Here is a 144,179-nt window from a genome sequence, read left to right as displayed (position 1 = left end):
TGGCATGTTACTGCGGCAGAGTGGCGTGTTGTCATGTTGCTTCCACAGCATGGCATGTTGGAATCCTGATTAACATGTTGGCGCGGTTTGGCGAATTGTTTAACCAATTGACATGGTGTACGTTTGGCATAATTCGACCTAACTGGTCGATAGAAAAGGGGTCGACCAAACATAGGGTGTAGCCACATCTCTAGCGTGTGGCGCATTTAAAGCGACCTGATTGGACGACAGGAAAGAGGGCAGACAAATATGGGCCCGACCACATTCCATGTGCATGTGGCGCATTTAGAACGACCTGATTGGTCGATGGGAAAGAGGAGGCCCGACAAGAAGCATGGGGGCGTCTCCACATCTCTAGTGCGCGTGGCGGATTTAGAGCGACCTGATTGGTCGATATGAAAGAGGTGGGCCGGTCAAGCAGCATAGGGCGTGGCCGTGTGCGGGTGGCGCCTAAACTGGTCGGCCATGTGACATGGCCACGCCTCCTTTTGTTGCTGCTCCTATTTTCTGCGGCTCCTCTTTTATTTCTTGTTTTCTGGTAGGACTTTGCTCCTACTAGATCCATGGAGGATTAGTTTCCTAGCTTGCCTAGGTTTGGCCTCGACCAATAGGGTTCGAGATATTTGCACAGGCGTAAAAGGGCCTAATTTTTGCAAATTAATTAGGTCAAAACTTGAATTTTGTGAGTCATCACAAAATTGAACAAATTTAACAAATTATGTGTGTTGACACACAAAATCCTTTTATTCTTAGAGAGCAGTTAGCGAATCTTCTGATTGAGCATTTTCATGCAGACCTTAATTTTGATACTTCGGGAAATTCGTGCTACTCAGCTGCGAGTGAACACTAATTGTCATGTCATACCAATACTAAGGGTTCAGCTGGGGAACATAACATAGGAAAATACTTAATAAACCATACACTAATGAATAATGTAGGCGAGAGTTTAAAGAATGTTTGGGATTGTTGCTACATGCATCATTCTGAATAAATATACTGAATTGCTCAGTACATGTGTGAGTAGAGAGGCCCGGGCACTCATTACTTTAATATGGCTCAGTCCTTTTGCAGACGTCGCATTAAATATAGGGTTTTACATTTTAGCCCTGAACTAAAAACCACCATCAACATTAAGTCCCCTGGTTAGTACGTAACAATGACATTGTTGCGGGGTAATCTTTAGATGGTGACAGACAAATCTAAAAATCGAAAAGGAAAGATAGGTAGAGGTTTCCAGGAAATGTTCGACCGACCTTTGGTAGCAAGTACGAGCCGCTGGTGATCTTTGTACTGGCGCGGTGCTAGCTTGGCCACGGAGCATTGCAGGTTGAACGGATGGTTTGGATACGGAGCGTTGCAGGTTGAGCGGCTGGTGTTCCTCGTGCTGGCGCGCTGCTGGTTCGGTCATGGAGGTTGGTGTCATGGAGCGTTGGTGTCGTAGGCCCAGCTTCCTTCTTCCGCGCATGGTCCAAAAGAAAAAACCTCTTCTACTCGAATTCCAAAAGTGCTATGCATTTAAAAGGGCGTTTAACTTCCTCTCCTTTTATTATTCCCTCTTCCGCTTCTTGTGTTTGTTTGTAGCAGCTCGATCATAGGTGTGCCAATCGTCGGCAGCAAGGTAAGTTAATCTTGTCTTCGTATTTTAGCTGTGAGTGTCATATCCATGAGTAGTTGAACAAACTTGGACATTTAGCTCGGTGTGAATGAATTTTTTTGTTAGCGGCGTCAATGACAACAAAGCAATCTCCAATAATTATAATCAGCAGCAAGGCGAGGCAAGAGAACTCAAGGTAGGTGTTCTTTTCTATTTTACGCATGGAGCCACCCAACAGTACCATCGATCTTCTCCAGAATGTGTACTAAAGTTCTGACTCTAGAAGAATGAGCATCTAACCTATCCAGTGGATTTCAAAATTTACCAAACTCCATTGCACTCCTGGGATGGATGGATGAAATATATGTTCGACAATGATCATGTCAGGCTAATCTTGGAGAGTGTAGATGCGTTATTGATCTGTCCTTGACTTTAAGTTATTTGGTGCCTGGACTGCTGAGACGGTGTCTGGACTGTTGAGCCGCAATTAAAATGTTCTTTAAACTCCTGAGCATTGACCGGATGAAATTGTGTTTATTCTGGCTCTTTAGCTTACAAACTGATTTTTTCCTTTCTGATTGCGATGATGATATGATGTGGATGCTTGTATGGTTGAAATATTCCGGAGCCATTGCGTGAAGAAGACGAGTTGAGAGGCGTTCCGTTGCCGACGTGCTGCCATCAAGTCTTCAAGGACTTTATTCCAAGAGGCATCCTTTGAACCATCTTCTGAATCTTAGACTATTATGGAATGGGGTATGATGAGAAGTCCCCAGTTACACTTTAGATCCGATGGCATGGAGGAATATGTGAATATCTCTACGGCGTGCTTTTGGAGTCTTTGATGCACGTGTACAGCTTCATGTTGAGAATTTCCTGCGTCTCGTAAAGCTTCGACAGTGACGATGTTGACATCATAAATAACCCGGTTGAGGGAAGTGAAGGCATCCCATGCTCCCCATGTGTAATTGTCTTGATCCTATTTTCTCGTGAAAGATGTGCTTCTATTGAATTCGCTGGTAAGGTGGTGACTGCGTTTAAACTTCTAAACCTGAAGGAGGCTTCAGTCCCCAACTGTAGCATACTTTGAATGTATCACCTTGAATTCACGCCTCTGGGATTTGATACAAGCTTATTGTACTCCCATGGATGCGATGCTGGGATGCTTGGAACATCACATGGACGAAATATTATGGATAACGAAGAGGCAAAAGTGAAAGAGTTATGTTGTTAATCGTGGCTCCCCCTGTTTTTTCAAGAAAAATGTTTCAGCCGCGTCTCTGGAGTTATCTCATGAATCTTTGATTATTGTCGGGGATGGACTGCGATGAGCAGTCCCCAGTTGCACTTCTCTTTAGTTACTGAAGTTGTTTTCTCTGAGTAGGTTTGGGATCGGTCGCGGCCTCGTAAAGTGTTGCAGGCGTCTTCTAGACAGAGAGGTGATGATATCCTTACGCTATACCTTTGAAGAGTAGATGACCTTGTCGTGCCTATGACTTTTTGGTTGACCTTGTCTTATGAGATTTGACAGTAAAGGGATTCTGTGTAGAGCCTCAGTCCCCAAGTGTGGTTTACATGTTTCTACCTTTTATGGTCGGTGGGTTGACCATGATAAAGATATCACGATCTTTCATCCGTACTGGTGAGTCTATTACTTCTTCCATGTGAAACTAAAATATGGAGAAGTTCGGATTACCTTTGTGGAAGTTGTTGTTATGGTGAAGCTTTGGTTGGTATCAAAAAATGAACATCAACAGTTCTTGGCAGCAGCTATGATCATAAGCGACTACATTGTCGTGGGAACAAAATAGGTCGGCTGGAATTGCACGGGCGTCCATGGAAGCAAAGGGATTGGCTGGATGTGTAAGCGAGTAAAACTGTCCACGACCACGAGCTTTGGCGGGATGAGATAAAAGGTGGCCACAACTACAAACCTTGGATGGCTGCGATCACGATCCTTGACAGGAAGGAGTGTGGATGTAGTTACAGGAAATCCTACACTACACCCCTCACAAGATTTCATTAACATTCAACTCACTTTTGGATTAACAATCTTAATTTTATTGATGAATCTTTGAACAATCTTACAAGAAAAGATAAAGGAATCAAGAATAACCACTGCTCTAAATTTTCTCTCTCCTATTTATTTGCTTCTCACTCAAAAAAGATATCTCTCTTTCCTTTACAATTGAACGGCTATTTATAGGAAATTACATAGTGGATGACAGTTAATCTGTCCTTTATTTTCGAATATGACTTGCGACATTCTCGCAACCTTATAAATATCAATCTCGCAAACTTCCTTATTTTCGCGGGATCGTCACACTTTTCACATGATTTGGCTGATGTCGTTTATTATGTCGTTTCTGAAGTTGTTCTGCGACACTGTCGTGTTGTTTTGTTAATAATTTCGCTGAGGCATTATTGTTGCGGGATTCTGATACTACATCTTGCCTCTTCTCATATCTTCTCTGCGAAGTAGAGAATGATGTGAGAAATGCCGCAGTTATCCATCACTTCATATTCTGCATTTATCACACTATCCTTTCTCTCATATGTTTCTTGACACGTGTTTTGTAACTGCTACTTTTTAACCGCTCACGTCTTTTCGTATTAATCGTGTTTATCTTCTCGAGAAAAAATTTCCTCTATATATACTCTTTCTTACTCTCTTTTTCTCTCTTTTTATTTTCTCTGCAACTTCATCGTTCTTCTGTAAATTCCGCCATTGCAACTTTTTCTTCTTTATTCTTCTTTCAATCTTTTGAATTTCTTCTTCATCTCCATATTGTTCCCTCTGTAGGTCTTCATCATTCGTAATTTTCTTCTTTTTTAATTTTTACGAATTAATCTTCCTGCTGGTGTTTTCCATGGATTCATCGAGGTTAGTTTTCTTTTTTCTTTCTTATAGGTTTCGCTGAAATTGATCTTGCTTACTGTCTTATTTGATGTTGTTTATGTGATTCCCATACGTTGTTATTTCAGCAAAAACGCCTCTCACACCAAATTTACGGTTCAGAACCCTAATATTTCCAAATCGCATCATAAGGTTGTTGTAAACAAAAGAAAGTCTGCGAATCAGAAGGTGGTAAGAAATATTATTCTTATCTAATAACAATATTGTTGCCTCTGTTTGTTATCCGGATTGTGATTCGCAGGATGATAAGGACGCCAACAAACCTCTCAAGAAATCTCGCCACCTCAAAACCGTTGAAACCTCTGTTCCATTTCACTTACTTATCCCTTCAAAATCTCCTGCGACATCTTCACAAGTTAAATCATTATCTCCAATTCGCGAAAAGGTTGCCTCAGATTTCATCCCTTCAACTGACCTTTGAATGATTGAAACCCCCTTATTAATCCTTCCGTGAATGAAACTTCTTCTCCTTCTATTGATAACGTTTCCCAATCTTCTATTATTGCCAGTTCTCTGCATGAGCCTCTTCCTTTAAATATTGCTTTCAAAGTTTTGTCTGAGGTTCTGGATGATGTTAAGAAGTCCCCCATTGATCCTGTCAAGTCTGGTGTTTGTGAAATTCTGAGTAACTATTTTGGCTCTGACAGAGCTGCTTCGCAAATAGTTTTTGAAAAAGAGATTGAAACCTTGAATAAAAATCTCCAAATGATGAATTTAGAGTGTAATGCTCTTCGTCACGAAAATCAAAAGCTTCAGAATGTTTCGCTGGATCGTGACAATCTTCGCAAGAAGAATGATGAACTGAGAGGTATGATTTCCTTATATGTGTCTTCAATTTGCCTTTCTGATGATTTTATCCTTTCCATATTTAATTATCCTTGAAATCCCTTTTTCGCATGTTAAGCCTTAAACCAGAAACGAATAATGGAGAGATATCAATTTGAATCTGCTGTTGAAGAAGCCCGTGTTGATAAAAAGATTTTGACGGATCAATATAAGCAATTAGATAACCTCTATTCATATTCTGTTGATCATATAAATAATCTTACCAATGAAAATACCTAATTAGTTCAGAGGCAAAATTTATTAAGTAACGAAATATCTCGCCTCTCTTATTCTTTAACTAAAGCTAATATAGGGATGGAAACTTTATCAGATGAGAATAAAATTCTATCTCAAGAGAAGCGAACTTATTTAAACAAGATGGCGATATCTTCGCAACAACTTAGCATCCTTCAGAAAGTATGTGATGACCAAGAACAATCTCTTTGCTCCTTAAGAAATGAACTTAAATAAGTAACAGAGTCATCTATCGCTGAAAGAGATACACTCATTCAAGGTAGAATAGCTTTAAGTGTAAAGGAGAACCAACTTAAAGAAAAATATTCCAAATTAGAAGAATCGTATTCTTCACTTGAGAAGAAAAATGCCTTTCTTATTTCTAAAGAGAAAAATCTTCAGTCTCGACTTAAAGGTTTAGTTGGAGATAAATTTGATGATGCGATGGACCGTTGGGAGAATAGTTGTTTGACCTTGATTCATAACCTTATTTCACAAAAGGAAGGTAGTCATAATAATTTGACTGCCTTAACTATCTTTTCTTTGTCATATCTTTTTGAGTTCTTCATCTTATTGAAATTTTGTATTCTACTTTTCGCAGAGTCTGAGAAAAATCTTCATTCCTTCATTTCTGTTTTGGAGGCTAAATATGCCAAAATTCGCAAAGAAAATGCACTACTCGTATCTGTCCTTACTGGTTCTCACGACCGAGCAGAAAGAAGACTTGATTATCTTTCTTACTTTAAGGATATTCAAGATAGGAATCATCAGAGAGCACTTCTTCGTCAAGTTCATCTCCGGGATGAAGTTCTTGTGAATGATATTTTATTGTCCAAATATCTTCCTCCTACATCAATCGAACCTTTGGAAGTAGATGATGATGAAGTTCCCCGTCCTTCCAACAATGATTATGATTATGAAAGTGGTGGAGAGGACAATCTTTTGGAAGATGAAGAAGAGATCCCTTCTAAGGAAACAACTGCTGGTGCTAATCAAGATGGAAGCGAAAAAGAAATCCCTTCTAAAGAAGTAATTGCTGGTGATAATCAAGATGGCGGTGAAAAAGAAGTCCCCCTCAAAGAAATTATTGTTGGTGAAGATCATAATCGAAATGAAGAAAAAGCTAGCGATAATGAGAACCTTGGCAAAGAGTTTATTATCTAGTTCTATCTTATTGAACTGTTTCATCTTTATTATTTCTTGCGAATAATATTCTTCAACCAACTTTGGAATTAATTTTCTCTTTTAATATTTTGCTGGCGAGAAAGATAATGCCTCTTGTTTACTGATTCCCATACTTGCCTCTCATTATCTTTCTTGTGAGAAATGATCCGTTATGAATACTTATAAATATTTTGTTTTTTCATGTGGTCTTATTTTGCCTTCCTAATTAAAGGTCTTATTGTGCCACCTCTTGTTATTGCGACAAAATCGCAGGACGTTCTTGCATTTTCATGCAAAAACCCATTGATCTTGCCTTAACTTTTTCTTTTATACTATTGCCTCTTCAGGAATGTTGCGAAAATATGACAGGCCTAAATATTCTTGCGAAAATAAATCCCCATTACATTGCCGTCTTGCGACGAAATCGCAGGACGTCTTCGTACTTTCATGCGAAAACCCATTGATCTCGTCTTATCTTTTTCTTTTGTATTATTGCCTCTTTAGGATTGTTGCACAAATATGACAAGTCTTAATACCCTTGCGAGTAAAAAGCCTCATGACATTTGCGTCTTAAGACACTTATCAGCTCCCTAATGGAGGGTGCCGCCCTTATCTTCCCCCTGGTTGCCCCTTCAAGGAGGCGTACCTCTACCATACAAGGTTGGCTCCTCCCATCCAGTCTTAACAACAACCAGTTGTTTTCGCAGTCTCTTATCCCTTTTACCTATAGGGTTTATGGTTACGAGACTGCACCCTAAGTGGGGTTTTCTTCGGGCCGAGTGCAGTATAAGCCAAGACTTGTCAAGAATGGCAAGGTACGCTCCAGACGCCCCTGGCACTCTTGACTCAACCGTGTACCTCGGAGCCTTGGTCAGATTCTTCACTCCTTGGGAGAGTCCTTATTACCTTAGTCGCACAACCCAAGTCGTATGCTTAAGCTGAGAATCCAAGGTGCCTCTCCCGGATGGGCTTTATTGACCCCAAATCTCCATGACTCGGGTTCCGGGGGCGGTATATCCTTTCCCTGAGCCATGCAACAGGTACCCCCTTATATGACGTACTTTAGGTCTTACATTTGCCTCTTGCGAAATTTTATTCACGAACTAGGGTGTACGCCATAAAGGTTCGTCCCTTTCTCTTTTGTCATTGTTCTCTGATTATCTCTGCGAAAGTTTCGCATATCATGATCTTGTTTTGATGTGAATAATCTCGCAACTATTATTTCATTGAATGTTTATTCGCAATCGTTTTGTTGCGTCATACATAACTTCTCATAGCTTCTTATGGATAATATCTCTTTAAGTTTAATCTGTTCCATGGTCTGTCATGTCTATGACCAACATCTCTACCTTCTGGATCCATTAATTTATAAGCTCTTGTCCCAACTATCTCCTTAATGATGTAAGGTCCATCCCATTTTTCGCTAACTTCCCACCATTTTCTCTTTGATATATTGGTGTCTCTCGCAGAATTAAATCTCCTGGTTGAAATTCGCGTACTTTGACACGTTTATTATATTCTCGGGCTAACCTTCGCTGATAATTCTCCATATGTTGTAAATCTCTTTCTCTTTTTTCTTCTAACTCATCAAGTTTGCTTAAGATCAAACCCGCACTAAGATTTTTCTCCCAAGCTTCTCTCTTTGTCGTCGGAATAACAACTTCTGTTGGTAGCACCGCTTCAACTCCGTATGTTAAACAAAAAGGTGACATTCCAGTAGCTTCTCTTCTAGTTGTGTTATAAGCCCATACTGCATTATGTACTTGTTCGCACCATGTTCTATGATGTCCTTCTAATTTTTTCTTTAATATATCTGCAATTGTTTTGTTTGTTGCCTCTGCCTGTCCATTAGCTTGTGGATACAGAGGAGTAGACTTTCCACATTTTATCTTAAATGCATTAAGCAACATTTCTATATTCTGTCCTTCAAACTGTTTCCCATTATCAGATACCAACTGCGCGGGAATTCCGAATCTGCAAATGATATTTTCAAATATGAATGTAAAGATATCTTTGTCGCGAATATGCTGTACTGCCTTTACTTCTGTCCATTTTCTGAAATAATCTGTTGCGACTATTAAGTATCTTCTTTGTCCAGATCCTGGTAAAAATGGCCCCACAATATCTAATCCCCACTTTCCAAAAGGCCATACACTGGTTGAAGATGACAATGGTGCTCCAGGTGCATGTATTTTCTTTCCGTGCCGCTGACAATCTTCGCAACGTCTTGATATTTGTTTTACATCTTCGTGCATGTATGACCAGTAATAGCCTTGTATTTTTGCTCTATGTGCCAAAGATCTTCCCCCGCTATGATTGCCAGCATTCCCACTATGTAACATTTTTAGCACCTTTTCTCCTTCTTCTCGTGTCAAACATCTGAGTGATGGTCCATTAAAGGATTTTCGGTATAGTATCCCATCTCTTAGTTCATAATTTGTTGCACGGCTTTTTATCTTGTGTGCTTCCAATCTGTTTCTTGGTGTTTCTCCCTTCTCCAAATATGCATGAAGTTCTGTTCTCCAATCTGCGATATTGTTCGTTTGTTCTTCTTCTCCACCTTCTATCATCATTACGTTCTCTTCTTCTTCTTCTTCTTTGATTGATGGTGACAGAGTGTCTGTATTTTTATGCATCTCGCAGTTGGATCTGTCATCATGCTTGAGATGAAAGCAAAAGCGTATGCGAGTCTGTTATCCTTCCTTGAAATGTGCCTTTATTTTATCTTTGGGATTTTCGCTGACAATTCTTCAACGAGTTTCTTGTATTTCTTCAAGGATGGTTCATTTGTAGTGTACTCTCCCTTTATTTGGTGAATAACTAGCTGTGAATCACTAGTGATCCTGGCATTTTCTAGTTTCATTTCTATTGCGAACTTCAAAGCATGTACCACAGCTTCATATTCTGTTTCGTTATTAGTGGATGCGAATTCCAGTCTGAATGAAAAAGCCATCTTCGCTCCTTCTGGCGAAATTAAAACAACTCCAACTCCATTGCCTTCCCCATTTGATGATCCATCTACCAATATCTCCCATCTATTTGGTTCTGTTAATAAGTCTTTTGGATATCCGTGTTCTTCTTCTATATCCATCATCTCCTCCACCGCTTCATCTTATTCTAAAGGAAATTCTGCTAAGAAATCTGCGACAACTTGTGATTTTGGTGAAGATAATATTTCATACTTGGTTTTGAAATGTCCTACTTGTGCATTCCATCTCTCCACCCTACCTGATCTTTTTGAATTCTTCATCACTGATTCAATTGGTACTTTTGTTAGCACCCTTATCTTGTGTGCTTGAAAATATATGCGAAGCTTAAATGTGGCGTATACTAATGCTAAAATTAGCTTCTCAATTTTTGAATAATTCCTATCTGCAGCATTAAACGTTTTGTTGATGTAATAAATGGGCTTTTCCACTCCTGCATCTGTTCGCAATAACACAACACTTAAAACATGTGATGTTGTCGCAATATAGATCAATAGTTCTTCTCCTGGTTCTGCCTTTTGTAAAATAGATGTATTCATAAGGTGTTCTTTGATTCCCTGAAAAGATTTTTCACATTCATCAGTCCATTTGAATTTCGCACCTTTCTTGAGTATATTGAAAAAATGTTTACATTTGTCTGATGATCGCGAAATGAATCTTCCTAGCGAAGCTAAAAGTCCATTCAATTTTTATACATCCTTTATCATTGCCGGTGTTGGCATGTCACGAACTGTTTGTACCTTTTCTGGATCAACTTGTATTCCTTCTTTTGATACAATGTAGCCTAAAATTTTTCCCGATGCAACCCCAAAAATGCATTTTTCAGGGTTCAGTTTAATGTTATGATGTCGCATCTGTTCAAAAATCTCCCTCAAATCTTGTACATGATCTTTGGATTCTTTACTCTTCACCAACATGTCATCCACGTACACCTCTAATGTTTTGTGTATCCATTTCGCGAACACCTTCTCTACCATTCTTTGATACGTTTCTCCTGCATTTTGCAAACCAAACGACATTTTTGTATAACAGTATAAACCTCTTGGAGCGAAAAAAGCAGTATGCTCTTGATCTTCTTCAGCGAGAGGGATTTGGTTATAATCTTTGTACCCATCTAAAGAAAACACTCTATCATTTCCCGCTGCTGATTCAACCATTTGAGGAATATCCGGCAATGGAAAACTATCTTTAGGGCAAGCCTTGTTTAAATCAGTGAAATCTATGCAAATTCTTATTCCTTTATTCTTCTTTGGAACAACAACCATGTTTGCTATCCACTCTGGGTATTTAGCTTCTCTTATAATTCCCGCCTCAAGAATTTTCTGTAATTCTTCTTCTATTTGAGGATGGTAGGTCGTTGCGATTTTTCTTATTCTCTGTTTAAATGGTCTCACATTCTTGTTAATCTCCAACTTATGACATGCAATTAACGGATCTATTCCAGGTATCTCATCCATGCTTCCCGCGAAAATACCTTTATATTCCCGCAAAAGATTGACAGTTCTCTCTTCCTCTTCTGCATCCATCTTGGTTCTAATCCTCAATATTAGGGGTTCTTCTATAGTCCCAACATTTACTTCTTTTGTTGGTTCTACCGCAGTGTAACTGGCCTTGGGTTCTCTCATTGGTGTTGGCTCTTTTATCATCTTCGCAGGTCCATCTCCTTCCTCCGAAATTTCGCTGGGTATTCCTTTACCTTCTTTTCCTCTTATCATGTACACTCTAAATTCTTCTTCTTTCTTTGCCTCCTTTGTTATTTTTCTGCGAAATTGTCGCTTTTTTGCTCGTCCTTCATAATGTTTTACTTCAATTTGATAACATAATTTCGCATTGTCAATATCTCCTTTAATTTCACCTACTCCATTTGGCATGGGGAATCTGATGCATTGATGCAACGTTGACGCTACAACTTTAATTGCGTGTATCCATGGTCTCCCCAACATCATGTTATATGATGATTCCATATCCACTACACATAGTGTCACTTGTGTTTCGATCTCTCCTAGTGGAATTCGCACCACTATTTCTCCTTTAGGTTTTGTTGTGGATTTACCAAAGCCATGAACAAGATAAGTTGAACAAGACATTTCTTCATCTTTGAATCCCATTCCTTTGAACGCATGATAGAATATTATATCCGCTGAATTTTCTGTATCGACTAAAGTTCTGTTCAATATCCATTCTTTCATGGATTTTGTTGTTGTCCCCTTATCTTTTCGTGTAATAGGTACTGTAATAACCAATGGAGATGTGTGGCTTAAATTTTCTTTTGGTATTGTTGTTGCCATGAATGTGATTTTTTGCTTTTCCCAATCTTTCAAGGGTGATGTTTTTTCTACCGCCATAACCTTTCTTTCTTCAAAATCTCGTTTATGTATCCTTCCCTTGATGTTTTCATGGAATTCATTAACCATTGTTTTTCTTATCATATTACACTCCAATCTTTTGTCATCTTCATTGACTCTAATCATTTTTCTTTTAATTGGTTCACTGATTTGTTTAATCACTTTCTTGATTTGAACAATCTCAACAACAATCTTCAATTTTGAATCTTCAGTCCCTGTTTCTAGCGCCATTATGTAGTTGCAGGAAATCCTACACTACACCCCTCACAAGATTTCATTAACATTCAACTCACTTTTGGATTAACAATCTTAATTTTATTGATGAATCTTTGAACAATATTACAAGAAAAGATAAAGGAATCAAGAATAACCACTGCTCTAAATTTTCTCTCTCCTATTTATTTGCTTCTCACTCAAAAAAGATCTCTCTCTTTCCTTTACAATTGAACGGCTATTTATAGGAAATTACATAGTGGATGACAGCTAATCTGTCCTTTATTTTCGAATATGACTTGCGACATTCTCACAACCTTATAAATATCAATCTCGCAAACTTCCTTATTTTCGCGGGATCGTCACACTTTTCTCATGATTTGGCTGATGTCGTTTATTATGTCGTTTCTGAAGTTGTTCTGCGACACTGTCGTGTTGTTTTGTTAATAATTTCGCTGAGGCATTATTGCTGCGAGATTCTGATCCTACAGTGGCGGCTACGACACGATATTTGGCAGGAAGAAGCGGTGGCTACGGCACGATCCTTGGCAGGAAGGAGTGGCGTTGAAGCGGCTTCGGCTCCTGGAGAGGACGTTGAAGCGGCTCCTGAAGGAACGTTGAAGCGGCTGCTGGAGTGAACGTTGAAGCGGATGCTGGGAGAACGTTGAAGCAGAGCGACTTCTGGAGAGAACGTTGAAGCGGTTGTTAAGGCGAACGTTGAAGCGGAGCGGCTTCTGGAGAGAACGTTGAAGCGGCTGTTAGGACGAACGTTGAAGCTGAGCGGCTTCTGGAGTGAACGTTGAAGCGGCTCCTGAAGCGAACTTTAGTGAGGGCGCCATTATCCCTTGACTTCGAAAAACGAGTTGATACAATATGGCAGATGGGAAGACGACACACAAATAGTGCTGGTCGGCAAGTCGTGTTTTCTCCTCATGGGAAAGAATACGCTTCTTCTGTTTGATTTTCCCTTGCAACTCTCAGAAGTCTTGAAGATTACAATGTTGAAGTCGGAGGCGGTACCGTCATAAAGGAAAATTGAGGAGAAGAGTATCCCCTCGGGAGAGGAACTCTTTGCATATTAGGAGGATAAGGAGGTTGATATTGGTGCATGTCCGCCGGGTTCTCTTTGCCTTAATTTTGGAGAAGTCGTTCCAGATCCTCACGTGTGATGAAATTGGATTGTTGATTCCTTTCCAAAGGGCGTTCAGGAGCAACACGAGCCTCTTCATCTATAAAGGTGCATCCTGGTGAAATTCTTACGCCAGGGATGTTAAAAGTATTCCCTACCAGCTTCATCTCGGGTTGGCGTGACTCTTGCAGTAGCCTTTCCGTTAGTGTCTTGAGGAAAATAAGTATCTTTTTCTAGTTTGTAGCCATGTCTGTCTGAGCCTTAGCGAGAACTTCTTGTCTTTCCATCAAATCAACAATGGTAATAGGGTGTTGGCTTCCTCTGGATCATCCAGCCTCTCGTTATGATGGAGGAGTGGCAGTAGCTCTGGTAGCAATCGGGGACGTTACGCTCGAAAAAAACATCGGGAAGGGTGGCAGCGGCTCTGGCTCTGGTGATAGGAGGCGTCACGCCGGAGGGAATGTTTCCTACGCCTATGGTGTTGGTGCTAGAGGATGTAACGCCATGCGACGTGTTGACTGCGCTTGTGGACGGTACATTGGTGTTGGTCATTCCCTTTTGCTCTCGTCCGATACGGCCACATACTCTGTTAGCATCGTCGTTGGTGGAGGCACAATCCTCAGACAAGGATTCAACATTTTTGTGTCATCTCTGAAATTGGTGGCGTTCTCTAAGCGAATGTTTTGTTGGATCTTGCCGCAGCCGGTATGCCAAACTCTTTAAGAGACAAAACGTCTCATTTTGCAGATTGACAATATCAGCTTGATTTGCGACAACATTTTCTAATTTTTTTTCCATACCTTCCATGGTGATTGTATTTCGAGCATCGACGGCTTTGGAAGTGTTTGGGATGGCCGAGATGCGTCATGAAGCGGAAAGTTGGGATTGGTGATTGGAGTTAATTCTGGTTAATGATTGAATTTAGACCTAAGATCCAGCATCTTGAGTTTGGGAAGATTGGAATGAAAATTGAGAAATTGGCTACGCAACCGAGAGATTAATCTCCCATTGTGGTCGCCAATTGTTTTGGGGTAAAAACTGTTTCTGCTGGTTTTGGTAAATTTGGGTGTATTGATGAGAAACGTATCTAAACCTTAAACAAATGCACTGCACGGGAGTATTTAGATTCGAGAGATCAATCTGTACAATCCTGGCCTAAACCAAGAAATGGCCGTTCTAGTCTTGCTTCGGTCACAAAGTGAAGGAGAAGGGTTGGTCTTAGGGAGCGAAGCGAAGAAGGTGTTGAGACCAGAATGGTTAATTCTGAAGGTGTGGCTATTTTATGACTTGTATCAGAATGTGGAACTAGATTGCGGAATGTAAGCTATCAGTTCTTTTGTGTTTTTCTGGATACTTGTGTTGTTGTTAACCCAAAACTGTTGTTTGGTCGAAATAGGTAGAAACCTATTTATACAAGTCATAATTGAACGCACCCTGATCTCGTAGGAAATGGGAGTGATTGGGTGGTGGAGAAGTGGGGTAATGTGTAAATTCTAGAAACCACGTCCCCACTATGAAGGAAACAGGTTAGTTTACACCCACTACTTCCTGCCGCCACTAACTGCCCGCTTTCCTGAGACTTTCTTATAATGGGCGTGTTGCACGCCGCACACTATAAATCGCTAGACCAATACCCTGATGAACATCCCCCATTTTGTGACATGTTTGATGTCTCGAGTATTTTCGTGGAAAATGTGCAGCAGATTGCTGAGTGGGTCTTGTGTGCAAGACCTGGCTATTCTGATTAATCGTATGCCAGCTAAGTGGCGAATAATCATGTGTGGCAAGTTAATTCATGAGACTTGCCGTAGGAAAATGGCGTGTGACACTATTAGGTTAGTCTTGGTTGGTCACCTGAGACTTGTTATAGACCGGTTAACTCCGTGGCGAAGTTGGACGGTTGAGATTCCAATTTATGAGAGAATGTGGCCGTTGATTATGGCCACATCTTGTTGGCGCCAGTAGTGGCATAATGGCGTAATGACGCCTGTCAGTGGCATAGTAGTGCAGTGGCGCCTGCCTAAATTAGGGTTTGGCATGCCGCAACCCTAATTAGCGCGTGTGCCATGTGTCGTAGTGGCATGTGGCCGCGGCACGGTGACGTTTTTTGTGCAGATGGTGCCATGGACGCGTCAAAGGAATTATGGCAGGGCCATAATGTGGGAACGACCACAGGCGCAAGGATAACCATGGGTGGCCAGGGCATGGCGCCTTTTTTAGGGTTTTATGGGTCTCGCATGGCTCGTGGCATATTGTGGGACCAGAGTAGCATAATTTGGGCCACGACCAAAAATTAGGGTTTCGACTAATGACACTAAAACAAGAATTGTGTTCTAATCAGAATACCCTAACTGGAATCTGTTATGGCGTTGGCCACGAACAAAAAGAGGGTTAGCACGTACCTGCGCTATTTGTGGCACGTTGGCATGTTGTTGCGGCGGAGTGGCGTGTTGGCATGTTGCTGCCACAGCATGGCATGTTGGCATGCCGATTAACATGTTGGCGCGGTTTGGCGAATTTTTTAACTGGTTGACATGGTGGTCGTTTTGCTTCGGCATTTTAATGCGTGTGGCGGGTTTAGAGTAACCTGATTGGTCGGTAGAAAAGGGGACGGCCAAACATAGGGTGTGGCCACATCTCTAGCGCGTGGCGCATTTAAAGCGACCTGATTGGCCGATAGGAAAGAGGGCCGTCAAGTATGGTCCCGGCCACATTCCATGTGCATGTGGCGGATTTAGAGCAACCTGATTGGTCGATGGGAAAGAGGAGGGCCGACAAGCAGCATGGGGCGTGGCCATATCTCTAGTGCGCGTGGCGGCTTTAGAGCGACCTGATTGGTCGATATGAAAGAGGTGGGACGGTCAAGCATCATGGGGCGTGGCCGCCTGCGGGTGGCACCTAAACTGGCCGACCATGTGACATGGCACGTCTCTTTTTGTTGCTGCTCCTATTTTCTGCGGCTCCTCTTTTATTTCTTGTTTTCTGGTTGGACTTTGCTCCTACTAGCTCCATGGCGGATTAGTTTCCTAGCTTGCCTAGGTTTGGCCTCGACCAATAGGGTTCGAGATATTTGCACATCAACAAAAAGGCCTAATTTTTGCAAATTAATTAGGTCAAAACTTGAATTTTGTGAGTTATCACAAAATTGAACAAATTTAACAATTATTCTCAGAGAGCAGTTGGCGCATTTTCTGGTTGAGCATTTTCATGCAGACCTTAATTTTGATACTTCGGGAAATTCGTGCTACTTAGCTACGAGTGAACACTAATTGTCATGTTATACCAATACTAAGGGTTCAACTTGGGAACATAGCATAGGAAAATACTTAATAAACCATACACTAATGAATAATGTATGCGATAGTTTATAGAATTTTTGGGATGGTTGCTACATGTACCATTCTGAATAAATATACTGAATTGCTCAGTACATGTGTGAGTAGAGAGGCCCGGGAGTTCATTACTTTAATATGGCTCAGTCCTTTTGCAGACGACCCATTAAATAAAGGGTTTTACATTTTTAGCCTCGAACTAAAAACCACCATCAATAGAGGGACATGGTGGCCCATGCACCACCATGACTAGACCTAGCCATTCCCTTGGCCATCATGGTCGGCCGATCATGCGTCTCTTCATTACTATTTAAATAATAATTTAAATCTTTCATAATTATCCAAAAAAAAGTCCTTGTTCATGGACGTTTCTCCGCATGCTCGGACATCCGTTCACCACTAGTGGTCGGCTCTCATGTCCATTGGTTGGTCGATCTTTCCGGACCCACATTGGGAAACTCTACATTTTCATGGTTCAAGATTCTCTAAAATTAGGGTTATGAATTTACGATAATTCTATATATATTGAAATTTTTTATATTGATCCCACGATCAATATTTTTAATGTTTGGTCCTGCAGCCAACATTTTTTTAATTGCTCGACCGAGCACCATCATTTGATAGCCATCCACTTGGACGATCATCCAATATTTCATTGGACGTTCGATCGTCTAATATTCACTAATATTTTAATCCTACTTTGTCATTCGACAACTCATGTCATAGTAGATCATTAATGAGCACTTTACATAACTCATAACTCGTTGATATCTGATTTCCTATCAAATACTCGACATATCAGAATAAATTCATGATCGAGCAATCTCATCGGACGCGCGCCGATCCAGATTATCAGAACATCATTATTGCCTCAACTGGTAGAGTAATACATCACAATTCATCAGACTCGATATATGTAAATTATCTTATCCCAGCAGACACCTAATGCTCAATCCATGAGTGTCATAGCATATTGTACGAAAATACACCACCAACCTTTTCGTAGGCAATTTGTATGGAAAAACTCAACACAACTCCGAGAGTTAAAAATCAATCAAGGAAAGTGTCTAGAGTTATATCTCTATATCTCTTGCAATTAGAATGTTTACGGAATCGAATTCGTGAACCTAATCACAAAAAGAGTTCTTGGATGGTACCAAAGACCAATGTCCAAGGATCAATAAAGTCGTACCCAATAAACTAGGTCGGACGTATCTACTTTGATTTATCAACGCACAACCTTTGATATTTCTATTATAAAGATAAACAATATAATGCGAAAAAAGAAATAGCACAAACACCCATAAATTTTGTTAACGAGGAAACAACAAATACAGAAAAAACCCAGGGACCTAGTCCAGATTGAACACCAAACTGTATTAAGCCGCTACAGACACTATCCTACTACCAATTAACTGCGGTCTGGAATGTATTTGAGGCCGAACTCAGTCTCCCACTGATTCAGGCACATTCGCGCTCCTTACGCCTCTTGAATCCCAATAGGACTCCCTGCAATTGATTCCCTTAGATGAAGTCACACCAACTAAGAGTTGCTTCAACTCAATTGGAGACTTTAAACCAAATCTTCCTCCCACAGATTAAGCATATATAATTGATTTCCTGATTTACGATGAAAACGGATGATCAGATCAAACGCAGGATACAGGTGATGGAAATCGATAGCAATTTGACAGAAGTCTAGTTATCCTCAAAATCCGGACTTATGCAACCCGAAATGCAGCCTGGATTATTATTCACCTCACAATTATAAAACTTGTAGAATCACAAAGTTGAAATGAAGAGAACTTTATGATTTCTATCTATCTTGTTCAAGTGATAAATCAACAATCGAACAAGATTAGGATACTCAAGTTATCAAGATAAAAGATAACTGGACCTGGCTTCACCAATCCTAGTGAAGTCTTTGATTGTCGTTAAACCCTAAAAGGGTTTCTGGAGAGGACGACTCTAGATACAACTAGGACACACCAAACAGTAGTATCATGATTTCAAAGATCCCAGTTGCCAAGAGTTCCCCTAGTATAAACTTCAAAGCTTAGGTTGCTTTAGGCTTAAGCTAAGAGAGCTTAAGTACCAAGCAAACAATATCCACCGTTAGATGAAAGCTTTGAATATTATTCACATAAATAAGATATACAGTCTGGTTAGGTAAACCGTAACCGAGCCGTGTACAAAGACTATGTTCAACATGGTTAGCCGAAACTAGCCGGTTTGAACTTAAAAGCTTAACACTCATTTCATGAACACAAAGACATTGATCTTGAGTCACAATCATGTGATCAAATAAGTCTAGTGTTAATTAGAGAATTGATCAAATGTAAATTATCTCTGAAAAGACGAGGGTACCCAAATATACCTCAATCTAAAACTTTTCCACCTATAAGTCCTTTCTCCGAAACTGATTGTCTATGGACTGAGTCGAGAAAATACAACTAATAGGTTCACACTTCGTGTGATCATCTATGGATACGATATCAAGACAATACAACAACGAAGTATGTTTAATTGATAAGAGGTTGGGACTTAACCAAACACAATAGGATTACTATCAAGTAAATATTTATTAACGTTTGTGTATTTTATTTCTAATTATAATAAAAACAATTATAATTGCGGAAATAGAAAAGTAAAAGACACAACAAGATTTTGTTAACGAGGAAACCGCAAATGCAGAAAAACCCCGGGACGTTGTCCAGAATTGAATACTCTCAGGATTAAGCCGCTATACAAAATCAAACCAACTTCGTATAGTTGATACCAAGAAACTAAACCTATAGTTAACCTAGTTCCGTATGTATTCCCACGCCTCCAACTTATAAATAAGTCACGTACTTGGAACAATTCCTTTGGTTTGTAGTCCAAACAGTAAAGGAACAACAAATTTGTTTGGTATCAACTATTTTCAACCAAGTGATGTGAGTTCGACAAAAAAGCTCTTCTGTTTATCCCAATAAACTCCTTTGTCAGGTACTTAGATCTATCTACTAACAATTACCGAAGTAATCGTCTAGATTTTGCAATCAATACCTTGAATCACAAAGAAACGTATTGATGTCGATCTACTCAACTAATCAATCCAATCTACCACAACGATAAACCGATTATAGTTGGATCCTCTTTAACCGAAACAAGTATTGTGCACACCAAAGATTATGAACCCAAATCAGAAATCTTCAAAGTCTTCTTTGTCTTCAAATCTTCTTAGATCTTCAATAAACACCTGCACACAATCAACTTGAATCTATTGTGATCAATCACACACATAACAGAGTCTATTAACAATGAATTATCACAAGACGTCTTTAGATCTACAAACAGTCTAAAGATCCCCGTCGAAACTTCGATCTAGTTTGAGTGAATCTTATATCAGAAGAGAAGATTCTCAAGCATAAAAAAACTAGGTGCAATCAAAGTTCAACAACTGTTAGTCAATCAAATCAATTGAAAACTAATAATAAACCGCAATTATCTAGTTTCCCACCAAAGGTACTAATAGAGCTTCTCAATCCCAAAGAAGTCTTTAAACTGAGCGGTCGTCAGAGATTTCGCCTAATTAGGTTATTTTCCTCTCCGAATAGGCGGTTCCACCAGTAACAACACAACTAGGTAGTTTTGCTGGCTCTGAGGATTAGTTTGCTAGAAATGCAAACATTGGTATTTATAGACCAAGGAAGTTTAGACACCAAGGAATTTCCAAAAATGAAAATATTCTCAAGATATGCAATATATTCCATATTAGGTTTCCATAATTCCTAGAAATGCTTTGTCCAAACATTGACCTAAAATCTCTTAGAAAATCTCCAATTAGTAAATGCACATTACCAATTTTCATTTCCAAAAACAAAATTAAGAACCTTAATTAAAAGATTCTCAACTTATTTTTCGATCCGGGATTTTCCTTTAGCTATTAAGGAATATCTTTGAACAATAAAAGATAAGCGTTACTGCACATGTTCAAAGTATGTCGACATATTTACTTTGTAAGTCCTCTTTCATACTTACAATCTTGAAACCGATTTTCCATACTTCCAAACGAGTTTAGAATTGGTTCATCTGACTTTCAAGAAATATGTGATTGATTAAGAACACTCAATCATAAATCATGGGTTTCACGGTTCTACCAAAACAAGTTTCGGTTCTACCTCCATGTGAGTATTGTGCATAGTCACACTAGCTTTCCAAAAATTCGGTTGACTAGGTACTAGGATCGGTTCCCCACATACTTATGGTAACTACTTGTATTTGCTGCACATGTCCATAGGATCGGTTCCCATTTCACTAAAAACTTGTTGCACATGTTCATAGGATTGGTTCCCCCATCTACTAAAAACGTGTTGCACCTCTTACAAGGATCGATTCTCCTCTTGTGATCGGTTTCACCTCTTCATAGGGTCGGTTCCCCTTTGCCTAGAGTTGGTCATACCAATAACACTAAATCGATCATACCATCTCAGGTGATTACTTAAGATCGGTTTCACTAATAAAAGTCATACCAATACAAAGTCAGGCCTTGTGAATAGTTTTACCAAGAACATAAACAAGTCATGAGCGGTTATACTAATCACACATATTGGTAGTTCAAAAGATATGCAATGAATAACAATACTAATAAGCCTAGCGATTTCCCTTTCGATTCACGAAACAAGTTCATGAATTTACTTCCTTTAAACTAATGTAAAACATTGTTTCCCAAGATGAGTTCTTCACCTCATACCCATACATAATCACAATAGCATTCAAACGATTATGTCGATGTCTTATATACGAAGTTCAAAAGATAAGCGTTATATTTCGTATTGTATTCCTTAATACTACGTCTAACTAGAGTGTAATCATTCATGCTTCACAATTATGTTTTCAATATGCACGACTTGAAAGATTTGTTAGGGAATGAAAAAGTTCAAGTCAAATATCACTAACCTCAAGTGGAAGGATGATGTTGTCGTTGTATCTCCTTACTTCTTCACTTATACAAGTCTTCGCAATACTTGTAATGTCTCATATCCTAATACTTTCAACTAACCTATACGAAGTTGACTCTAGTACATAATCAAACGACTCTTTAAATGAGTTTTGGTTCACTAAAATATGATAACCAAACTTGATATACCAACGCTTGGTGGGTTCAACCGAGTTATGCTCTAACAATCTCGTACAAAGCATTCATTTATTATATGATACAATTCAATTTCAGCATACGTATCGCGAAGCGAATTTTGCAGCGGATGTCCTGAAAAAAGAGGTTGTCTCTTAGGAGATGGTGAAGGAATGAACTATGAAGGGAGACCAGATTTTTTGTTTTCAATCGAGTATCCAAAGGTTTCTTATTATCGTTTTAAATAGTTTATAAGTTTTTGGGGTTGCTCTGACCTCTTTTTTTGTAAAATTTTTGTAAATATTGCTATTTCATTAATATATTTTTGACTTATATAAAAAAAAACATCTCGTAGAAATAATTTAATCGCATTTGAACACAATCAATATAGTTTGTAAATGCACAAAGTACAAATACATGAGTCGTTCGTAAATCAGCTGAGTCATGGTACGCGGACCGGTTTGCAAACTTATGAGCAAAAACGAGTTCCGAGTTGACAGAAAATTTTCAATTCACATACCGGTTTGCAAACTTAGGTGCAAAACTGAGTTTCGAAGTTCACAAAAAAATTTCAGTTTGCAAACCATTTTTGAAACCTTAAGACTTTACCTGTTCCGCAGTTCACAGAACCTTTTCGGTTTTCGTACTAAACTGGTTCAAGAACATAGAACTGTATTGGTTCGCATACCGGTTTGAATACTTAAACCAGTTCCCTTACCATAGTTCCAAAATGGTTTGTATACGAATATACATACCTATCCAGATCACGAAACAAACATATTTTCCCATGATGTCCATACAAATATGCGTACCACACAAATATGTAAGTCAATATATATAGCTACTCTGCTACGTGTACGAGTACATGTAATACGACTTCAGACATAAAACAGTTATCTCAGTTTGTAAGACTGATAACATTGTCTTGTATTCTGAATATAGTAGTTATATATTTTTCTAAATCTCGAAACATTCCCGAATAACATCAATGACGCATATCAATATTCCGGATAATTTTTTAGCGATAAACTTGAATCATGATTTGGTTCCGAACAATAAATTTTTCTTCACCTAAATTAATCGAGTATGAAAAAATGTTCATTAAGCTTAGTCATTATATTTAGAGAAGTTCGTAAACTAAATAATTAGTTCCCGACTCGAAATTCTTTTCTATGCAAGCTAGTCTAATTAGTTATGCGACAATCGTCTCAAGGATAGAAATGTGACTATGACTTTTGAAAAGACGACAATACAAAATATAGTCTTTTTGTTTCAACCTATAAGTCCTCTATCGAAAATGTTTGTCTAGATAGAGTCAAGACAATACAACTAATCGGTTCACACTTCGTGTGATTGTCTATGGATACAAGATCGAGACAATACAACAACAAGATAACTTGTGTGATTGACTATGGATACAAGATCGAGACAATAAGACAATGGAGTATATTATTTCATAATAGGTTCGGACTTAACCAATCTCTAAAGGATCGCTATCAAGTATAACAGAGTTGACGTAAAGTGCAATTTTACTTTAATTATAATAAAACAATTATAATGCGGAAAGATAAAGTAAATGGCACAACAAGATTTTGTTAGCGAGGAAACTGCAAATGCAGAAAAACCCCGGGACCTAGTACAGAATTGAATACTCTCAGAAATAAGCCAATATACAAAATATAAATCAACTTCGTATAGTTGAGACCAAGCAACTACCCCTAGTTCACTTAGTTTCCTCAATATCCCTGCGCTTCCGACTTCGAAGGTCACGCACTGGTACAATTCCTTTGTATCGTATTCCAAACAGCAAAGGAACAACGAATCTGTTTGGTAACAACTCTATTGATTCTTTTCAAGATAAAGATATCTAAAGTCATACGCAAAGGCTCTTCCGTTTAATCTAATAAACTCCTTTGTATAGTTAGATAAATCTATCCAATAACTACAAAAGTAGTTAAGTTTAGATTCGCAATCAATCAGTATAGATCTCAAAGAAAAACTATAAAGCGATGCCAATATAGCACAACTAATCAATCGAACAAATCCGATTCTAGTTGGATCCCAGCCGATCAAGGTTTGTGCACACAATAAGATATGAGAACCAATAAGAAATCTTCTTTGTCTTGCAATCTTCTTTAATATTCAAATAACCTGCACAACACCACTTCAATCTCTTGTGATAAATCACGCACATAATGGAGTCTGTCAACAATGGATTATCACAAGATGTCTTTATATCTACAAACAGTTCTAAAGATCTTGTTGATACTTCAATCTAGTTTGAGTGAATCTAATATCAGAAGAGAATATTCTCAAGAATAAACAAAATAGGTGCAATAAAAGTTTCAACAACCGTTAGTCAATCAAATCAATTGAAAACTAATAACACCGCAGTTATCTAGTTTCCCACCAACGATACTCGTGGAGCTTCTTGATCCCAAAGAAGTATTTAAACGAACGGTCGTAAGAGATTTCACCTAATTAGGATACATTCCTCTCCGAATATACGGCTCCACCAGAAACAACAAGAAATGAAGTTTGCCTAGATCTTAAGATAGTTTTCTAGAAATGCAAACTTTGGTATTTATAGACCAAGGATGTTTGGACATCAAGGAATTTTCAAAACCGAAAATATTCTCAAGATTTGCAATGAATGGTAAAATTGGGTTTTCATTATTCTAATAAAAGCTTGTCCAATATTTACGAAATCTCTCAATAGAAAATCTCCAATTAGTAAATGCACATTACCAATTTTTATTCTTTAGAGATATGCATTTAATTGCAGGTAATTAAAGCATATAAAACCAAAAACCTTAATTAAAAGATTCTTAATTATTTCGGCATGGGATCTACTTGAGTACTAAGGAATATCTTTGAACAATAAATGATAAGAGTTATTGTACGTGTTCAAAGTATGTTGACATCTTTTCATTGCAAATCCTTATTTCATATTTACATGGATTTGCATTCTTTTAATCGTATACCACACTTCCAAATAAGTTTAGAATTGGTTTGCATGTATTCCAAGACTACTATGTGATTGGATATACCAAATCACAATGGTTAGTTGTGATCGGTCCTTCCAAGTCACATACATAGGTTCGGATCGGTTATACCAATCACTAGGATCATTTATACCTAAATATGGTACCTATCGGTCACATGTAGGTACTAGGACCGGTTACACCAATTACAAGGATCGGTTCCATCTACACATGCTATCTACTTGTGATCGGTCACACCAATTACCAGGACCGGTTACGCCAATTACAAGGATAGGTCACACCAATTACAAGGATCGATCATACTATCACATGGTGATTACTTATGATGGTTACACCAATACCCGTACCGGTCATACCAAATCATAAATCTAGGTATTATGATCGGTTATACCAAGATACATAACCTCAGTTAACATCGGTTCTACCAACTCACACATATTGGTCATCCAAAGATATGAAATGAATCGCAAGACCAATAATCGTATTGATTTCCCTTTCGATTCACAAAACAAGTTTATGAATGTACTTCCTTTAAACAGATGTGAAACATTGTTTCCTAGGTTGAAATCTTCAACATAACTCGTAAACATAATCATAACAATATATACAAGATTATGTCGATGTCATATCTACGAAGTTCAAAAGATAAGCATTATACTTCGTAGTCTAATTCCTTAATACTATGATCATACTATTATGATCATGTGACATCCCTAGAGTATAATATACAATATATACAGTATATACAGCTTCGCAGTTATGTTTTCAATATGCACGACTTGAAAGATACGTTAGGAATGATACAAGTTCAAGTCAGTATTACTAAACTCAATGGGAAGGATCACGTCGTCGTTGTAGTTCGTTACTTCTTCGCATTCTTCAGGTTTTCGGAGTAATACTTGTATTTCTCAACATTCCTAGACTTTCTAGTCTAACCTAAACGAAGTTGACTCTAGTATTTAATCAAGCGACTCTAGATGAGTTTTGTACTAAAATATGACAACCAAACTTGACAACGCTTGGTTAGTTCAACCGAGCGACGCTCTAACAATCTCCCCCTTTGTCAGTTTTAGTGACAAAACTCTTATTACATATGGATCTAAAATTACAAAATAACTCATTCTTTATACGCTTGATTCCAAGTTTCAACAACACAATAACCTGCATATATTAAATCAATAAATGTCGTTGTTGACATTTGAATAACGAAAGCTTTTACTCCCCCTAAAGGCAAGCTAGGTACATATTCAATCAGAACATCTTTGTTATTTCCCTTTTGTAGTAAGTATTACTACACAACAATTTGATATGTTTCTCCCCCTTAGTCAATGCTTTACTCTTTCGTTAGATATAACGTTTAAGCACAATTGTCCTTTCCTTAGTGATTGCAAATCACTTGTTTACTCCATACATTTCTTCCCCTTTTTGTCACAAAATGACTGTGACTACTCGTTTTCCCGTAGTCTACGTAATGTTACAGCTCACAGAATCAGGTACTAAGTAGTATTGATGCCTCTGTTGAACTGATAATGCTAAGTAGTAAAAGGTACTCAAGATCACAATAACAACTAAGAACACAAAGATAATGTAAAAGCTGCTAAGTTATCATGAGACACAAGAGATTATGTGGTTCGACTTTCGTCTACGTCAATGGGGTAATGAGTGATTGTTTTGTATTAAGTTATGGTGGTTACAAAGATCTTAAATGCTTCCCAAAATAATAGAGAGAACCCAAGTTGAAGTGAATACTTAAGTTCTAAACATTAAAGAGGTATAAGCTTAAGACTAGATCTTCTCTCCTAGATATTGAATGCCTTTAGTTTGTTGGTGAGGCTTGGTATTTATAGCCCCTTCTGATCCATCTTTGCTTCCTATGGGTCCATCGTTTCCTGATATACCTTTAGTACAGATGGTACCTTCGTTCGCCGCGTGCTTTCTCCAGTCGAACTCTGCCACCTCAGCTGACCCACGCGTTCCTTCGGGAACTCCGCAGCCTCAGTACAGATTGTACCTTCGTTCACCGCCAGCCTCTGCCAATCTGGTTCCGCCACATCACCTCTCTCCACGTGCCTTGATTATGCATGTAGATAAGAGATTTGTGCATTTAATGCTGATTAGATATGTCATCTACCTCTGTCCCTTCGCCAGCTACTTTTCCATAGACTAGGCTTTTACTTCTTTCATCTTAGCCGTCGAGGCATCCTTTCTTGGGACGAGATAAAGTAGATCTACGAAGGTATCCTCTGTCACTTGGATTCCTCTGTATAGCGAGGGTTACACAGTTATCTTGTATGCATCCACTGAGATCGTGACACGTGCTCCTGTGGAATATGGTATTCACATTTTGCCCCTTTTCTTTCATATTTTACCGTTTGGTAGGATTGGAAGAAAACTCCCGTAACGCCGCCATTTTTGCACGTACCGATTGGGTGGTCCCCGCACGTCCTTTCATGCAATAACTTCCCCTTGAATTTCGGGACTGAAAAAGTGGGAGTACAACAACTACACCCAATATTTCGCTTAACAATTTGTATGAACAAACTCTGATATAATTTCTAGAGAATCAACTAGACAGTCAGACTCAATCTAGATAAAAAGTTTATCAGTTTTACATCTCAATCTCTCGATTTGATCTTTACTCAAGCAAATAGAAATCTGCGAGTCTTTATCAAAGAGAGATAACTTGGATGGTACCAAAGACCAATATCCAAGTATCAATCTATTTAAATCAACAACCAAAAGGTCGGATATTCTAATTGATTGAACAACGCACAACCTATGATATTTCAATTATATAACAAAATATAATGCGGAAAAGAAATAACACAGACACCAGAATTTTGTTAACGAGGAAACCGCAAATGCAGAAAACCCCCGGGACCTAGTCCAGATTGAACACACACTGTATTAAGCCGCTACAGACACTAGCCTACTCCAAATTAACTTTGGTCTGGACTGTAGTTAAACCCCGATCAATCTCACACTGATCCAAGGTATAGTTATGCTTCTACGCCTCTGATCCCAGCAGGATGCTACGTACTTGATTCCCTTAGCTGATCTCACCCACAACTAAGAGTTGCTACGACCCAAAGTCGAAGACTTTAATAAACAAATTTGTATGACACATAAAAGTGTACGGTAATAGAAAAATCCGTCTCCCACGAATATACCTACGAGTTTTGTTCCGTCTTTTGATAAATCAAGGTGAACATGAACCAATCAATAACCTAGACTTATATTCCCAAAGAACAACCTAGTATTATTGATCACCTCACAATAATCTTAATCGACGCAGCGAAAAAGATATTGTGGAATCACAAACGATGAGACGAAGATGTTTGTGACTTCTTTTCTATCTTGCCTATCGGAGATATAAATCCCAAGCCAAATATATTTCAATTGTACTCGTAACGATAGAAACATCAAGATCAGATCACACAACTACGATAAAAGTAGTATCGTTCTGGCTTCACAATCCCAATGAAGTCTTTAAGTCGTTAACCTGGTTTATAAGAAGAAACCAAAGGTTAAAGAAGAATCGAATCTAGCTTAGCAACTAGTATCACACACAAGGAGTGGGGATTAGGTTCCCAGTTGCTAGATTTCTCCCTTATATAGTCTTTCAAATCAGGGTTTGGAATCAATGTTAGCTTGGTAACAAAGCATTCAATATTCACCGTTAGATGAAAACCTGATTAGATTCAAGCTAATATTTATCAACCGTTGGATCGAAAACTTAACTTGTTACACACAAATGAAATGTCCAATTTTGGGTTTATGAACCGTACCCAAACATTAACATTTGTTGGTTCAATAATAGTTAACCAATGTTTAGCCATATGATCACTTTCATATAAACCATATTCTTCTTCAACATAACTAGTTCAAATGACTCAAATGAACTAGTTAGAGAGTTGTTCAATTGCAAGGAAATCTTATGTAACTACACAAGACACAATCGAAGCAAAAACGATTTGATTCACTCGAATCGTTTCATGAACTTTATAGCCACGGTTTGCAATAACATTCCTTAGTTTATTTATACATGAGTTCAAGAACAACCGGTGTTAGATATAACCACTCAATTTTGCGGACTGGGTTCGCGGACTTAAGCTCATGGAAGGAGTACACAAACTCCAACAGGAATTATCGGGTTTGAGAACTTTGCCAGTTCGTGGAGTGAGTTCGCGGACTTGGCCCACGCCACTTCCATTTGTCTTGATCAACAAAGTTCGCAAACTTTGGTTCAAGGAATAAAGACTTATACATATATGTGTTTCCACAACAATGCTTATATCCTACCAATGGTTATGTAATCTAAACTCTCATTTCAATCATTTGAAACATTCTCATAGAACGTTATATAGCCGTTATTCACAAACCATTTTTCGTCAGAGCAATTTCCAAAGTGATTGAAACATTACATGACTTTCGTCACTAGGCAAAGATGAATTTGGCTAAAGCGAAAGCTTACCAACACACATTTCGAGAAATAGATAGACGAGATAAACTCGGCTCGAAATAGCAAATGTGTATAATGAAAGTCTATACCAAAACGAATTTTGTCTCAAGAGTAGGAGATAAAGTAAATAGACTTTTGAGTGATAGATAAGTTCAAGTCTCCACATACCTTTTAGTCGATGAAGATCCGCCAGTTCCTTGAGTAGTCCTTTGTTTTGTATGATGATTTCCATGGAGTCCTGAGCTCAACTACACTTTCTATCCTAGTCCGAGACCTTTAGCTATATAGGATAGAAATCAAGACTTATAGTTTTGATCGCTAACATTGAAAAACATGCTTGAGATAGCAACGCATGCGAGTTCGGCCGAGCAATGCTCTAACAATCTCCCCCTTTGTCAATTTTAGTGGAAAAACTATTAATACATATGGAATACAAAAAATAAATAAATTAACTTTTCTAGCTCCTATTCCACATGTCTAATCTTCAACATTACTCGAAATCTTCGTCACTTCCAAGTACTCCAATGATCCCAAAGGTTGTAAGTTTAACATCATCGTTGTTGAAAATCCGTAGCTATAACAACAAGAAAACAATAGTTCTCAATCATTGTTGTACAGTGTCATAGTATCATTACACATCGTCAAAGTTCAATTGTATGACAACTTCAACAACAATAGTATGGTGATATGTATCACTCCCCCTTAGTCAATACTCCACCTCACATGGAAACCACTCCCCCTTATATAATGATGCGAAAACCATATGTATTTGTAGTGTGAACTACATATTAATTCTCCCAATTTTTGTTAATAAAATTGGCAAAGGTACAAGAACGGGATCCTAATTAAATTTCCGAAAGAGACATTTCATGACCAAAAGAAAGAAACACACATCATCTTATTTAGATGCAATCATAAAGCCGAAGCTAAATGCATTCATCAAGGAGTTTTAAAGATACAAGATAACCCCTATAATATTCCATAGCCGCACTCCCATAAAGATATGGCAACTAAGCGCAATTTCAAAAAGAACTCTCCCCCATAATACATCATTCCTGAAAGAACAACAAGAGCGACCATAATTTCGAAAGAAAAGAAGGATTTCTTTGGACATAACAAATCACATACAAGTATGAATTTGAATCCAAAATATTCAATCAAATTAACCGCAAGAGAACCCATGATTAATTCAATCTAAATACACAACCAAACTAATCACAAAAAGTAATCAATTTAATTGGCCATACTCACATAAGAGAATCTATGGAGCAATGACTAAGTTAATCATGAGAATAATCAACCCAGTCAAGAGCGCTCAAACATAAGAAAACTTATGGAGTCATAACTAAATAACCAAACAAGATGGTTAATTTAGTTCAAAAATACTCGACATAAAGTACCTTACGGAACAACAACAAAGCTAATCACAAAAATAATCAACTTGGTTGTTATAGTGCTCAACATAAGACACATTACGGAGACTCACAGTAAGACATAAAATATGGATCATGGAAGATCAATTGTTGCGGAATACACAAGGATTTATTCTATTTTCCATCACAATTTGCACAAATACGAACAATAGACATAATCCTTGGATACAAAAGATTTTAACCTATCTTCCATCAATAATTGACAATATAAGCTTAACTTTTGTATTTGTCAAAAGTCCATTCATTCCTTTATCAATATAAGAATATCGACTTACGAAAGACTTTACTTTTGACAAGGTATGGGACAATCATAGTTAACGGACACAAACACACATATCCCATGAACAATTGCAATATATAAAACCATAAAGATTAATATTGCAAAAAATCATCTTCCAAACAAATTTAGATAAATCTAAAAACATGCAGATGAAAACGTTGGACATAGCTATGTGTAATCACAATAATGGCTATTCGAAACTCTAGTAATTCTTCTAAGAAAAACCATAAAAAGAGAAGATTTACTAGGCAACCAAACAGAAAACACAAATTACTCATCTTCTTCCTCATCGGAGATACTCCAAGATGCTTGAATTGTGTTCAATTCTTCCTTGAGCTCGGGAAACTTCGTTGCAACCAAAGACAATTGTTATTGGACACACTTCACCCTTGAATCGACTTTACACACACCCTTGTGAATTTTTTGAAGAAGACTCAAAGTGGTAGGGTCATACTCGTTGAGTGAAGCATCTCTTTGTCTTTTTCACACATTCTCCCTTATGCGTCTAAAGGTACATAGACGAACCGGTTTGGGAACCCCGAGAGAGTTGCCAATCGAATCAAGACCACGATCACAACAAATTTGTCCAATCAAGCAAGGGTAACCTAACATCTTGACGGGTGAAGTCATCGAAGTCATTTGATAAATGATGAAGCCACAAATATCGAGACTTTGAACACCCGATTCAAGGAAATAGACTAATTCCGCAAACTCATGACTCCACCAAGAATTTTCAATTGTGGAGCGACAAAGATTGGGGATACCAAGTTTCCCAAATGCCAACAATGGAATATTAAGATCATTAGTAGGAAACTTTCCTTGATTCCAATCTACCTTCTTTCCATAAATCCCAAGAGAGATTTCATCACATGATGGTCGTTCATCACTTGGTCTAGGAAGACGCACGTTCCCCAACGGTATGTTGGTAATCTTTGAAATTAATTCTCTATCAACAAGGAATCTTTCTCTATTTATCATGGATTTGAATTCCATCTTATTGAGATCAACATCATGAATATTGGCACAAAAAATTCTTGTGAGAGAATCAAAACCTTGACCATGACCATCAAAGATATTTCCAAGCTTGAACTTTTTAAAGCAAGCTAAATCCTCTCCATGTCCACTAGAGAACTCCAATTTCTTTTCTAGGATAAAACCTTTAGATGAAATATTTTCAAAAATTCTAGCACAGGAATCATCCACAAAACTAATCCTAAGAGAATTTTGGTCACAAGGGAGATTCATCCTAGAGGTATTTGAGCATTTTGAACCCTTAGAATTCATCATGAGATCTAAGAAATTGAAAGGAACAAGAGAAATTTACTTATTTGAAGTGAAACTTGAACACCCTTTCTTTCAATTTCTCTAAGGAGGCTTCAATGGAGGAAATACTCAAAACCCTAGAGGTTCACGTACGCGGACGGGTGATGAAGAAGAGGGTGCGCGAACTTCTTCTTTATAAGACCAAAGATGGGCTTGGACCCGTTTATGAACCATGACCCACAAAAGAAAGGTGGGGTTTCCTTAGTCGATTGTACAACAAAGATTATGCATCCCGTGACAACACACTTCGTGAGAGACGATGGATGCAGATGAAAGCCTTACTTGGTATTCTAAAAGAGAATAACTAAAATTGTACACAGTTCAAACCATTTATTGTCCCATTCCAAGATATATACATATGGGGTAGCGCCAAACTTGTTACCAAGAGGCAAATGTGCAGAGGATTTCTCATGCAACATTTCTGGTTGATAAGTGTGAACAGTCCCCGTTGTATAATCAAAATAATGATGATAATCAGGGGAGTCAGAGCCTTCTCTTCTTTGTTGAGCCTGGTTAGAAAGAAAATTCTTCTGATTCCTAGGTTGCACAGTATTATCATGTACAAAACCTTTTTCGGAGTGATTCTTAGACTTAACAGACTTAAGTTTTTCTAAGAAATTAAAAACTCCTTCAAACGTTTTGAATAAATCTTTATCAATTGATCCATTACGAAAGTATTCCTCAAAGAGATCAAGAGTTAATCTATTGAGGGTCCATATCCTTGAGCGTGACGAACGTTTTCGTAATCTTTCATTCTTTTTATTTTTTTCTTTTAGATTGATTCTTATCATCTAAAACTTCCTTTTTAGATGAAGAGAGATTATCATTAGAAACCAGAGGTTTTGACCATAATAATTTTTGAGCAATCTTTAAGGAATTATGACGTGCGTTACAGATGCCAAGAGCAAGTTTTCCAAAGAAATTTCCCATGAGACAATTTTTAAGGAACGATCAAACACAAACTTGTTAGGTTTAAGGTGTTTCCCTGCTCTGATACCAATTGAAAAAGTGGGGGTACAACAACCACACCCAATATTTCGCTTAGCAATCTGTATGAACAAACTCCAATATACTTTCTAGAGAATCAACTAGGCAGTCATACTCAATCCAGATAAAAAGTATATCAAAGAGTTTTATATCTCAATCTCTCGATTTGATCTTTGCTCAAGCAAATAGAAATCTGCGAGTCTTTATCAAAGAGAGATAACTTGGATGGTACCAAAGACCAATATCCAAGTGTCAATCAATTTAAATCAACAACCAAAAGGTCGGATATTCTAATTGATTGAACAACGCACAACCTGTAATATTTCAATTACATAACAAAATATAATGCAGAAAAGAAATAACACAGACACCAGAATTTTTTTAACGAGGAAACCGCAAATGCAGAAAAACCCCGGGACCTAGTACAGATTCAACACACATTGTATTAAGCCGCTAGAGACACTATCTTAATCCAAACTAATTTCGGTCTGGACTGTAGTTAAACCCCAATCAATCTCACACTGATCCAAGGTACAGTTATGCTCATACGCTTCTGATCCCAGCAGGATGCTACGTACTTGATTCCCTTATCTGATCTCACCCACAACTAAGAGTTGCTACGACCCAAAGTCTAATACTTTAATAAAAAAATCTGTATCACACAGAAAAGTCTACGGTAATAGAAAAATCCGTCTCCCACGAATATACCTACGAGTTTTGTTCCGTCTTTTGATAAATCAAGGTGAACAGGAACCAATCAATAACCCGGACTTATATTCCCGAAGAACAGCCTAGTATTATTGGTCACCTCATAATAATCTTAATCGATGCAGCAAAAAAAGATATTGCGGAATCACAAACGATGAGACGAAGATGTTTGTGACTTCTTTTGTATATTGCCTATTGAAGATATAAATCTCAAGCCAATTATTTCAATTGTATTCGTAACGATAGAAACAACAAGATCAGATCACACAACTACGATAAAAGTAGTATCGGTCTGGCTTCACAATCCCAATGAAGTCTTTAAGTCTTTAACCTGGTTTAGAAGAAGAAACCAAAGGTTAAAGGAGAATCGACTCTAGCTTATGAACTAGTATCACACGTAAGGTGTAGGGATTAGGTTTCCTAGTTGCTAGAGTTCTCCCTTATATAGTCTTTCAAAACAGGGTTTGCAATCAATGTTAGCTTGGTAACAAAGCATTCAATATTCACCGTTAGATGAAAACCTGATTAGATTCAAGCTAATATTTCTCAACCGTTGGATCGAAACTTAGCTTGTTACACACAAATGAAATGTCTAATTTTGGGTTTATGAACATGTTTATGGGTGAAAACTATTTCTGCAGGTTTTGGTAATTTGGGGTGTGTGGATGAGAAATGAATCTAAACCCTAAACAAATGCGCTGCACGGGAGTGCTTATGATTCGAGAAATCAATCTGTGCAAGTCCGGCCTAAACCAAGAAATGGCCGTCCTAGACTTGTTTCGGTCACAAAGTGAAGGAGATGGGGTTGGTCTTAGGGAGGGAAGCGAAGAAGGTGTTGAGATTGTGAAGGTGTTGGCTATGTATGACTTGTATCAGAAGATCGAACTGGCTTGCAGAGTGTAAGCTATCAGTTCTGGTGTTTGAATACGATTGTATCAACACTTGGTTTCTGTTGTCTTTTCTTGTCAAAATAGGGAGGAGAACCTATTTATACAAGTCATTGAGCCTTATTCATGTATCTCGTGGGAAGTGGAGAAAGTGGAGTGATGGAGTAGTGGAGTTGCGTGTGTTAGTGTTACACGATCAGTCTTGCCCGCTTCTCCCATCATCACTATCCGTCCATGACTTCCTGACACGTTCTTGTGATGGCGCGTTGTGCGTTGCACGTTGTAAACTGCCAGACCAATACCCCAGTATGTATCCCCCAGTTTGTGACATGATTGATGTCTCGAGTGTGTGGATCGTGGGACCCACAGAAAGCAGCATGTGATGCTAGATTAAATAACTAAGTTATTTAGGAAGTCGATACTTGTGAAGTATCGTGTGTATTCTATGAAAGTAATGCATCGAATATACTCAGCATGTATGAAGCATCGCTGTTTGAGCGTCTTAAAATAACTTCATGTCCATCCTACTTCATGTGATGGTTTGAAGGCTGCACAAACAAGTCCTGACTTGGCCGACCACATAGTGTGGTAGAGTGGCGGATGATAATCACCACGACACCTTATTGACCAGTTAACTCCAGACCAGGGTTGTATAACCAAGCAGGTGAAGTTGAATGGAGGAGATAATCTTTGAGACACTCATCTGCGACCGTTAGTGGAATTAGGGTTTATGAAGAGGTGCGCAAGCATCACTCTTCAGCTTGGTCAAATCCAAGCTTGAGACACAATTTTGGCAAGGCCGATTGGGTGTGCGTGTAGATGGTATGCCGGTGTACATGCCCATACCTCATTGTCTCGTGAAAGTGTAATCTAGATCACTCAATTTTTCCGGAAAAGAGAAGCGGCTAGGATTGATTTGTGACAGAGATTTTGTGCCGCAAAGGCCTCGCGTCATGCCAACTTTAGGCGCGCGTTTCGAGGTGACCAAGTCTGGTCGGTCTGGGCCGATTAATCTGGTGTGCAGACGACGGTCTGGTGTACACGCCTGTATTTCATTGTCCCATAGAAACATAATCTAAGCCACTCAATTTGTCCGGTGAAGTTGAGTGGTCGAGATTAGTTTGTAACTGGGAGGTGTGACCACGCCTAGTTTGGGCGTGCGAATCGAGACGACCAGGCATGATATGCCTTGGCCGATCGGGTGTGAAGATATGTGGGCCCACAGTGATCGTGTTGACACTTACTGGGCCTGCTTAATCGACTCATAGACCCTTCATTCGATCAGGTGAAAATGGACGCTCGTGATCGATACAAACCTTAATTAGGGTTTTGCCGGTCGTGCATTATGCCTTGTTTGGGCGCACGAATTGGGACGACCAACTATGGTTGATCCTGACCGATTGGTCATGTATGTAGGCGGACCCATGGTGATTGTGTTGACATGCTCTGGCCCCTTTGAATCTACATCTACAACGTCCATCTATGCCTGCGAATATGGATGGTTGAGACTGATTTGTGACACATGTAATGTGCCGCAGACCCTAATTTAGGGTTTCTCGTCCACGCTGTTTTGGCTGGACGTATTGGAAAGCCATGCTACCCTTTTGGGGAGGCCGACCATGCTGGGTCCGCATTGGCCCGGTGTTGAACATTCCAATACCTGCTTGAGGGTTATGGATTCAATCTAAGATATCCAATCATGCTGGTGAAGTTGGATGGTCGTGATTGTGTCTGAGACTGATACGGACAGTCCAGATGCTCGATCGGGCTAGTATAACACTCCGAGAGTTATAGCCTGTACGAGTTTTTCGTACGTGCCTCCTTATTTAATGCTTGGAGATTTGGTTGCTCTGCTGAGAGCAACACTCAGTCTTTATGCCGCACTAATAATGATAAGAGTGAAGCAGTACAGGAAATACAAGGCTGGTCATGCATTAATCGGTAATGTTATAAGTTTATAGTGAAGAAGTATTCTCCACTTTATCAGTGGTTTTATCCTTTGCAGGATGTTAGCGCATAATTTCGGCTTTTATAATTTTAGCCTTTAATGAAAATCCACCACCAACATTAAGTCCCATGCCTAGCATACAATGGTTACACTATTGTGGGGTAGGCATGAGATGGTGACGGTTAAAGATAAAACTTATGAGACAAAGCTAGATGTTACCAGGAGAGACGGGTCGTCCTGTCCTTGGAGCATGTCACGTTCAAGAGGCGTCCAGGCGAGCGTCCCCCTAGCATGATGTCGGTCTTGCCTGCTTCGATCGACCTTGCTATGTCTGCTTCGGTCGAGGGATTGCTATGTGCTTGCTCTGTTCGAATGTCGGTCTTGCCGGATCTACTTTTCTATGCCTGCTTCGGTTGAGGGACTATTGCGCCTACTTCGCTCGATTGTGGGGTTGTGCCTAATCGATGGACTGCTGCGCCTGCTTCGTTCGTGGGAGTACGCCAGGTGTGACGACGACCTTGGTGGGACATGTAACCCTGAACGGATGTGAACCCCACCATGTATATGCTTCTACCAAATGTCACCCTGTTGCACCTGTTTGATAGGCATGTGGGCCCGCCTACTTCTCTCAACCGTGGGACTCATTATGCGCCCGCTTGATCAAACGTGGGCTTGTTGTGCCTGCTCCGGTTAAAATGGGTTCACTGTGTGCGCCTATTATACCAGCCTTATGTCCTGACTAACACCATCCTTGTGATTCGACCAACGCCGGTCTTGTTTGCTGACGTGGTATTCCTTTTGACTTGATCAACACCAGCCTTTGTGATTTGAGCAATACCAGCCTTGTGACCTGATCAATACCAGCTCTTGTGATTTGAGCAATGCCAGTCTTGTATGTTGTCGTGGCTTAATACCAGCCTCGTTTGAATCCAATACCAGCCTTGTGACTTGATGAATGCCGGACTTGTAACTTGACCAATACCGGACTTGTGACTTGATTAATACCGGACTTGTAACTTGACCAGGACTTGTGATTTGATCAATACCGGACTCATTTGCTGAGGTGGCCCGATACCTGACTTTGACACCAATACCGGACTGACGTGACTAGCCTTGTCTTCACGTGAACCCATACCAGTCTTGTGACCTTGACTTCGCTACTATGACTTTATACCAGTCTGCTTGCTTTATGTGCTTGATCAATATGGGACCCGTCGCATGCCTGCTTTGCTTGGGGTCGGCTGTGCCTGCTTCGACCAGACACCAAACATGTTGCCTCACCCAACACCAGACTTTCTCCTTGACCAACACCGGCCTTGTCTTGACGAACACCTGCCTTGCTGATTTGACGAACCCCGACCTTGCTGACGGACATCGCTGCCTCGACCGGCACCGGCCTTGCTGTCTTGTTTCGTTCGAACACCAGCCTTGTCCCGTACACCAGCTTTGTTACTTCTACCAACACCGGTCTTGTTGTTGTGACGAACACCGGTCTTGCTAACTAACACTGGTCTTCCCTTTGCTCGAACGTGGGACCCAGGCGTGCTTGCTTTTCCCAAACGTGAACCTTGTATGTTGGAACGTGGTGTGGGTCCCACTGAGAGCGTTGAAGCAGCTTCTGGAGCGAGCAGGTCCTAGAGAGCGTTGAAGCAGCTTCTGGTAGAGGGAGCATTGAAGCGGCTTCTGCTGGAGAGAGTGTTGAAGCGGCTTCTGCTGGAGAGAGTGTTGAAGCAGCTTCTTCAGGAGAGAACGTTGAAGCAAGCTTCTTGTGGAAGAGCGGTGCAGCATCTTCTGCTGGAGAGAGTGTTGAAGCGGCTTCTGCTAGAGAGAGTGTTGAAGAGGCTTCTCCTGGATAGACGTTGGAGCGCCAGAGAGCATTGAAGAGGCTTATCTTAGACAGATGTTGGAGCGCATTCCTATGAAGAGAGCATTTAAGGAGGCATCTGAAGCGAACATGGAGGCTGCTCCTGGAAAGAGCATTGAAGCTGGATTCTGAAGCGAGCGTGGGTCCCGGAGAAAGCGTTGAGGCGGCTCCTGAATAGACCATTGAAGCAGCTTCTGCTGGAGGGAGCGTTGAAGTGGCTTCCTCTTCATTTTTATTTACTCTTGCGAATTCTATGTTTCCTGATTGACTATCTCTCTCTTGTGTTAAAGAAGTTCTTGACTGAAGGCGAAGGAATTTCATGCTGAGCCTCAGTCCCCAAGTGTGATCTTCGTGGCTCTATCTTGTATGCCTGATGGGTCTTTTTTACGTAATGGTCGTTGATATGATGAAGCTCTGGATGGTATCAATCAACGAGCAACAATATTTCTTGGCAGCAGTTGTGATCAGAAGAGACTGGCAGGGGGAGGTGATAGCTACAGGCACGAACTTGGCAGTCTTCATATATTGGTAGAACTCGTCTCACTGCTAGAGGGATAAACTGAAACCGATGGCTTACTTGACTTTTCTTCATGAAATAGAGAAGAAAGAGACAGTCCCCTGCCCACGAGTATCCAGAGCTTTCGACTTGATAGGTGTTGTCACGCTAGGTTCATGAGGCTGTCTTTGAAATGGGAAGTGCTAAGCAGTCCCAGTCATACCCTTTGGTATCGCAACTACTTCTTCTACGGGAGAGCGTCTCTCATTGATGTAGTTACCATCGATCCAGACATGGAATATCTTGGACATTGTTTCACCATTACGGAAGTCGTGCATATGGTACTGGAGTTGGAGTTGGCGATTTTGGACGCGCAGGATGTTGTATCTTGGTGGCTTTCCTCTTGCTGCTTCAGCGAAACTGGTTCTTTCTAGCAGGGAAGATGATGTTGTAGATGAGCGTTCAACAGCTTCACGAAGTACAGAGGATGAACAAAAGCGCAGATTCTCCAACATAGCACGATAAACATGCACCATCGTCTGATAGAGTGATTCGCCCGGATCTTGATAAACATGACGCGCGGACATCATTATCTTCTTGAGGATGCTCCCTTGAGGTGTCGGCTTCAGTGGATTTGAAGATGTCCCATGCTCGCTTTTGTCTGGACTGACATAATAGGCGAACCCTTTGTGATGATTCAGAGATGACAGTATTCGTTGAATCCTCCGAAACGCTTCCTGTTGTAGTGCGGTCCAGACGAAACTTGCTCATTTCTTCAGCAAGGGGTGAATGAAGGAAAAGTTCACCTTGCCCATGAAGTTTTGGAGCTCCTTCACGGTTTATGGCAACGGCATTGTGAGGATATCTTGAGTCTTGGACTTGACTATTATATCACGTAGTCTTCGACTTGCTTATGCATAATGTCGTGGAAGATTGTCGTAATAGTGCGTTGGTACGTCGCACCGGCACTTTTCAAACCGAATGGCATTACGGTATAACAAAAGTTTCCAATAGGGTTTGAAAAGATGTCTTACTTGCACCATGCTCATACATCCTTATCTGGTTGTAGACGCTACATCCATCCATGGAGGAGAACATGCCTTGTTCGCTGGTAGCATCTACCAACATGTCGATGTTGGGTAGAGGAAATCGTCATTAGGGAAGCATTCGTCCAAGTCTCTGGAATCCATGCAACACCTGATCTCGCGTCTGAATTGCCTCGGAGATTGTGTGATCGGCTTGGATCGGAGATTGTATGAATGCTTACACAAGGTCGAGCTGATGGAGATAGGCCTAGGAGATTCCTCATCGTCGAGCTCATCAGTTGTGGAGTTGGTACCATCTTGCAGCTGTCGTGGAGCGTCTAGCACTTCTCCTTGTGGCTGATCGTTGTTGTAGCATTCCGTTGGGTGGAGAGAAGAATTAAGATGCCTCGTCAGCAAGGATGCATCATGGGGCCTAGCCTTTGATGATGCAGGTCGGTACTCCTCCTGGATTGACGCTCACGTGGGGAGTGGGATGCAATGGACTTTGTCTGATCCTTCCCGCAGAGCTTCCCTCGGTTTGAACAGTTCCACTCCGCATATTTGTGCGTAAGGAAACAATGATGCAGGAATACGAATGACTTTTTTATTCAGCATAGTCTTCAGGCATTGGTTACACGTTGAAGGGACGATCCCGTATGTGCTAGTCTGGTTTCCTTCAAAGTATATCATTGTGGTAGGATGCCATACGATATTGCCTGAGCGAACCTTGGCCGTCCTGAGAGTCTTGAGAGTAATCACATTCGAAGACGCTCATGTGTCGATGAGGGCCCTCTTGAACTCCGAATCCTTGATGCGTGCAGTAACGTGTAGGGCCCGGTTGTGACCTTCTTCTGGTTGATTGCAGCAAAACGTCTCTGCCCGTTGATTCTTCAAGAGGTGTAAAAGTTCGCATAAAATTTCCACTAGAGAAACCGCTTCCTGATCCACCGGACTCTGGCTCATAGTGAGACTATTGACTTGAGGAGGATCATTGTGAGGATCAGTACCCAGTGTAGGAATCTCCATGACAGGACCGTTCATATCTGATGTCACTTTTTTGATCAGGTTCATGTAAGTCTGTGCCGCTGAAGTACCTTCTCCGGGTGCGTTGAATGCGTTCCTTGTTGGCTCCATGGGATGTCGCGGATCTTGTGGCAATCGATCAGTTAATGTCTTAAGAAAAGTGAGTACCTCTTTCTGTGTTGCAGACATATCCGTTTGAGTCTTAACAAGGACTTCCTGCCTCTCCATGCGATGGTATTGGGAGATGGTCCTCCTCTTTCTCCTCCAGCTCCTCGTTCTGATGAAGGGGTGGAAGTTGTTGCTCTGGTAACCGCCGGAGGCGTTACACTTGAGGAGATGCCGGGATTTGCGACTGCTCTGTCTCTGGTGATGGGAGGTGTTACACTTACTGGAACATCTCCTGCTCCGCTAGTGCTGATAGTAGAGGAAGCAATTCCACGAGATACATTGATGGTATTGACTGGCTGCACGGTGACACCTGGGATATCAACACCGAGAGTGTTGTCAACGCTAGTCCCGTCAGGATTGGCCGCTGATCCAAACCTAAGATCCACCATTTTCTAAATCAGTAAAATTGAATTGGTATTGAAGAAATTGACTTCACAACCGAGAGATTAATCTCCCACTATGATCGCCAATTGTTTATGGGTGAAAACTATTTCTGCCGGTTTTGGTAATTTGGGGTGTGTGGATGAGAAATGAATCTAAACCCTAAACAAATGCACTGCACGGGAGTGCTAGTGATTCGAGAAATCAATCTGTGCAAGTCCGGCCTAAACCAAGAAATGGCCGTTCCAGACTTGTTTCAGTCACAAAGTGAAGGAGATGGGGTTGGTCATAGGGAGGAAAGCGAAGAAGGTCTTGAGATTTTGAAGGTGTGGCTATGTATGACTTGTATTAGAAGACCGAACTGGCTTGCAGAGTGTAAGCTATCAGTTCTAGTGTTTGAATACGATTGTATCAACACTTGGTTTATGTTGTCTTGTCTTGTCGAAATAGGGAGGAGAACCTATTTATACAAGTCATTGAGCCTTACTCACGTATCTCGTGGGAAGTGTAGAAAGTGAAGTGATGGAGTAGTGGAGTTACGCGTGTTAGTGTTACACGATCAGTCTTGCCCGCTTCTCCCATCATCACTATTCGTCCATGACTTCCTGACACGTTCTTGTGATGGCGCGTTGTGTGCTGCACGCTGTAAACCTCCATACCAATACCCCAGTATGTATCCCCCAGTTTGTGACATGATTGATGTCTCGAGTGTGTGGATCGTGGGATCCACAGAAAACAGCATGTGATGCTAGATTAAATAACTAAGTTATTTAGGAAGTCGATACTTGTGAAGTATCGTGTGTATTCTATGCAAGTAATGCATCGAATATACTCAGCATGTATGAAGCATCACTGTTTGAGCATCTTAAAATAGCTTCATGTCTAGCCTACTTCATGTGATGGTTTGGAGGCTGCGAAAGCAAGTCCTGACTTGGCCGACCACATGGTGTGGTAGAGTGGCGGATGATAATCGCCACGACACCTCATTGACCAGTTAACCCCTGACCAGGGTTGTATAACCAAGCAGGTGAAGTTGAACGGACGAAATTATCTTTGAGACACTCATATGCGACCGTAAGTGGAATTAGGGTTTATGAAGAGGTGCGCAAGCATCACTCTTCCGCTTGGTCGAATCCAAGCTTTGGACACGATTTTGGCAAGGCCGATTGGGCATGCGTGTAGACGACATGCCGGTGTACATGCCCATACCTCATTGTCTCTCGAAAGTGTAATCTAGATCACTCAATTTTTCCGGCAAAGAGGAGCGGCTAGGATTTATTTGTGACATAGATTTTGTACCGCAAAGGCCGCGCGTCATGCCAACTTTGGGCGCGCGTTTTGAGGCGACCAAGTCTGGTCGGTCTTGGACGATTAGTCTGGTGTGCAGACGACGAGCTGGTGTACACGCCTGTATTTCATTGTCCCATAGAAACGTGATCTATGCCACTCAATTTTTCCGGTGAAGTTGAGTGGTCGAGATTAGTTTGCAATTCGGAGGTGTGACCACGCCTAGTTTGGGCGGGCGAATCGAGACAACCAGGCATGATATGCCTTGGCTGATCGGGGATGGAGATATGTGGGCTCACAGTGATCGCGTTGATACTTACTAGACCTGCTTAATCGACTCCTATACTGTTCATTCGATCAGGTGAAAATGGGCGCTCGTGATCGATATAAACCCTAATTAGGGTTTTGCCGGCCGTGCGTCATGCCTTGTTTGGGCGCACGAATTGGGACGACCAACTATGGTTGGTCCTGACCGATTGGTCATGTATGTAGGCGGGCCCATGGTGATTATGTTGACATGCTCTGGCCCCTTTGAATCTACATCTACACCGTCCATCTATGCCTGCGAAGATGGATGGTTGAGACTGATTTGCGATACATGTAATGTGCCGCAGACCCTAATTTAGGGTTTCTCGTCCACGCTGCTTTGGCTGGACGTATTGGCAATCCATACTACCCTTTTGGGGAGGCCGACCATGCGGGATCCGCATTGGTCCGGTGTTGAACATTCCAATACCTGCTTGAGGGTTATGGATGGTCGTGATTGTTTCTGAGACTGATACGGACAGTCCAGATGCTCGATCGGGCTAGTATAACACTCCGAGAGTTATATCCTGTACGGGTATTTCGTACGTGCCTCCTTATTTAATGCTTGGAGATTCGTGTTGCTCTGCTGAGAGCAACACCCAGTCGTCATGCCGCACCAATAATGATAAGAATGAAGCAGTACAGGAAATACAAGGCTGGTCATGCATTAATTGGTAATGCTATAAGTTTATAGTGAAGAAGTATTCTCCACTTTATCAGTGGCTTTATCCTTTGCAGGATGTTAGCGTATAATTTCGGCTTTTACAATTTTAGCCTTTAATGAAAATCCACCATCAACAGAACCATACCCAAACATTAACATTTATTGGTTCAACAATAGTTAACCAATGGTTATCCATATGATCACTTTCATATCAACCATATTCTTCTTCACCATAACTATTTCAAATGACTCAAATAAACTAGTTAGAGAGTTGTTCAATTGGAAAGAAGTCTTATGTAACTACACAAGACACAATCGAAGCAAAAACGGTTTGATTCACTCGAATCGGTTCATTATAGTCACGGTTTGCAAAAGCATTCCTTAGTTTATTTAAACATGAGTTCAAGAACAACCGGTTTTAGATATAACCACTCAAGTTCGCGGACTGGGTTTTCCCAATCTGATATGAGAGTCTGAAGTCTGGCTTCCTTTTCTGATGTGTTACCTTCGAATACGATTTGAAGATTATCCCAAGCTTCCTTTGAAGTTTGGCATGTGGATACATGATGTTGTAGATCACGACTTACAGTATGTATAATAGCATTCAAACCATCTGAGTTCTGATTAGCAAATGTCTTTTCTTCTCCTGTATAATCTGCTAAGCGTTTAAACTCAGTTTCTGAATCTTCAATTTTAGGGCGATTATACCCTTCAACGACTAATAGCCAAGTATTAAAATCGCTTGATTGAAGAAAAAATCTTATCTCAGATTTCCACTATAGATAGTTTGTTCCGTCAAATCTTGGCGGTACGTTAACTGAAGTCGATTCATGTGAACTCGAGTTCATTTCTTATAGGTTGGATCGCACCAAACACAGGTTGTTAGATATTTTTGTGTTTTCCTGCTCCGATACCAATTAAAAATACGAGGGTACCCAAATACACCACAATCTTTTTGTTTCAACCTATAAGTCCTCTACCGAAAGTGATTTTTTATGGATAGAGTCGATAAAATACAACTAATCGGTTCACACTTCGTGTGATTGTTTATGGGTACGAGATCGATACAATACAACAAAAGGATAACTTGTGTGATTGACTATGGATACAAGATCGAGACAATACGACAACAAAGTATGTTACTTGATAATAGGTTCAGACCTAACCAAACTCTATAACATCATTATCAAGTATAACAAAGTTAACGTAAAGTGCACTTTACTTTAATTTAACATGGAAGGTAGAGTTATCTTGCCCCCCTTGTGACACAATCTCATCCCCCTCATCCGCTTCGGCTCCCTTGGATAGGTTACCCATGAGGCTCGCTGGTAGGCTATCACGACAACCTGTTCAATTAATGTAGTAGTACGTTGTTGGAACTTAGCTTGTTAGGCATCCAACTAGTTAATGTAATACTCTTTTACTTTAATTATAATGCGGAAAGATAAAGTAAATGGCACAACAAGATTTTGTTAACGAGGAAAACTGCAAATGCAGAAAAACCCTGGGACCTAGTCCAGAATTGAATACTCTCAGAATTAAGCCGCTATACAAAATCTAAACCAACTTCGTATAGTTGAGACTAAGAAACTACCCCTAGTTCACTTAGTTTCCTGAGTATCCTTATGCTTCCGACTTTGAAGGTCACGCACTGGTACAATTCCTTTGGATCGTATTCCAAACAGCAAAGGAACAACGAATCTGTTTGGTAACAACTCTATTGATTCTTTTCAAGATAAAGATATCTCAAGTCATACACAAAGGCTTTTCCGTTTAATCTAATAAACTCCTTTGCCTGTTTAGATCAATCTATCCAATAACTACAAAAGTAGTTAAGTTTAGATTCCCAATAAATCAGTATAGATCTCAAAGGGAAACGATAAAGCGATGTCGACCTCATGCAACTAATCAATCGAATAAATCCAATTCTAGTTGGATCCCATCCGAAATAAAGGTTTGTGCACACAATAAGATATGAGAACCAATAAGAAATCTTCTTCGTCTTCAAATCTTCTTTATCTTCAATAACCTGCACAACACCACTTGAATCTCTTGTGATCAATCAAGCACCGATCGGAGTCTATTAAAAATTGATTATCACAAGATGTCTTTAGATCTAACAGCAGTTCAAAAGATCCCGTCGATACTTCGATCTAGTTTGAGTGAATCTTATATTAGAAGAGAAGATTCTCAAGAATAAACAAACTAGGTGCAATCAAAGTTTCAACAGCCGTTAGTCAATCCAATTAATCGACAATTAATAACACTTCAATTATCTAGTTTCCCACCAACGGTACTCATAAAGCTTCTTGATCCCACATAAGTCTTTAAACGAGCGGTCGTAAGAGATTTCACCTAATTAAGAAACATTCCTCTTTGGATAGACGGCTCCACCAGAACCAACAAGAATGAAGTTTGCCTGGCTCTTAGGATAGTCTGCTAGAAATGCAAACTTAGGTATTTATAGACCAAGGATGTTTGGACATCAAGGAATTTCCAAAAACGAAAATATTATCAAGATTTGCAATGAAAGGAAAAATTCGGTTTTCCTAATTCCAATAAATGCTTGTCCAATATTTCTGAAATCTCTCAATAGAAAATCTCCAATTAGTAAATGCACATTACTAATTTTTATTCTCTAGAGACATGCGTTTTAATTGCTGGTAATTAAAGCATATGAAACCAAAAACCTTAATTAAAAGATTCTCAATTTATTCCGGCACAAGATCTCCTTGAGTACTAAGGAATATTTTTTAACAATAAATGATAAGAGTTATTGTACGCGTTCAAAGTATGTTGACATATTTTCACTGTAAATCCTTATTTCATATTTACATGGATTCACATTCTTAGAATCGGTCATACGATACTTCCAAACAAGTTTAGAATTGGTTTCCTTGTATTCCAAGACAACTATGTGATTTATTAAATACCAAATCACATACATGGGTTCAATCGGTTCTACCAATCACTAGGATCGGTTAAACCTCAATATGGAAATACTTGTGATCGGTCACACCAGTCACTAGGATGGGTTACACCAGTTACAAGGATCGGTTCCATATTCTCATGGTATTGCTTGTGATAGGTCACACGAGTTACCAGGACCAGTTACCAATTACAAGGACCGATTACAGAACACTCCTGATAAGTCACACCAATTACTAGGATCGGTCACATCAATTACAAGGATCGATCATACCATCACATGGTGATTACTTAGGATCGGTTACACTAATTAATAAAAACCAGTCATACCAAATCATAAGTCGGACATTGTGATTAGTTATACCAAGATACATAAAATAATTACGATCGGTTCTACCATCTCACGCATATTGCTCATCCAAAAATTTGCAATGAATAGCTGGACCAATAAGCCTAATGATTTCCCTTTCTATTCATAAAACAAGTTCATGAATGTACTTCCTTTAAACGAATATAAATTATTGTTTCCTAGGATGAAATCTTCACCATAACTCATTTACATAATCATAATAATATATACAAGATTATGACGATGTCATATCTACGAAGTTCAAAAGATAAGCGTTATACTTCATAGTCTAATTCCCTAATACTATGATCATGTCAAATCACTAGAGTATTATACAATATGCACAGTATATACAACTTCGAAATTATGTTTTTAATATAGCATGACTTGAAAGATACATTAGGAATGAAACAAATCAAGCCAATATTACTAACCTCAATAGGAAGGATGATGTCGTCGTTGTAGTTCGCTACTTTTTCACATTCTTCAGGTCTTCGTAGTAATAGTTGTATGTCTCAACATTCCTATAATTTCTAGTCTAACCTAAACGAAGTTGACTCTAGTATTTAATCAAGCGATTTTAGATGAGTTTTGACACACTAAAATATGACAACCAAACTTGACATACCAACGCTTGGTGAGTTCAACCGAGCTATGTGCTAACATATATCAACCCAACAAGAGGTATTATATAGGGAGACCCTATATCTTCGTATGTTTTCATAATCTGTGCAAAATCCTATCTACAAACTTTGTAAATCTTCAAAACCAGAAGCTAGTAAGAGGTCTCCGCATATCTCAAAAAGCTCCTTCTATTATTCACTTAATATATGCTGACGACCTCCTCATCACTTACAAATCTTTGACCGAGAGTAACATCCATCTTAAAAAATTATTCTAATCTTATATTTCTTCAACGATCCAGGTAATTAACACATCCAAATCTATAATTGTTCATCATCCAAAATTAGACCCACACGAAGTGAACAATCTGCAACAATGTTTTGGCATGCCAACCACATCAAGCCCACCTACATATCTTGGGGTCCAATTTAAACATGGGAGATCATCTAAACACATCTTCTCATCTTTGATTCAACGGCTGGCGCGAAAATCTAAAGGATGGATGACAAAATGTATAACTCATGCAAGATGGTTAGTACTCATAAAAACTTCCTTAACACCTACATCAAACCATCTTATGCAAACACAAATTTTCCCCACCAATGTTCACAAAAAAATTGATCGTATCACAAGGGATTTTTTCAGGGGATACGATTCTTCACTTAAAAAACTTCATCATATAGATTGGGATAAGTTAACCAAACCTATATCTAAAGGAGGGTTAGGTATAAGAAAAAGTAGTGAGCATAATAAAACACTTCTCATGAAAAGAATATGGATCTTACATGATCAACGTGGCACCATCTACGGAAGTATCTGCAGTGAGAAATATCTTAAGCAACAACCTATTCTGCAAGGCAATATCACCATACCATATGCTCCCAGTGCTCAATGGAGGAAACTGACGTCTCTTGTGCCGACTGTCCAGCATCCCATATTTCATCGCATTGGAAATAGGCTACAAACCCCAATTTAGGCTAACTGGATCCCGCTCTTCCCGAACCTTGACCCGACACAATATTGCCCCATCCGAACCGTGTCTCATAACTGGATGCATGATAAAATAAGCAACCTACCTCCTTTTGCAGCACAAAGAATCATAAACATCCACCTACCACGAGATAGGCCCCAAGATACAATTATTTGGCCGCATTCAAAATCTAGAAAATACACTACAACTCCTGGATACAAATGTATAACACAAGAAGTAACTCAATTGCATCAAAACCCGCTCCCTATTACCAAATTCATGTGGACCTTACCATGTCCACCAAAAATTTAGTTTTTCTCGGTGGAAAGTAATTAACGAAGGTTTGCCGACCTTCTCTATCCTAAACCGCATCCACTTAACCAACACCAACCTTTGCCCCCGATATAACTCCATATAGAATCAGCGACTCACTTACTCCTTCACTGCCCGGTCGCATTCACATCCTGGAACACTTTACTCACCCGGCTTTCAGCAATTCCAAATCCTAACCATCACTCTACAATCTCCATAACTCCTCAAACATCCATCTCTCATCTCATACAAGAGTCGGCCCCAATATCAACTATTACATCATTTTATTTATTTTTCTGGTCATTATAGCTTGCTAGGAATGACCTAATATACAACCAAACACAGACAACTTTAAAGGAAATTTTAGCTAGAGCTTTAAAGCAGCAACAAGAATACTCGTGGGCTATGGATGCCATACCTCCTGTATTGTTGGGCGATTCACCATCTTATAACAGGTTAGCAGGCAGCAAAACAACGTCGACGATGTTAGTCAGTTGGTCTATCCCTCTCATGGATTGGATAAAGATCAACACCGATGGGGTTGCAAGAGGACACCCAGGTATGGCAGGTGCAGGAATCATTTGCATGGACTCTGAGGAAAAAACTATAATCGCAATTGCGCAACCACTAGGAATCACGACTTCTTTAATGGTGGAAACTTGGGCCTTGCTGCTAGCATCTAGAACCGCAACAGAAAGGCAATGGCCAAAAGTTCTATTTGAAACAGACTCTGAAAATCTGCTTCGGTTCATAACCTCTCATGTTGTACCACCATGGTATACATCGATGAAATAAATGAGAGAATGTGATGGATACCTCATTCTGCTATCCAACACAACTACAGGTAAGGAACTCATGCGGCATATGGACTAGCTAATTATGCGGCAGATGGAAGTTAGGTGGAAAATCTATCAACAAAGATCTGGGACCAGGCAATCCCAAGTTTTATTAATCAAATTGTTTTCCATGACTCTATGGGTACTAAATACCCCTGTGTAATTGTAACCTTATTTTATTTTAATAAATGCATGCTTTAAAAAAAGAATATCGACCGATTATCATAGGAATCGGTCAATATGGACATGAACGTTTACTGATTCTGCTTCAACACATAAACCCAAGATTGTTTGTAATTTTCAATCTTGAATAAATCAATCACAAGTATAATTAAGAATAATGGGTTGCAATCATCTATGTTTAATATGGATTTTTTTTTAAATGGATGATGAAATTTCCTTTAATTCGATCATGGTTAGAATCGATTGATGAAGTTAGATTTTGATTTTAATTTGTGAGGGAAATGATTTGAATATGTTTTCACGTCGAAAGAGTTTCAAATTTAAAAGGATAAAGCTTAGAATTAAATTTCAATAGTGAGGGTAATTTAGTACTTTACCTAGTTTAGGCACCCGTTATCCCCTAACTTTAGGTGGGTGAAGAAGCCTATAGGCCCCAAATAAATGCCCTACGCCCCAAACTAGGAAGATAGGAACACGATAACGCCATAGAATGGTAAACATATTTGGAAAATGATAATGCCATAGAATGGTAAAAATACCGGAAAATGGGTCATTTGTCCAAATATTTTTAAATCACGGTTCAAATGGACGAGTAAAAAATAGTTTGGGTGAAATGGCCAAAAAAAAATTAGTAAGGATGAAACTGGTTTCATCCTAACTTAAATTTAAAAAATAGCAAGGATGAAACTGGATACATCCTGTGTAAATTAAAAATAAGAAAAAATATTTGAAAATGGACACGATGAAACTGGTTACATCCTTCCTATTTTTACATTTTTGTCCGTTTAAGCAGTATCAAAATCTAACTGTCCATTTCATCCAGGGATTGTTGATTTTGGTCTTTTTAACCAAATTTGTGTAAAAATATCTGAGTAATTAAAATTAGCTAACTCTAATATGTGCGCTAACAAAATTGGCCAAATGGTAGACAAAATGAAATTTGTGTCATCTTTTTTTCCTTTTAGATTTCACCATAATCTGCCTGATAGAAAATAAATTGATTCTTAATGTTGAAAGGTTTCTGTTTATAGATTATTGATGATGCACTCTAGTTATTTGGTAGATCTAAGGAAAGGGACCCAGCTAGGTAACTAGCCTCAAACCCCAATAAATATATGAACACTCAAATACTCAATAGTGTAAGGAGATTTTTTTCTCAATTAAAGAAGGTGGTGTCAGTGAGTGTAGTTGAGAATCCTAGAATAGATGATGATTTGCGTTTGAATTAGAGGTAATTAGAATTATCAAAAGTATGTATAATGCAAGTTGCAAAAGATGACAGTAATTTCTCCACTGATAAATAACTGATGAAGGTGCTAAATCACTGTAATAAAAAAAAAGCTAGGGCCAATGTATATGAGACAAACAAATTTTACTTACTCAAATCCCATCATAAAATCGAATTTGAAAGCAAATTAATGGAGTAATCAGTTGTCCCACTCTTTTTTTCCTCATTTTGGTGGAGACTCCATCACAAAGATTTTACACGCATTTCTTGAAGACAATGATTTTAAGCTTCAAGGATCACAAAAACTCAATGATCCCCTTCATTTTTTGAGGATGGTCTCTCTCGCACAATTTTACTTTCCGAAAAAATTATTATCAGCTAAAAAAACAGTAAGAAACGGTGCTAAGTGTTTTCCAATATATTTCCTCTCAAGTCTTTTCCGTATGGAACGGCAGTGGCACTACAAGGTCCATCATACTGTCAGCCACATGCTACGCAAAAACCTTTCAGAGTTTTCCGCAAGATAAAGCTGTTGTGGGCAAAGGCATTGTGGTATACCCCCGATGCGGAGTTTTTCCGCAAGATAAAGCTGTTGTGGGCAAAGGCCTTGTCGTATATCCCCGATGCGGAGTAATTATGATACATGGCGGAGCTGGCTACGGGGATTAATCACACTAAAATGTTTATAGAAAAGGTATTTCTTCTGTCCTTTTTTATTTGTCATTTATTTTATTTTGGTTTGTCATTTTTTATCTGTCCTTTATGAACAATAAAATTCATTAAATTATCAAAATATATCAAAACCTTTTGATAATTATAAAATAAAACTAGATTTTGTGGCCGTGCTATGCCCAGACATCTTTTTCATTCATATTATTGATTTGGTAAAGCTCGGCTTCGCCTCACCTCGTCCCGATTTGATTTAGTGCTGTTCGGATTCTCCTCGATCACCAAGGTTAGTTTTACAGTACTATGCACCGGGCGGACCCGAAAACCATTTACTATCATCTTTTTAGTTTTAGCCATATTTTTGGTTTTGGTGTGATGTGGCTTCGCCTCGCCCGTCGTGCATTTTTATTTGGTGTCGTGGCTTGGCTTCGCCTCATCCCGTCCCGATATTTTTGGTTTGGTGTGGCTAACGCATGCTTTGCTCGGTTTCGCCTCGCCCCGTCCATGGCTACTACAAACACTTTGCATCATACTTTTAGTGTCACAAAAGCAGTCTCTACAGTTAAACTCAAAACAGAAGCCATACAAATTTATCGGACATCATTATGTAAACCTCCCTTTATGCATGCTCTTTTATTGGACAATCATAATGTTTTTTTCTTTTTTTTTTACACGACAACCATAATGTTGCGGAAGCTATTCAATGGAAGCACTGTTACTCCTGTTGAGATGCAACAAATATATGTACATAATATAATAAAAAAAAGATTGTGCTATAATTATGAACTACATTTACCTTAAAACAACAGATCTCGAAGTCGGAAGAATTCTCTTGCTCCCACTGACATCTCCTGGCAGCACAGTAAGTTCCTTAAAATACATAAGATATACACTTTCTGATCCAATATGATTTGAGCAACACAATACTATGCATGTTGCATTCAGAAAACACAATTATCTTACGTATATCAGACAATGACAATAGTAAAAAAGTGATAAATTTTACCTAATCCTTCGCGATAGAAAACCAATCATTTACGACCCTGCATTATTATGTCGTGGCTCTTGTTTTCCTTGTTAACTGAGTCGGTGTAAGAACTAAAAGAGTACATAGATAAATGAATGGGTCTATATAACCTTAAGATGTATTCCACCTAATAAGTTGTATGCAATAACACAAAAAATCACAGTACTGAAAATAACCCCGGCCCTTACCTCCATGGCAACCGATGGAGACTATAGGAGGTCAACTCTCTTTTTTATTTCCTTCAGCTGCCAAGATCTCTGAGCTTTTCCCAGTACCTGCAATCAAAATTTAAGCTAAAATTACTTTAAGTATTCTGTTTTAAGATGTGTCATAGTCCAATAATGCATACAGTAGTAAAAGTGGATCAAAGAGAAGAACAGGTACAAATTTGTTTATTTTAAGATGTGTACAACCTTTTAGAAAACACACCTTGTCATAAGAAACCACATCCAAACTTAGATAAAACAAATATTTTTAGGTACTATATACCTAGTCTAGCATACAAATATTTAGAGTTTGGTTTATTAGAGAATCCTTAATTTAACAAAATATTTAGAGTTCGGTTTTATCACCTGACATTGGTACACTTGAAAGGGTTCTTCCACCATCAGCATTCTTTTCCATCTACAAGATTATTAGGACAAACATTAATGATCAATACATCCATATTCCAAATTCCAGAAAACAAAGATCACCACAAAAAAATTATGCATACCTGAGCTAACCTCTCTTATATATTTTTGGAATTCCTTGATCGCTTTCTGAAATTGGGAAATATACCAACTTGGCCTGGTCTCAAAAAGTGAAAATTAAGCGGCAGCAAATCTAATGGTCAAAAAGATAAAAAGCTTAAGTCAGCAGTCCAATAGAGATGACCTAGTGTAACTACTGTGGTGGTACAGTTGAGTAATTCGGTATTCCTTAAGCCAGGTCTTCTTGTCTCTAATCTTCTTAAATATTGCAGCAAGTTCTTGCCGTGGACTCATATCAACCAATGCTAAATAACAAAAATTAACAGTGACACCGTAGAAAAGTATATCAAAAAATTATAGGATTACCAAAACCGTAAGTTGTGTATCAGAAGAATTTGTAGGTGACCGACTATTGTTCTTAGAATCTCCGCACAGAATTTATCTAACATGGATTGACCATTCTGGCACCCAAAACACCCAAGTTCAAAAATCGAACCCTACCCAAAACATAAGAAAGATGACCTTTAAGTTTTGAAGGATTTTAAAGGGTTTTTCCACCAGCTGCATTCTTTTCCATCTGTAAGATTATTAGGACAAACATTAATGATCAGTACATCCATATTAGAAATTCCAGAAAACAAAGATCACCACAAAAAAAATTATGCATACCTGAGCTAACCTCTCTTATATATGTTTGGAATTCCTTGATCACTTTCTGAAGTTGGGAAAATATACCAACTTGGCCTAACCTCAAAAAGTGAAAATTAAGCGGCAACAAATCTAATGGTCAAAAAGATAAAAAAGCTTAAGTCAGCAGTCCAATAGTGATGACCTAGTGTAACTATTGTGGTGGTACAGTTGAGTAATTCGGTATTTTTTAAGTCAGGTCTGCTTGTCTCTAATCTTCTTAAATATTGCAGCAAGTTCTTGTTGTGGACTCATATCAACCAATGCTAAATAACAAAAATTAACAGTGACACCGTAGAAAAGTATATCAAAAAATTATAGGATTACCAAAACCGTAAGTTGTGTATCAGAAGAATTTGTAGGTGACCGACTGTTGTTCTTAGAATCGCCCCACAGAATTTATCTAACATGGATTGACCATCCTGGCACCCAAAACACCCAAGTTCAAAAATCGAACCCTACCCAAAACAATAAAAAGATAACCTTTGAGTTTTGAAGGATTTTAAAGGGTTCTTCCACCAACAACATTCTTTTCCATCTGCAAGATTATTAGGACAAACATTAATGATCAATGCATCCATATTTGAAATTCCAGAAAACAAAGATCACCACAAAAAAATTATCAATTGTTTCATGTTCACCTTGATTTTATATCTTAAGACGGAACAAAACCTAGGGTTTTTCTGTGGGAGACAGATTTATCCTTTGATAGACTTTTCTGTGTGAGACAGATTTGTTTATTATCAAGTCTACGATTTTGGGTTGCAGCAACTCTTAGTTATGGGTGAGATCAGCTAAGGGAATCAAGTGCGCAGTATCCTGCTGGAATCAGAGGCGTAGGAGTAGAATTGTACCTAGAATTAGTGGGAGACTGATTAAGGTTCAACTATAGTCCATTACGAAGTTAGCTTGTAGTAGGCTAGTGTATGTAGCGGCTTAATACAGTGTGTATTCAATCTGGACTAGGTCCCGAGGTTTTTCTGCATTTGCGGTTTCCTCGTTAACAAAACTTCTGGTGTCTGTGTTATTTCTTTTCAGCATTATATTTTTTATATAATTGAAATAATACAGGTTGTGCGTTAAGATCATTAATTGGAAATCCAACCTTTGGTTGTTGATTGATATTGATTGATCCTTGGACATTGGTCTTTGGTACCGTCCAAGTTATCTCTCTTTGATAAAGACTCGCAGATTTCCATTTGCTTGAGTAAAGATCAAATCGAGAGATTGATATATAAACCCTTTGATATATCTTTTTATTTATTGAGTCTAACTGTCTAGTTGATTCTCATAAAAAGTATATTGGAGTTTGTCCATACAGATTGCTAAGCGAAATATTTGGTGGTGTTGTTAGACCCCCGCTTTTTCAATTGGTATCAGAGCAGGCAAACACATTAAAGACCTCGAAAGTCTGTGTTTGTAGCGATCTGACTATATGGACTATAAATTCTCAATAGACGCTTCACCAGGTCTAAAAAACAACCGCTAGAAAAGGTCTGACAAACTGGTGTCTCTTCAAAAAGGGTTGGATGAACAAATCCGGATCAACTATGGTCTTGTTGCAGAAATTGCAATTCTTAAGGATTTGATATCTAGAAATACTCCCCTTGAGAAGTTGAAAAATCTCAGTTGTTCCTCTTTCAAGAAAAGTCATAAATCAGATAGTAATCAACGACAAAATGTTGAGAAAACTGATATGACAAGGAACCAGTCATACAATCTTTAAAGCATAGGCTCATGTTGTGATCCATCCGATCATATACATCAAGCTTGTATGTCCTTTAAAAATAGTCTTAACGTTGCAAGTAATCTTTGTAAGAAAGCTAAACAACTGTATGATTCTCTAAAAATTCATACAACACTACCAGGAAACTCTAAATTGAGAAGTACTAGTAGTATGGGTGCCTTTGCTTTAAGATCTACATCTCCCTTTCAATGGTTTCTTGATAGTGGATGCAGTCGACATATGACAGGTGATCTCACTTGGTTTGTTTCGTCTGTTGACTATGAAGGAGGTCATGTAACATTCGGAGATGGAAGTTGTTGCTACATTAGCAAAAAGGGAACGATCAAGCTACCCGGTGTTCCAGAAATCCATGATGTGGTCATTGCTCAAATTTATGTAGATGATATCATCTATGGATCAACTTCTAAAAAATTCGCAAAAGATTTCCAAGTCTCTCTTGCTAAAGAATTTGAAATGAGAAATGTTGGTGAATTGAAATTCTTTTTAGGATTACAGATTCAACAACATAAGGAGGGTATTTACTTATCCCAAGAGAATTACGCACGTAATCTTGTGTCAAGATTTGGTCTGGATAAGTCGTCTCCTAAGTTGACTCCTATGCCTACTACTGGTAAATTGCACAAGGATGGGAAAGGAGCAAAAGTGGATCAAAAATTATATCGATCCATTATAGGTAGTCTTTTGTATCTTACAACTACTAGACCTGACATTTCTTTCAGTGTTGGTTGTTGTGCCAGGTTTCAGGCGGATCCAAAAGAATCTCATCTTGCAGCTGCAAAGAGAATCATACGATATATAAATCACATTGTTGGGTATGGTCTCTCGTACACTTTTGATATTAATGCTGACCTTTCTGCTTATTTTTATGCTGATTGGGCAGGATGTGTAGAAGACAGAAAAAGTACATCAGGGGGCTTCTACTCTGTAGGTCTCAATCTTGTAGCATGGCATAACAAGAAGCAAAACTCTCAATCCTTGTCCACATGTGAAGCAGAATATATTGCTGCCGGATCATGTTGTACTCAACTCCTATGGATGAAACAGATGCTTGCTGATTATGGAATTGATACTGGAATAATGAAGATCTTTTTTGATAACTCCAGTGTGATTCGAATTACTGAGAATCCTGTTGAGCACTCAAGAACAAAGACATTGACATAAGGTACCATTTTATTCGTGATTTTTATGAAAATGGTATCATAAGTATGGAGTTTGTGCCTTCCGAACAACAATTGGTTGATATTCTCACCAAACCCTTAGACACTGCAACGTTTCAACACTTGCGGCAGTCTATTGGTGTTATTTTGGTTCATTAAAACATTTCATTGATTGTTTCCCCTATGCTTATCCTTATCTTTGGGGCAATTGAGTTTGAAACTCCAGTAGGTACTTTCCAGTTCAGTTTCTGTAGGATTGTCGTTATTGTCTTTTTAGTATCTCTTTAGTGCTTCAAAATCCTTCTTTTCTTTCGAAATTAAGGTCGTTCTTGTTGTTCTTTCGGGAATGACATCAATTGGGGGAGAGTTCTTTTGAACTTGTGCTTAATGGTAATATCTTGTGGGGTGTGCTGTTGTGGAATTTTATAGGGGTTATCTTGTATCTTAAAACTCATTGATGAATGCATTTAGCTTCGGTTTTATGATTGCATCTAAATTAAGTTGGTATGTATTTTTCTTTTAGTCTATGAAATGTCTCTTGTGGAAATTTCATTATGATCCCGTTCTTTTACCTTCGCCAATTTTAATGAAAAAAAGGGGGAGAAATAATGTAGTTCACACTACAAATACATATGGTTTTTGGATCATTGTGTAAGGGGGAGTGGTTTCTATGATCGAGATGGAGTATTGACTAAGGGGGAGTGATACATATCACCGTAGTATTATTGTTAAAGTCGTGATGCAATTGGACTTTGATGTTACATAATAATACTATGTCACTGTATAATAATGATTGAGAATCTCGATTTGTCTCATTGTTATAGCTACGGATCTTCAACAACGGTGGTGCTGAAATTACAACCTTTGGGATCATTGGAGTACTTGGAAGGACGAAGATTTCAAGGAACGTTGAAGATTAGACTATGGAATAGGAGCCACTAAAGTTTATCTTTTTTGTACTCCATATGTATTAATAGTTTTGTCACTATATCAAGCATGTTTGTCAATGTTAGTGATCAAAACTATGAGTCTTGATTTATAGTCTATTATAGCTAAGTCTCGGACTATGATAGAAAAGTGTAGTTGAGCTCAAGGACTTCATGGCGATTCATCATACAACGACGAAGATCTACTCAAGGAACCATGGAACTTCATCAACAAAAAGGTATGTGGAAACTTGAACTTATCTATCACTCAAAAGTCTATTTATTGTATCTCCTACTTCTTATGAGACAAAAAGTCGTATGCTTTATAGACTGGATCATACACATTTTACATTTCGAGCTGAGTATTCATCATTTATCTTTTTCTCGAAATCGTGTGTTGGCAAAGCGTTTCGCTTTGATCAAATTTATCTTCACCTAGTGACAAAAGTCATGAAAAGTTTCAATTACTTTGAGAATTGCTCAAACATGAAATGGTCTGTGAATAACGGCTATATAACGTCCTCTGAGAATGTCTCAATGATTGGAATGAGAGTTTAGATTACATAACCATGTATTCCTTAATCCGAAGTTTTCGAACTTTGTTGATTGAGAGAAACCTGAGGAATTGGCTTTGCTAAGTCCGCGAACCCAGTTTGCGAACTCAGTCCGCGAACTGTCGGAAGTTCTTGTACCGAGAATTTCTGCTGGGATTCCAAATTCGTTCGTGAAGTTCTAGTCCACGAACTGGCGGAAGTCTCTTTGCCGAGATTTTCTGTTGAGTTTGGAAAACTCTGCCGGTTGCCGTAAGTCCGCGAACTTGTTTGTGAGTTTAAGTGGTTATGATCTAAAGATGTGCTCTGAACATGAAACTTAAATTACTAAGGAATGCTTTATGCAAACCGTGGCTATAAAGTTCATGAGACGATTCATCGAATCGAATCATCTTCGTTTCAATTGTGTCTTGTGTAGTTACATAAGCTCTCATAGCAATTGAACAAATCTCTAAATAGTTCATTTGAGTCAATTGAACTAGTTATGGTGAAGAAGAACTAGGTTAATATGAAATACTCATATGGTTAACCTTTTGGGTTACTATGTTGAACCAACATACACGTACACGTTTGGGCATGGTTTTCACAAACCCAGTAAACGTCTACCCAAGTGTGTGTGACAAGATAAGTTTTCGATCTAACGGTTGAGAAATATTATCTTGAATCTAAATCAGGTTTTCCTCTAACGGTGAATATGGATTGCTTTGTAACTAAGGCAAAACCCTGATTTGAAGGCTATATAAAGGAGACATCTAGAATTGTGCAAAACTAATCCCCACACGTCTGTGTGATACTAGTTCGCTCGTTAGAGTCGATTCTCCTTTAACCTTTGGTTTTCTTCTCTAAAACCAGGTTAACGATTTCAAGGCTTCATTGGGATTGTGAAGCCAAACCGATACTACTTTTATCGTAGTTGTGTGATCTGATCTTGCATCATCTATCGTACGAGTACAATCTATTGATTATCTTGAGATCCTGAGAGTTCTCCGATAGGCAAGATAAAGAAGTCACAAACATCTTCATCTCACTGTTTGTGATTCCTCGACAAACCGCTTGTGTAATCAAGAAGGATTGTTGAGAGGTGATTGATTAATCTAGGCTGTTCTTCGGGAATATAAGACCGGATTATCAATTGGTTCATGTTCACCTTGATTTTATATCTTAAGACGGAACAAAAACCTAGGCTTTTTCTGTGGGAGATAGATTTATCCTTTGATAGACTTTTCTGTGTGAGACAGATTTGTTTATTATCAAGTCTGCGATTTTGGGTTGCAGCAACTCTTAGTTTTGGGTGAGATCAGCTAAGGGAATCAAGTGTGTAGTATCTTGTTGGGATCAGAGGCGTAGGAGTACAACTGTACCTTGAATTAGTAGGAGACTGATTGGGGTTCAACTATGGTCCAGTCCGAAGTTAGCTTGTAGTAGGATAGTGTTTGTAGTGGCTTAATACAGTGTGTATTCAATCTGGACTAGGTCCCGGGGATTTTCTGCATTTGCGGTTTCCTCGTTAACAAAACTTCTGGTGTCTGTGTTATTTCTTTTCCGCATTATATTTTTTATATAATTGAAATAATACAGGTTGTGCGTTAAGATCATCAATTGGAAATCCAATCTTTGGTTGTTGATTGATATTGATTGATCCTTGGACATTGGTCTTTGATACCGTCCAAGTTATCTCTCTTTGATAAAGACTCGCAAATTTCCATTTGCTTTAGTAAAGATCAAATTGAGAGATTGAGATATAAACTCTTTGATATATCTTTTTATTGATTGAGTCTAAATGTCTAGTTTATTCTCATAAAAAGTATATTGGAGTTTGTCCATACAGATTGTTAAGCGAAATATTGGGTGGTGTTGTTAGACCCGCGCTTTTTCATATACCAACTTGGCCTGGTCTCAAAAAGTGAAAATTAAGCGGCAGCAAATCTAATGGTCAAAAAGATAAAAAGCTTAAGTCAGCAGTCCAATAGTGATGACCTAGTGTAAATACTGTGGTTGTACAGTTGAGTAATTCGGTATTCCTTAAGTCAGGTCTGCTTGTCTCTAATCTTCTTAAATATTGCAGCAAGTTCTTGTTGTGGACTCATATCAACCAATGCTAAATAACAAAAATTAACAGTGACACCGTACAAAAGTATATAAAAAAATTATAGGATTACCAAAATCGTAAGTTGTGTATCAGAAGAACTTTTAGGTGACCGATTATTGTTCTTAGAATCGCCCCACAAAATTTATCTAACAGGGATTGACCATCCTGGCACCCAAAACACCCAAGTTCAAAAATTGAACCCTACCCAAAACAATAAAAAAATGACCTTTAAGTTTTGAAGGATTTTAAAGGGTTCTTCCACCAACAGCATTCTTTTCCATCTGCAAGATTATTAGGACAAAAATTAATGATCAATACATCCATATTTGAAATTCCAGAAAACAAAGATCACCACAAAAAAATTATGCATACCTGAGCTAACCTCTCTTATATATGTTTGGAATTCCTTGATCGCTTTCTGAAGCTGGTAAAATATACCAACTTGGCTTGGTCTCAAAAAGTGAAAATTAAGCGGCAGCAAATCTAATGGTCAAAAAGATAAAAAGCTTAAGTCAGCTGTCCAATAGTGATGACCTAGTGTAACTACTGTGGTGGTACAATTGAGTAATTCGGTATTCCTTAAGTCAGGTCTGCTTGTCTCTAATCTTCTTAAATATTGCAGCAAGTTCTTGTTGTGGACTCGTATCAACCAATGCTAAATAAAAAAAATTAACAGTGACACCGTAGAAAAGTATATCAAAAAATTATAGGATTACCAAAACCGTAAGTTGTGTATTAGAAGAATTTATAAGTGACCAACTATTGTTCATAGAATCGCCCCACAAAATTTATCTAACATGGATTGACCATCCTGGCACCCAAAACACCCAAGTTAAAAAATCGAACCCTATCGAAAAAAATGAAAAGATGACCTTTAAGTTTTGATATTGGCCTGAAACGTAATGGTGAATGTTGTTGTTGTTGTTCCTGGTGTTGCACATAATTGGCCAACTCTGCCTGCATAGTGAAAAGCGGAAACTTCGTATTAATTGAACATTGGCATATCTCTGAATTTATGCTCCCATCAATAAGTTTGCATTCCCTGGAAACAAAGACTGCGCATAGAGTTAACATTTCATATTTAATCCTAAACACACTGGTGACATCACCGTACATCCAAACCTACTGCATATATCATAACCATTACAATAAGTTCACCAGCAACAATAAAATTAGTAGAACAATAATGATTTGGCACCTATATAAAACATAAAAAAGAATTGTATGTGGACATATCAAAAAACAAACATGAAGATCAAGGATGCAGGGTATGAGATTAGAGAGTAAATACGAACACCCCTTTCTCTTAAGATCAAAGATGCGAGATATTAAGATTAATGATACCGATGCGAGATAATAAGAAGGTTTAGGTTTTAGGGATTTTTTTTCCCTCTCACAAATTTTTTTTTTTATTATTTATGTTCCCGGATTTCTCCAGGATTTTATTTTATTCTCCCCTATAAATTTGTTATTTTTTTTATTCTCCCGTGTAAATTTAGTAAAAATCTTGTTTTTCTCTCCTTTGAGGAAAAGTGAAACGGAGCAATTTTATGAGTGGGTGAGTGTCACCATCGAAGGAGGTGGGAGGTATTCCCACCGCGCGATGCATAGCCTCGCATGACTTTGGATTTTAAAGGAGTTAGATGAAGAAAAAAATCATAAAATTATTTTTAATATAAACCAAATCCAAAATCTTAAACTGTAATTCTAGTCATAAAGAAACAAATTTATATAGTATATTTTCTATTCATTTTCACTCCTTTTTTCAATAAAAATATTTACGACTATAAATATTAAATCCCTAATAAAGTCATTAACTTAGCGGGAAGATATTTGTTTTTATCCTAATCAAAAATAATAGAATTACCCGATATATATTTTCCTTATATATTACACATGTTAGTTCTAATTTTAGTATAACCTATCATTCAATGAGGGTAATCATAACTTTTCCTCGTATCTCCTTAATATTTTGACTTCGTCAAAACGGATAGATAAAAAAAAGACTAAGGGAATAGTTTTTTCTTTTTTCTTAACAAAGGGGGAACTCTTTTGAAAAAATTATCCATAGCTAATGGAGGTGGGCAAGGGGCTATGCGTGCAAAATCATATACAAAAACAAATGCAACATCTAATTTAAAGTAATGGTAAGTATCATAAATACACTACACAAGAAACCTAATAGGGTCTTCACATTCCAATAGAAGAGCTTCACATAAATTTTAAAGTTGGTTATAGGGTGTCTTACTGTAATATTAAATGTCTAAATTATCCTCCATCCAAAATAAAAAACTAAAAACTAAAATCAAACCTAATTCTAGTTCAAATCCTCTTACAGTCGAACCTCATAAACAAATGTTCGATAAATGAATAACCTCTCCAAATGAATAATTTTATCCGGTCTCGTCTTAGGCCAAGGTGATAAATGAATAACCTCGCTTAATGCATTAATGAATAAAAAAAATTGGATCATTAAAGGCCCTATATAAATATAAACGAATAATCACTGAATTATATATACAAAAAAATATATAAAAATAAACTAAAATTCATACTCAGATAATTTTACATAAAAATATATGTAGGAATGAACTCAAAAAAAAATCATCTATGGTTAATTATGTTTTTCTTCCACCCAAACCAAAATGCATCATATCCTTAATTTTATGCAATGCTTGCACAATTTCTGGAATACTTTGCTCGTGTTGTAAAAATAATTTTTTAAAGTGACAATCGCTTGAAAAGCATCTTTAAATGACACATTTGGTACGACGCTACTATCATCTGGTTCAGGATCATTCTCATTATGCATTACTGACTCAATAATTTCTTTGCCTGTTGGAGACTCAATAACTGCATCATTCTCGTTAGGATAGTCCAAAAGATGTTTGACGTCCATCACACTTCTATAACATAAATTAGAAATGACACCAGTTGATCCTTGGATTTCTTCTTCTAATTGACCATTTTTTGGTATACTTGTACATTTTCTCCTATACAATTTAACTTCTTAATTAAGAAAATATTGTCTAAATGAATAAATATTCGTTTATCGATAAATGAATAAAATATTCATTTATCGATAAATAAATAACCTCGCTAAACGAATATTTTTTCTTGGTCCCGAAAGCATTCATTTATCGAGGTTCGACTGTATTCTTATAAACTTCATCTCCTTCAATAACCTTAAATCCTTCCTCTCTTTTTTCAATTGAAATCATTTCATCGTCTTCAATCAATCGGCGATTCGAAAAACTTATAATCGTCGATTGAAATCTCTATTAAATATGCGGAAGAAGCAAATTGATATAAGTGATGGAAACCAACAAAACAGTTACGTTTGAAATGGTTAAATTGACTGATATCAGTAGAAAAAAATTAGGTTTCAGAATCATTCCCGATTTGGTTTCCCTTAAATAAACCAACCGTAATTCTTTTACAGTTGGGTTCGACCAAGATCAAACCTAACCATAAAACCAAAAAACTCAACCATACCTGGTTTAAAATTAGGTTTCCTCAGTTTTACCCAATTACGGTTAGGAGTTTTTCATCACCTAACCGTAAATTTTTCTTACGTTGGCTACAAAGAAAAAAACCCAACTGTAAATCGTTCTGAAAGCTAACAAACTCAATCTTTTTACGTACTTTCACCAATTATGAGAAAAAGACATTGGTCGGGACTCGGGAGATTCGAAATTTGAGGTTTTAGTTGGAAATCTCCAAAAATTTCTCTTTTTTCCCCCTACTTTTTCTTCCTACCAAAATACTACATTTAATCTGATCTTTTATCACTAACTATATAAAAAAAAATCTAAACATTAGTTAATTAGAATATTAACACTACCTAAATGAAGGATGTTTAGGTAATATGAAAATATTTTAAATAAGGGGTTTCTGAAATTACTAACAGGTGATCCGATTTTGTCCAATTAGTGAAGCCCCTCTATTGGAATGTGAATTCCCTATATTAGTTTGCTTACACAAATCGGAGAGAATCCGTTGGCGCGGTTATTTTACACCATCTCACGATTTTGATGTTTTTTTTTTATAAAATCCAAATGATAATGTAGTTGAAATTTGAAGCTAATATATTGGTAATATATTATTTTTATAATGCTCTATATCCATATTAAAAATGTGCATAATCTGAGAGTATGACATCATCATTTATCACTTAAAAATCAGTTCGATGAGAACTAAAGATTCAAATTAAAATGGTATACACTGTACGGTGAGATTTTTAAGAAATGTCAATATTTGTAAGAAGAACATATCATTGTAATATTAACTTCAAACATATTGTCATTTGGTTTTATAAAAAGATCTGCGTCTAAATTATGAAAGTGCGAGAATAACCACGTTAACGGATCCCTCGTTTTCCAAACAGGACAATTAAATTCAACTATTAGTCGAATTACCATTTAACCTTGTCATCATTTAGGTGTTATTTTATTGAGATATAAGGATAGGAGTAAAGTGGGAAAGACCAAAGTGGAGTAGCGTATTTTGTTTCTATTTGATACTACTCGAACCCAGCCAGTCGTACTGCCCCATTACCAGATCCAACCTGCCAAACTCAACTGTACAACCACATTATTATAAACGTTTAAGGTGGGGGTTGAACTCCTAACTTACTCTCTATAGAATTGATGAAAAATGACTTAGCTATAAGCGTGGATTCCACATTTGTTTCCTTTGCATAGGAACACAATATGTGATATATTCACGCTATCATGCATAAATTTCTCAAACACAACATCTGGGTCTACAAGACCTGAAACAATAGGTGTTGAGATTCTCATAAGAAACGTTCTTAGAGCAAGCACTGTCAGAACTAGTTCCCAGCTACCTTCTTCGCCAAGTATTATTATAGGAGGCAAGAGCCAGGCAAATCTGGCATTCTCCTTCGGGCTTTCATAAGGTGAGAATGTGTTTTCTTCTAGGAAACTTATAACGTGTTTGGATACCACTGCTTCTTCATAAGTAGAAGGTAAAAGCAAGCTATTTTGATTCACAAAAAGTTAAGTTTTCGACTTCTAAAAGTAGTTTTGAAATTCGATATCCAACCGCCTTCTGCATTTTTGCCTCCTAGAAGTAAAAAAAGAAAAACTTCTCGTATATCATCCAAATATGCTATTAATAGGTATGGAAGATCTTTTGGGGCTCACATCTTTAAAAGATATCCTTATACTTCTAAACTTAGGGTTTGAAAAATATTTAATATATAGTCAAAACTATTGTATGGTACTAATAACATGTGTGTCATTTAAAAATTGGTAGGCCCACCTCTGTCCATATGGGACTAACAGTAATAGGAGGCCATATTTTGTGCGTCCGTTTCTATAGTATCCACTTTTATGGGTTTATTCAGACTTTTCATTAAAAATTTGTTTTAGATTTCTAGAAGTAAAGAAAAATCAAAAGTAAAATTTGAAGGTCATCAATCTTAATAATAAGTATCATATTCCAATCTCGAGTATTCCGTAGCGGGCCAGGAGACTAAATGGCGTGGCTCAAAAAATTTATTACTGCCACAGTGCCACGCGCTTCCGCTCTGCAAAGTTTGATGATCATACATTTTAAATAAAGTTTCAATTTCTAACTTTTCAATATTCTGGTTAAAATATTTGCATATGGGCCTTTTGGGCTTACACCATGGTATTAGTGCTCAACAAAGATCCTAGGGGTGTGTCTGCCACTTGGCTTTATCATCACTACTAGATAGCTATTCACTAATCCTTCGCCAAAAACTTCTCTATATAAAGAAGTGATTTGCATCAATCAATTCCAAGTTCAGAGATTTGATCTTTCCTCTTTCAACACTTATAGCGAGGTGAGCAATTATACCTGTCTTTTAACTTACTCGACCATTACACGTTTCTTTTTCGATCACATGTAATGTAATATACTTACTTTGGTAGTGATACAGCCGCATGGAAGGTGCAAAATTAGATGTATAATGTTTTTCCTTCTTCGTTTTCTTTTTTCTCGACATAATCTGATCTTCGCTAGCTAGGTCTATTTGTTGGAGATTACGATCTTCCTTTAGTTATATTTGTTTGATACGCAAATTTAAGTATATGCTTCATTGTACGCGTCTGATAATATATATACATATATATATATGCATGTGAATATATATCTCAGGTGCTAGCTACCTTGAAAGTACTTATCGATCTGACCTGCTAAGAACTGCAGAGAATGAAGTATGTGGTGGTGTTATTTACGGTGATGATGGTGATGGAGAATTCCTGCGTGGCTATCCGCAAGTTGGAAGAAGAAGCAGCTGACCTTGGCATAAATGGAAATGAAGTGGAGAAAATGCATGAAGCTGTGACGGGTGAATTATATGATCATCAAAAAGATAAACAGGAAGTAGTAACAACAACAACAGTGATTAATACTAGTGAAGAAGTGCAAGAGACGAAAAAGAACAAGGATGTAAAAGGTTATCAAGCAGGACAACACCATGGAATACCTAGACAATATTATAACGACTGGGGTAGCAGTGGAAATGATATCGGTGGTAGCGGGTAATTAATCCTTGCTTCTCAGTCGAGTTGCTGTTGCTTTATAAATATAGTGCGTAGCAGTATTGTCTAATGGTAAGTGCTAGTGTGTATGTTGTGCATCACCTTCCAAATAAAAAAAGTTGTGCACTTACGGTGCGTAATATTTCGGATATTGTAGCATCTATACATGTATGACCTAGTAGTTCTATCTACGTGTAAATTACGTCGTATATTAATTAATACCATGTTTGATTGGTGATGTCGTTTTTTCTAGTGTAATTTTATGTATCTATTTTCCTGTCAAAAAAGAAATTAAAATAACTGAGATCTTATATGTACACGAGTCAAGGTATGAATATGGTGACACGTGGACATAGTTCTTCTGTAGACGAAAAGATTGAAGTCATCCTAATGATAACGTCGATGATGCCCAAAGGTACAGGAAAAACGATATAAGGCCAAGTCTAGTGGAGGAGAAAAGGGGGTAGTTTAAGGGTTTCGCCATGTCATGTAGGAGGAAGATCTCAGCATAGTGGTGAGGGAGGGAGGGAGGGAGGGAAAGAAGACTTGGGCGAGGTTGATACTACTATATTATATTCATCTTATAAATTTTTGGAAGATATATTTATATATGGGAAAAAACGATTTGTTGGTTTTTTTAGGGAAGTGAAGAAACGACCGTGCGGATGGAGACCCTTCGACCGAGAAAACTGCTTAAACCTGCTTCTAACAGATGCACTGCACGTGAGTGCTTTGAGTTCGAGAGATCAATCTGTAGGATTCCGGCCTAAACCAAGACAATGACCGTTCGAGAGTCAATTTTGTCACAAAGAGGGAAGAGGGTCGATCTGTAGGAGGGAAGCTGAGAAGTGTGTGAGATCAATGATGATCAAGGATTGTGGATGTGTTTAAGGTTTCCGCAAAGTTTTTGTGAACTGTTGAATTCAAATAAGTTCTGGTTGATTGATTGAATTATTGAGAGTGATTGCTCGGATGAGAATTCTTCTTTAGACGATGATTCTTGGTTGTTCAATCGTAAATTCAGAAACTTATTTTATATTGCAAGAATAGTAGACACATTGATCCTAGTAAGTGTGACGGTTGCTCGAGCGAAAGAGTGAGGAAGTCGGAATCGTGGTTTAACCAGTTCCTTGTCGTGGGAGACTTGGTTGATTTTCCACCCACTACTTTGCCAACCTCCTCAACCGCTTGCACAACTTACTCACATTTCTCATCGTGGGTGAACACACGTGCCATAGGCCGCCAAACCAAAACCCTAGTAATTATCCTCCCATGTGACATGATTGATGTCTCATGATTGTGGAGTCTGCAAGGTAGACGTGTATTTAATTAGTCAGTTGTTGACTTGATTATACGATGACTCTAAGTTTTGCTGAGTCGAGCATGATTGATGAATGCTCTATGATACATAGATTGAACATGTCTGCTGGGACATATGTATGGTTCTCGAATGCATGTTGATAATTGAATAAACATGATGAATATTGACATCCTGAGTAAATATTGCTCGTCTGAGCGAATATTGCTCGATTAATGAAGTATCAAATGTTGATAATTGAATAATATTACTAGTCCCGTCTGAGCAAATATTGCTCATTTGATGGATTATTGAATATTGATAGTTGAATTAATATTAATAGTCTGAGCAGATATTGCTCGTCTAAGCAAATATTGCTCGTTTGAACAATTATTGGTAGCATGACCAAATAAAATATTAATTTAAAATATTGGCAGCTGGACCTAATATTATATAATTAATCAAGATGTTGATTGTTGGATCAACATAAAATTATTAGTGCTTGAACTTGCTCAGAATTATGATTGGCAGAGCATTCAGTTCAAAACCCTAATTTTGATTGATTGTTGATCAATTAATGATTTACTGAAAATCAATCACTGAGTGAGAGAGGGACCGTCTACATCAATTAAGTTTTTGGGGTATCTTGCCTCTTTTCTTATAACCTTTGTTGTAGTTCACGCTATTTATTAACACAATTTGGACTTACCAAAAAAAAAAAAAGAGCCGGCTACATGGATGATACCCGACCATGTAACACCCAGGTGCTCGAGTGAGCATGCACCAAAGTCCTTTGTAGAGCAGTAGGTGAAAGGATGATTAAGTGCTGGTTTAATCATTTATTAAAATAGTGTTCGTCTGAGCATTAGGCAATAAAACCTAATTATGGAAAGATGAAGGACCGACCAAGGGGTATGAAACCGGCCCTTGGTGGTCGATTGAACAAGTTCCAAATTGGTTGGAAAGAGTTTGAACCCAATATGAACTGTAGAAGATTAATTAGGTCAAAATCATTAATAGGAAGTGGGACCGGCTTCTGCAAGCCTAAGGGCCGACCTTGATCGGTCAAGGTGGCATGCCCGTGTCACCATATTTTCCGTGTCTCAATTCTGAGAATTTTGTTATTTTATGACGCGCGTTCGAGCAATATTTTGGATTTTCAGAAGAGTTTGATCTTGACTGAAATTCTCGATTTAGCTCGAATGAGCAAGTAGAACTTCGCTCGTGCGATCAATATTTTAACAATATTAAAATAATAATATTTTAACGTTTATCGTGAGAAACCTAGTCGGTCATGTGACCATTTAAATTTTTAGCTTTTGACGGTTTGAGCAATATTTCATGAGATGAAGGAAATAATAATAATAATAATAATAAAGGTATTATTATTATTGCGAGTGCTCCCTTAACTCCTCTTCTCAAGCCTGGAGGTGGGATACGGCCAATTGTTGTTGGTACAATTTGGCGAAGATTATGTTCGAAGCTAGCTGTTAAATCAGTTTGTAAGGATCTGTCTTTATATCTAGGGGATCATCAGTTCAGGGTTGGGGTTTCCTGTGGAGCATAAGGTATTCTTCACGCTGCTAACAGGCTTTTGGAGATGAAAGGTACACAAAATACTATGTCCATGCTTCTAATTGACTTCTCTAATGCTTTTAATATGGTTGATCGAACCAAGTTAATTCAGGAAGTTATACTTAGATACCCTAGTATCTCCAGATGGTTGGAGTTTTGTTATGCATCTCCAGCAAGACTTTATTATAATGAGGTTGTACTTTCATCTTCTTTTGGGGTCCAACAAGGGGATCAGTTGGGTCCTCTATTATTTTCCTTAGTTCTTCACCCTCTAGTGAACATGATTTCAGGACAGTGCAAACTGGATTTTCATGCATGGTACCTTGATGATGGTACCATTGCTGGTGATAGTATGGAAGTAGCTAAAGCGCTGTCGATAATTCAGGCTGAAGGCAGTAGTCGTGGGCTACATCTTAATGTTCGCAAGATAGAGTTATTTTGGCCCTTCATTGATCCTAGAAGTCAAGATGATGGAGTCTTTCCAGATAACATTAGTAGACCTACTCGTGGTTTTAAGCTGTTGGGAGGGCCGGTGAGTTGTAATCTGCAGTTTTGCAGTGACCTTGTGAAGTATAAAATTGATAAAACTTTACAGCTCATGGAGTCTGTAAAGCAATTACATGACCCGTAGAGTGAGTTATTACTATTACGTAGTTGCCCAGGTGTTTCAAAGCTGTATTTCAATCTGAGAACTACCCAACCTGAGGCTCTTCAACAAATTATTTCTTGTTATGATCGTCCCTTGATACAGTTTCTGCAGCATATTGTTACAGCAGATGGTGCAGGGTTTGGGATCCTTCAACAACGTATTGCTACGTTGCCAATGAAGGATGGGGGTTCGGGAGTTCACACGATGGAAGATACGAGTAAATATTGCTTTCTTGCTTCTTGTTATCAAACAAGAAACCTGCAGGAGATCATCCTTAATTTTCCACCGGAATCTGAGCCAAGCCTTTGCTTTCAGCGTGCCTTGTCACTGTTCATGCAGGTATGTGAGCTGTCTTCTTTCAATATCAACACTATTGCCACACGTCCTATGAAATCTTTGGAAATACAATATTTTGAGGTTGTTAAGAAAGATATGTTTTCCAAATTTGTTATGTCAGAACGTGATACTATACTTTGGCAAAGTAATAGGCTTGATCACGCTCAGGATTACCTCAAAGCTATACCAATATGTGGTCTTAATCAGACACTTGTACCTCGTCAATTCAGGGCAGTTGTTAGTTATATACTTGGAATACCTATGTTTAATGCTATTGATGTTTGTGCTTGTTGTAAGATGAAAATGGATATTTATGGTGATCATGCTCTTCATTGTGCAAGTGAGGTGGGCGCAAAGTTTAGACATGATTTTGTTAGGGATATTGTTTCGGATTCAACAAAAAACAACTAATTTATGGTTGCAATAGTGGCGCAAAGGGATATTGCAACCATAAATTAGTTGTTTTTTTGTTGCTAAGAGATTAAGATTCAATCTTCACTCCTGATTGACCGTGTTGGTAGTCTACTTTATATTTTAGTTGATTTTGATGGACTACAATGTGAAAATTTATTACATATTTATGTGACTTTGTAAAATACATTTACTCTTTTGTATCCCCTGTTCTCAAACAAGTTATATATCGATGCAGCTAAAAGGGTTCAAGTCTGTGACTCAATTCTAACTCAAGTGGCGGGTATATATGTTGAGATCTATGTACGGGGATAATTCTTCTTTTTCTCTTTTTTGTTTTCCTTTTTGTGATTTTATTTTCTTTGCTGCTAATGCAACGGTTGTGAGTAATCATAACCTATTACTTACATGTTGTGCAAGTGCTGCTTCTATATATTGGTTAACTGGATGGTTGTTTTGCAAATGCTTTTAACCGAGTATCCGTAACTATAAGGATAACCTCAGTTTTGTAAATGCATTGGGTGGGGCGAGGCGAAGCCGAGCCATACCAAATCAAACATGCATGGGTATGGGGCGAGGTGCAGCCGAGCCACACCTAATCAAAAATACATCGGACGGGGCGAGGCGAAGCCGACCATACCAAATCAAAAATGTATCGCAATGAGGTGGGGCAAAGCCCCGCAACACCAAATAAAAAATGCACGACGAGACGGGACGAGGCGCAGCCAAGCCACACCTAATCAAAAATGCATGGGGACGGACACCTAATCAAAAATACATCGGACGGGGCGAGGCGAATCCGACCACACCAAATCAAAAATGTATCGCGATGAGGTGGGGCGAAGCCCCGCAACTCCAAATTAAAAATGCACGACGGGACGGGGCGAGGCGCAGCCGAGCCACACCTAATAAAAAATACATTGGGACGAGGCGAGGCGAAGCCGACCACAACAAATCAAAAATGTATCGCGATGAGGTGGGGCGAAGCCCCGCAACTCCTAATCAAAAATGCACGACGAGACGGGGCGAGGCCACATCACACCAAATCCAAAATATGGTTTAAAGAAAGAAAAAAAAATCCCATTGCGTAACACGGGCACAAAATCTAGTAATAATAATAATAGTTGGGAGAATGGTAAGGACATTTGCTTCGACGTCACCGGCGTTTCACCATTTTCCAAAGGAGGGAACTGGGCCTTCACACCGGGGAATGCTATCTCAGCCGCAATCACACGCAAGCGCAACAAATATGCCGACCTATGTTCGACTCATGGTTACGGTTTTTGGGTTTTATCCTTAACGACATCGGGGGAGCTGAGTGAAGACAACATAATCCTTTTGAAAAGATTGAAAAACTGCATGGCAAGTCACGATGTCAACAATAACTTAGGCAGTTTCCTTTTCCTTAGGTTAGGCATCATTATTCAAAGAGGCATTGGGGCGCAACTTGTCGCGCGTCTCCCTGCCAAATCATTGTAAACTTCAGTATATTTCTTCTTGTTAATAAATGCCTTTGTGGCCCCTTTTCATAATAATAATAATAATAATAATAATAATAATAATAATAATAACAATAAGAAGAAGAAGAAGAAGAATTTTCTTGTTAATAATGACGCTAGTAGTGGTTATGGTAGTTTTGTTTTTCATAGAGTAGGCATTGCTATTCAAAGGGGGGTTGGTGCGCAGCTTGTTGCTAGGTTGCCAACCAATAGCTCTAGGAAAGAGAAGCTCCGGCGATTGTGTGGGGGATTTTCAGGCGACTGAAAACCAGAAATATCCCCTGCCTTTGTCCGTGATTTCAACGTACAATCTCCCTGTTTCCTCTGAGTTTATTGTTTGTTTGCATATAGGGATGCATGGCAGGTTTCTTCTAGGGTTTTTTTGTTCATACGCATCTTTCCCCTAGGATTTTCTATGCCCAAAACACGTTCTTCAGCCTCTTCAGTCCGTAAGAATGACAGCCCTGATTCCCAATCCTCCACGGCCTCATCTTCTTCAGTCCGTAGGAATGCATGGAAGGTTTCTTCACAGAGTGATAAGCTTCCTTGTCCTTTCGCAACTTTTGATGGATGTCAAGGAGGTCCTGTTGGTTTGGGTTACTCCAAGAGTGGATTATCAAGACATCTGAAAGACCACCACTTTCCAACAGATGATGCCAGATTGGTTTGCATTGAAAGGATTCGGACTAACGAGAGTTGCTTCACTGCATGGGAAAGCAACCTGTTGATGTTGGAATCTTGGTTATGCACCAAATGCATGACTACTCATACATGGAAAATGGCCTGCAAAAACAGGTTGCATGCTGCAGATGTCGTTCCAGGGCCGTTCAATAGAATTGGTGCAGATTTCCTGATTCATGGTGTTGCGAAACCTCAAACTGCTTCGCCTGGTGCAGTGGATAATGCTGGTGAAGGTGCTTCAGTGAGTGAAGAGCTTGCAGGTGATGAAGAGTTTGCTGGCCTTAATGTGGAGATACTAAACCTGATGCTGCAACGACAAATACATACAACTGTTAGTATTCCTCCACACTGCAGGTTACATTTTTCGCGTGCTCTCAAGTCTGCATTAGATTCTGTTCTTGTTAGTCCCATGAACATTGCGGCCTGGATACGACTGTTATTGCTTCCAATTTGTACACTAAACCTGTATGAACCTCAGAGCTCCAGTGAGGAACGCTCTGGTACGAGAAAGAAGTTGCAGACTGCTGCTGCTAACAAAGCTTTGTTGGTTTGGAGGGAACCTGCCGGCTGCATCAGTTTGGTATAACAATTGCTTGGCCTGACCAAAAGAGCTTCTACACAGCGTGCTCCTAGCAAAAAGAAGACGAAGCGACATCTAGAAGCCTGTCGAAAAAAGCTGAGTTATGGCCACTACACAACAACAATTCACATTCTTTCTTCTAGTGGCGTTGCTCAACCTACTGCAGACACTTTGTTCGAACTCCAGCAGAAACACCCATATGCTCCACCCCCTATTATACCCACTGAAGCTGTCTCAACACCTTCCCTGACTGTTGATTCCAAGGCTGTGCTTGCAGCCCTTAAGAGATTCCCCAAGGGGACATCATGTGGAAGAGACGGTCTACGTGCTCAGCATTTGTTGGACGCCATGAGTGGAGCTGGTGCTGCGATCTCTGATGATTTGCTGCTGTCGATTACTGGCGTTGTGAACTTATGGCTTGCAGGTAAATTCCCTCCTTCCCTTGGTATATTTGTAGCCAGTGCCCCCTTAACCCCACTACTTAAACCTGGTGGTGGTTTGAGACCAATTGCTGTAGGCACCATATGGCGCAGGCTGTGTTCTAAGTTAGCAGCTACTTCTGTTTGCAAAAACTTGAACAACTATCTTGGTAATCACCAATATGGAGTTGGCATCCCTTGCGGCGGAGAAAGTATTCTACATGCGGCGAATAGATTGCTTGAAATGCATGGATCTGATAACACCAAATCTATGTTATTGATAGATTTTTCAAACGCTTTCAACATGGTTGATCGATCTACTATTATCCGTGAGGTAAGAACACACTGCCCTATCATCTCTCGTTGGGTTGAATTCTGCTATATGCAACCCGCCAGGCTATATTATCAGGAACACTTACTCTCCTCGGCACAAGGGGTTCAGCAGGGTGACCCTCTTGGTCCCCTTCTTTTTGCTTTAGCTTTGCACCCTCTTATCGAGAAGATTGCATCCACTTGTATTTTGGATTTCCATGCCTGGTATTTAGACGATGGCACCATCGCAGGTGACACTTTGGAAGTGTCTAAGGCATTGAAGATTCTCCAAGAGGACGGTCCTGCCTACGAGTTACATTTGAATATTTCGAAGACTGAATTATTTTGGCCCTCTTATGACCATAGAAGGGATTCCGATACTTCCTTTCCTGCGAATATTGGTAAGCCAAAAGATGGTGTTAAATTGCTTGGTGGACCAGTCAGCCTAGATATGAACTTCTGTAGTAATGTGGTGTTGAACAGGATTGACAAAACCTCTCAGCTCATTGACAAGATTCAAGAGCTGCATGATCCTCAGTGTAAACTTTTGCTTTTGCGCAATTGTACTGGAGTTTCGAGGTTATATTTTGCCTTACGCACTACCTGCCCCAAGGCGATTCAGAATGTTGCCACGCGCTTTGATGATTATCTTATGCGATATCTTCGTCGTCTTATAGTCGGAGATGGGGCTGGTTTTGGCTTAGTCCAACAGCGACTAGCCACTCTCCCCATCAAAGATGGTGGTCTGGGTATTCTTACTATGACAGATATTATGCAGTACTGTTACCTTGCATCTCAGGCACATACCCAGCATTTGCAGAATTCTATTTTGAGGCTGCCTGCTACAACCGACTTATGCCTTGGTTTCCATACTACTTTACAGAGTTTCACACAAGCTTGTGAGATCCCCCTCTATGATTTCAACATTAATGATGCCGCCCCTCATTACATGAAGTCATTGGCTGCTATCTACTTTGGAGCTATCAGGGAAAAGGTACTTACTCGCTTTTCTTTTTCTACACGTGAAGCTACTGTTTGGCAATGTAATAGATGTGATCATGCTATGGATTTCCTTAAGGCAATACCTATTCCTGGGCTCAACCAGGCAGTTGGTTCCAGGCAGTTTAGCTCGGTCTTACAATATCGTTTAGCTATACCCCTTTTTGAGGAAGGTAATAAATGTACCTGTTGTGGCAAACTCATGGATATCTTTGGAGACCACGCTATCCATTGTGCTAGAGAGGTCGGGCTTAAATTCAGACATGATTTAGTAAAAGATATTCTGGCAAACATGTGTTACAGAGCTGGGGTTGTGGCTAGAAAAGAGGTTTCTTTGGGCGTCATCAATAATAAGGATTTTCGGCCAGCGTACATCATGGTTTATAATTGGATAGATGGCAAGGATGTTTGTTTCGATGTCACTAGGGTCTCTCCGTTTACCAGTGCTAAGTCACGCCACTTCGTACCAGGTCACGCCATTTCTGCAGCAATTACTCGCAAGAACACTAAATACTTAGATGTTTGCACTTCTCTCGGATATGGATTCGGTGTTTTGGCTTTCTCCACTTTTGGCGAGCTTAGTACGGATTTATTAACTTTCCTGAAGAGATTAAGGAATTGCATGGTAGGACATGATGCCAACTTTAAGATAGGCAATTCTCTTTTTCATAGGCTAGGAATTGTTATTCAGAAAGGTGTTGGTGCCCAATTTTTGCTAGGATACCCACCATCTCTTGTAATATTGATTTTGATTAATAAATGCCTTAGTGGCTCCCTTTTATAATAAAAAATAATAATAAAAAAAATCTAAAAAATAATAATAATAATAATAATAAAAAAAATCCTTCGTCTTCAAAAAAAATAAAATAATAATAATAATAATTATTATTATTATTATTATTATTATTATTATTATTATCTAGGAAAGAGAAGCTCCGGCGATTGTGGGGGGGATTTTCAGGCGACTGAAAACCAGAAATCACCCTGCCTTTGTCCGTGAATTCAACGCATACATCTCCTTGTTTCCTCTTTGTTTATTGCTTTATCGCATATAGGGATGAAAGACATAGTTCTACTAGGTTTTTTCTGTTTCTCAGCTTTCCCCTAGATTTTTCTATTCCCATAACACGTTCTTCAGCTTCATCAGGAATCCGTAGGAATGGCAGGCCTGATTCCCAACCCTCCATGGCCTCATCTTCGCAGAGTGATAAGCTTCTTTGTCCTTTCGCAACTTTTGATGGCTGTCAAGGAGGTCCTGGTGGTTTGGGTTACTCCAGGAGTGGTTTAACAAGACATCTGAAAGACCATCACTTTCCAACAGAGGATGCCAGATTGGTTTGCATAGAAAGGATTCGGACTAACGAGAGCTGCTTCACAGCATGGGAAAGCAATCTGCTGGAGTTGGAATCCTGGTTATGCACCAAATGCATGACTACTCATACATGGAAAATGGCCTGAAAAAACAAGTTGCATTCTGCAGATGTCGTTCCAGGGACGTTCAATGGAATTGGTGCAGATTTCCTGATTCATGGTGTTACGAAACCACGAAATGCTTCTCCTGGTGCAGTAGATAACGCTGGTGCAGGTGTTTCAGTGAGTGAAGAGCTTGCAGGTGATGAAGAGTTTGCAAGCCTTAATGTGGAGATACTAAATCTGATGCTGCAACGACAAATACCTACGACTGTTAGTATTCCTTCACACTGCAGGTTACATTTTTCGCGTGCTCTCAAGTCTGCTTTAGATTTTGTTCTAGCTAATCCCATGAACAGTGCGGCCTGGATACGATTGTTACTGCTGCCAATTTGTACACTAAACCTGTATGAACCTCAGAGTTCCAGTGAGGAACGCTCCGGTACGAGAAAGAAGTTGCAGACTGCTGCTATAAACAAAGCTTTGTTGGTTTAGAGGGAACCTGCCGGCTGCATCAGTTTGGTACAACAATTGCTTGGCCTGACCAAAAGAGCTTCTACACAGCGTGCTCCTAGCAAAAAGAAGACGAAGCGACATCTAGAAGCCTGTCGAAAAAAGCCGAGTTATGGCCACTACACAGCAACAATTCACATTCTTTCTTCCAGTGGCGTTGCTCAACCTACCGAAGACACCTTGTTCGAACTCCAGCAGAAACATCCATATGCTGCACCCCCTACTATATCCACTGAAGCTGTTTCAACACCTTCCCTGACTGTTGATTCCAAGGCTGTACTTGCAGCCCTAAAGAGCTTCCCCAAGGGGACATCTTGTGGCAGAGACGGTCTCCGTGCTCAGCACTTGTTGGACGCCATGAGTGGAGCTGGTGCTGCGATTTATGATGAGTTGCTGCTGTCGATTACTGGCGTCGTGAACCTGTGGATTGCAGGTAAATGTCCTCCTTCCCTTGGTATATTTGTGGCCAGTGCTCCCTTAACCCCACTACTTAAACCTGGTGGTGGTTTGAGACCAATTGCGGTAGGCACCATCTGGCGTAGGCTGTGTTCTAAGTTAGCAGCTACTTCAGTTTGCAAAAACTTGAACAACTATCTTGGCAATCACCAATATGGAGTTGGCATCCCTTGCGGCGGAGAGAGTATTCTACACGCGGCGAATAGATTGCTTGAAATGCATGGATCTGATAACACCAAATCTATGTTATTAATAGATTTTTCGAATGCATTCAACATGGTTGATCGATCCACTATTATCCGTGAGGTAAGAACACACTGCCCTAGCATCTCTCGTTGGGTTGAATTCTGCTATATGCAACCCGCCAGACTATATTATCAAGAGCACTTACTCTCCTCGACACAAGTGATTCAGCAGGGCGACCCTCTTGGTCCACTTCTTTTTGCTTTAGCTTTGCACCCTCTTATCGAGAAGATTGCATCCACTTGTATGTTGGATTTCCATGCCTGGTATTTAGACGATGGCACCATCGCAGGTGACACTATGGAAGTGTCTAAGGCATTGAATATTCTCCAAGAGGACGGACCAGTCTACGGGTTACATCTGAATATTTCGAAGACTGAATTATTTTGGCCCTCTTATGACCCGAGAAGGGATTCCGATACTTCCTTTCCTGCGAATATTGGTAAGCCAAAAGATGGTGTTAAATTGCTTGGTGGACCAGTCAGCCTAGATATGAACTTCTGTAGTAATGTGGTGTTGAACAGGGTTGACAAAACCTCTCAGCTCAATTACAAGATTCAAGAGCTGCAGGATCCTCAGTGTGAACTTTTGCTTTTGCGCAACTGTACTGGAGTTTCGAGGTTATATTTTTCCATACACACTACTTGCCCCCAGGCGATTCAGAATGTTGCCACGCTCTTTGATGATTATCTTATGCAGTATCTTCGTCGTCTTATAGTCGGAGATGGGGCTGGTTTTGGCTTAGTCCAACAACGACTAGCCACTCTCCCCATCAAAGATGGTGGTCTGGGTATTCTTACTATGACATATACTATGCAGTACTGTTACCTTGCATCTCAGGCACAGACCCAGCATTTTCAGAATTCTATTTTGAGGTTGCCTGCAACAACCGACTTATGCCTTGGTTTCCATACTACTTTACAGATTTTCACACAAGCTTGTGAGATCCCCCTCCCTGATTTCAACATTAATGATGTCGCCCCCCATTACATGAAGTCATTGGCAGCTATCTACTTTGGAGCTATCAGGGAGAAGGTACTTACTCGCTTTTCTTTTTCTACACGTGAAGCTACTGTTTGGAAATGTAATAGTTCTGATCATGCTATGGATTTCCTTAAGGCAATACCTATTCCTGGGCTCTACCAGGAAGTTTAGCTCGGTCTTACAATATCGTTTAGCTATACCCCTTTTTGAGGAAGGTAATAAATGTACCTGTTGTGGCAAACTCATGGATATCTTTGGAGACCACTCTATCCATTGTGCTAGCGAGGTCGGGCTTAAATTCAGACATGATTTAGTAAAATATATTCTGGCAGACATGTGTTACAGAGCTGGGGTTGCGGCTAGAAAAGAGGTTTCTTTGGGCGTCATCAATAATAAGGATTTTCGGCCGGACATCATGGTCTATAATTGGGTAGATGGGAAGGATGTTTGTCTCGACGTCACTGGGGTCTCTCCGTTTACCAGTGCTAAGACACGCCACTTCATACCAGGTCATGCCATTTCTGCAGCAATTACTCGCAAGAACACTAAATACTTAGATGTTTGCACTTCTCTCGGGTATGGGTTCGGTGTTTTGGCTTTCTCCACTTTTGGCGAGCTTAGTACGGATTTATTAACTTTCCTGAAGAGATTAAGGAATTGCATGGCAGGACATGATGCCAACTTTAAGATAGGAAATTCTCTTTTTCATAGGCTAGGAATCGTTATTCAAAAAGGTGTTGGTGCCCAACTTGTTGCTAGGCTACCCACCATCTCTTGTAATATTGTTTTTGATTAATAATAATAATAATAATAATAATAATAACATGGAAGGTAATATTGCAGGAGGTCCCTAGCTCAGCTGGTCGTCCCTGTTCCCCAAAGTTTAATGCGCTCCAGGAGATCCCAGGTTCGAGTCCCCAATGGCGTAATATTGCAGGAATTAACATGGAAGGTAGTGTTAGTTTGCCCCTCTTGTGACACAATCTCAGCCCCCCCTCCCGCCGTTTCGGCTCCCTTGGCTAGGTTACCCATGAGGCTCGCTGGTAGGTTAGCACAACAACCTGTTCAATTAATGTAATAGTATGTCGTTGGAGCTTAGCTTGTTAGGCTTCCAACTAGTTTCATGTAATAATATTCATCCAATAATATAATAAAAATTTATAATAATAACAATAATAATAATAAAATAAGGGATTATAGGGTATGGGACCGGTCACGGCTAGGGCATGGCCGGCCGGCTAGTAGGCCCGGTCCCGTAACACCCTTCCTTATTTTTTTTAATTAATTTTTCATCGTCTGAAGGAAAATATGGAGAAACTAATAGTTTTGCTCAAACAAGGGAGTTTGCTCAAATGAAGGAATTCTCATAAGATTAGGAAAAATAATAAAATAAGATAAAATGAAAAGAAGAGGCGTGGGACTGGCCGTCCGGTGGACTCGGTCCCCTGGGCACCTCTTTATTATTTTATTAATATTATTTTTCTTCCCTTTTTTGCATAGGTTTCCTCGTTTGTCCATATTTTTTGATGTTCGTTCGTGCGTTCGGGTGCTCGTTCGTACATTATTTCTAAGTACACTCGCACCATTTTCTCGGGGTTTACACGGTGGTGGCCCAGATGCCCGATCAATGAATATTTATAACTAATTTATGGAATTCAGCTGAGAGTCAGCCATGAAATGGAGTAATAAAATAAATTGAGTATGTATTACTAATCCATGGAATTCATCTGAGAATCAGCCATGAAACAGATAATGAGATAGAATGATTATCTATTTCTAATCCATGGAACCCAGTTGAGGATAAGCTATGGAACGGAGTAATGAGACAAAATAGATTATTTTCTAGGAATTCAGTTGATGAATGTCACGCTAGAGTTAATCTATGAATTTCTCTATACTAGCATGCAATATGTCTAGGAGCGAGTTTATTCGAGAATCGAGGTATGAGATGATGGAAGTATCATACTCGTTCTGAATATTAGTCATGTATAGTCAAGGAACAGTATGACATCCTGAAGACTTTAGCGCTCTATACTAGCGTGCAATATGTCTAGCTAGGAGTCATCCAATCATTAGAGATTTTGTACACATTCTCTCTACATAGTCAGGGAACAATATGGCATCATGAAGACGTTGACGCTCTATACTAGCATGCAATATGTCTAGGAGCCGTCTAATTATTTCGATTTTGTATAGAGGTGCTGATCAAATATGCGAAGTGTCGAAAATTTCAGCTGAGAGGCTTTACGAGTAACATATTCATCATAGCTCTGAGAGGATGTTCGCTCAGTCAAAGATTGTGAAATGGTTCACGAATCATAAAATATGAGTTTCACATACATTTCTGAAGCTGTGTCAGAAACATGCAGTATCATAATTTTACGATTTTAGCCTTTGTCGAAAATCTACCGTTAGCAATAGTTTATTTAAAAGTGGTCCCAAAATTGGTTGATAATATATTTTATTATATTTTTTTAATAGAAGATTAATGAACGAGGATTTGATCCTCTCTATGTCTAACCCCTCCAACGTTCCCTACTTTCGAACAGTGAGAAATGAGACGAGACTTTAAACCACGGGTTTTTGTCTCAATCGTCCCATTATTCTTCTCTACTAGACTCAGCCTAAGGACGAACAAGGAAAAAAAACATAAGGGATTTTTATCTGCTCTCCTAAAGTCAACAACGGAAGTAGGATTGAAAGTCCATGTGAGATAAATAATATTGTAAGTTAAATATTAAATTTCTAAGGGTCTCCAGAAAATACATGTGGAAAAATACTTTTTGGGTGACATACTAGAGAAAAATTCATTGATCAGAGAATTTCAATATAATAGTCTGTTATAGCAGAGCTCGGTTGAACCCACCAAGCGTCGGTATGTCAAGTTTGGGTGTCATATTTTAGTATCAAAAATCATCGATAGTCGCTTGATTAAATACTAGGGTCAACTTCGTTTAGGTTAGACTAGAGAGTCTAGGAATGTTGAGACGTACAAGTATTACTCCGAAGACCTGAAGAATGAGAAGACGTAACGATGATAGGCACATTTTTGTGTCTTATATAATCTCAATTGTATATATTATTAGTGCTCGATTTTATATTTATTATGGCTTTTTATGTCCCTGTAGGTATTTTTGGAGAAATAAGCTTTTGCGGCGAAATTGGCTTAAAAAGTGGTTTTTGTGCTCGTGTGAGAAAATTACTATTCAGACTCTCAGTTTGGATAAGGGGCACTTCAATTACTAAGGGACACTCTACTGATAAGGGGTACCCTCTTTACTATTTTTTGCCGCATGCTATTTACACCCCATCACAGGATAAGGGGCACTCCATCTTCACGGTTTAAAAACAGAAAAAATGGCGGGAAAGTCACGTTTAAAAGCTGCTCACCTGCGAACTTGTGGATTGGATTTTGGACGTGATTTTGATAGATTCAATTACTAAATTTGATTGGTCTAGACTTGTATGAGATGAACAGAGTGAGCATGGGTTTTGAAGCAACGAAATTGGGATAGATCATCTATATGAAGTTACACAGGGAGAAGAATAATTGTCACCTGCGAACTTTTCTGCTTTGATTCTGCACGAGATTTTCTTGTAGTTTTTCACGGGTATGGATTGGGTTTGGCCTGTTAACATACAATAGGATTTGTGGTTGCTTCGAAATCGAGAAAAGGAAGGTTCCCACATGGTTATCTTAAAACAGGGAACTAAGTTATTACCGGGTTTGTTTGGGATTGTCTATGGAAAGTACGTGTGTAGAAAGGTAATATATCTGTTCGGGATTTGGTTTTATAAAGTTATGGAAGTTTTGGAAGTTTGAAACAACTCAGTCGACGCGTGAATAAGGTAGCAGTGAGATTTTCCCGTGACTTGGCTTGGAAGGAAAGAAGAGATTTCGAAGAGATTTGGGAGAGATTAAACCGGCTGTGGTGTATAAATAGATTGTTGGGAGGTCGAACAAGGGTTATGAAAGTTTATAGGGAGTTTTGGGAAGCTTTTGTGTTCGCTGCAGAGCCGAAACTCAAGCTGCAGGATGAAAACGAAGCTGAAGAACATACAGCTGTGCAGGACAGTCGTTCATAGGGTCTTAAATTTCAAATCCTGTAACAGTCCATTAGTAACAATTATGTTCAGTTTGCAACAATTCCTTGTAACATTCGATCTGTAACAATTATAACTGTTACGATAAAGCTACTTTCATTCTTTTCTCACATACCTTCAATAAAAACACCTTTTGAGCCATGAGATATTATTTTGAGCGTGTTTTCACCATGAAAAGCTAAACCCAAACACTGGGATGACGGAGGAAGCCTAATATCATACTTGGGTAATTATATTTAATTCTTATATGACTTTTGCACTAATTAAAATTGAATTATGATTTTGATTAATCAGTTGTCATCTCGTTTGATGGGTCATGCTTGCTTAGATGTTTTGATGTCCCATGCTTAGGATTTACAACTAAAGTTTTGAGAATCTACCTTGGAAAAAATAAGAGTCCATGTCTTTATTGATATATAATTGTTAAAAGAATTAATATTTGAACCTTATGTTGTGAGTTTGGTGGAATCCTAAGTCCGAGTTTCTCCCGATACTGCTACCATATTTTTATATATATTTATTAGAATTAGTATTTAAGTCTAGAATCGAGTCTACACAAGTCCGAGTTGAACGAACTTTACTTATCATTTAAAAAACTACATCAATATTTAGCGACACCGACGCGGACTTGTATTTAGATTTGTTTTAGGTTTCTTTTTATTTTTATTATTTTTTTGTTCTTTTTTACGCGTTTTGGTATTTTTCGATTCTTTTCAGATTTGGAGCGAAGCTACAAGGGAAGAAAAAGTGTTATAAAAAGAAAGCATCGCCAAAGAAGGAAAGAAAAGAGGAATCCGAAAGGAGTGAAGAAGAAGATTTTGTATATAGTTATTTTGTTTTATTTTTAGAAACTGTAAATAGGGTGTTATTTTTGTAATTTTTCTTTTCCTTTTTGGACATTTTTATTTTTGAACTTTTTGGACATTCTTGGACATTATTTTTAAACCCTAGGGAAGGGCAAAAATTAAATATCATCTGTTTGCAGGGATGGACGACAGTTACGATACTGTCTCGGCCCCTCGGGTTCGTACACTGACATCGGAGTCGGTGGCTTGAGTCGACTTCAACGGTTCATCGTCTGTCTGGTACGGGAGGTAAGACTCTATCCACCCACGAATCCCCTGTCAGTGGTTTTATTTTGTGTGACAACTCACACCCCTGCAATAGAATGTCGAACTGGTATTACAATATCCAATACAACGAATATCAGACTGAGTTTCAAAATGGACGTTACTACTTTGACCATAGTGTGAATAATGGTTGGGAACATCAGCCTTTTGAAGGTTATGGTCCATACCATGGTGAGCCCAATTACTATCCACACGCCAACTGGTCATACGAGCAAAATTCCTCTATACTAGAGTCAACACATAAGTTAGCTGAGTCGACACGTAAGTTAGCAGAAATGAATAACTTAGTTATGGACGAAAGCAATGCGACGAGTGAAATTTCTTTCCTAGATTCAATCAGGAAGTCATGTGAGTCTACTCAAAATATTTTGTTAGAGGATCAGAACATAATTGCTCTTAATTTCCAATATAGTGTTTCCAATAGTACCTTTGAAAATGAAGATAGTTATTCACATAATCAAGATGACGAGGATAAAATTAGTAACACTACTTGTTTAGATGAGGTTCAACCATTTTCATGTTATTATAATGATGATTATGATGAGGATAGTGTTGATGAAGAATTTGAAATAAGTAGGCATAATGATCAGGAATTTGTTACTCCAATCGAGCTTAATAATGATAATGTTTCTAGTTCAAATCCAAATAATTTTAATAATTATTCACCTATTCAAAAGGACGAGGATTTGACTAGAGATACCCCCGTTTTAGACGATGTAGTATTTCCTTTTGATTACGAAGCTAATAATGGTTTAGAGGAACGAGTTTTTTCTGAGAATATTGTTTTAGAAACTAGCGATTTAGAAACATTAGTCTTAGACAAAGAAAGTGAACTCGTAGAGATGAGTGAGGATGAACCATACTTAGAAGAATCAATTGACCATTTTCAGGAATCTAATGACCTTGAAATTAGGGAAGTTGTGACTAGTCTTTCTAGAGACACTGAAAACTCTAAGTTTGGGGGTGATTATCATTCTCCATATGCTTTAACTATTAGAAAGGTCCCTCACTTGGGACTTGACATATGTGCCTCAACCATTTTACAAGATTATCTTCATACACGTTTTCCTGAACCTAGTGATGTCCATAAGGAAGTTCAGTTGTTAGAAACCCATCCTCTGGTTGATGTGGTTTACCCAGGCTATGATATCCAGATTGACTTTGTTTTCCCACCAAATATTTTTCGACCAATTGTAGGAACGTATAAGTTTCATATGTGTCAATTATTAAGTTTTGAGACTAAACCTAATTACTGTAGGAGAATAGGGTCGACACATTTTTTTAAGGAAGACCACTACTCTCATTGTGGTCAGCTGTGTGAGTCAAAACTGATTGACTTTAAGGATCCATAATTATTCAGGTTATTATTATGTGCTTCTAAGTTTTTACTTGAGTTTTTCCAGACTCTAATACCTGAACCGGACCTTAGCTTTGAGGAATTCCAGCGCATGAAAATATTTTATCTAGACCCTTTCATAGAGCCTGAACCTGAACCACAGCTAGATGTAGTTGTCTTAAACAGGAAACTAGACAAGGGTGCGCTTTATTTGTTAATTTTCTTGGCATGTTGCAGATTCCTTTTACTTGTGATAGCTCTATTTGGTTTTGATGACCCACGGATATTTCGGCTATTACTTTATGATACGAGGTGATTAATCCTTTCTTATGTCTGGCTGAAGACGTTAAACTTAGCACTTTTTGGGAGGTAACCCAATCTCATGCAACACGGTAATATCTTTGCTTATCTCTTTTTCTTCAAATGGTAACAGTTTCTCCTTATTCATGCTTTTAATTTTATCTTTAAAACATTGAGGACAATGTTAGATTTAAGTTTGGGGGTATGGGAGAAACTTTTTAGTTACAATAAATAAACTCCAGAGCCTAAAAATTTATGCCTATTAAGGATGGAACTAACCAATCTAAGTGGATGGAAGCATTTTGATTGTAGGAGTTGAGGAACCAATCTGATTAGATGGCAACATCTAAAGAGTCTATTCATAAAAGCACAGAGCTCAGGTGTTAGAAATAACATGGTAGTTTCGCCATATCTCGTTGAGTCCTTTTCACTTCTGTTTTTATTTTTCTTTTTAAATATGTTTCTAAGTGATTTGGTGGGGCTCACGATTCAAGTTGTTGCCAATGCTAGGGTGAATTAGAGTGATTGAGATACCATGAAAAAAAAAATTGAGACCAGACCATTTGACCAAAAGGAATAAATTCAATAAAGTCGACCACTGGTACCCTTGTATATGCCAGTTGTGTTGACCTAGAGTTAGGTTATCGACCACTGGTTCCCTTGTATATGCCAGTGTGTTGATATTAGTCAGACTAGTACCCCAATCCATTAGGATAGGTTCATTTTGGCGGAGGCCTTCAGACAGATATGGGAAACGCCGTTCACTTAGTAAACATCAAAACCATCTATGTTTTTCTTTATATCCATCTTCTTGATCTATCCATGTGATTAGTTTTGACTCCGTATATTGATGTTCATAGTACGACTATCTGAGTAGAGCTCTGTCACTTATATATGAATTTTAGTATGCTTGAGTGCAAACTCGTGTACATCAATTGGAATTTCGCATCAGGGTACTTCCTCTTATAGTCAATAAGTATGCCAACCAAGGAGATTCTTTAGTGCCTTCCAAGGTTCTGCGTAGATAGTTAGGGTTTGGAGTAAAGGTTTTGTGGGTATATCTCTTGTAAGCCCTCCCGAGACTATAACTCGGCCACTAGGGCCACCTAGGGGTTTAAAGTCTTATTGCATATGCTAAATGCAATCGACGATGCCTGCGACAGTGAGTTAAGATTTTATTTTCTATTTGATTTGCTCGAGGACTAGCAAATAATAAGTTTGGGGGTATTTGATAGGCACATTTTTGTGTCTTATATAATCTCAATTGTATATATTATTAGTGCTTGATTTTATATTTATTATGGCTTTTTATGTCCCTGTAGATATTTTTGGAGAAATAAGCTTTTGCGGCGAAATTGGCTAAAAAAATGGTTTTTGCGCTCGTGGGAGAAAATTACTATGCGGACTCTCAGTTTGGATAAGGGGCACTTCAATTACTAAGGGGCACTCTACTGATAAGGGGTACCCTCTTTACTATTTGTTGCCGCATGTTATTTACACCCCATCACAGGATAAGGGGCACTCCATCTTCACGGTTTAAAAACAGAAAAAATGGCGGGAAAGTCACGTTTAAAAGCTGCTCACCTGCGAACTTCTGGATTGGATTTTGGACGTGATTTTGATAGATTCAATTACTAAATTTGATTGGTCTAGACTTTTATGAGATGAACAGAGTGAGCATGGGTTTTGAAGCAACGAAATTGGGATAGATCATTTATATGAAGTTACACAGGGAGAAGAATAATTGTCACCTGCGAACTTTTCTGCTTTGATTCTGCACGAGATTTTCTTGTAGTTTTTCACGGGTATGGATTGGGTTTGGCCTGTTAACATACAATAGGATTTGTGGTTGCTTCGAAATCGAGAAAAGGAAGGTTCCCACATGGTTATCTTAAAACAGGGAACTAAGTTATTACCGGGTTTGTTTGGGATTGTCTATGGAAAGTACGTGTGTAGAAAGGTAATATATCTGTTCGGGATTTGGTTTTATCAAGTTAGGGAAGTTTTGGAAGTTTGAAACAACTCAGTCGACGCGTGAATAAGGTAGCAGTGAGATTTTCCCGTGACTTGGCTTGGAAGGAAAGAAGAGATTTCGAAGAGATTTGGGAGAGATTAAACCGGCCTGTGGTGTATAAATAGATTGCTGGGAGGTCGAACAATGGTTATGCAAGTTTAGAGGGAGTTTGGGGAAGTTTTTGTGTTCGCTGCAAAGCCGAAACTCAAGCTGCAGGAGGATTTGCAGCAGCAGCAGGATGAAAACGAAGATGAAGGACATACAGCTGTGCAGGACAGTCGTTCATAGGGTCTTAAATTTCAAATCCTGTAACAGTCCATTAGTAACAATTATGTTCAGTTTGCAACAATTTCTTGTAACACTCAATCTGTAACAATTATAACTGTTACGATTAAGCTACTTTCATTCTATTCTCACATACCTTCAATAAAAACACCTTTTGAGCCATGAGATATTATTTTGAGCGTGTTTTCACCATGAAAATCTAAACCCCAACACTGGGATGACGGAGGAAGCCTAATATCATACTTGGATAATTATATTTAATTCTTATATGACTTTTGCACTAATTAAAATTGAATTATGATTTTGATTAATCAGTTGTCATCTCGTTTGATGGGTCATGCTTGCTTAGATGTTTTGATGTCCCATGCTTAGGATTTACAACTAAAGTTTTGAGAATCTACCTTGGAAAAAATAAGAGTCCATGTCTTTATTGATCTATAATTGTTAAAAGAATTAATATTTAAACCTTATGTTGTGAGTTTGGTGGAATCCTAAGTCTCAGTTTCTCCCGATACTGCTACCATATTCTTATATATATTTATTAGAATTAGTATTTAAGTTTAGAATCGAGTCTACACAAGTCCGAGTTGAACGAACTTTACTTATCATTTAAAAAACTACATCAAACGACTACAATGAGGATATCATCCTTCCACTTGAGGTTAGTAATACTGACTTCACTTGTTTCCATTCCTAACGTATCTTTCAAGTCGTATTATATTGAAAATATAACATGCAAAGCTGTATATATATATATATATATATATATATATATATAATACTCTAGTGATTAGACTTGGTCATCTCATTATGATCGAAGTGCCAAGGAATCTATTGTAATGAAGTATAAACACTTCTTTTGGAACTTCGTAAATACGACATCAACATAATATTTGTATTTAGTTACTTGATTATGTGTAAACTATAGGTGTTGATTTCATCCTAGGAAACAATGTTTTATTACATTTGTTTAAAGGAAGTACATATACGAACTTGTTTCGTAATCAAAAAAAATCATGATTGGTCGCGTTATTTATTGAATATCTTATGAATGACCAGTACAAGATGACAAGGTAGAACCAATCTTAACTTTATGTTGAGAATCAAGGTATAACCGGTCATGGGATATATTGTGTGACAAGGGATAACTGATCCTGCCTAATTATTTTTATAGGGTAGTATCGGTTCCTACCTTATTATATTTATAAGGTGTAATCGGTCACAACCTATATTGGGAAGCATGGTGTAACCGGTCACAACCTACATTGGGAAGCAAGGTGTAACCGGTCACAATCTACTTTGTGGAGAAAGGTGTAACCGGTCACAAGCGACCTAATTATTTTTATAAGGTAGTAGTGGTTCATACCTGATTATCTTTATAAGGTAGAACCGTTTCCCTTAAGCAAAACCAATTTTTATAGTCACGTATACTTTAGGGTTTGTGTAATTTGCAAATTAGGGTTTGCTGGGAAACTTTTAGATGTCGACGTATTTGAATATGTACATAACTCTAATCATTAATTGTTCAAAGATATTCCTTGGTACTCAAGGTGATCTCATACCGAAAAATTGAAAATCATATAATTATGATTTTCATAATATATGTTTTAATTACCAAAATTAAAGCATATCATAAGGAAAATATTATTAGTTGATGTGCTAGACTAATAAAAAATGTTTTCTAAAAGATATTTCGGAAATATGGTTTGCTAATTAAGTGGAAATAGGAAAACCGACGTACTTTAATGTTAATATCTTGAGAATATTTTCGGTTTTGAAATTTCCTTGTTGTCGAAACAACCTTGGTATATAAATACTTGAGCTTGCATTTCTTGCAAACTATCCTAAGAGCCAGTCAAGCTTCATTCTTATTGTTTCTGGTGGAGCCGCCTATCTGGAGAGGAAAGTATCCTAATTAGGTGAAATCTCTTACGACCGATCGTTTAAAGACTTATGTGGGATCAAGAAGATTTACGAGTACCGTTGGTGGCAAACTAGATAATTGCATTGTTATTTTATTTTTCGGTTAACGATTGTTGAAACTTTGATTGCACCTAGTTTTTTTATTCTTGATAATCTTCTCTTCTGATATAATGCTCACTCAAAATAGATCAAAGTATCGACGTGATATTTAGAACCATTTTCGGATCTAAAGACATCTTGTGATAATCCATTGTTAACAGACTCCGTTCTGTGTTTGATCGATCACATCACAAGAGGATTCAAGTTGTGTTGTGCATGTTATTGTTTAAAACAAACGAAGATCTGAAGACGATGAAGTTTTTCTTATTAGTTTTCATATCTTGTGAATTGTGTGCACAAAGCTTGATCGGTTGGGATCCAACTAAAATCTTGTTTATCTTTGATAGACTTGATTGGTTAGTTGCGTGATATCGGCAGCACCTAATAGTTTCTCTTTGAGATCTATATTGATTGATTGCAAATCTAAATATTTCTTATTTCGGTAATCAAATTTCAGGTTGATCTAACCAGACAAAGGAGTTTATTAGTATAAACTGGAGAGCCTTTGTCAACAACTCAAACAATATCTTTATAGCAAAGATTGATTAGAGTGGTTACCAAACAGATTCTTTATTTCCTGTTTGGAATACGATCCAAAAGACTTGTTATTCATGTGCGTGACTCTACAAGTCGAAGGCGCGCGGATACTGAGGAAACTAAGTAGCTAAGGGTAGTCTACTTGGTCTCAACTATACGAAGTTGGTATTAGATTTTGTATAACGGATTAATTATGAGAGTATTCAAAACTGGACTAGGTCCCGGATTTTTTGTGCATTTGCAGTTTCCTCGTTAACAAAATCTTGTTGTGTCATTTACTTTGTTTTCTGCATTCTAATTGTTATTATAATTAAGTAAATTACACACTATGTTAAACTGAATTACTTGACATTGATCCTAATAGTCTATCGGTTACTACTGTAACTATTTTCAAGTAAATATCTTGTTGTCTTATTGTTTCGACCTCGTCCATAAACAATCACACAAGGTATAGGACTTAAGTTGTATTGTCTCGACTCTGACCATAGACGATCACTTAAGATACCAGACTTATAGGTTGATAAATTAAATATTGTGGTATATTTGGGTACCCTCGTCTTTTCATAGTCTTTCTCAACCGATTGGAGACATCAATGGGAAAACTTTTAATAATATGGAAACGAAGTGCATTATTTCTATCTTTTTTTAGCTAGGCAGTGTGCTACAATATTACCAAGTATGTGTACATACCTGTAAAACGAAAAATTATTACTTTCAAACTTATGCTTCACTTGATGAACAATGCCTTGATCAAAAAAATGAACCTGGATTATATTCTCATTAAAATATTTAATTACAATTTCACAATCCAACAATTGCTTTGGTCACTCATATCTCCTTCATCCATTCTATTGTTTTTCCCAATGTTTTACATTCAAAATGCTCAGCTCCATATTCCTTATCCACTTCCTCCTCTAGCTTTATGCCTTGAAATCCTAAGCATTCTCCTTCAAAATTTCGAATGATCAGTCAAATGCAACCTTTTTTTTTGTTTCTGACAGATAAAAACCATCCATGTTTATTTTGACAAACTCATTATCTGGAGGAATCCATTCCTTTATCTGCAAACACTTAGAAATATTAGTATTGTTTCTGTCACATAAACCTTCACACCGTTGAATCAAGTTTTTATTTTGATAACAATATGTTGACAATTAGGCTTACTACCCTGAACATTCAGGGTATATTTTCCGGGTGTACCAGACAGTACGCATGATTCTGCAAAGATAATTCTCATCTTCGGTACTAAAGCAGGATAGTTCTGATCACATGGAATGGAACCAACTAATGACCCAACTACGAAAACTAAAAAAATGATCAATTCACTACTAATATTAATATCCATTGCCAACCAAATATCTCTAGCAAAACTACACTCCAGGAATAAGTGATTCATAGTCTGAATACTATTGTTGCAGAAGATACAATAAAGCTCAATATCATGCTTGTATCTGGCTATTTTATGCATAATGGGAATAATATCCTTAATGCATTTCCATATAAATAGTTAGACTCTACGAGGAATTCTAGCATGCCACAAATGCTTCCAAACTTCACTAGGAGCTTAATCACTAGAAATATGATTAAGGACAACACTATTACAAATAGTGTTATAAGCACTCTTGACAAAAAAAAATCCTTTTTTGTCAGGTTTCCAAGTAAGATAATCTTCTCCAGTAGATGATATTCTCATATTTAGGATCAAAATGTCACAATCTATCTATATACTAATTTTACTGTTACACTTCGTAGCCCACATAGAATGTTGTTGAACAATTTCAAGACCAGGAATCATACTTCACCAAATCCAAGTGAAGTCATCTTTAAGCTTTCCAAAGTAAAGAAAACTAATATTCCTAGAGTATTTAGCTTGAAGAATTTGGAAAAAAGGAATATCATCATCACTGCAAGATTTCCATGCAAGTTTAGTTATAAAAGAAGTGTTCAATTTCAAAACCTGATCCGCTTAATGATTTAGGTATACTTAGCGTATTTCATCTTATTAAGCAGATACCTTTACTGATTTCCTAACCCCATAAAAATTTCCTTTAGCCCATCTTAGAAATCATTCTTGGGGATTCTAAAACCACCTATTTGATGAGTAGGAATATCAATGAGCACATGATTAATCACATTAGATCTAATTATCTAATTCATGGATTTTCCTTTCCAATTCGAGTCTACTGTCAAAAGAATAAATTATTGTTTTTTTTGAAAAAGAAAAAACCTTATTTTTTATCTCTACCAAGTAAAAGATTAACACCTAAATACTTGTCAGAGTCTTTCATATCAGTCATGTTAAGAGCTTTGGCAAGGTCAAACCTAGCACTGAGACTTATATTTTTATTGAAATAATCACTAGATGTATCAAAATTAATCATTTGACTAGAGTACATACCAAATTGATTCAGATCATCCAGAATACATGTTATATTATGCATATCAGCTTTAGTAAAGCTGAGAATGCCATCTGGAAACAAAAAATGAGTAATGGCAGAAGTATTTCTAGCAACTTTAACACAAGAAATAACATGACTCGAAGCAGCATTCATGAGGAGTCTGGTAAGAACTTCTATGTCTATAATAAAAAGATAAAGGGATAGAGGATCCCCTTGTCTAATACCTCTAGTAGGACTAAACTCATCAGTAAGAGAACCATTAACAATAATGGAGACCTTAGTGGTAGAAATGCATTGCTCAATATACTTACTAAATTTCTCAGCAAAACCAACTTTCTTTAGTATATATACCTAACAAGAAAGGAAATTCAAGTCTGTCAAAAGCCTTGGATAAGTTTAGTTTCAGAGATATAATGCCACTAAACCCCACTTTATGTAATCCCCGATATTCGGCAGTGGTTGGCCGAATGGAATATAAGTAATGGTTTCTCATTTCGTAACACCGAGGCCTTTTCATCACAATTGGCTCCAGAGTTGGCAGAAAACTCTGCAGTTAAGCGTGCTCGGGCGGGAGTAATCCAGGGACGGGTGACCATCCGGGAAGTTTCTGCTGGATTACCGCAGCGATGCCCATTGAAAACCCCACACTGCTGGATAACCTCAGTGGCTAAGTGAGGACAGTATCAGTGGAGGGACGGGTCATTACAAATGGTATCGGAGCCGACGACGGGTCACCTGCCGAGGATGAGAAGATACGCTGGACGGGGTTGTTCCAGGTACTCCTCATGAGGGGCAGGGAATGTCAGAGATATGGGCTTGTATATATATTCCGGAGCCGAGGACGGCTCCAATTTAAGGTGGTGGTATTGTAATACCCCGATATTCGGTAGTGGTTGGTCGAATGGAATATAAGTAATGGTTTGTCCTTTCCTAACACAAAGGCCTTTTCAGCACAATTGGCTCCAGAGTTGGCAGAAAACTCTGCAGTTAAGCGTGCTCGGGAAGGAGTAATCCAGGGATGGGTGACCATCCGGAAAGCTTCTGCTGGATTACCGCAGCGATGCCCGTTGAAAACCCCACACTGCCGGATAACCGCAGTGGCTAAGTGGGGACAGTATCGGTGGAGGGACGGGGTCATTACACTTTATGCTTGATGTATGAATCATTTCATGAGCTACAATTATATTATCATGTACATGTATAGATATTCCAGGAAGTAGCTTGAGTAGGAGATACAATATGTTTAAGATTAGGTTTAATTTTATTTGCTAAGATCTTATAGATTGTATTACACAAACCTATAGGCATAAAACCCACTGGACACTTGACAATATCAGTTTTGGGATTCATAGAAAGGTAGGTTTTGTTGAAATCTCTAGGAATATACCATGTTACAAAGAAACTTTGAACAACATTAATCACATAATTACCAATAGTTCTCCAATTAACTTGGTAGAAACCTGCTTAGAAACCATCAGGTCTTGGAGAGCTCTAGGAAGCCATGTCGTTAACAGTTTGTAATATTTCATCACCATAAGGCATCCTAGTTAAACTGTGATTCTCATAACTTGTTATGATAGTATGAATGATATAAAAAATATCATCAGATAAATGAGTGAAAGTAGAGCAGCTAACAATACCAAAAATGAGTAGTTAGCATATTAACAATATCATCTACTTTATCAGAACAATTACCAATACTATCACACAAACAAACAATATTTTCCTAAACATTCTCCTATTAGCAAGAGTATGAAAATATCTAGTATTGTTATCCATATCAATAATGAGTCTATCTCCAGATTCTTGTTTGTAAAAATCACCTTTTTTTTACCAAACCAAACATCAAGATATATATCAACCTCAGTAAGTTTATCATGTTGAACATTAGAGAATTGTTTATTTTGATTTTTTATAAGTTGATCTTGAAGGATATTTATACTTCTATCAATATCCCTAAACTCAAACTTATTCCAAAGGGAAAGTATTTTCCTGGTTCTTTAGTGTTATTCAGACAATTTATAAGCTGAAGATCCATTAACATCATTTTTCCAAGCAATCTCTAATTGGTTCCTTAAAATAAGAATGTTTGATTCACATAAAAAAAATAATAGGCTTCATTAGTAGCATGTTTAGTAAGGAACACGATTGGGTAATGATCAGATGCGGCTTCATCAAGATGTAACAACTTAGCATTTAAAAAATATTAAGCCAATCATGATTCCCAAAAGCTATATCTAATCTGGATTTTCTTTGGCCAGTACCAAGATTGTTACTAGATCAAGTAAAATCTCTTCCTACATGACTTAGGTCCATAAGACAACGAGTGTTAGTTTTATCTGCACAAATTTATTCTCTATAATAACATTAGAATAGTCATCTATGTTATAGAGATGCACATCTGAATCCTATGAGACGAGAAAAGATTGCATTATATTTTCACTCATACTTTTCATAAATTCCCATTGATTTTCTTTATCAAAATAAGTAGACTCATACATAAAAGAAATAATCACATCGGGTTTATGGTAAAGATTTTCCACAAAATGAATGATATTGTTTGAGGCATCCTGAATCTCATATTTTATACCATCTTTCCACATTAGGAGAAGGACACCAACAAGGCCAACCTTATCAATACACTTATGGTTGCGGTAATTTAGAGATTTTGCAAGATCAATCAATCTGTTTTTATCTAGCTTAGTTTCATAGTCATAGAAAAATAAAAAATCGGGGTATTTAGCTCTAATTAAAACGGATAATTGATTTTTTGTAAACATTTTGGCCATGCCTTGGACATTCCAAGCAATGATTTTCATTTCTATCCTAAAACAAAGAATATCAAGCAGGAAAAAATTATTATCAACCCTGCAAAAAACTACATGACTATTAGAATTCAAAATGATGTAAAATTTATAATAGTGTTTATGGGTAAAAACTATTTCTGCTGGTTTTGGTAGTTTGGGGTGTGTGGATGAGAAATGAATCTAAACCCTAAAAAAATGCACTGCACGGGAGTGCTTTTGATTCGAGAGATCAATCAGTACAATTCTGGCATAAACCAAGAAATGGTCGTTCTAGACTTGCTTCGGTCACAAAGTGAAGGAGATGAGGTTGATATTAGGGAGGGAAGCGAAGAAGGTGTTGATATCGTGAAGGTGTTGGATGTTTTTGACTTGTATCAGAATACCGAACTGGCTTGCAATAATGTAAGCAAAGCTCTGTGTGTTTGAATACGTTGTATCAACACTTGGTTTCTGTCTTGTCTGGAAATAGGGAGGAGAACCTATTTATACAATCCATTGAGCATAACCCTCGTCTCTCGTGGGAAGTGGAGGAAGTGGAGTGATGGGATAGTGGGGTCGTGTGTTAGTGTCACAGATCAGTTTTGCCCACATCATCACTAACCGTCCATGTCTTCCTGACACGTTCTTGTGATGGCGCGTTGCACGCTGCACACTGTAAACCGCCAGACCAATACCCCAGTAAGTATCCCCCAGTTTGTGACATGCTTGATGTCTCGAATGTGTGGATCGTGGGACCCATAGGAAGTAGCATGTGATGCTAGGTTAAATAACAAAGTTATTTAAGAAGTCAATCTTTATAAAATATCGTGTGTATTCTATGAATGTAATGCATCGAATATAATCAATGTGTATGGAGCATCGTTGTTTTAAGTCTCAAAGGAGTAAGTCGCGGATTAAGCGTCTTAAAACAGATGCATGCATAGCTATCTTCGAATGATAGTTTGGAGGCGGCACAGGAAAGCCCTCCCTTGGCCGATCTCATGATGTGGTAGAGTGGCGGATGGTAATCACCACGTCATCTTATTAGCCATTTAACTCCTAGCCCGGGCTGCCTAACCAAGATGGTAGAGTTGGACGGACGAGATGATATATGACGCTCATCTGCGACCGTTGATGAAGTTTTAGGGTTTTGAAGAGGTGCGCAAGCATCACTCTTCATCTTGGTCGAAACCAAGCATGGGAGGCGTTTTTAGCAGGACCGACCGGGCATGCGAGTAGACGGCTTGCCGATGTACTTGTCCGTACCTCACTGTCTCATGAAGGTGTGATCTAGGCCGTTCAATTTGACCGGTAAAGAGGAGTGGTCGAGATCAAATTTCGACAGAAATCCTATGCCGCAAAGGATTCTTAAAGGGGCGCGGCATGCCACCTTCAAGGCACATGAATCGAGGCATCCGGCCATGGCTTGTCTTGGTCGGTCGGACATAGAGATAGATGGGCCCACAGTGATCATGTTGATACTCTTTGGACTTGCTTAGTCTATTCATGCACCCTTCATCCAAGCTGGCGAAGATGGACGCTCGTGATTGATTAACGACACATTTAACATGCCGCAAACCCTAATTAGGGTTTTGGATCGGTCATGCGCATGGAACTTCATCCAGACGGTTTGACAAGCTATGCTTCTCCCTTGGGGAGGCCGATCGTGTGGGTCCTACGTTGGGCCGGAGGTGAGCATGTGTGTACTTGCTCCACGATCCTAGGTGTGATCTAAGCCATCCAACCATGCCTGCGAAGTTGGATGGTCGTGATCAATTTAAGACACTAGTGGACTTCCATGGTTTTTTTAAAGCATCACGCCAGCCATGTTTTGAGCAATCGTTTATTGCTCCATGGCTTGGTCGTGAGAGAGACGATCATGTAGGTGAAAAGTGGGTCCGCCAGTGTGCATACCAGCACTTCACTGATCAATCGCGGGATGATCCAAGCTGTCCAACCATGCTTGCGAAGTTGGACGGCCGCGACTTCTTTGAGAATGTTTTTAACAGCTTTGCGCATACAAGGCACTCCATACTAGCTCGACCATCCTTCTTCAAGGCTGGCGTTTGGTGGTTGTTTGGGGACATGGCATTTGTTCGACCGGCCAAGGCATAAACGGTCCCGCTGGTGGTCATTGTGGTGATAACCTGCTTCTGCTGAGGATCGTCTAGGCTGGTTAAATCATGCGGCCAACCTGCGTGGTCGTGATCGTTTCTGAGACTGACATGGGCAGTCCAGATTTCCCTTAGGAAATATGCTCAATCGGGCTAGTATAACACACCGAGAGATGTATGCTCAATCGGGCTAGTATAACACACCAAGAGAAATATGCTCAATCGGGCTAGTATAACACACCAAGAGATGTATGCTCAATCGGTCTAGTATAACACATCGAGAGATGTAGCCTGCACGGGTATTTCGTGCATGCCTCCTCACTATCGACAGTTGGAGATTCGTGTTGCTCTGCTAAGAGCAACACTCAGTCGTCATGCCGCACCAATAATGAGAGTTCTGCGGGAACAACACAAGAAATAAAAGTCTAATCATGCATTAATTAATAATGCTATAAATCCACAGAATATCGGGATTGTTGCTACATGCTCCGTTCTGGGTGTATTAATTCACAGAATTCTGGGATTGTTGCCACATGCTCCATTCTAGGTGAATTAGTAAAGTGAAGAAGTATTCATCACTCGGATAGCTTTATCCTCTGCAGGATGTCAGCGTATTAAGTTCGGCTTTTACAATTTTAGCCTTGAACAAAAATTCACCATCAAGATTAAGTCCCCTTCCTAGCACACAATGGTTACATCATTGTGGGTTAGGCATGAGATGGTGACAGTATGCACGTAAGAATACAATATAAAGGAAGTTTACCTGGAGGGACTCTGGCCGGCCGTGTTGGCAATCATCCGTGTGAGTATGCCAGGTGTGACCACGACCTTGGTGGGGACGGTTTCCTCCTTCGGGTATTTGAGCCAAGAAGGGAATAGAACTTGTATGCTCCTCTTCCCATAGAAAATTGTGCATGTAACCCTGGACGAATATGGACCCCACCATGTATATGCTTCGACCAAACGTCACCCTATTGCACCTGTTTGATAGGCATGTGGTCCCTCCTACTTCGCTCAACCGTGGAACTCATCATGCGCCTGCTTGATCGAACGTGGGCTTGTTGTGCCTGCTTTGGTCGAACGTGGGACCCGATGTGAGCATGATTGCTTCGAACATGGGAAGTTGTGCATGATTCGATCAAACACGGGTCCACCGTGTACATGTTTCAAACGTCGACCCTGTCATGTGCCTGATTTGCCCGTACGGTTGATGTGCTTGCTCTAGTGTCATCCTTGCTAATTCCACCAAACACCGACCCTGCTATCTTGACCAAACACCGGCCTTGCTGCCTGCTTCACTCGAACGTGGGACCCACCGCGTGCTTTCTTTGCTCAAAAATGAACCTTTTGTGCTCAAATATGAATGTGGGTCCTGCAAAGAGCGTTGAAGCAGCTTCTGGAGCGAGCAGGTCCCGGAGAGCGTTGAAGCAGCTTCTGGAGCGAGCAAGTCCCGGAGAGCGTTGAAGCAGCTTCTGGAGCGAGGGATTATTGAAGAGGCTTCTTCTGGAGAGAGTGTTGAAGTGGCCTCTTCTTCAGTTTGGTTTCCCCTTGCGAATTACATGCTTCTTGATTTACCATCTCTCTTGTGTTGAAGAAGTTCTTGACTGACGGCGAAGGAATTTCATGTTGAGCCTCAGTACCCAAGCGTGGTCTACGTGGCTCCATCTTGTATGCCCGATGGGTCTTTTGTACGTAGTGGTCGTTGATATGGTGAAGCTCTTGACATGGAGGATCTGTATGTACATATTAAGTCCTAGGTGCAATCTCCTTTGGTAACGCAACTACTTCTTCCATGGGAAACAAATTCTGAAAGTGTCTCTCATTGGTGTAGTTACCGTCGATCCAGATATGGAATATCTTGGACGTTGTTTCATCATTGTGGCAGTCGTGCATGTGGTATTAGATTTGAAGTTGGCGATTTTGGACGCGCAGGATGTTGTATCTTGGTGGCTTTCATCTTACTGCTTCAGCGAAACTGCTTACGGAAGGCTGAAGGTTGTATTGCATGTTGGCGAGATGTATGTTGAGTAACGAACATCATGAGGCTCTTAATTACTGGCAAACCTGGTTCTTTCTATCAGAGCAGGTGTTGTTGTAGATGAGCGTTCAACAGCTTCACGAAGTCAAAGGATGACCAAAAGCGCAGATTCTCCAACATAGCACGATAGACCTTCACCGTCGTCTGATAGAGTGATTCACCCGGATCTTTTTCGACATGACACGCGGACATCGTTATCTTCTTGAGGCTGATCCCTTGAGGTATCGGCTCCAGTGGAAGATTGCCGTCATAGAGAGTTGATACGTTGCACCGGCATTCTTTAAACCAAATGGCATTACAGTATAATAAAAATTTCTGATAGGAGTTCGAAAAGCTGTCTTACTTGCGTCATGCTCGTACATCCTTATCTGATTGTACCCGCTATATCCATCCATGAAGAAGAACATGTCGTGTCCGCTGATGGAGTCTACTAACATGCAGTGTTAGGTAGAGGAGAATCGTCTTTGGGGCAGCATTTGTTCAAGTCTCTGAAATCCACGCAACACCTGATCTGTCCGTTTTTCTTTTCACCGAGACCACATTAGCCAACCAGGTCGGATGATGGATGAGCTTAATGAAGCCAGCAGCAAGTAACTTCTGAATTTCAGTCTTGATTTGATCTTCCGACTCGTTCCTGAATTGCCTCGGAGATTGCTTGATCAGCTTGGCTCCATGTATGACACGTAGATGGTGGGTGACCAATTTTTCATCTGGACCGGACATTTCTTCATACGTCCAGGCGAATATGTCCTGGTATTCTTTGAGAAGTTGTACAAGCTTCGTGCGTTCATCCGTACACAAGGTTGAGCTGGTGGAGATAGGCCTAGGAGATTCCTCATTCCCGATGTTAACGATTTCGAGCTCATCAATTGTGGAGTTGGTGCCGTCTTGCAGCTGTGGTGGAGCATCCGGCACCTCTTCCTGTGGATCGTCATTGTTGTAGCATTTTGTTGGGCGGGGAGACTGGGTAACAGTCTCTCCTGCTCATTGCTAACATCGGCTTCAGTATACGGTTTTCCTTTTCTGGTCAAGGCTTTCCATAAAAGTTCGTTCCCTCTTAGCGTGAGCATGGGTTGCGGCTTCACCGGATGAAGAAGAAGAACGTCTTGTCAGCAAAGATGCATCGTGGGGCTTAGCCCTCAATGATGTGAGTCGGTCCTCCTCCTGAATTGACGCCCACGTGGGGAGTGGGATGCAATGAACTTTGTCTGATCCTTCCTGCGGAGCTTCTCTTGGTTCAAACAATTCCACTCCACATATCGGTGCATAGGGAGACAACGATGCAGGGATACGAACGACTTCTTTATTCAGCATAGTCTTCAGGCACTGGTGATATGTCGAAGGGAAAATCCTACCATCATGAAGCCACGGTCTCCCCAATATCATGTGGTAATCTGGCTCTCTTTTTATGACTTCGAATTTCCCTCGAAGTCTGTCATTGTAGTAGGCTTTCGTACGATCTTGCCCGGGTGAACCTTGGCTGTCCTGGGAGTCTTCAGAGTAATAACTTTCGAAGATGCTCCTGTGTCGATAAGGGCCCTCTTGAACTCTGAATCCTTGATGCGTGTGGTAAGATGTAAGGCACGGTTGTGACTTTCCTCTGGTTGATTGCAGCAAACGTCTCCGCCCGCTGATTCTTCGAGAGGTGTAAAAGTTCGCATAAACTTTCCATTGAATCCGCTTACTGATCCACCGACCTCTGGTTCATAGTGAAACTATTGACTTGAGGAGGATCAGTCCCCAGTGTATGAGTTTCCATGACAGGACCGCTCATATCTGATGTCATCTTGATGAGGAGATCGAGTATGTCGTTTATCGCTTCTTTGATCAGGTCCATGTAGGCCCGCGCCGCTGAAGTACCTTCTCCGGGTGCGTTGAATGCGTTCCTTAAGGATAAAACTGTGAAAGCCCAAATTATGCGCTAACATCCTGCAAAGGATAAAGCCACTAATAAAATGGTGAATACTTCCTCACTGTAAACTTATAGCATTATCAATTAATGCATGACCAGCCTTGTATTTCCTGTACTGCTCCACTCTCATTATTGGTGCGGCATGACGACCGATTGTTGCTCTCAGCAGAGCAACACGAATCTCCAAGCGTTAGTAATGAAGCACATACTAAATACTCGTACACGCTGCAATTCTCGGAGTGTTATACTAACCCGATCGAGCATCTGGACTGTCTACGAAAGTCTTGGAAATAATCACGACCACGCAAATCGGACACAAATGTGCAAAGTCACGCCTGACAAAATAATCATCAAACGCCAGCCCGGATATCCAGACTGGTGTGGAGCATCTTGGAAAAGTTTGTGCGCACAAGACCGCCTACGGCAGTCTCAAATTCATCACGACCGTCCAACTTCACCAGCATGGTTGGACGACGTAGATTATCCCATGTCCGGTTAGGAAAAGCTTGTCATGTACATCGGCGGACCTTCTTCCTGCCTGCATGACCGACTCTTTCCTAACCTGACCAGATTGCAATATACGATTGTCCGAAGTTGGGTCAGCGTGGAGAATTGAGGGTCGCAGAAAAGTCCACTAAAAACCTAAAATTGATCACGACCATCCAACTTCACCAACATGGTTGGATGACTTAGATTAACCCTGAGATGGTCGGACACATACCACCGCACTCAGCACCAGCCTAATAAGTGCCCCACACAATCGGCCCCTCCAGATGAGGTGTATAACACGTATTTTCGCTTAGCCAAACTAGCTAACACGTGGCCGGCCAAAAACCCTAATTAGGGTTTGTGTCGCAAATCGATCACGAGCGTCCATTTTCTCCTGCTCGAATGAAGGGTCCAGGAATAGACTAAGTAGGTCCGGTGAGTATCAACACGATCACTGTGGGCCCATCTATCTCCACACCCGATCGGCCAAGGCATACCATGACTGGTTGCCTCGATTTGCACGCCCAAACTAGGCGTGGTCACACTTCCCAATTGCAAACCAATCTCGACCACTCAACTTCGTCGGAAAAATTGAGTGGCTTAGATCACGTTTCTATGGGACAATAAGGTACAGACGTGTACAACAGTCCGCCGTCTGCACGCCTGACTGATCGGCCAAGACTGACCAGGCTTCGTCGTCTCGAAACACGAGCCCGAAGTAGGCATGACGCGTGGCCTTTGCGGCATGAGATTTCTGTCGCAAATCAATCTCAGCGATTCCTCTTTGCCTGACAAATTCAGTGGTCTAGATTGCACCTTCATGAGACAGTGAGGTATAGGCGCCTACGCCAGCATGCCGTCTACATACATGCCCGATCTGCCCTGCCAAGCTAAAGGTTGGTGTTTGAGCACCTCCTAAACCCTAATCCAACGGTCGCATATGTGGGTCACAATCCATCTTGTCCGTCCAACTTCACCAGCTTGGACAGACAACCTAAGACAGTAATTAGGCGACCAGTGAGGCATCACCACAATCACCGTCCACCACTCTTCCGCACAAAGTGATCGGCCAAGTCAAGACTTACCTGTACAACCTCCAAACGATCACTCGAAGATGGATAGACATGCATCTATTTTAAGACGCTTAATCGTGACTTACTCCGTTAAACCTTGAAACAATGATGCTTCACACATGCTGATTATATTCGACGCATTACCTGCATAGAATACACACGATATTTCACAAATATAGACTTCCTAAATAACTTAGTTATTTAATCTAGCATCACATGCTACCTTTTATGGGTCCCACGATCCACACACTCGAGACATAATCATGTCACAAACTGGGGGATACATACTGGGGTATTGGTCTGGCGGTTTACAGCGTGCAGCGCACAACGCGCCATCACAAGAATGTGTCAGGAAGACATGGACGGTTAGTGATGATGGGAGAAGTGGGCAAGACTAATCGTGTGACACTAACACACGCAACTCCACTACTCCATAACTCCACTTTCTCCACTTCCCATGAGATACGTGGGTAAGGCTCAATGACTTGTATAAATAGGTTCTCCTCCCTATTTCAAAACAACACAAGACAGAAACCAAGTATTGATACAACCGTATCCAAACACCAGAACTGATAGCTTACATTCTGCAAGACAGTTCAGCTTTCTGATACAAGTCATACCCAACCAACACCTTCACAATCTCAACACCTTCTTCGCTTCCCTCCCTAAGATCAACCCCATCTCCTTCATTTTATGACCGAAGCAAGTCTGGAACGGCCATTTCTTGGTTTAGGCCAGAGTTGTACAGATTGATTTCTCGAATCACAAGCACTCCCGTGCAGTGCATTTGTTTAGGGTTTAGATTCATTTCTCATCCACACACCCCAAATTACCAAAACCGGCAGAAATAGTTTCCACCCATAAACAATTGGCGACCATAGTGGGAGGTTAATATCTCGGTTGTAAAGTCAATTTCTTCAATACCATTCGATCAGTTTCAAGATGCTTGGTCTTAGGACCGCCTCAACGGCCTCAAATCCTGGTGATTCCTCTAACAAAGATACCCCTCCTCCCAACGGCGTACCTGATGGTATAATCAGGAGACTTCCAACGTTGAGTGAACTAGCGCGGGTACAAGAGATTCATACTAAGAACATGGAGCTAATCAAGGAAGCGATAAATGGCATACTTGATTTCCTCGTCAAGATCACATCTGAGATGAGCATTTTGGAGACTTCTACACCGGGGACTGGTCCCTCTCAAATCAACATCTTTACTACGAAACAGAGACCAGTGGATCAGGAAGCGGCATCTCTAGTGGAAATTTTGTGTGAACTTTTACACCTCTCGAAGAATCAGCGGGCGGAGACGTTTGCTGCAATTAACCAGATAGCCTTGGACGTACACCTGGCTCCTTCACGTCCAGAAGTCCTAAACGCATCAGAAACATCTGTAAATAATGTCACATTTACAGAGGACGACATGATGGCGGAGGAAGATCACAACCGGACCCTGCATGTTACCGCACGCATCAAGGGTTCAGAGTTCATAAGGGCCCTCATCGACACAGGAGCATCTTCGAATGTGATTACTCTCAAGACTCTCAGGGAAGCCAAGGTTCGCCCATGCAAGATCGTACGACAGCCTACCACAATGACAGACTTTGAAGGAAACCATACCAGCACATACGGGTATGTCAATCTGATTTTATCAGTAGGGCATGTTCGGTCAAAAGTGAAATTCGAAGTCATAGAGAAGGACTCGGACTATCATATGATACTAGGGAGATCGTGGCTTCATGACAATAGGGTCGTCCCTTCAACGTATCACCAGTTCCTGAAGACCATGCTGAATAAGGAAATCATATGTATTCCTGCATCATTGTCTCCTTACGCACCAATATGCGGAGTGGAACTGTTCGAGCCAAAGGAAAATCCGCGGGAGGATCAGACAAAATCCTGTGCACCCCACTACCCACGTGGACTTCAATTCAGGAAGAGGACTGACTTGCATCACTGAGGTCTAAGCCCCACGACGCACCTTTGTTGACCAGGTACTCTTCTTCATTCGATGAAGCCGCAACTCACGTCCACACCAAGAGGGAACGATATTTCGAGGAAAGCCGTGATCAGAGGGGGAAATAATATACCAACGCCGTTGTTAGCAATTAGCAGGGGAGACTGGTACCCAGTCTCTCCGCCCATATGAATGCTTCAAGAACGACGGGCCACAAGAGAAGGTATTGGACGCTCCGCGACAGCTACAAGATGGCACCAACTCCACAACTGACGATCTCGAGACTGTTAACATCGGGAATGAAGAATCTCCCAGGCCTGTCTCTATCAGTTCGACTTTGTCCACAGACGAACGCGCGAGTCTTGTCCAACTTCTCAAGGAGTATCAAGATGTATTTGCCTGGACATATGAGGAAATGCCTGGTCTGGATGAAAAATTGGTCACCCATCATCTACATGTCATACCTGGATCCAAGCCGATCAAACATTCTCCGAGGAAATTCATACATGAAGTGAAAGAGCAAATCAAAAACGAAATTCAGAAGTTGCTGGTTGTCGGCTTCATCATCCTACCTGGTTAGCTAACGTAGTTCCAGTAAAGAAGAAAAACGGACAGATCCGGTGCTGCGTAGATTTCATAGACTTGAACAAGTGCTGCCCCAAGGACAATTTTCCTATGCCCAACATCAACATGTTAGTGGACGCCACTAGTGGACACGGCATGTTCTCCTTCATGGATGGTTACAGAGGCTACAATCAGATAAGGATGTATGAACATGATGCAAGTAAGACAGCCTTTCGAACCCCCCTTGGAAATTTCTACTATACCGTTATGCCATTCGGTTTAAAGAACGCCGGTGCAACATATCAACGTGCTATGACGACAATCTTCCACGGCATGATGCATAAACAAGTAGAAGACTACGTAGATGATATTGTGGTCAAGTCAAGAGATCGAGAAGACCACACCGGAGTCTTACGGCAAGTGTTCGAGAGGTGTCGAGAATACAAATTGAAGATGAACCCTTTGAAATGCGCTTTCGGTGTCTCTTCAGGCGAATTTCTAGGATTCCAAGTAACTGCAGAAGGGATCAAGGTAGACCCGTCCAAGACTCAAGCCATCCTCACGATGCCGACTCCACGAACTGTGAAGGAACTCCAAAGCTTCATGGTCAAGGTGAACTACATTCGATGTTTTATACCTGGTATGGCCAAACTTATTGCCTCATTCACCCCCTTGCTGAAGAAAGGAGCCATCTTCGTCTGGACTGCAACCCAACAGTAAGCGTTTCGAAAGATTCAACGAATACTGTCATCTCCAGCCATCATGAAGTCTCCCGTCCAAGGGAAGCCGTTGTGTCTCTACACCGCCTTCAGTGATACTGCCATCGAGGCTTTGCTCGCTCAAGAGGACGACAAGGGAATCGAACGTCCCATATACTACTTCAGATGAATATTAAGAGACGCTGAACTCAGATATCCCAAGGCGGAGAAATCATGTTTAGATCTAATCCATTCCATTCAGAAGTTTAGGCATTACCTACTTTCCAACAAGGTGGTACTCGTATCTAAATTTGATCCTGCAAAGTTTTTACTTTCAAAACCAGTCCTGATAGGAAGGACAGCCAAGTGGCTTCTCCAAATGTCAGAGCTAGACATAACATGTGTATTTCCTAGATCTATCAAGGGGCAAGCAATCGCAGACTTACTAGCAGCATTCCCTGGAGAAGGCACTACGGGGTTACACGAGGATCTTCCTGGAGAATTTCCTAACATCTCTGTTGTCGAGGAAGAAGTGGTTGTTGTATTTTGACGGCTCTGCCACCCCTAGCAATAACATCGGAGGAGCGGGCGTGGTCTTAGTATCCCCAACTGGGTAAGTATTCTCACAGTCCTTCAAGCTGGACTTCCAATGCACCAACAACTCAGCGGAGTATGAAGCTTTCCTCATAGGGCTGTCAATAGCCAAGCAAGCAGGAGTCACACGTCTGGAGATAAGAGGTGACTCCAAGTTACGGGTGAACCAGATGAATGGAGTATACGCATCGAAGGAAGTAACGCTAGCTCCATACCAGTAAGAAGCACAAAGGTTACTAAACTACTTTGTCGATCCAACCATAATCCATGTTGGTCGCAGCAACAACAAACACGCCGATTGTCTAGCCACGCTGGCGTCCAAATTGAAGTTCGAAGGTTTGGAAGAAACCTTAACAGTAAATAGGAGAACCATAGAATCAACATGGCTGTCACAATACAAAGACACTAAGATTTGCGATTGGCGAACTCCGATCATTCAGAGCTCAGCAGCTCACTTTCCCAAGGAAAGGTCAGTCTCAAAACCCTGCAGAACTTCTTCATGCTTCATGATATGTTATATCATCGAAACCCGGATGGTTCCCTATCGAGATTTCTTGGGGATGATGAAGCACAACTACAGCTTAACCGCGTTCACAATGAAATTTGTGGACAATCACTGGTGGTAAAAATTTACTTGACGACTTCAATGCCTGGGATATTACTGGACGGAGATGGAGGCTCAATCCCGACTGCTTCAAAAGTCCTGCTCAAATTGTCAAGCACCGCCACACCAATAGGAGGTCTTTAGTGTGGCCCACACTGGAGACTGGATAAAGCCGTACATTAGCTATCTCCGCGACGGGGCAACTCTTGCTAGTCAAAAGGATGTTGTCAAGATAAAGCAAAAGGACAAGCGGTTCGTACTTCACGAAGAGATCTTATACCGCAAGAGATTTGGAGGTGATCTATTGAGGTGCCCGTCTGGGACAGAAATCCCGGTTATGCTGAAGGAAATGCACGAAGGGGAACATCAAGGGAAGAGGAAACTGTTTCTCCAGATACACGAGAAATACTATTGGCTGACCATGGAGGACGATGTAGCTTCTTTTGTTCAAAGCTGCCACAAATGTCAAATTCATGGGAACCTTGTTCACGCGCCTTCCACCCCTTTACACTCTATAAGCAGTCCGTGGCCATTTTACAGTTGGGAACTGGACATTATCGGAAAAATCAATCCGCAATCATCGAAGCAGCACGAATATATCATAACCGCAACAGAATACTTCACTAAATGGGTGGAGGCCATTCCTCTGCGAGGAACTACAGGAGCAACAATTGCGGATTTCATTAAAGAGTATATCATTTGCCATTTTGGTGTGCCTAAGCATATTATCACTGATAATGGCACTCCCTTCGTCAACAAACAGGTACGAGAGTTACTTGAAGAATATGGAATTAAGCAGGTCTTCTCCACTGTCTACTACCCTCAATGAAACGGACAAGCTGAGAGTACCAATAAGACGTTGATCCGGATTATCAGTCCAACAGTACATGACAATCCTAGAGAATGGCATGACCAGTTACCAATGGCGCTATGGGCATAACGGACGTCACCCAGAAGCTCCATTGGAGTTTCTCCATACTCACTTGTTTACGGTGCAAACGCAATTTTCCCAGCAAAGATCAAAATCTCATCAGCCAGGATTGCAGCAGCAACCGGGGTCCACTGGAACGAGGCTGAAGCATCTAACTCCAGAGTAGTTGAGTTAGACACTCTGGACTTCAGAAGAAGCAAAGCAGAGGAACGCATTCAGGTGTACAGGAATAGAATTTCCAGGGCGTATAACAAAACCGTGAAACCACGTGTTTTCAAAGTGGGAGATTTGGTTTTGAAGACGGCCAAGCACATCCAGCAAGACGTTTCTGCACCAAAATTCTCACCGAAATGGGAAGGTCCTTATACAATCACTAAGGCTTACAGTACCGGCTACTACAAGATCATCAAGGTGGACGGGGGCAAGTTAGAAGCAGTCATCAACAGAAAATGGCTCAAGGAATATCATGCTTGATCATTGTCCGCTGCTGTCTCATGACACAACAATACATGCATTTATTTTCATTACACATTCGAATTATCAATTTATTCGGAAATGCATTAATGAAAAAACCCATTTTCACCAATCAAAAACCAATGCAATTTATTCCACAAAGATGTTCAGAAATCTTCTTGACATGAACGTCATTAACAATAAAAGAATACAACTGAATGCGGCTTAGAAGAGGCCATCCAGCAGGTTATAGTTCCTTGAGAGCATCATCTTCAACCTAGATTCATATCTCTTTGTCATATTCTTCAAGTTCTGTACTGCATGCTCCACCTTCTCCGATTCAGCGGCCAGAGCCTTTTCTTCTTCCAAGATAGCCTTCGCAGCAGGAACTACGTTCGCAAGGATGCCGGCTCGATCAACCTTGATGATGTCAAGACGCTTCCGTAGCCAACCCACATTGAATCCCATCGATTCACAGGTAGACACAATGTTCTCCCATTCTTCAAATTTTGATTCGGAAACGTTACAGATGGATATGCCTTCCATCTCAGCAATCAGGGGAAGAAGGCAGTTTACAGTAGTAACCAAAGCAGATGCACAGTGTTGAACTACATTCCTGGTTGCAATATGGCCATATCTCTTCCATACTTTTGTGTATAAAGGCACAAACTCCTTGCGCACCAAGAATCCGCCGATGGTTAGATAGATGGAAGACAGACATTTCATGTGAATATCGAATGGAAGACCTGCGTTGGGATATTCGTAAGACGAGATACCTAAATCGGCATCATCGAGATCACCAGGGGTGGTTGTATTTGAATTTGAAGGAAGAGGACTGGTCAAATCATCATCATCGACCACTGTCCCACATGGGCGTCTCTGCAAAAAAAGGGGGAGAACGAACTGGTACGGCCTTCCGGCGAGCACGAACACGAGAGTCATCGCAAAGCTGTTCATCTTGAACCTCAAATGAGCGTGCGCGCTTAACAGAAAATCCTAGGTGATACGAAGAAGATGATCTGTTTTTTTTCGACATGTTGAAGAGATAGAGTTTCTGCAAGAAAAACCTATCAATGAATGGCGGTTTTAAACCCCGCATACGCGCTGAAGGAAACCCTAAGGGAAGACCGAATCAGATACAGAGGATCTTATCCTGAGGTCTCAACGCCGACCAATTCGTGCTTTTCTCCCAAATCCTAATTTGACCAGCTCCAAGATAGCACCTCGTGGTGTTTATGCGGTAAATATGTATTCACTTTAACTTAGTCATTTTTGTATACAAATTTGTCACCATCTCATGCCTACCCCACAATAGTGTAACCATTATGTGCTAGGCAGGGGACTTAATATTGATGGTGGATTTTCATTTTAAGGCTAAAACTGTGAAAGCCCAAATTATGCGCTAACATCCTGCAAAGGATAAAGCCACTAATAAAATGGTGAATACTTCCTCATTTTAAACTTATAGCATTATCAATTAATGCATGACCAGCCTTGTATTTCCTGTACTGCTCCACTCTCATTATTGATGCGGCATAACGACTGAGTGTTGCTCTCAGCAGATCAACACGAATCTCCAAGCATTAATAATGAAGCACATACGAAATACCCGTGCATGCTGCAATTCTCGGAGTGTTATACTAACCCGATCGAGCATATGGACTGTCTACGACAGTCTTGGAAATAATCACGACCACGCAAGTCGGCCACAAAGGTGCAAAGTCACGCCTGACAAAATAATCACCAAACGCCAGCCCAGATATCCAGACTGGTGTGGAGCAGCTTGGAAAAGTTTTTGCGCACAAGACCGCCTACGGCAGTCTCAAATTCATCACGACCGTCCAACTTCACCAGCATGGTTGGACGGCGTAGATTATCCCATGACCGGTTAGGCAAACCTTGTCATGTACACCGGCGGACCTTATTCCTACCTGCATGACCGACTCTTCCCTAACCTGACCAGATTGCAATATACGATTGTCCGAAGTTGGGCCAGCGTGGAGAATTGAGGGTCGCAGAAAAGTCCACTAAAAACCTAAAATTGATCACGACCATCCAACTTCACCAGCATGGTTGGATGGCTTAGATTAACCCTGGGATGGTCGGACACATACCACCGCACTCAGCATCGGCCTAATAAGTGCCCCACACAATCGGCCCCTCCAGACGAGGTATATAACACGTATTTTCGGTTATCCAAACTAGCTAACACGCGGCCGGCCAAAAACCCTAATTAGCGTTTGTGTCGCAAATCGATCACGAGCGTCCATTTCTCCTGCACGAATGAAGGGTCCAGGAATAGACTAAGCAGGTCCGGTGAGTATCAACACGATTATTGTGGGACAATCTATCTCCACACCCGATCGGCCAAGGCATACCATGACTGGTTGCCTCGATTCGCACACCCAAACTAGGCGTGGCCACACTTCCCAATTGCAAACCCATCTCGACCACTCAACTTCGCCGGACAAATTGAGCGGCTTAGATCACGTTTCTATGGGACAATAAGGTACAGACGTGTACACTAGACCTCCGCCTGCACGCATGACTGATCGACCAAGACCGACCAGGCTTGGTCGTCTCGAAACACGCGCCCGAAGTAGGCATGACGCGCGGCCTTTGCGGCATGAGATTTCTGTCGCAAATCAATCTCAACCATTCCTCTTTGCCTAAAAAATTCAGTGGTCTAAATTGCACCTTCATGAGACAGTGAGGTATAGGCGCCTACGCCAGCACGCCGTCTACACACATGCCCGATCGGCCCTTCCAAATATGTCTCCCACGCTTGGATTCGACCAAGCTAAAGGTTGGTGTTTGACCACCTCCTAAACCCTAATCCAACGGTCGCAGATGTGGGTCTCAATCTATGTTGTCCGTCTAACTTCACCAGCTTGTACAGACAACCTAAGATAGGAATTAAGCGACCAGTCAGGCATCACCACAATTACCGCCCACCACTCTTCCGCACAAAGTGATCGGCCAAGTCAGGAATTACTTGTACAGCCTCCAAACGATCACTCAAAGATGGCTAGACATGCATCTATTTTAAGACGCTTAATCGTGACTTACTCCGTTAAGCCTTGAAACAGCGATGCTTCACACATATTGATTATATTCGATGCATTACATGCATAGAATACACACGATATTTCACAAATATCGACTTCCTAAATAACTTAGTTATTTAATCTAGCATCACATGCTACCTTTTGTGGATCCCACGATCCACACACTCGAGACATTAATCATGTCACAAACTGGGGGATACATACTGGGGTATTGGTCTGGCGGTTTACAGCGTGCAGCGTACAACGCACCATCACAATAATGTGTCAGGAAGACATGGACGGATAGTGATGATGAGAGAAGTGGGCAAGACTAATCGTGTGACACTAACACACGCAACTCCACTACTCCATCACTCCACTTTCTCCACTTTCCATGAGAGATGTGGGTAAGTCTCAATGACTTGTATAAATAGGTTCTCCTCCCTATTTCAAAACAACACAAGACAGAAACCAAGTGTTGATACAACCGTATCCAAACACCGGAAATGATAGCTTACATTCTGCAAGCCAGTTCAGCTTTCTGATACAAGTCATACACAACCAACACCTTCACAATCTCAACACCTTCTTCGCTTCCCTCCCTAATATCAACCCCATCTCCTTCACTTTGTGACCGAAGCAAGTCTGGAACGGCCATTTCTTGGTTTAGGCCAGAGTTGTACAAATTGATTTCTCGAATCACAAGCACTCACGTGCAGTGCATTTGTTTAGGGTTTAGATTCATTTCTCATCCACACACCCCAAATTACCAAAATCGGCAGAAATAGTTTTCACCCATAAACACCAACCATGCCTGCGAAGTTGGATGGTCGTGATCAATTTAAGACACTAGTGGACTTCCAGGGTTTTTTTAAAGCATCACGCCAGCCATGTTTTGAGCAATCGTTTATTGCTTCATGGCTTGGTCGTGGGAGAGCCGATCATGTAGGTGAAAAGTGGGCCCGCCAATGTACATACCAGCACTTCACTGATCAATCGCGGGATGATCCAAGCCGTCCAACCATGCTTGCGAAGTTGGACGGTCGCGACTTCTTTGAGAATGTTTTTAACATCTTTGCGCATACAAGCCACTCCATACTAGCTCGACCATCCTTCTTCAAGGCTGGCGTTTGGTGGTTGTTTGGGGACATGGCATGTGTTCGACCGTCCAGGGCATAAACGGGCACGCTGGTGGTCATTGTGGTGATAGCCTGCTCCTGCTGAGGATCGTCTAGGCTGGTTAAATCATGCGGCCAACCTGCGTGGCCGTGTTCGTTTCTGAGACTGACATTGGAAGTCCAGATTTCCCTTAGGAAATATGCTCAATCGGGCCAGTATAACACACCGAGAGATGTATTCTCAATCGGGCTAGTATAACACACCGAAAGAAATATGCTCAATCGGGCTAGTATAACACACCGAGAGATGTATGCTCAATCGGGCTAGTATAACACACCGAGAGATGTAGCCTGCACGGGTATTTCGTGCATGCCTCCTCACTATCGACACTTAGAGATTCGTGTTGCTCTGCGAAGAGCAACACTCAGTCGTCATGCCTCACCAATAATGAGAGCTTTGTGAGAACAACACAGGAAATACAAGGCTAATCATGCATTAATTAATAATGCTATAAATCCACAGAATATCGGGATTGTTGCTACATGCTCCGTTCTGGGTGTATTTAATTCACAGAATACTGGGATTGTTGCCACATGCTCCATTCTAGGTGAATTAGTGAAGTGAAGAAGTATTCATCACTCGGATAGCTTTATCCTCTGCAGGATGTCAGCGTATTAAGTTCGGCTTTTAAAATTTTAGCCTTGAACAAAAATCCACCATCAACAAATAGTAACATAGTTAAGGTTGAGAGATATTACTTTGAGAGCAAGTTTCTTTTGATTATGTATTGTGGGCTTCTGACATGATTCCACCACTGATTCTTAAATATCCATCTCCATATTTTCAGAGTTTGTCATACTAGTACTAGCTTCAGTAGCTGTGTTAGGAATAACTGGACGTTTAATATGAATGTCATGTGGATTGTTGGATGGTGGTTGGTTGAGATCTGAGTATCTCAACCAGATTTACTATATCTTCTTCTTCTCCAAGCACAAAGTCATTTTTTTACATGTTTATGAGGATCCATTTATTTTTCCACTTCCTTCGATTGATAATAAGCAGCATATTCTTTAATAGTAAGATTATAAATTTGGCGAGCAGTAATCAAGCATGTGTCATCATTATGACTAATGGAAAAACACTTATCAGATATATTTTGAACATGCGGATCCCAGTGATATTGAATCCTAAAGTCATCTCTTAAAATAGTTTTCCACCATCCTCCTCTTAGAATTGGAAAAGAAATATCAACATCTGCTCAAGCTTTGATTGTATCCTATATCGTGGCCTGCAGTTTTTGGGGTCAGTTGAAATATTCTTACCTATAGAGCTTATTGTTAGATCACTGCTCGATCGAACTCGCAAGCGTTGCTATCTCAAGATTTTTTGTCAAGTTTGTTGCCGAAACTATAAGTCTTGATTTCTAATCTACTTATAGTCAAGTCTCAGATTAGGATAGTAAGTGTAGTTGAGCATTAGACTTCACGACGTTCATCGATTGAAGACGAATAAATGCTAAGGGAAGCTTGTGGAACTTCATCAACAAAAGGTATATGAAGACTTGAACTCATTTATCACTCAAAAGTCTATCTACTCTATCTCCTATTAGAGACAAAAGTCGTATAGCTATATAAACTTCGATTTTACGCATTTGATATTTCGAGCTGAGTTTAACTCGCTTACATATTTCTCGAAATATGTGTTGGTAAGATTTCGCTTTAACCAAGTTCTCCTTATATTCTTGGCGAAAGTCAAAAGATGATCATGTGAAAATTGCATTGTAACATCTTACATGATTTGTGTGAGACATTCATTTGATGTAGACTCGGAATGTTTCGTATTGATCATTCGATCACTTGAAAATTGCTTTGAAGCTAATAGTTTGTGTGAGACAGCTATTGTCGTCTTCCAAGAATGTTTCAATGATTGAAATGGGAGTTTAGAATAATTAACCATGATTGGATATAGCACAATATGGGTACTTGTATGCTAACTGTTGCAAGTTATTCCAAGTCGGGGAACCATAGTATGCATACCCGTATGCATACTGGTTGGTTAATGAAAGTCCGAGAACTTAGTATGCATATCGGTATGCGTACTGGCGTGAGTTTCCAGTTCCGGAAATTCAACTGAGTTTGGAAGGTATGCGTACTCGTTCACATACTGGTGAACCCAAACTTAGTATGGCCACTTAGGTACGTGTACCTGTTTGCATACTTGAGTAGGTTATGTTTTAAAATTGGTTTGTCCATGAACTAATAGATTTATATATTAAGGAATGCAATCTTCTGCAAACCGTCGCTATAATGTTCGTGAATTGATTGGAATGAATCAAAATCGATTTTACTTCAATTGTATCTTGTATACTTCTATGAGAATATAAAAAATTGAACCACTCTAGAACTAGTTTCATTTGATTCATTTGAACTAGTTATGGTTAAGATGAATAAGGTTGATATGAAATTGTTCATATGTCTAACTTCGGTTAACTATTGTTGAAATAACAAGGTGCACATGTTTAGGTACGATTACTCATATCTAAATAAAGTCACTTTTCATTTGTGTGTAACAAACTAAGTTCGATCTAATGGTTGAAATATATTAGCTTGAGTCTAATCAGGTTTTCATCTAGCGGTGAATATTGAATGCTTTGTTACCAAGGTATTGATTGCAAACCCTGATTTGAAGACTATATAAAGGACAACTCTAGCAACTGGAAACCTAATACCCACACCTCTTGTGTGATACTAGTTGCGACTAGAGTCGATTCTCCTTTAACCTTAGGTTTTTCCAAAACCCTATAGGTTAACGACTTAAAGACTTCATTGGGATTGTGAAGCCAGACCCAACTATTTTTTATGTATTTGCGTGTTCTGATCTTGTTGTTTTCTATTGTGTTGAGTATTATCTTCTCTAAGATATGCTCGAGATTTAATCTCTGATATGCAAGATAAAAAGTAGTCACAAACATCTTCGTCTCATCGTTTGTGATTCCACAATATCTTGTTTCGCTACCATACGATTAAGATTATTGTGAGGTGATTGATATTACTAGGTTGTTCTTCGGGAATATAAGTCTGATGTATAAATAGGTTCATGTTCACCTTGATTTATCAAAAGACGGAACAAAACTCATAAATATATTTGTGAGAGACAGATTTATCTATTCAATAGACTTTTCTGTGTGAGACAGATTGGTTTATCAAGTCTTCGACTTTGGGTCGTAGCAACTCTTAGTTGTGGGTGACATCAGCTAAGGGAATCAAGTGCGCATAATCCTGCGTGGTTCTAAAGGTGTAAGGAACGCGACTGTACCTTGATCAGTGTGAGATTGGTTATGGCTGAACTACATTCCACTTCGAAGTTAACTTGGAGTAGGCTAATGTCTGTTGCGTCTTAATACAGTGTGGTGTTCAAATCTGGACTAGGTCCCGAGGTTTTTCTGCATTTGCGGTTTCCTCGTTAACAAAAATTGTGGTGTCTGTGTTATTTGTTTTCCGCATTATATTTTTTATATAAATGAAATATCACAAGTTGTGCGTAGTTCAATCAATTAGATAATCTAACCTTTGGATGTTGATATAAATTGATTGACACTTGAACATTGGTCTTTTTTACTGTTCAAGTTGTTTCGCATAATTATCAGGCTCGCGGATTTCTATATGTTTGATTTGTTGATTACATTATGAAACAGAGATATAACTCTTTGATATATTTCTTGATTGAGCTCGCTTTATTAGTTGGTGCTCTCAGAATTATATTGGTGTTAGTCCATATAGACTGCCTAAACGAAATATCGGGTGAGGTTGTTAGACCCCCGCTTTTTCAATTGGTATCATAGCAGGAAAACACGTTTAAGACCTCATAAGTCTGTGTCTGTAGCGATCTGAATCTATGGACAAAAGTGTTAACTCTATAAACGTACCACCTGTCTTCGATGACTCGAATTACTTATGGTTATGCGTGCCTTTCTACAAGCGCGTGATTTTGAATCATGGGTTTATGTTTTAATGGCTATAATCCTCCAGTTGTTACAGAAGGAGACGTAACTGCTCCAAAGGATATTGGTAATTATGATGTTGTCGAGATTCTTGCCGCAAAGCAAAATTCTGACGGATTGAATGCAATCATCCATGCCATTACCCCAGATCTTCAGCACCATGTGACTACGTGCACTCGGTCTAAAGATGTGTGGGATATCTTAGAAACCGTATTTGAAAGGAATACCTGTGAAAATGAAGCTAGGCTTCAAAACCTAAATTCTGATTGCGGAAACCTTCGTATGGCAGATGAAGATTCATTTTATGAGTTTAATCACAAAGTATCTGAAATTATTAATGCATCTTTTGCGTTGGGGAAGACTATTCCTGAAAAGGACATTGTGATGAAAATTCTTAGATCATTTCCACGATTCTAAGAAACATACCATCGTTGAAGGAAATAACCTTGAAACTCTTTCCATAAATACTCTTGTTGGGAAGTTAAAGATCTTTGATCATGAGCATGTATCCAAATCTGGAAAGGATATTGCTTTCAAAGCACAAAAGAACACTAATTACTTGATAAAAGTAAAAGTGTTGGCATCTCTGAAGATGATCCTACTGAGACTGATTCATCAGATGAAGATCTTGACAAGTCAGTCTCTTTGATCACAAGACAGTTTAGAGATCTTCTTTTGAAGAGAAGTAAACGGTTCACTAGAGATAAACCTAAGTCATCAGTTAAACCTCATAATCTTGTTCCTCCCAAAAACAGGGATATTGACGATATTGATGACGAGGATATACCACAGTGCTTCAAGTTTAAAGGTTTTGGTCATTTTGCAAATGAGTGTCTGAATCGTAGAAATTACAGTGGAAACAAAGGTCTTGCTGCAACTCTTGATGAAATGTCTAATCACTACGATTCTAATAAAGACGAAAAATCAAGTGTTGCACTCCTCTGTGAAAATTTTGATTTTGATAATTGTAGCAATACTCACATCAATCTTGATATTTTCCTGGAGAAACTTCTTCAACTATTTTGGAGGATAAAATGGATTTCTCTTTATCTGCTAGAAATCCTATTTCTAATGTTTCAGGTACCACAATTTGTCTAGCAGATTGCTCCGCTATGGTGTCCGAACCATCCTCCACTTTGACATGTCCTCACTGTACTATTAAGGGTCATGGACTCTCTAGTTGTTTCAAGTACAAGAAGAAAGTAAGATATGTCAACAAACTTCAACGGAGAGTAAATCGATTAGCAAACAAGCTTAAACTTGTTCAGAAGTCATCTGAGGTATGTAAACTCAATTCCTCTCCGAAAAAGTTAATTTCTAAAGAACTAATTAGACCTCTCCGGAAAAGAACAAGGTCTAAACATTCTTTGGAAGAGGTTTTTAGGAACTCTTTCCAAAAAGTTCATGGCGGACAAATTATTGTTCACCACAACACAACTTAACTGTGTTGGATGTGCATCTTGCAAGCACCTGATTCGAAAGAGACAAGAGCTAAGCACTCACAGGTTTTAAGAAAAAGAAAAATATGTTTTTGTTTGTTTTTCTTTTCTTTTTGATTTCGATTGATCTTTTCATATCCTAGATTGGTATTGAAAAGAGGTTTCCATGTTTGTTCATTAAAAGAGGGGTAAAATCGACAATTCTGCCTTCTTTAGGGTTGAGAGTTGTGCGTACGTGAATCTGCTTACTTTGTATAAAGGTTTTGTAACCCTGCATTCCTTTTTCCTTCCCTGAAAATCTCTTTTATCACAAGTTTGCTTGTAGAGCTTCTGATAAGCATGTAAGTGCTACGCATTTTCTCCCATAACTACATTAGTTGGCACTCATTTTATCACTAATAAACTTCTTTGTAGGTGTTTTTGAAGAATAAACATTTTTGGAAAAATCAGCTCGAAAAGCTGTTAAAGGCACCCCGGAGGACAACTGCTATACATACCCCTATTTTGGATAAGGGGCACCTCGATTACTAAGGGACACCCACCGGATATTCGCACCCAAGCACTTTAGATAAGGGGCACCTTCATCCCCTTCGTTTGCATTTCCAGTTTTGGCGGGAAAATTGTGTTCATCAACAGCAGAGAATAGGCTTCGTATTTTGGAGGTGTTTTAGAAGGACTCAATGGCTGAACGTCTTGATTAAGCTTAACAGGAATGGTATGATCAATTTTTTGGATTAGAATTGGCTGGAACTTCAGTTTGGATCACTCAGGGAGTTGCGTATTTTGAAAAGAAAAGAACCCGATATTCTGTTTTGATTTTGGACGACTTCCAGGGAGATTAAAACATACAATAGATTGGATTGGGCCTGTTGCAGCCGAACAGGACTGGTAAGTCCACCAGAACTGGTAAATTTGGGATACATCATCGGGTTTGAATCAAATAGGGAATTACGAGAAAACGCGAGAGTTATTGTGAAGGAGTTTTTGAAGTTCAGGCGAGATTTAATCGCCCTTGTGAGTTGTAATCATCCCGTCACCACTAAACATGGGTGATAATGTGTTTAGTGTCGACAAACATGGGAAAGTCACGTGAATTTGAGTGAAACAGGGGAAGAAAATAATACGGTATTTCTGTTTGATTTTCTGGCGTTTTCTTTGGGAAGTTTTCGTGTGTTCGGAAGGAATTGAGCGTGATTAGAAGGTGTTGACAGTGTGCAGTCAGTGAGTCGGCATGCAGAAGACGCGTGAGAATCATAGTAGAATATTTTATTCCGTAACATTGGCAGAGGAGTAATGAAGATTGATTGCGAGTTATTCTCGTGATTTCATGGGGTCTGTGAGCTATATATATGTTTCTGAGGATTCAAGGAGAGTATCGAGTGATTGGGGAAGTGATAGAGAGGAATAGGAAGCTGCAGAGCATATTTTTCTGCTGCTGCAGTGAAGAAGAAGCTGAAGAACTTTGTACTGTCAGTAACTGTCGTTTAGAGTGTCTTATATCTTAACAGTTTGTAACAGTCCGTTTGCAACAGTCCGTTTGCAACATATATTGTAACAGTGTGTTCTATAACCCTAAGGAAGAGTTGCGAATATCTGTTTTATCTTATTTCTCCAATAAAAACACCATTTGAGCTGTGAATTATATTTTTGAGTGTGTTTTCATCATGAGAAGCTAAACCCCATCAATGGGTCGACGGAGGAATCCGAATATCATACATGGGTAAATTTATTTTATTATTTTTATGACTTTTGCACTTATTTTAATTTATGATTCGAATTAATTAGTTACTATTTTATTTGATGGGTCATGGTTGCTTAAATGTTTGATGTCCCATGCTTACGATTTATAAGTAATGTTTTGAGAATCTACCTTGGCAAAATCAGAGTCGATGTTATTCTATTGAATGATAACTATTGAGAATAAATAATTAAACCTTATGTTAAGAATTCGGTGGAATCCTAGTCCCAATAACTCTCGATTTTTTATATTATTTTTGTATATATTTATTTTTATTTTAATTTAATCTTTAAATTTAATATTCACAAGTCTTAGAGTTCGAATCTTATTTACTACAACAACATCGAAATCACATCAGCTTCCTTTGTGAATTTCTCTCACAAACCCATATTTGTATGGAGACTCCAAGCTTTGTGATTTCTGAAGGAAAAGAAGTTAATATGATTGTTAAGCCATCAATCATGAAGGAAAATGATATATCTCCGATACCCTCTTCCTTGAAAACAAAAGGAGGAATGTGAGGAAACCAAGGGTTGTCCCTTCAAATCTTCAGAAGTTTTCTGGTGTTCATGAAGAGTTGAAGGAAACAAGAAAGGAGATACTTCAAATAAAGGATATTGTTCTTAGGACTCTCTTGAAATTCAGAAGGCCCTGGTTCGACATCAGTCAAGAAGGTTTGTTGGAATTGACTCCTATCTTCATGAACCTTATGTTCCAATGGCTGTTGACAAGGAGTTCGGGGACGATAAAGAATTTTTCAAAGTTCTTAATGTCTAGGAAACTTCTTATGAGAATTTATTCTTGTGTTTTAAGAAGGATAACTAGGGTTTGGAATAACAATTATTGTGAGTACACATAGCTATTGCCAACAGAAAAAATGGGGGTCTAACAACCACACCCAATAATTCGTTTGAAAATCTGTATGTACTAACTCCAATATACTTTCAAGAGAATAAACTAGACAATCATACTCAATCTTAAGAAAAGTACATCAAAGAGTTATATCTCAATTTCTCAATTCATTCCACAATCAAACAAATAGGAATTTGCGAGACCAATTGAATATAAGAAATAACTTGGACGGTATCAAAAACCAATATCCAAGTGTCAATCAATTTAATCAACAACCAAGGGTTGGATTCCCAATTGATTGAACTTCTGCACAACCTGTGATATTTCAATTATAAAGATAAGCAATATAATACGGAAAAGAAATAACACATACACCAGAATTTTGTTAACGAGGAAACCACAAATGCAGAAAACCCCGGGACCTAGTCCAGATTGAACATACAATGTATTAATCCGTGATAGGCACATTTTTGTGTCTTATATAATCTCAATTGTATATATTATTAGTGCTCGATTTTATATTTATTATGGCTTTTTATGTCCCTGTAGGTATTTTTGGAGAAATAACCTTTTGCGGCGAAATTGGCTAAAAAAGTGGTTTTTGCGCTCGTGGGAGAAAATTACTATACGGACTCTCACTTTGGATACGGGGTAACCTAATTACTAAGGGGTGACCCATTTCCAGGTATCTGCTAAAGGGAGACCAGCACAGGATAGGGGGAGGTCACTTTCTTCTCAAATTCGAATGAAATTTTGGCGGGAAAAATATCTAGCAAAGAACCAAACTTTGGGTTGGATTTCGAAGGTGTTTTAGAGAGATTCAATCGCTGAAATTTGTTGGGCTGGACGTGATTGAGCATAACAGGCTTGGTATGTGCGCTGGAATCGATCAAATTGGGCTGGATAATCCAGAAAAAGGAAACAGAGTTTGAGTTTTGCATGGAAACTTTTTGGAATTATTTTAGGAATTCCAGGGAGACTAAAGGCGTGATATTGTTTCCTAAGGTAATATTCTATCTAAGGAAGAGTTTCAGATGATTTGGAAGTCTTAGAAACGCTTAAGGAAATCGGCAGAGAAGATTATTGTCGTGGCTTGCACGAAAAGAAAAAGAGAGAATTAATCGCTATTTTTAGGTTTCTGAGCAGTATAAAAGGTGTGTTCGAGTTCCAGGGAAGGTGACGAAGTTATTGGAACAGTTTGGGGAAGTTTAGAACACCACAGAGTCAAGAAATCGAAGTTGCAGGAAGTCGAGTTCTGCTGTTGCTGCTGAAGAACACGAAGAACATAAGGCTGTAAAGGACAGTCGTTTCTTAGAGTCTTAAATTTCAAATCCTGTAACAGTCCATTAGTAACAATTATTTCAGTTTGCAACAATTCCTTGTAACACTCGATCTGTAACAATTATAACTGTTACGATTAAGCTACTTTCATTCTTTTCTCACATACCTTCAATAAAAACACCTTTTGAGCCATGAGATATTATTTTGAGCGTGTTTTCACCATGAAGAGCTAAACCCCAATACTGGGATGACGGAGGAAGCCTAATATCATACTTGGGTAATTATATTTAATTCTTATATGACTTTTGCACTAATTAAAATTGAATTATGATTTTGATTAATTAGTTGTCATCTCGTTTGATGGGTCATGCTTGCTTAGATGTTTTGATGTCCCATGCTTAGGATTTACAACTAAAGTTTTGATAATCCACCTTGGCAAAAATAAGAGTCCATGTATTTATTGATCTATCATTTTAAAGAATTAATATTTGAACCTTATGTTGTGAGTTTGGTGGAATCCTAAGTCCCAGTTTCTCCCGATACTGCTACCATATTTTTGTATATATATTTATTAGAATTAGTATTTAAGTCTAGAATTGAGTCTACACAAGTCCGAGTTGAACGAACTTTATTTACCACTTAAAAAACTACATCAAGCCGTTACAGACACTAGCCTACTTCAAACTAACTTCGGTATGGACTGCAGTTGAACCCCAATCAATCTCACACTGATCCAAGGTACAGTTATGCTCCTACGCCTCTGATCCCAGCAAGATGCTACGTACTTGATTCACTTAGTTGATCTCACCCAAAACTAAGAGTTGCTACGACCCAAATTCGAAGACTTTAATTAACAAATCTGTATCACACAGAAAAGTCTACAGTAATAGATAAATCCGTCTCCCACGAATATACCTATGAGTTTTGTTCCATATTTTGATAGATCAAGGTGAACAGGAACCAATCAATAACCCGGACTTATATTTCCGAAGAACATCCTAGTATTATTGATCACCTCACAATAATCTTAATCGACACAGCGAAAAAAGATATTGCGGAATCACAAACGATGAGACGAAGATGTTTGTGACTTTTTTTCTATCTTGCCTATCAGAGATATAAATCTCAAGCCAATTATTTTAATTGTACTTGTAACGATAGAAACATCAAGATCAGATCACATAACTACGATAAAAGTAGTATCGGTCTGGCTTCACAATCCCAATGAAGTCTTTAAGTCGTTAACCTGGTTTTAGAAGAAGAAGCCAAAGGTTAAAGGAGAATCAACTCTAGCTTACACAACTAGTATCATGCGTAAGGTGTGGGGATTAGGTTTCCCAGTTGCTAGAGTTCTCCCTTATATAGTCTTTCAAATCAGGGTTTGCAATCAATGTTAGCTTGGTAACAAAGCATTCAATATTCACCGTTAGATGAAAACCTGATTAGATTCAAGCTAAGATTTCTCAATTGTTGGATCGAAAACTTAGCTTGTTACACACAAATGAAATGTCTAATTTTGGGTTTATGAACCATACCCAAACATTAACATTTGTTGGTTCAACAATAGTTAACCAAAGGTTAACCATATGATCACTTTCATATCAACCATATTCTTCTTCACCATAACTAGTTCAAATGACTCAAATGAACTAGTTAGAGAGTTCTTCAATTGCAAGAAATCTTATGTAACTACACAAGACACAATCGAAGCAAAAACGGTTTGATTCAGTCGAATCGGTTCACGAACTTTATAGCCACGGTTTGCAAAAGCATTCTTTAGTTTATTTAAACATGAGTTCAAGAACAACCGGTTTTAGATATAACCACTCAAGTTCGCGGACTGGGTTCGCGGACTTAAGCTCATGGAAGGAGTACACAAACTCCAGTAGAAATTCTCGGGTCAAGAACTTCCGCCAGTTCGCGGACTTGGCTCACGCCACTTCCATTTCTCTTGATCAACAAAGTTCACAAACTTTGGTTCAAGGAATAAGGACTTATACATATATGTGTTTCCACAACAATGCTTATATCCTACCAATGGTTATGTAATCTAAACTCTCATTTCAATCATTTGAAACATTCTCAAAGAACGTTATATAGCCGTTATTCACAGACCATTTTTCGTCAGAGCAATTTTCAAAGTGATTGAAACATTACATGACTTTCGCCACTAGGCAAAGATGAATTTGGCTAAAGCGAAAGCTTACCAACACACATTTCGAGAAATAGATAGACGAGATGAACTCGACTCGAAATAGCAAATGTGTATAATGAAAGTCTATACCAAAACGACTTTTGTCTCAAGAGTAGGAGATAGAGTAAATAGACTTTTGAGTGATAAATAAGTTCAAGTCTCCACATACCTTTTAGTCGATGAAGATTCACCAGTTCCTTGAGTATTCATTCGTCTTGTATGATGATTTCCATGGAGTCTTGATCTCAACTACACTTTCTATCCTAGTCCGAGACCTTTAGCTATATAGGCTAGAAATCAAGACTTATAGTTTTGATCACTAACATTGACAAACATGCTTGAGATAGCAACGCATGCGAGTTCGACCGAGCAATGCTCTAACAATCTCCCCCTTTCTCAATTTTAGTGACAAAACTATTAATACATATGGAATACAAAAAATAAATAAATTAACTTTTGTAGCTCCTATTCCACATGCCTAATCTTCAACATTACTCGAAATCTTCGTCACTTCCAAGTACTCCAATGATCCCAAAGGTTGTAAGTTTAGCATCATCGTTGTTGAAAATCCGTAGCTATAACAACAAGAAAACAATAGTTCTCAATCATTGTTATACAGTGTCATAGTATCATGACACAGCGTCAAAGTCCAATTATATCACAACTTCAACAACAATACTATGGTGATATGTATCACTCCCCCTTAGTAAATACTCCATCTCACATGGAAACCACTCCCCCTTACATAATGATCTGAAAACATATGTATTTGTAGTGTGAACTACATATTAATTCTCCCCCTTTTTGTCAATAAAATTGGCAAAGGTACAAGAACGGGATCCTAATGAAATTTCCGAAAGAGACATTTCATGACCAAAAGAAAGAAACACACATCATCTTATTTAGATGCAATCATAAAGCCGAAGCTAAATGCATTCATCAAGGAGTTTAAAGATACAAGATAACCCCTATAATATTCCACAGCCGCACTCCCCACAAAGATATGGCAATTAAGCGCAAGTTCAAAAAGAACTCTCCCCCGTAATATGTCATTCCCAAAAGAACAACAAGAGCGACCTTAATTTCAAAAGAAAAGAAGGATTTCTTTGGACATAAAAAACACATACAAGTATGAATTTGAATCCAAAATATTCAATCAAATTAACCACAAGAGAACCCATGATTAATTCAATCGAAATACAAAACCAAACTAATCACAAAAAGTAATCAATTTAATTGGCCATACTCACATAAGAGAATCTATGGAGCAACGACTAAGTTAATCATGAGAACAATCAACCCAGTCAAGAGCGCTCAAACATAAGAAAACTTATGGAGTCATAACTAAATAGCCAAACAAGATGATTAATTTAGTTTACAAATACTCGTCATAAAGTACCTTACGGAACAACAACAAAACTAATCACAAAAATAATCAACTTGGTTGTCATAATGCTCAACATAAGACACATTAGGGAGTCTCACAGTAATACATAAAATATGGATCAGGGAAGATCAATTACTGCGGAATACACAAGGATTCATTCTGTTTCCCATCAAAATTTGCACAAAGACAAACAATAAACATAATCCTTGGATACAAAAGATTTTAACCTATCTTCCATCAATTATTGACATTATACGCTTAACTTTTGTATTTGTCAAAAGTCCATTCATTCCTTTATCAATAAGAATATCGACGGAAAAAAGACTTTACTTTTGACAATATATGGGACAATCATAGTTCACGGACGCAAAAACACATATCCCATAAACAATTGCAATATATAAACCCATAAAGATTAATACTGCAAAAATCATCTTCCAAACAGATTTAGAATTTAAACCAATAAATCTAAAAACATGAAGATGAAAAAGTTGGACATAGCTATGTGTAATCACAATAATGGCTATTCCAAACTCTAGTTATTCTTCTAAACAATACAAGAAAAATAGAAGATTTACTAGATATTAAGACCTTTGAAGAATTCTTTATCGTCCCCGAACTCCTTGTCGTCCCTGAACTCCTTGTCGTCAACAGCTATTGGGACATAAGGTTCATTAAGGTAGGAGTTTATATCAATAAACCTTCTTGGCTGATGATGTCGAACCAGGGCCTTCTGAATCTCATGAGTCTTATATACAAAAGCCTTTATTTGTTGAATCTCCTTTCACATCTCTTTCAACACCTCAAGAACATCAGAAAACTTATGAGAGTTTGAAGGAACGGCTCTTGGCTTCCTCACATTCCTTCTTTTTCTTTTCAATATTGGAGCTAACGGAGATTTTTCTTTTTCCTTCATGATTGATGGCTTAACGATTATATTAACATCATTTCCATCAGAAGACAGGGCACTTGGAGCTTCCATAGGTGTATGGGTTTGTGAGAGGAAACCACAATCTCAACAAGTAGTCTTGAGATAAAAAGGAGTTTCAAGGAAGGAAAAGGAATGTAGGGTTTAGAAACCTTTAACAGGTTCGTACACGTCCAACTGTCAACCCTATAAAGAGTAGAATTGACGATCATAACCCTCTCTTTTTGTTTGATAGACAAAAAGAGAGAAAAAAAAAGAGAAAAAAAACTTTTCCTAAAGCCTGTGAAGTAAAAAGTCATTGTCTCTTTTGAACAGGCACATGAGACAAGATTTTAATCAACACAATTAAATTGCGTTGCGGTGAACAACAATTTGTCCACCATTTTCCTCTTGAGAGGAATCCTCAGACTTTTGTCTATCAAACCGACTTGACCATACTCTCTTCTCTAATGGTCTTGGTTTATTCTTGGAAACTAACTTCTTAGATGAAGATAAGATCCTACATACCTCAGCGGTTTTCTGAGCAAGTTTAAGCTTCCTTGCTAAATGATTTGCTCTTAGTTGAAGTTTGTTGACGTGCCTCAGTTGGTGTTTGTACTTGTAACACCTTGAAAGTTCATGACCCCTTTGAGAGCAAAACGAACATGTCAATCTAGGATAGAAGTCAGACTTTTGAGATGTGCACGCAGCTAGGCACATAGTGGAACCTGAAACATTAACAGAGTTTCCAAAGAATGGATCAACTTTATCTTCCAGATTAGTTGGATTATCTTCTGAAAGAATACCAAGATTGATGTATGTATTGCTACAATTATCAAAATTAATATTTTCACCAAGAAGTACAACACTTGATTTCTCATCTTCATTAGAATCATAGTTGTCAGACATTTCATCAAGAGTTGCAGCAAGACCTTTGTTCCCAGTGTATTTTCTACGATTTGGGCACTCGTTTGCAAAGTGACCAAATCCTTTACACTTAAAGCACTGAGGCATATCCCGGTCATCAGTTTCATCAATATCCATATTTTTAGGAGGAACACGATTATGAGGTTTGAATGATGCCTTAGGCTTATCTCTTGAAAACCGTTTACTTCTCTTCAGTTGAAGATGCCTAAACTGTCTTGTGATCATCGAGACTGATTTGTCAAGATCTTCATCTGATGAATCTGTCTCAGAGTGATCATCTTCAGGGATATACACCTTTTTTACTCTTATCAAGTAATTTAGTGTCTTTTAGTGCTTTGAACGCAACATCCTTAGATTTGGATGAATGTTCATGATCAAAGATCTTAAGCTTTCCAACCAGCGTATTTCTGGAGAGATTATCAAGGTTATTTCCCTCAATGATGGCATGCTTGTTAGAATCGTATCTTGATGGCAGCGATCTGAGAATTTTCATCACAATGTCCTTTTCAGGAATAGTCTTACCCAATGCAAAAGATGCATTAAAAATTTCAGACACTTTGTGATTAAACTCATCAAATGTTTCTTCATCTGCCATACGAAGGTTTTCCTAATCGGAATTAAGGTTTTGAAGCCTAGCTTCCTTTTCACTAGTATTACCTTAAAAAACGGTTTCTAAGATATCCCAAGCTTCTTGCGACTTAGTGCAATTTGTCACATGGTGCTGAAGATTTGGGTTAATGGCATGTATGATCGCATTCAAACCGTCGGAGTTTTGCTTTGCAGCAAGTATCTCAGCAGGGGTGTATTCACCAAAATTCTTGGGGACATTTACATTACCGACTGCCACAACGGGAGGATCATAGCCATTAACAACATATACCCATGATTGAAAATCACGTGCTTGAAGAAAAGCTCGCATAGCAATTTTCCACCATAAGTAATTAGAGTCATCGAAAACTGGTGGTACGTTAATAGAGATAGCACCTCTGTCCATAGAGTCAGATCGCTACAAACACAGACTTGTAAGGTCTTGAACGTGTTTGCCTTCTCTGATACCAATTGAAAAAACGGGGGTCTAACAATCACACCCAATAATTCGTTTGGAAATCTGTATGGACTAACTCCAATATACTTTCAAGAGAATCAACTAGACAGTCATACTCAATCTTAATAAAAGTACATCAAAGAGTTATATCTCAATTTCTCAATTTAATCCACAATCAAACAAATAGGAATTTGCGAGCCCAATTGAATATAAGAAATAACTTGGACGGTATCAAAAACCAATATCCAAGTGTCAATCAATTTAATCAACAACCAAGGGTTGGATTCCTAATTGATTGAACTTACGCACAACCTGTGATATTTCAATTATAAAGATAAACAATATAATGCGGAAAAGAAATAACACAGACACCAGAATTTTGTTAACGAGGAAACCGCAAATGAAGAAAAACCCCGGGACCTAGTCCAGATTGAACATACACTGTATTAAGCCGCTACAGACACTAGCCTACTCCAAACTAACTTCGGTCTGGACTGTAGTTGAACCCCAATCAATATCACACTGATCCAAGGTACAATTATGCTCCTACGCCTCTGATACCAGCAGGATGCTACGTACTTGATTCCCTTAGATGATCTCACCCACAACTAAGAGTTGCTAGGACCCAAAGTCGAAGACTTTAATAAACAAATATGTATCACACAGAAAAGTATACAGTAATAGATAAATCCGTCTCCCACGAATATACCTATGAGTTTTGTTTCGTCTTTTGATAAATCAAGGTGAACAGGAACCAATCAATAACCCGGACTTATATTCCCGGAGAACAGCCTAGTATTATTGATCACCTCACAATAATCTTAATCGACGCAGCGAAAAAAGATATTGCGGAATCACAAACATAGTTTACTAAGATGTTTGTGACTTCTTTTCTATCTTGCCTATCGGAGATATAAATCTCAAGCCAATTATTTCAATTGTACTCGTAACGATATAAACATCAAAATCAGATCACACAACTACGATAAAAGTAGTATCGGTCTAGCTTCACAATCCCAATGAAGTTTTTAAGTCGTTAACCTGGTTTTTGAAGAAGAAACCAAAGCTTAAAGGAGAATCGACTCTAGCTTACACAACTAGTGTCACACATAAGGTGTGGGAATTAGGTTTTCCAGTTGTTAGAGTTCTCCCTTATATAGTCTTTCAAATCAGGGTTTGCAATCAGTGTTAGCTTGGTGTAGATGGGGAAAAACGATTTGCTGGTTTTTAAGGAATTGAGGAGACGACCGTACGGAGGAGACTCCTCGAACCGAGCAAAATTTTAAACCTCACAAAGATGCACCGCTGCAAAGGGGGTGATTTAGATTCGAGAGATCAATCTGTAGTACTCCGGCCTAAATCAAGACAATGACCGTTCCAGAGTAAATTCGGTCACAAGAGAGGATGGGTTGATCTGTAGGAGGGAAGCTGAGAAATGTGTAGAATCAATGGTAATCAAATATTGTGGGTGTGTGAATTCCGAATACGATAATCTCTGAGTGATTGAAATTGCTCAATTGAGAGTAGTTGCTCAATTGATGAGTTGATGATCTCGTGTTGTCGATGAGACGTGAGATTGATGATACTGTTGATGCTTAATTCATGATTCAGAGACTTATCTATATTGCTGGAATTGTAGATACCAGGATTCCATGAAGTGTGACAGTTGATGGAATCAAGGAGTGGGGAAGTGGAGATCGTGTTTGAAACCAGTTGCTTAACGTGTGGAGACTTGGTCGATTTTCCACCCACTACCTCGTGAATTCCTTCAACTGATTGCACGACTTTCTCATATTCCATCGTGTGTTTGAACACACGTGCCGTAGACCTCTAGACCAAAACCCTAAGTGATATCCTCCCAAGTGACACGATTGACGTCTCGTGGTTTGTTAGTCAATTGATGACTTCGTGGTTTGATGGGACGATGAGTCCATGTAGTCGTTGAGTTGAACATGATGTTCTGAAACTCGTGAATTGAACATGTCATGAGACAGAGGTATAGTTCTTACGATGAAGTGAGCAAGTATTGCTCATTCGATGGATCGTTGAATATTGATTGTTGAACCAATATTCCTTGGTTTGAACAAATATTTATCATCTGAGCAAGTGTTTCTCATGTGATGAATTGTTGAATATTTGGTCGTCTGAGCATGTGTTGCTCATCTGATGGATTATTGGCAGCGTACCAAAAATATTAATTAGAATACTGGTCGTTGAACCGAGCATAATTAATAAAATTAATGACCATGAGGTCATCATAAAATTATTAAGGTTAGAATCTGGAATGATGATCCTTGGATTCAGAAACCCTAATTTGATCAATTGATGATCAATTCATGGTTCGTCAGAATTTCAACCATGGGACGGAGGAGGGAGCGATTACATGGGACCGTGGATCAACCATGTAGTGTCCATATGCTCACATGAGAAAATACGAAGAACTCCTGAAGAGTTGACGATTTGTTGGTGAAAGAATGATTAAATGCTGATTTAATCATTTATTCGAAAACGCTCGTCTGAGCCTTAGGTGAGAAAACCTAATTAACTATGACGAGGCGAGGGACCGACCATGGAGTCATGAAACTGACCCTGGGTTTTCCCGTGACCTCCTGACGATCACTTCATGAAAATCCAAAGTGTTTGGGAGAGTTTTGGACCTAATACGAGTAATTGTGCAAATTAGGTCAAAACTGTGAAAATTGATGGAACCGGCTTCCGTGAGCCAAAGAGCCAATCTTGGTCGGTCAAGATAGCGTGCTCGTGTCCCCAAGGCGTCCGCATCTCAGTCCTGAGAATTTTGATATTTTCTGGCGTGCAATTGAGCATCCATTCGAGAAAATATGCCAAAATTAGGGTTTCGACGAAACTGAGGAAAACACCATGAGATGATGAAAAATAAGTATAAAATAAGGAATGAGGAGGCGTGGGACCGTCGTGGTCAAGGAATGGTCGACCGGTCATGACCACGGTCCCGTGGTGCCTTTTCCTTAATTTTATAAATTTTTGATGATTTTATGAAAAATTCATGAATTTTGAGAAATTTGATGAATTTTAGGAGTTTCCATGAATTGAAGGAGTTTTCATGAGTTCAAGGAAGCAAAAGATATTAAAATAATAAAACAAGGGCATGTGGGACCGTGGAAGGCATGGCCGGCCGGCTAGGGCCCGGTCCCACGAGTTTCCCTAATTTTATAATGATTTTATGAAAAATTTATGAATTTTGAGAAATTTGATGAATTTAGGGAGTTTCCATTAATTGAAGGAGTTTTCATGAGTTCAAGGAAGCAAAAAATATTAAAATAATAAAAAAACAAGGGCGTGTGGGACCGTGGAAGGCATGGCCAGCCATCTAGGGCCCGATCCCACGAGTTTTCCTAATTTTTTAATATTTTTTAGGTATTTTGATGATTTGAGGGAATTTTTCCTAATTTGAGAGAAATACCATGAAATCAAGGAATTTGATGAATTCAAGGAAAACTAATAATAAAATAATAAAACAAAGGGCGTGTGGGACCGGCTAGGGAATGGCCGGCCGGCCAAGGCCCGGTCCCACAAGTTTTTCATAATTTATTTTATTATTATTTGATGATTTGTGCAAAAATACCATGAAATCAAGGAGTTTTTTCATGAAATTAGTGAAATAATAATAATAATAAAATAATAAGGAACCATGGGTGTGGGGCCGGTTGGGACCAAGGCATGGCCGGTTGGCCAATGGTCACGCCCCACACTCCTTTCCTTAATTTTATATTATTTTTTAAGGATTTATGGAAGTACCATGAAACCGAGGAGTTTCCTCAAGACGAAGGGGATTTGATAAAATGAGAGAATTTTCATCAAATCATGGAAAATAATAAAAATACATTAAAATATAAAACTGACGTGGGATTGACCACGACACGGTCGGTCGTGTGTCCGTGCTCTTAGCACCCTGGTCAATATTTTTAATTATTTATTATTTTCTTCTCTATTTTGCATAGGTTCATCGTTTCGTTGTATTTTTGAAATACTCGTTCGTGCGGTGACTGTTAGTGTATCATCGTTGAATACACCTTCACCATTTGAATCGAGGCTTATTTAGAGGTAGCTCAGACGCCCGGTTGTTGATTATTTATTACTAATTGTGGAATTCAGTGGAAGAATAATTCACAAAACTGAGTAATAAGATGTTTATTATTAATTCATAGGATCAGGATTCGACTACGAATTCATAATAATAAAGTGAACATTACCATTCCATGGGATCATAGATTCGACCATAGAATCGGAGTAATTGAGATTTATCTATTACCATTTATGAGACCAGTCGTGGATTCGATCATGAAATCGGAATAATGAGATAATATAGTTATTGCTATTCTATGAGATCAAGCCGTGGATTCGATCATAGAATCAGAACAATTGTTATTGCCATTCCACGGGACCAGTCGTGGATTCGACCATGGAATATGAGCAATTAGGAATAATTAACTTTGTGGCTCTATACTAGCAGAGCAAGCTGTCTAGGAGCATTAATTATCCCGATATGAGCTTGTCGATAAGTCATATCCTTTATATAGTCAGGGTAAACTCGTTGTTTGTTCCTGAAGACGTTATCACTCTATACTAGAAGAGCAAGCTGTCTAGGAGCCGTCCATCTCGTGATGCTATATAGAAATAATCACTGAAAGTATTCAGTATTCATGAGATATGCCGTTGTCTAGTCGTGAGACTACATATCTACATTGTTCTCTGAGAGAAAGTACTCTCTGTTGAGAATTCGATGAGAGACCCGTGTCTCGATACTCACGTCTGATTGCTGAATCAGAGCTTCGTATAATTATGAGTTTACGAATTTAGCCTTTGTCGAAAATCCACTATCTACATTAAGTCCCCTTCTTACTGAGGAAAGTTGTGTTCCTCAGTCAGCATTAAATGGTGATTTTCCGGCCATAAATAATAATACCAGTAATTGAACTTAGTTGTAAGTTGAGACGTTACCGGATTTAAAGAGCATGAGCAAACCACGGCTTGATGAAGGCTTCAATGTCATGATTGGAGCGTCTTTTGATGAACATAAATTGGTGTTGAACCGCTGGTTTGGACGACGAGTCCGTGGTCGCTTAGGATTCGTGGGTCGGGCCCAATAAGGAAATCCTTAGAAAATTAGGTTTTGGAAATAAAATTGATATAAAAGGAATTAATCCTTTTCTTTCTTTTTTTTTCCCCACAACCGATCAGTGCTTCATCACCTCTCCACCACCTTTACGCTAGCAGCAGGAGGAAAAAATTCGTCGGCGCTCCACCGCCGTCTGATCATCGACCGGCCAGATTCCGGCCGGCGCCGACCAAGTAAGCGCCGAATTTTTTTTTTCCAGATGTTATTACCTTCATGAGTTGTTCATGTTTTGATCATGATGAAGTTATATACATGTGTGTATATTAGTGTGAGTTTTATGAAAAACCCTCGTTTTTGAAAACGTATGTTCGTTCGATCGTTAGTTTTGTAAACTAACTATAATTCCTGATTTGGGAGAGATTTTTTTTTAGTATATGAACCTAGGTTCAGTGATAAAACTTAGTTTATGAGTTTTCATGTGTACCAAGGTTTTATCATAAAAGAAGTGAATTTTCATAAAATCGGAATAATCCTTCGTTTTAAAGACAAATAACGATGACACGAAGGAAAATATGTATGATGAACTTGTGTCCAGTGATGAAATTTTGCTTATGAGCTTTCATGTAACTACAAAACTTTATTATATGTATGAGATGTGAGCTTTCACAATATTTTTTGAAATAAACCTTCGTTTTAAAGACAAATAACGACGATACGAAGGAAAAATAATTTTTTTTTGTATATATGTAGCCGTGACATATATTGTGTAAAATATGATGGTATATTTTATTTGCATGAATTTGTTTTCATTAGATAAAATTCTTGAGAATTTATGTAAGCAATGTTGCATTAATTGTTGTTTTTTTGAAAAATCAAAACGTGGGTTTTGAGGAACCTTCGAAGATAGACAATATATTTATGATGAAATATTTTATTGTTGTAAACTTCATAGGTCAGTTGTGTGAATGTTCACATTATGAAAATTGTGTCCGTGATTTCATGAAAAATCAGTTTCAGAAATTAAATAAAGTTTCGTTCATTTTTGCAGTTTTCGAAGAGACGAACGATTTTGAGGTGTTAACTCTAGCATTACTATCACTATTGTTAGTGGAAGTATAAAAGGTAAGAGTTAAGAGTTACCATTTTTGCTTATATTTCCTTGATTTATATATGGACGGCATACTAAAGTAGAATGTAGTGTGAACCTTTTCAGCTACTTAGCAAAGATGTCCAATTCCCAAGCTGACGACGCCTCGAGGGAAGAGATGTGCGTTGATGATGGTATCTCCAGAGATGAGACATGCAAGGATGAAACTTCCTTTGGGGGAGACGAAGACGAAATCCCTGGGATTAAGAATGTCCCGAACATAGATGATGCATTCTTTGAGAAAGATATTCCAGGAGCTGAGCAACATTTGAAATCCCCAGTGTATCGTCTTTTGATAAATCCCAGAAATGTTACTCAGAAGAAATTGGTGACTCCTAAGATAGTGATTCGATTTTGTCTTGAACGAGGGGTCTCCGCCTCATCAATCATAGAGTTTAAGCTTTCTCAAAGACCTTTGGAGAAATTTGCCGGTTGGGCAAGGCATATGTAGGGTTTTCCTCATGTGAGGACTATGCTCGACCAGGCGCAGGTGACGAGAGCTATTCAAGCTTCTGGAGAGTTGTTCATTTATCATGACGCAAGTGGTATTGTGGCTCTATTTGCTCGTTGGTGCATTCCCACTCACACTTTCATATGTAGATGGGGAGAGTTTACCATTACCTTGGAAGACGTGGCAGCTCTGATGCATCTCCTGATCACGGGAAATCTTCCTGGGGATCTTTCAGATGAGGAGACCGTCGTTTCTCATGTCTTGACAGCTGCAATGGAGAAAGAGAATAAGGCTGGTAGTAAAGGATGCTATGATTTCTGGTTGATACACTTGTGACCCAAAGACGAGGTTTCTGATAAACCCATCGACGGTATGTTACCCATTGCTTCTTTCTTATGTTTATGGTTGTCCAGAGACGTTTTTGAAGATAGTGGAAACTTGTTGAAGCCTTTTGTGATTCCCTTTGCTATTAAGATGTCTCAAGGTGAGCAACTTCCGATAGGTAGTTTATTCTTGGGCTCCTTGTATTACAACCTGAACTCCTTGATTATAGACTCCAGTGTGTCGAACGGCTCTATGAAGATTGAGTGTTATGCCAACACGATGTTTCTTCAAGCTTTGATGTGGGAGCATTTTAAGAATTATGCACCTACTCCACGTAATGTTCTGCAAGGACCGAATACTGATGCGCGCCATACTTTCCCTGAGAAAGATAATGCTAGGATCATGCGTTGGTCCACAAAGCAACCTCGTTCTAAAATACGCTTTATTGATGTGTTAGATGAAGAATCTGAGTTCAATTTTCGCCCGTGGGTGTCAGTCCCTGATTATGTTTCTCAGCCGATGACTTTCAATACTGGAGAAGGCACGAGTTTGACGTCTGGTGCGCATCTGAGTGATGGCGAAAGATCTTTCATGTTGAGTTGCACTCCTGGTCATTTGCTATCAGTCACGTTTGGAGAGCTTTCAGTGGAGGAGTATAACATTGATAGAGCATCTCGACAAATGGGTATGGATCAGTATGTTCCAACCATACGGAGGAGGAAGCCATCAGTTGAGCAACTCATGACTCATTTGGATCATACTCACGTGGATGGGAGTAGCTACTGGTTTCCTGGTTCTGGTAGATTCGCCTATGTAACCCCAGGTTATGTAGAATTCTGGGATCAGCAACTTGGGCGTTTGCGAGGCTTTGTAAGATTTCCCAGACCTCCATTCAAGGATCTTCCTTCGGCTGATATGATTTCCAGTCGATCAAGATTGAAGTATCTTTCTGGTGATAAACGAAAGTCGTCTCCAGGATGCTCTCAGGTATGTTTTTTCATATAATCTTCACGAAATTATAAGAACTGTATTCTGATTATATTACTGGATTTCACCACAGGACGGTCGTAATATACGACCTCGAATCGGTGTAGATTTCTCAGAGACTGAGGCGGTTATTCATGGCGGAGAAGGCAGGCATAAAGGTTATAAGTTGTTACCCAATACCGTAAAGTCCCCAGTTGGTTCTTTGGTCAGTTCCCAATATTTATCACCGTGACTTTCATTGCTATTAACATTAGAATCATGAAGCCAATGTTGTTAATTTTGTTGCAGAATTTTACTCCATCGAGTCTCGAAGGTCTTCAATTTTCTTCTACTGAACAAGCAATCGCTGATTTGAGTGACGAAGTAACTGTAAGTATTTCTTCACATGTTCAAATGTGGTGCTTCATAGATGAAAATATTGATTGTAGAAGACGTGTACTGGAGTATGTCGTCATGGAGATGGAGAATTCTGGAATTCAATCATCCTCTGGGAATGGGAATGGAGGTAATTCCCAAGGTTCGGAGCCGGATGGAAGTGATCTTCCTCTTGTCGTTGATGCGGACAACTCCAACCCCTTGGACACTTTGGAGACTCCTAAAGTAAAGTATATATCCTGTATATTCTTCATAGAAGTGTAAAAGTGCTGACTTGTGAATGAATGAATGAGAACCCATGTGAATATATGAAAACTTAGTCGAATTTCGTCGTCAGAAAATTCAGAACCCAGCTTTTTAATTGAAACGCTGTAGAATCTTCGTCCGGAGTCGGATTTTGATGATCTGCATGTGCAAATTCAAGCCCGAAAAATTTCCAAGCTTTATCAAAGAAGATTTTTTTGAGCACGTTCAGAGCCTGAAAAAGGCGAAGTAGTAAATTTCCAGGAGACTTCCAGAACTTTTTCAGATTGCGCATCACTTAATATTTTGGACACATATACTTGATCGTTCATAGGATTACCATGAAATTTTGACATGTCATACAGGACATCCATACGAAGAGAATGGCATATGACCCATCCTCGGATTCCTTGTAGATTTCTCCCAGTTTGTCTCCTAATACATGGCAGAGTTCAGTTTCTTCAGACGGACTCATCGTAAAATGTGTTTTCATGACTTTCATGTTATTTGCTCGTGCCTTGAATGTAGTATGATGAACCTTGATGATGTTTCCTTGCTGGTATACTGTGTTACATAATCTCCTTTGGATTCGTGACTCTAACCTCATGTAATCTTCGTATTAGGTGCTAAATACCGAAGTTGAGGATACTGGAGCCAACAATGATAACCCTAAACATTCCGGAGTTATTGATGAAGAGAAAACTTCAAGGCCATGAGAAGGTCGTTACTGTTGTTATGGAAACCCAGATGGTTGTTGCCTCAGTGATACAAGAAACCGAGACAGCAGCGGAGAATACCGAAAGAACTGTTCCTTTAGTCGTGGGAGCCACTCCAGTGACCGAGAACTGTATAATAGTGTATGAATATCCAACTGCAGGGGTCGCTTTCGATCATCCCTTTAACACTTCACTCCCGTATCATGAACTGGTCGGTGGATTCAGCGTTCCCATTGGATATGCACGCTTGTATGAGACGATATTGAAGAAGTTCGTCCATATGATCGTTGACAGGAACCATGGGCGTGATTACGCTTTAATCATGCAAGTAGGCGTTATCTTGCGTGTCGTGAGTGATATGCATACGAGACCCAGGAATACCTTGAATCCAGATATACTCTTTGATTGGGAGTTTAACTTGGAGAATTTAGAAAGACTTGGCCTCAATGTGAAATGGCTTCGTAAGCAAATAAACGTTATCAAGGATTCATGTGATAAGAACATACCCTTTCCGAACGATGCTGTGAAGGAGAAGGAGGACAAGATTTCCAAGCTGACCGAGGAGTTGAACAAGGAGAGGGCGGCTTTGCAAATCTTGAAGGATGCTGATGAGCGAAAGCCTTTTCTTGCTGATCTCTTGAACTTCTGAGAGATGTGAGGTTTATACTTGGGTTTTTGATATTTAGATGGTTTTGGATTGACTGATGGTTGAGGATTTTCTTGTAGATTTGATAGAGATTTTCTTTTATGAAATATGAACTGAATTTTGATAAATTGTTGACTTCAAATACTGATTGCAAGTATTGCAAATGTTTTGTAGGAATTGAAATACAAATGAAAGAAAATCTTAAATGTTAAATCCCAACACCATGAGTGCTTCAAACGCCCAATACCTTAAATGTCCAATAATTTCATATAAACGCCTTGAGCCAATTTTCGTGAATTACTGGTAGGGTTCTGCCATCTGTGTTGGTCAATTTGTAGTATCCTCCGGCCACGGATTCAGTGACCATGAATGGTCCTTCCCAAGTGGAGTTCCTCGTAGAATGAAGACCGCGCTGAACTGCTTTGAGAACCAGGTCCCCTTCATGAAACTTGTTAGGCTTGGTCGACCGTGCCTTGAATATCTTCCGCTGATTCGGAATTCCCTGTTTGATGGAATTCCTCGATTGTGTCATGTATGGACACTCGCGCGGAAGAGAGTATCCAGCATAGTGTTGATCATGCTTAGCCAAGTCTTCAGCAATAAACCTCTCGATGGAGTGACCGATTTGAAGAAGTTCTGAACCCAACCATTGAGTGTAATATTGCCGAGGTGAAGTCACCCACTCGTAGCTTTTGATGAATGCTAAATTATTCGTGGGGAGAAGTCCATGGACCATAGTAGTGTATTTGAACATTGGTAATATTGGATCAAGAGGAGGAATAAGACTTTCCTGAGCTCGAAACCTTCTGACAAAGGTGTGCGGATTATCTCCAAGTTCCTGCGTAAGTCCCATCAGAGTTTTTACTTCTTCCAGATGCTCAAGCGGTGGTGCGTCCTCTGCTTCGTCTTCCGACTCGGAATCCTTGTCGATGACAGGATGTGTTGAAGGCATCGTTGTCCTTTCAGCATGAATCCAAGTTCTCCCAAGGACCATGTCGTATCCAGGGTCTTTCCGGATTATGAAAAACTTGGCCTCAGTGCAGATCGATCTTTCCGTAACTTTGAGAGTGATGGAGCCGTATGTGTTTCTGGAGATTCCTTCGTGGTCCCTGATTGATATGGGAGCGTGGGTGGATTCCCGTCGAGTAATACCAGCAGCTCTGAGAGTTTTCAAAGGGATGATGTTGACGGCGATACCAACATCGATGAACGCCTCTTGAACTCATTTCCTTTAATGTGCACTGTGGTGAGCAGTCCCCAGTCATACATTTCTGTGTCAGTGGCTGAAGGTCCGGTGGTAGTCTCTTGGATCAGCGGACGTCTTCCGGACCGATGTGGTTAAGTGCAGCAAACATGTCTTTCCTTTGAGCTTTCGAAAGATACAACAGCTCGCAGACATGTTCGATCAGAGATTGAACCGTTTCCTTGACAGGAGGTTCGGAGATGGTAAAAGTTCTGACTGGGAGGGGGGTTTTGTGCACCCCTTCAGTCCCCAGGTTGATCTCTCTTGATTCGACCTTTTCTTTGAATATGCGCTTCAAAATTTTGCAATCACTCGTGGGATGGCTGACGTATCTATGGAAGCGACAATACCGAGGATTTTCCATGGCCTCTTCAGTTGGTTCCTTCTTGACATAAGGCAATTTGATTGCGGCGTCTTGAATCCAGGCATCGAGTAGTTCATTAACTTCTTCCATTGAAAGGGAAAATCAGGTGCTTCTGGATCTTCCGTATGCTGAGGAGGGATTTTCGAATTCTCCTTCTTGTGTGTCTTTGAAGGGGTGGAGGAAGTCTGCTTGTGTTGTGGTTATGCTTTTCGCTTACTCCCTTCCGCGACAACATTTGTTGAAGGTTGCAGGTTATACTGCTTGTTGATCAGACACCTGCTTCCTCGAGTGTCTTTTGAATCTTCATTCTTTGTAGACTTTGCTCTTTCCAAAAGAGCGGGTGCAGTGGTTTCCGACCTCTTCACAGCTTCGTGAAGTTCTGAGGAAGTCTGGAATCGAAGGTTTTCTAGCAAGGCCCTGTAGACCGGGAGCATTCCATTGATGCACAAGTCCACCAGTTGTTGCTCTGTGACGTTTGGGTCATGACAATCCAGGGCTTGGACTCTGAACCTTTTCACATTATCATTGGGATTTTCACTGACCCTCTGAAACATTCTTCCAAGGTCGGAGAGGGTGACTTGTCCTGACACGAAGAAGTATTTCCTGTAAAATACGTTAACCATTTCTCCCCAATTGTTGATGATCCCTGGTGTGTTGCTGTTATACCAGGTGTAGTCCCTGCCTTTCAGAGATTTTGAGAATTCCTTGAGACAGACGACATGATAATGTTCATGTTCTCCCAAGTCTTCGAGAAAACGAGAGACATGTTCCCGAGCATTTCCAGTTCCATCATACAAGGTGAAAGTTGGAGAAACGTAACCTTTGGGGAGTGGAATCCTCTGCGTAGCGGCAGGATAAGGAGGTTGATGAGGATGGTCATGCGATGTCTTGCATTTTCCATGGTTCTCCAAAAGGTGCTCCAGATCCTCGCGAGTGATGAAATTCGATGATCCCTTCGCTGATGAGTTGTTTGCAGCAGTTTTGTGGACTTCGTCGTCTTCTACTGTATGGATTGGAATTACTTCAGGACCGTCGTCTGAGGATTTATCCTTCTCCTTTCCCTTCTCTTGAGTCTTCTCTGACATCTTGTCAGTAAGAGTTTTGAGATAATTATACAACTCCTTATGTGTAGCAGCCATGTCAGTCTGGTTCTTTGCAAGAGTCTCCTGCGCTTTGATACGATCAGCAATAGTAGGCGGTGGATCTCCTCTGACTTCTAAAGGGTGTCGTCCGGAAAGTGGATGACCTTCGGAGTGAGGAGGAGTAGTGTCACCACCATCAGTGTTGGAGGTCGGAATTGTCTCCGGGATATTTCGATTGTTGTTGTTGCTACTGCTAGCACGGTTTGTATTAGGATTCGTAACTGAACCTGACCTGAGATTAACCATCTTGTGAAATTGTGAGATTGCAACCGAGAGAATGATCTCCCACTGTGGTCTCCAATCTGTAGATGGGAAAAAACGATTTGCTGGTTTTTAAGGAATTGAGGAGACGACCGTACAGAGGAGACTCCTCGAACCGAGCGAAATGTTAAACCTTACATAGATGCACCGCTGCAAAGGGGGTGCTTTAGATTCGAGAGATCAATCTGTAGTACTCCGGCCTAAATCAAGACAATGACCGTTCCAGAGTAAATTCGGTCACAAGAGAGGATGGGTTGATCTGTAGGAGGGAAGCTGAGAAATGTGTGGAATCAATGGTAATCAAAGATTGTGGGTGTGTGAATTCCGAATACGATAAGCTCTGAGTGATTGAAATTGCTCAATTGAGAGTAGTTGCTCAATTGATGAGTTGATGATCTCGTGTTGTCGATGAGACGTGAGATTGATGATACTGTTGATGCTTCAATCATGATTCAGAGACTTATTTATATTAATGGAATTGTAGACACCATGATTCCATGAAGTGTGACAGTTGATGGAATCAAGGAGTGGGGAAGTGGAGATCGTGTTTGAAACCAGTTGCTCAACGTGTGAAGACTTGGTCGATTTTCCACCCACTACCTCGTGAATTCCTTCAACTGATTGCACGACTATCTCACATTCCATCGTGTGTTTGAACAACGTGTCGTAGACCGCCAGAAAAAAACCCTAAGTGATATCCCCCCAAGTGACACGATTTACGTCTCGTGGTTTTTTAGTCAATTGATGACTTCGTGGTTTGATGGGACGATGAGTCCATGTAGTCGTTGAGTTGAACATGATTTTCTGAAACTCATGAATTGAACATGTCATGAGACAGAGGTATAGTTCTTACGATGAAGTGAACAAGTATTGCTCATTCGATGGATCGTTGAATATTGATTGTTGAACCAATATTCCTTGGTTTGAACAAA

At 39.3% G+C, this 144,179-nt stretch overlaps 1 long non-coding RNA gene across 1 annotated transcript; it reads left to right on the top strand.

The window, feature by feature from the left end:
* The first annotated feature begins 66,752 nt into the window (after positions 1-66,752).
* LOC113307549 lies at positions 66,753-67,849 on the top strand. Its single transcript, XR_003339167.1, has 2 exons — positions 66,753-66,911; positions 67,277-67,849. It is a non-coding gene; the product is annotated as an uncharacterized LOC113307549 (long non-coding RNA).
* The last annotated feature ends 76,330 nt before the right edge of the window (positions 67,850-144,179 follow it).

Source organism: Papaver somniferum, chromosome 9, assembly GCF_003573695.1.
Source record: "Papaver somniferum cultivar HN1 chromosome 9, ASM357369v1, whole genome shotgun sequence".
NCBI lineage: Eukaryota > Viridiplantae > Streptophyta > Magnoliopsida > Ranunculales > Papaveraceae > Papaver > Papaver somniferum.
The sequence above is the reverse complement of the archived record's forward strand: the minus strand, read 5'-3'. Positions and strand labels throughout refer to the sequence as shown.